Here is a 144,179-nt window from a genome sequence, read left to right on the forward strand (position 1 = left end):
ATTTAATTTCAATAATAGTAGATGTCAGTAAAAAAGGTGTTCGGTCAGTAAATGTTTTGTGCTTTGTCAGTAAAAATGTATTTCTGAGGTTGGCAACACTGCGGCTCCAGGGCCCCTCTGGCCCAGGGGCCCTGATGTGGTCGCAACCTCTGCAACCGCTATTGCTACGCCCCTGGGTTAATGTGCAAGTAGCCTGAGAACATGAGCAGGACTAGAAATAAGTGATGTTCCAGGATATACCGTGACAGTGCTGGGGGAGGGGAAACTCTGCGCAAAATGACAGGAGATGCCGTTACTAGGGAGACGGCGCGCGGTCACGTGGTGCGACGCAGTGGGGCTCCTCCCCCTGTCGGGGCGGTGACGTCAGGGATCAGGCGACACTGGAGTGTCACTGTGGGGGGTGTGGCCGCGGCTGGTGGAATTTTCCATCCTGACGGAGGGGCTGCGGAGCTCAGAGTTGAAGCAGAAGCCGGTAGGGAGAGAAGCGCTGGAGGTGAAGCTGACAGACAGGCCGAGCGCTGCATAGAGATACCGCACTGTGTGCTCGTCACATCCCCGGCTACATCTCCTCACACGGCGCTCCTTCTGCTGCTGCTCCCTCAGGACGGGCGGTGTGCTGTGCGGGCGGATCGGACGGGCTGTGCTAGGCGGGTGTTGTCCCCGTCCTCCCGTTATGGCGAATTACATCCACCTTCCGGCGGGATCCCCGGAGGTGCCGAGGCTGGAGGTCACTGTGCTGGAAGAGAGCGGCTACCGGGAGGGCGCCATGCAGCTGCTGCGGGAGCTACGGCCGCACTGGAAGCCTGAGGACATCACAACCCAGGTCTGTATCTAGCTGTAAGTCAGCAACACCCAGATCTGCATCTGTCACTGTGCTTACCTGCCTGTCACCAGCACCAAGATATGTGCTTACCTGTCACCAGCAGCCAGATTTGCATCTGTCACTGTGCTTACCTGCCTGTCACCAGCACCAATATATGTGCTTACCTGTCACCAGCAGCCAGATCTGCATCTGTCACTGTGCTTAGCTGCCTGTCACCAGCACCAATATATGTGCTTACCTGTCACCAGCAGCCAAATCTGCATCTGTCACCAGAACCAAGATTTGTGCTTACCTGCCTGTCACCAGCACTGAGATATGTGCTTACCTGTCACCAGCAGCAGCCAAATCTACACCTACATCTGTCATCGTTCTTACCTGTCACCAGCACCAAGATATGTGCTTACCTGTCACTAGCACCGAGATATGTGCTTACCTATCACCAGCACCAAGATATGTGCTTACCTGTCACTGTGTGCTTACCTGCCTGTCACCAGCACCGACATATGTGCTTACCTGTCACCAGCAGCCAAATCTGCATCTGTCACTGTGCTTAGCTACCTGCCACCAGCAGCCACATCTGTACCTACCTGTCACCAACACATAGATCTGTACTTACCTGTCACCAGCAGCCACATCTACACTTACATCTGTCATTGTGCTTACCTGCCTGTCACCAGCACCAAGATATGTACTTACCTGTCACCAGCAGCCAGATCTGCATCTGTCACTGTGCTTACCTACCTGCCACCAGCAGCCACATCTGTACCTACCTGTCACCAACACATAGATCTGTACTTACCTGCCACCAGCAGCCAGATCCGTACCTACCTATCACCAGCAGCCAAATCTGCATCTGTCTCTGTGCTTAATTGCCTGTCGCCAGATCTGTGCCTGCCTGTCGCCAGCAGCCAGATCTGTACCTGCCTGTCGCCAGCAGCCAGATCTGTACCTGCCTGTCGCCAGCAGCCAGATCTGTACCTGCCTGTCGCCAGCAGCCAGATCTGTACCTGCCTGTCGCCAGCAGCCAGATCTGTACCTGCCTGTCGCCAGCAGCCAGATCTGTACCTGCCTGTCGCCAGCAGCCAGATCTGTACCTGCCTGCCATTAAGCAGCACCCTAGATCTGCCCCAACTGTCGCTGTACCTACCTGGCTGTCACCAACGCCTAGATCTGTCCCAACTGCCACTATACCTTCCTGTCACCAACACTTATATCTGCCCCAACTATAACTGCACCTCTTTCTCATTTACCAACACCAAGTTATGTAGCTACTTTATCTGTCACACTCAAACACCTATATCTACCTATCACCAGCATCCAGATTTGTGCTTACCTATCTGTCATCAACGCCTACATTTGAAACAACTGTCCCTGAACATACCTGTCTGTAACCGCCACATAGTTCTGTTCCCACCTGTCTGTCACCAGCTCCCAGTTCTGTACTTCCTTGTCACTGTATGTACCCGTTTGTCACACAAAACACCCAGTTCTCTATCTGAAGCCCCATTCACACAGATGAGGACTGTTGCCTGTCAGTAATTGGGACTCAATCCCCCGGGGACAGTTTGGGGGCCAATGCTGTAAGACACATTGCTAGCCTCCAGGCAAGCGATGCATTCTGCTGCTATGAAGGGGGGGGGGCTGATGTGTGGCGCATTACAGAGTGGTTTCCATTGGGCAGGATGAATGGGAGAACAATGCTCTTGGGCATCACTAAAGATCCCGCATGTCGTATCTTCAGGCAACATTTGTAGGGCTCCAGTACACATGCTAGATTCTCTCCTGAGGAAGTCTGTATCTGCTGCCTCAGCTAAGTTCAATCTAGTGTGTGTAGTTTAACTGTCACCATACCTACCTGTTTGTCACCAGCACCCAGATCTCTTCCTAACTGTCACTGTATGTACAACAAGGATCCACAGACTTCAGATGAGTTTATAAAAAGCCGCAGAACTTTATTGCAAAAATCCACAAATAGACACAGACATTCACAGGATGATGTCACTGTATGTCAGAAACACTCAAATCTGTATCTCGGGCCTCTTTCACATCATAAGCTGGAAACAAATTATGCTTTTTAACTGATCCGTTAAATCACATATTATGTGACCTGACCTATAGGGAAAACAGACAGCAACTGATTCAGTGTGGAAGGACCCTAACTGTCACCTTACCTGTCACTGTATCTGTCTGTCACCATTATCAAAGATCTCTTCCTAACTGTCACTGTATCTAGCTGTCTGTCACCAACATCCAGATATGTACCTGGTTCTCAGTGACAGATAAGGTAACGGTGACAAACATTCAGATTGGTACCTATTTGCCTGTTAACATTGCCCAGATCAGTTCTTATTTTTCACTAACACCAGCACTCAGATCTGTGCCTACTTGTATGTCACCAAGTACCAGATTGGTACCCACTTGTGTATCACCAATGCTGAGACTGGTACCTACGTGTCTGCCAACAATGCCCAGATTAGTAGCTTTCTGTTATACTTGTGTTCCTGTCACCTTCATCCAGATCAGTTTGTACCTGTGTCACCAATGCCCAGATTGGTACCTACTGCTCTGTCAAACGCAATCTGTTTGGTACCCTCTCATCTGCCACCAGCACCTGCCTTCCATGATCCCCCAGGTGCCATTTGTCACAACCACCTGTGTGAAAGTTACTACCAACCATATCTGTACCTCCCCGTGAGTATGTACCCATCTGTCCCCACCCTGGTCTGTACATACCTGTCACAACTATCATCCCCAGGTAACTGCACATTCCAACCTATTTGTCATCACCGACCAGGTAACCTGCTTGTCTATATGTACCTACTTACCAACCACCACACCTAATTCTCCTGAAGGGATTCTCAATGAGACAAGAAGAATTCTGAGTTGATGCAAAATCAATTCTGCTTGAAAATGGACCAATTTGATTGGTCCATTTTCAAGTTGAGTAAAAGTTTGCATTAGCTTAGATTGCTTTGCTTCTCATTCAGGATCACTATTCCTTCATTCTGAAATGGAAGTTTGCACAAGTTCAGACTAGTAATAATTGATGAGAACTGTCAGCTTGATTGGTCAGCTGTCATTAAAGGACACCCGAGGCAAAAATAAATGAATGAAAATAAACAATTGTATCTATCTTCCTTCTCCTAAAAAAAATACTTTTTAAGATATTCCACAGTTTTTAGTTTATGTTTAAATCTACTTTTTAAGTTTTAACTGTTTGTTTTTATTGATTTTGCTCAATGACACATTCAATGAAGTATGCCAGAGCTAGCTAAAATCTATGAACTATTGACCATTTTTCTCTTTCCTGCTCTCAGAAGCCATTTTCTGCTAGGAAAGTGTTTTATAGTTGAAATTTCTTATCGGTAAGGGCCACACTGTAATCACTTCCTGTTTGAGTCAGCCACTTGCATACCTTATATTTAACTCTTTCAGGCAGAGAAAGAAAAATAGGAACACAGTCTGGTTATTTGTGTGCTAAGCAATGTACATGCACTTGTCTATCGCATCATGTCACATGTCACCTCGGGTATCCTTTAAACAATACAAATTGCCTGGCTATCCTGCTGATCCTCTGCCTCTAATACTTTTAGCCATAGTCCCTGAACAAGCATGCAGCAGATCAGGTGTTTCTGACATTATTGTCAGATCTGACAAGATTAGCTGCATGCTTGTTCCTGGTGTTATTCAGACACTGAACCAGAGACCCTGGACAAGCATGGAGATCAGCTTTTTGTGGCTGAAGTCTGACTGAATTTGCCACATGCTTGTTTCAGGTGTGTGATTAAGACGCTACTGCAGCCAAAGAGATCATCAGGACTGCCAGCTAACTGGTATTGTTTAAAAAGAGATAAATATAGCAGTCACCATTTACCTCTCTTTTCATGTGTACTTAAAGATACATTTTCAGCCCATTCTCACCTGTGATTAATTGGGAAAGCTGTTTGTTTATCATAAACTTTCCAAATCTTATGCTGGGAATACACCATACAATTTTTTTCTGTTAGATTTACCTGCCAGATAGATAATTTCCAACATGCTGGAAATTATCTATCTAACCATCTATCTGCCTAGCAATTAGGCATTGTTCTACTCACCAGGATAACCAGATAACCAACAATGCACCAGAGATAATGACCAGTCTCTACAGAAAATAATCAAATGCTGGGCATACATGGCTCGATTTTGCTGCTCGATTCTGCAGGCGAGTCTCTCTTTATCTTTCGCTCGTTTTTCTTATCTTTTTCCATTGTCCTCAATGCAGAATCGAGCGGCGAAACGATCCGGCGGGAGATGGGACGTGTTGGAAATTATCAATCGAGCCATCTAAATGCAGTGTTCTCCCCAGAATTTTTTTTCCAGCTGGGTGGCATGAAATAGTAGCCTGGTGGCATGAAAAAGTAGCTGGGTGGGGTTGAGAGAATGCAGTGCTTCTGTGCGCAACTCTGCTTACAGCATAGGAGGAGGTGAGCCGGTGACAGCCGGGTGGAGAACAGAGCCTGGGGAGAACACTGTAAATGACTCAGTATCGAGCCGTGTATTCCCAGGATAACAGAAAAATCGAACAGAAAATAGTATGGTGTATTCCCAGCATTAGTGATTGCGATTTTCAGAGCAATTTTTTTTGAAGGACTGGGATTTTTGCACATTCTTTCAATCGGAGTCTCGCTGGCGATCAGCAAAGCACTGAAGAATCGCCAAGTGTGAACCAGCTCTTATAGGGTTAAATTAACACAGCGCTTTTCATATCGCGGGTGATTTGAAAAGTTGCATTTTGAACCGGCCCTGACTGGAGGCAGAGTTCCTGTTCAGCCCCACTAATTCCCGTTCCTGATAAAGAAAGTTGAATGCAATGCTCATTTTAATTACTTATCTAAGATTTCACCACAGCCTCTTAATAACTATCTACTTGAACGCATATATTTACCCAGTATCCAAAATACATACTGATTTACAGTCTACCTCTGCTTACCTATTTTCCTCACATATGTTCCCTTCTACTTACCTACCTATCCTCACTCTGTACAAACCACCACAACCCAGTTAACTACCTATCACTTTCTATCACAACCTAAGTACCTGCTTACATACAAGGACCTACCTAACGGCCACTATTCTGTGTACTTATCGCCCCAAGTACCTACACATTAACCTACCTCTTTATGGTAGGTACCTACTACTAACCAAGTAACTACATAATTTTACCTAATATAGTGCCACTTATCAGCCACATCACAATAGGGGGTTTGGGTATACAATTCATAGGGGTGTGGAGGACATAGGAGACAGTATGCAGGGCTAGGATACAGGGCTGTGGAGTCGGTACAAAAATCTTCAGACTCCGACTCCTCAGTTTATGAAACCACGACTCCGACTCCAACTCCGGGTAACCAAAATGGCTCCGACTCCTAGACTCCGACTCCTTAGTTTAATATTTAACAGGGGTGTGGATTTTGTACAAAAATCACCCGACTCCGACTCTTCAGTTTATGAAACCACGACTCCAACTCCGACTCCGGGTGCCCAAAATTGCCCTGACTCCGACTCCTCGACTCCGACTCCACAGCCCTGCTAGGATATGCTGTCAATGGGGGAAGGGGGTAAAGTAGGCAGTATAAGGGGTATACAGTCCATAGGTTACCATTTTCCTCTCAGTTGGTGGCACGTAGTGACATCCGGCAGATATTTGCACGGTTGTTACTCTCCTCATCTGTGGAGGTGAAATCCGGGATGTGGGTGTATCTGTGGATAATTGACCTCTGTTTTGCTTTTCATTAAGGTTCTTAGCCACTGCAAAGCTGTTTTCCCTCTACCCCTATAGCAACAGAATGTATCACTAGCCTGCCGGCTAGCGACACGTGTACAGCACTCTTCCCTGAAATACCTGAAGGATCAAGTACTAACCCCTGTGGGCAATAATCCTCTTACCTGTGTATGTGGCTTTAACGGGGCCCAGTCCTCTACTGGCTACACATACTCTTTGACCACCCAGCTATGGCTTTACTCCACCAGACTGGGAAGAACATCACTTTCTGTGCCATGGATGTACAGTTTGTATATGCATGTTTTTCTATTGTGCCCCTATTATTTATTGCACAATTCTGCCTAATATGTTGGCGCTTTATAAATAGACCATAATAATAGCCTCTGCCGTGGAAGATTCCAGGCTGTCATTTACTGGTATTTACACTGGACCACCCCACCTGGCACTACCCACCACCCCCAGGTAACTGCTACTTATTTTCTATTTCCCCGCTCATCACATGCACCCGGGTGTGTCGATACTGCTTACCAGGGCTGTGGCGCATTGGCACATGAAATCGATACAGGCAGTCTAAATATATATCAATTACTGAATATTTATTCTATATCCACTGAAAGCACACAACATGCTAGGCATTTCATCACTGCCAACTTGAATCATCGTGCCGATTTTGAGAAGACACACCCGTAAAAGCTTGTAGCTATGCCATATTGGACTTTTATTTAATTTATTTACTAAACAAGGTACAAACCTCCAGTAATTTTTACAGGAAAAGCAAAGACACAACATTTAGATTGCCCTTTTCTCCTGGCGGACTCAAAGAGCCAGAGCTGCAGCCACTAGGCTCTATAGGCAGTAGCAGTGTTAGGGAGTCTTGCCCAAGGTCTCCTTACTTAATTTGTGCTGGCTTACTGAACAAGAAGAGCCGAGATTCGAAACCCTGGTCTCCTGTGTCAGAGGCAGAGCCCTTTAAGAGAAACCGTAAGCAAGAATTGAACTTCATCCCAATCAGTAACTGATACCCCCTTTCCCATGAGAAATCTTTTCCTTTTCTCAAATGGATCATCAGGGCGCTCTGTATGGCTAATATTGTGGTGAAACCCCTCCCACAGTGTGATGCCATGGTCCTGACAGTTTCCTGTCTGTGAACCTCATTGCATTGTGGGAAATAGCTGTTAACAGCTGTTTCCAACTGGCAAAAAAGCAAGCAGCATCTCTTTCCACTGACATCACCTGCCAGCAGTAAAAATGTCACCATGTGATAAATGTCAGAATGTAAATCAGAGAGAGGAAAGCTTTTACAATGGGCAAACACTGACTAAATCCTTTATACTTAATTATTGTAAAAGTAAAGCACTTTTTATTTATTTTTTTATTACATTATTTTCCCTGGAGTTCCTCTTTAACCAGTACACAATCAAGTAGACTTTTAAAAATAATTTGTCAGGTAAAAATGGCAGGCTCCGTTTTATACTCAGTTGATTTGCGTTCCAATATGTAAAGTTCAATTTCTCCAGTAACCCACTTTGGCAAGTACAGATACTTAACTATCACCTACATATCACTATATAAATGTTTAGTTACTAGACTAAAGCTTTTACATTTTTCAGATGATTCCATTTCCCTTCTCCTTGTCCTACAGGAACTGGAATAAGTGGGGGGCTGAACTGGAACTACATGGACATAATCGATTCAGGTGCTAATGATTGTCAGTTGACCATCAGCTCCCCAAACTGGTTCGCCCCATGCACAGTTTTGGTTCAGCCCCTCTAATTCAAGTTTCTGTAGAATGCATCATGCACCCTTTTGTTGAGCAAACGTTCATACAGTATCTCACAGAAGCCAGTGCACCGCTCACATTTTTTTGTAGATATTTTATTCTATTGCCTGTAGAGATCACAGACTCGAACTGTGGCCTGAGGGATCAAACCCCACAACCTGCCAGCGACAAATTGTGCATGTGTACACACCTTCCAATGGGTCAAATGTTGCCTGTCTAAGGTCAATATTAGTTTTGTTTCAGGCCCTGCTCACAGTGGTCAATTGCGTTGCAGAATAATTCTACTTGTCAACTCGCTGCCCATACAATTCTATGGGCCTGTTCACAGTACTGCATTGTAACTGATAACATTATTTTAACTTGTTGCATGCAGGCTTTGTATTGAAGTCAATGTCCAGTCTCCATTGCAGTTCACAATCATTTTAATGCATTCGTTATGCAACTGATCACTGTGAACCTATCCTAAATGCTTGTTCTACCGTACAGACAAATTTCAAACTGTTAATATGTTCCCTGCACTTAGAAGTATTTTCAGCTAGTCATTTTGTGACCTCTAATAAGCGATCTGTGAAAGTTATGCTGCTCTACTATAAAAAATGTAATTTAGAGGCTAGGATTCTTAATTCTTGCAATGGGGAAAGGGGGGGGGGGGGGGGGGGGGGGGTCACTGGTTGGCTCAATGTAGGGATTGAGACGTTTCTCATGTTACATGTCTCTTCATTATCACTCTTATATGGTCCCAAACTCCTCAGCTTTCACTGGCCCAAACATGCTATTAGTCACTGCCTAGTATCTTATGGAGGGTCTCTTTAGGCAATGGTTATGTTAGCCCAAGCATCCAGTTCATTTTTATTTTGGGACTTCTCCAAACTGAGGTCTGTAGTCCAGAATGAAGAGAAGAGTTACGCATGGAAAAAAAAATGTTTTGCTATTTGCTCCCCATATAATTTTTGTAACAGCCCTTTCTGTAGAGGTAGAAGGGAATGCTCTTGTGTATAGAGGTAGTCCTAGGTTATTGAACGAGATAGGGACTTTAGGTTTGTTCTTAACCCGAATCTGTCCATAAGTCAAGACACTTCCATCTCTGTCCTCTGTTCTTCCTCTGTGCCTCCAGTGTCCCCCCACTGTCACCTCTATGCATGTTACAGGGCCAGAGTTAGGACACCTATGTTTACCTGGGTACTTCTGCGCAGTATAGGTGACTAAGCATAAGAATGCATTCTTCTGTGAACTAAAACCCCGGCTTTTAACTTAGCTGTAGGGATAACAGTTGTGCCTGGATGAGTGAATCTGTGAATGCATTTGTTTGAACATTTGCATGTTAGAGTGCGAAGGGTTAATAGATTTCCACTGTCGCCCTGTGCCCTCAGTGTGTTGCAGTAAAATCTCATTTTACCAGTTTAACCTTTTGCCGACCGCTCCACGCCAATTGGCGTGAACGCGACGGCAGCCCCAGGACCGCTCAACGCCAGTTGGTGTAAAGTCCTGGGGGCATGTTTTACGGGAGATCGCGTGCGCTGATGCTCGCTCCGTCATCAGTCTCCCAGCGGCGATCACCGCTAGGAGACTGTCAGACGGCGAAAAAATGTACAGCGCTGCGATGTAAGGCACCGCTGTACTGGGGACAGCCGTGTCACTCTGCTGTCCCCTGGGGAGGCACGAGCGATCAGCGCTCATAGGCTAATGCCTATGACAGCCGATCGTTGTGATTGTCTGGTGGGAGGAGGGAATATTAAAAAAAAGACAATTTTATTTAAAATAAATAGACAAATAAAATAAAAACGTCGGCAGGGATCAGAGCCCACCAACAGAAAGCTTGTGCTTCTTGGGTGGTTAAAAAACTTTTTTTTTTTTTTTTTTTAAATTGGCTTTATCGAAAACTGCTGTACTGCCCTTCCTTAGGAGCAATAAGCATGTGCTATGCTGATTTCACAACAGAGAGCAAAGTGTGAGATTGTAGTCATTCATCCCGGGTGCGTCAGCTGCGGTATCACAAGTGACACATGCACACCCCACATGATGACAACAAAGGTGTGGCTCTGGGTTGTAAGGAGTGTGGTAAGAGGTTGTGGCCAGTGCAGGGTCCACTCAGATCTACAGTCTGTACTTTCCTCCTGATAGACATCCAGTGAGTTCTGGAGAGAACGGGGCGTGTCATCCCTGCACTGCTTTCCTTTCTCCATTCATTCTCATTTCATTTTTTTCATACTGGAGCCTTGGCTTCTACCCCAAGGACTGAGTCATCGCTCTGCAAGCACCAGCGTCTGCATTCCGCACAGCCTTCTCTGGCACTTATCTCACACTACGATCATCTTATGCCATCGGCCTTTCCAACTTCTATTTTTGAGTATTTATTATTGCCACATTAGGGACCAGGGCTGGTTCATCCAAAGGTGACATTGTGTAGTGTTTGTCGTGTTGTAAAGAACACCTTTAACCACTTAAGGACCAGCCTATGCTGATCCGATCTGTGCTGTGTGGGCTCTCCAGCCCACAGCACAGATCACTTTGAAGCCAGGGCGACCAGACTCCCCCCTCCCCCCTTTTTTTCTACTAGGGGGAGGTCCTGCCGGGGGGGGGCTCTGATCGCCGCCGGGCATCTGCGTTTTGCGGGGGGGGGGGGGGCTCCTCAAAGCCCCCCTCCGCAGCCATTTCCGCCCTCACGCTCCTTACCTCCCTCTACCTACGTAATGCGCAGGACTGAATTCCGTCTTGCGCATTGAAGGGTAGGCTTCCGCCTATCAGATGCCGGCGATCCCCGGCCAATCAGAGGCCGGGGATCGCCGATCTGCCTTACGGCGCTGCTGCGCAGCAGCGCCGTATGATGTAAACAGCGGGGATTTCTTCCCCGCGTGTTTACATTTTGCCGGCGAGCCGCGATCGGCGGCTCTCCAGCTGTTCACGGAGACGCCCTCCGTGAACTGACATGGAAAGTTTCCATGGTAACCCACTTAAGACCTGCTGACGCCTATGGGCGTTAGCTGGTCGTTAAGTGGTTAGAGGGGAACTCTAGTGAAAAGCTGCAGCTTGATGAACAGGGGCGACTTAACAGCGGTCTATGATTTGCGATTGTTTTTAAATTATTTTTATGCTTGGGGTTTTTTTATTTTTATTTATAAAGAGCCTTTAACTACTTTTGAGTAATGCCCAACAGCCCAGCAATCTAAGAGCCAATCCAGTGTTGGCCACCTTGGCATCCTCCTCATCTTGACTCTGGGTAAGCTTTTTCCACTGTTCTGGCTCTTAGGTTGCTGGACTGTTGGTCATTAATTTTTTTTTTCTTTTGACTGGATTGCTCCTTCCTATTAGAATTGGGGCTCTCTTCTAGTCTTTGCTGTTTCACTTTGAGGCCCCTTTTACACTTGCAGGTTAAATCTGTGTTGCGTTACCTTCTTTTACAGCAAGCAACGGCAAAAGTAATGAAAGTGTTTTTTTTTTTTTTTTTTTTTTTATGGAGACTTTCACACTTCTTGCAGTCCATCGCGGTGCATCGGAAGTAACCGAGCTGATGCAAGGGCTGCAATGTGTTGCCGAAAGCACAGCGCTTAAAGTGAACCTTAAAGGAGTGGTAAAGGTTTTACTTGGGGCTTCCAGCAGCCCTCCAGACGTCCTGTGCCTGCGCCGTCTCTGAACGAACTTCTGCTCCCCCGCAGCCAGCCAGTTTCATGTTTTGGCGACCGGCTAATCGCCAGGCCAGTGTGCCTGCACGTCCCTCAATCGCGCTCCTGTCGCCGTCCTGCACATGCGCTGAAAGCCTGGCTTTTTGCAGGGGAGCGAAGGTTCGTTCAGAGACGGCGCGGGGACAGGACATCTCCAGGGGCAGGTGGAAGCCCCAGGTAGCAAAAGGAATGGCAGCGCTTTCAAAAACTCATACCTGAATGGTTTAATAGCATAAGATGTGCAGAGCTCCAATGACTACTGGACTAAAATACACACCAACACTCATTGCATGCACAAAAGTGGGGGAACATGACTTCAGTGAGGGGTAAATACATACCTGAATGAATTATCTGCCATAATGTGCAGAGCTCCAATAACTGCTGGACTAAAATACACACCTAGCTTCACTTCAGGCAAAGGGGGGTGTTGGCTTCAGAGATATGTGCACAAATTATGCCTACTAGACTTCCCCACTGCTGTGACGGACCCCCCTGGGGAAGACCTAAAGCTAATCTAGCGATAAAAACACAACATTTCCAGTGCAGCTAATCAGACAAATGGTATACACATTTGATAAAACATACATACAGACTGGTGACAGCGCTCATCCGTTTGCAAACCTACAATGGTAATGCAAAGCCCCTCTGGACTAAATGCACGCCCTGAATGCAAAGCAGATGCAAATTGTGTGCTAATTCTAATCTAAAGCTTTGTAGAATAATTGTGGAATAGTGAATGCAGCTAGCCACTAGTATACACACATTCAATTCATACAGCATATATTATCTCTGAAGCTAACACCCCCCCCCCCCCCTTTGCCTGAAGTGAACTCCCAGAGTGCACCTCAAAACCTTCGGAGCCAGAGCTTTGTCATGCTGCCCCTAACCTTCAGAACTCCCTACCACACCCAGTATAGACAGCTCCTTTCCTGGAGTTTTTCAAATCCAGACTGAAAAGCCGCTGGTTTATCCTGGCATTTCCAGACTTATAGGGTTCTGGGGAGGGGGGACATCCATCAGTTTATCAGATCTTGCATACTGCTGGGACAGTGCAGAGCTGAGGGGTGACGGAAGAGTTCCTCTATTCAGCGTTATAGGCTTCTTATCCTCTGCACAACCTTACAACCCATGCTGTGTGGACAGCAAAAGGACTTCTTATGTGTGGGCAGATTTCACACACCGTAGTGAGAAATTCACTGATTGAATCAGCGAATTTCTCACTAACAAACACAGAACATTTATATCGCGCTTTTCTCCTGGCGGACTCAAAGCGGAAGTGCTGCAGCCACTAGGACGCGCTCTATAGGCAGTAGCAGTGTTAGGGAGACTTGCCCAAGGTCTCCTACTGAATAGGTGCTGGCTTACTGAACAGACAGAGCCGAGATTCGAACCCTGGTCTCCCATGTCAGAGGCAGAGCCCTTAACCATTACACTATCCAGCCACTACAGAGATTCCTCCTACTCCAGGTACCATTTTGGGTTCCTGGAGTCCGAGTTTGAGTCGGTGGTTTCATAAACTGAGGAGTTGGAGTCAGATGATTTTTTTGTACCGACTCCACAGCCCTGTTCACTACAGGTAGGCACTAGTGCAGGGCCACTGTAGACACTATTTTCGGGCCTATGATGCATCCTAAACACAATAGTAGTTAGAGAGAAGGCTGAAGTGGATTTTTCTTTTCTGACCTCTACATTTTCCCCTCAGGACTTTACTCAGTAAAGGCACTTGTAAGATAATTCTGCTCCTACTTAAAGTGCCCTTGAACTCAGGAACTCTGCAGCAAACAAAGGCTATGGGCAAGTTCTTCATACGCACGGTTTACACAGCCACAGCTCTGTCCCAAGAGAAATTCACCTTCCACATGTTAGCCCTTCTGTGGATCTCTGACGATAAATGCCCTCCCGGTAGGACAGAGGTAGATCTAGCCCTTTTTAGCTTTTTGAGCAACTAGCTGGCAGCTGCGATGAAACGGACCGCAGATTCTGTACCTTTGGCCAGTAAGGCTAAATAACACGCCACATTAGTAAAACAATCTTTTTAAGGTATGTGGAACTTGGCAAGGATGGGCTTAAGCTGAGGAAAGTTATTAGTTCCCTTGTTTGAGCTGTATTTGTGTGCTGCATATGAATGGGTTAAAACTGCCTGTCTAGCGTATTAAGCATTGCCATTTTGGTATGAGCTTCTCAGGAGATATCTTAACTGCTCATTTCTGCTGCCAAGGCAGAGCATGCGGCAGCTAATCTGAAAATAGCACTGTACAAATGGAACCCATCCCTTCCAAAGCCAAAAGTTCCTCTTTGGACCTTGCTTGATTGGAGATGTAACTGATGAAATTTCAACCCAAAATTTTGATTAGTATTCTCCTTCTGGGGCCTATGTGACCCCTGCAGTTCCTTTGCACAGGGTTAGGGCCTTAATGACCAGGGCTGTGGAGTCAGAGTCAAGGAGTCAGAGCAATTTTGGGTACCTGAAGTCTGAGTCGGAGGTTGCAGAAACTGAGGAGTCAGATGATTTATTTTCCCGATTCCACAGCCCTGTTTGTGACCTCTGAAATTCCTTTGCACAGGGTTGGGGCCTATGTGACACCTGCATTTCCCTGCACAGGGTTGGGGCCTATGTGACACCTGCATTTCCCTGCACAGGGTTGGGGCCTATGTGACTCCTGCATTTCCCTGCACAGGGTTGGGGCCTATGTGACTCCTGCATTTCCCTGCACAGGGTTGGGGCCTATGTGACTCCTGCATTTCCCTGCACAGGGTTGGGGCCTATGTGACTCCTGCATTTCCCTGCACAGGGTTGGGGCCTATGTGACTCCTGCATTTCCCTGCACAGGGTTGGGGCCTATGTGACTCCTGCATTTCCCTGCACAGGGTTGGGGCCTATGTGACACCTGCATTTCCTGGCTGCTCTCGATCATGAAGAGGAATACAGACACGATGTGCAGCAGACAGAGTTCCTGTGGATCACTTGGGAAGCCTCTATAGGATCCCGGGGTTTCCCTCTCTAGATAAGCATTTGATTTTTGACCCGAGATTCACCTCAGGTTCTCTTTCAAGAATGTGACTTGACAGTTGGCATTCTTGATGCTTTCTCTGATAAGTGTAAACAGACATCTCTACCTACAATTATACTCGTGCATCCACCCCCATGAACACACAGAACACACACACTGGCCCACGCAGGCCACATCTCATCTGACAGGAACCAGTCTGATTTTTCTACACGCAGTATCTTCTCTGCTCCAACCTCAAGCCTCCTCCTCCCCACTTTACAGTGCAGTTAGGATCCTCACTATCTGCAGCAGCCATTGCCTAGAAAAAGTCCCAAAGACTGTAGTGAGGATTTGACCTGGTCATGTGAGTGGGTGTGCTGCAGAGGACATTGCTTGTATGTGATTGGAGGGATTATGTTGGAACTTGGTAGCGTCATTTGTTTATATAACGCTTTAGAAAGTAGTGAGGCTTGCTGGATGGATGATTTTTTTCCCATTTTTATCCACAGGAAATGTTGGTTCTTGTGAGTTTGTGTGCAGGTCTGTCTAGAGAAAGACAGGAAGGAAGTGAATTTCAGGAGATGTTAAAGGGGAACTGAAGAGAGATGTATATGGAGGCTGCCATGTTTATTTCCTTTTAAGCAATACCAGTTGCCTGGCAGCCCTGCTGTTCCTCTGCCTCTAATACTATTACCCATAGCCCCTGAACAAGCATGCAACAGATCAGGTGTTTCAGACTTTAAAGTCAGATCTGACAAGACTAGCTGCATGCTTGTTTCTGGTGTTATTCAGATACTACTGCAGAGAAATAGACCAGCAGGGCTGCCAGGCAACTGGTATTGATTAAAAGGAAATAAATATGGCAGCCTCCGTATACCTCTTACTTCAGTTCCCCTTTAAGGCCTGCTGATAGTCAACTACCACTAATTCAGAAACTGAAGGGCCACCCATAATAGACCTTTTTGTTCTACAGTGATTGGTTGGGTAGCACTCTGCTCTAAGCAGCAGCAATGCTCACCAAATTCACCTTCCAACCATCCTGGAGTACTGTTTCCTGTAATGGGGAGGAGCTACTGCTGCTCTCCAAGCAATACTAGATGGAGGTGCAGGTGATGCAGCAAACCAATTTAACTGTTTATTTTGTAGTTTTTTTTGTCTTGAATGCAATAAAGAAAAATATATTGTAAAGTAACACTAGGCATTCCCTTTTAAGCAGTTGAGGGGATTGTAAACAGTCGCTAAAGTATAGGATTTTCTAAGCAGAGTAAATTCTGCCTTCTGCCTGTCGCCACCTCATTTGGTTATGTTTCTTTTTTTACTCCTCTGATTTGCATGTCCTTTTCTATAATATAAACGTCTCTATTAATGAGGGGATGTTAAACGGAACCTGAAACGAGAGGAATACGGAGGCTGCCATTTTCATTCCGTTCTACCAGAGCTGTGGAGTCGGAGCAATTTTGGGTACCTGGAGTTGGATGATTTCTGTTCCGACTCCACAGCTCTGCGTTCTACACCATGCCAGTTGCCTGGCTGTCATACTGGGAATTAAGCTTTAGTTGTGTTTGAGTCACACACCTGCAGCAAGCATGCAGCCAGTTGAGTCAGAGCATCTGATCTGTATGCTTATTCTGGGCTAGTGACTTCAACAGAAAAACTGGCACAAGTTATTAGAGAATGAAGATGGCAGCCTCCACATTTCTCTCACTTCAGGTTCCCTTTAGGAGAGCGCTTTTAGGGGGCCTTCCACATGGTGCACGTTGCAATGAGATACAATCACGTTGCAGCTGTGCTGAAAACATGCAGTGCGACCTCACGTTCAGGGGGTGAGGGTTAGCAACTCACATTGGATGCTGCCAAGGCCATTTGTGCTGAAATGTGGTGAAAGCCAGTGTACTGTCTATATGGTCTTTGTTTTGCATCATGCTACCTATAGACACTGGTCTGTATAATGAGGCCTGAGGCTAAGCAGTCATACCTGAAATGTGAGTTGTTGGTGAGTAAATGCATAATGTATGTATATGACAACATATTTTGAGCCCAAATATTGTCAATTGCACTAAAATACTAATGTACCTATTCCCCAAACTATATATTGTATACATTGACCAGTCGGGTACCTGGTGTGGTTTTTCTTATTCTACATTGGAGAAATGTAGTAGAATGTACAGTTTCTGCAGGTTGCCACTACGCTAAAAAAAAAAAACACCTACAGTAGAGCAGAACAAACTGCTGATTCTTGGTTTGAAACTGTTACCATCCCAGAATTGTATGATGATGATCAAGTAGTATGAAACTCAAAATTAAATGTTGGCTCTAAAACATTAAACACAGTGGAAAGGAGTAGAAGACATTAAAAATGTCCTTTGAAGCATTAGTTACACTTCACTGCACCTAATTGATAAGGTTGCTGGTTGCAACAAAATATCAGTGTCTTGTAATTAAGTAATTACTGAGCAAACAGCAGGGAAAGTTCACTGCTTCCTCTTGGATTCTGCAGATTTTCTGCATTGTGTACACAGCTTAGTGGAACAGAATCTAAAACTTTCAGTATGGCAATCTTATCAGTAATCTTATGTGTGAAGTAGAGGCTTGAGTATTCCTGTAGCTTCAAACCCATTTTTATTTTTATTTTTTTCTATTTTTTTTTATTTTTTTTTTAAAGGGACTTCCTCCAGCCCCATCAGCTTGGATCGATCCCACGCCACCGTCCTCCGCTGCCCGCTGCTATGGTAACCGGGTCCCATCACTTCTGTCAGTCTCGGCCAGTCTGGCGTAAGTGAAGTGCGCTGTTTGCGTAACTCTCCAGCAGCCGCTGGAGAGATACGTAGAGGGCGCACGTCTCCTGCATAGGCTGGAGTTGACTGACGGAAGTGACGGGACCCGGTTCCCAAAGCTGCGGGAAGACTGCGGACGGTGGTGTGGGAGCGATCTGAGCGGATGGAGCTGGACGAAGCTCCAGGTATGTGTAAAACTTTTTTCTTTCTCGGCTCTGGTACTCTTTAACGTTGTGTTTAATGCTCCAGACCATAGATTAAATTTTTGTTTAAGTAGGTAATGCAGTAATTTATATGTGGCTCTGCAGCCAAGTCCCTAGCCTTTTAATTTGCCATTTGGTACTTTGTATTACTTCCGGAACAGAGAATGCTATAACGGCAACCACATTCTTATTTGAGTGTGTGTCAGTACAAGGCGTCAGGCAACTGGCACTGTTAGAGAGTGAAGCTGGCAGCCCCTGTACTCCTCTCACTTCAGGTTCCCTTTAACTGAATCCCCTGCTTGAAGTTATTTGCAATCGTATATACTCTTTATCTAGGTTTAGTAAAACCGGGTTAATTAATAAGCTGACACATCATTGCATTCCAGCATGTTAAAGGGAACCAGAGACTAAGCACCCTCATGTATTTTACCATATATATCAGTGGGAACATTAGAGAAAAAACGCCTACCCTGCTCTCTGTTACATTTTTCACTGCTGCTTATCAGCCCTGATAAAATCCCCGACTGAGCATTCAGACTGGCTTTGCTCAGGAATATTTATAGCTCAGTCTGTGTTCTCTCATGTCTTCAAGTCCAAGCCTGCCCTCTGCTGGCTCTGCTCAGGAATCATTATAGCTGAGTCATTATAGCAAAGCCAGACTAAATGCTCAGTTGGGGATTTGATCAGGTCTGATAAGAAACAAGCTGTGCAGAATGAAACAGAAAGCATGGTAGGTGTTTTCTGTATTGTTCCCACTGATATATATGGTAAAATGAGGATGCTTCGTCTCTGGTTCACTTTAAACTTTCAGGTACAACAAAGGGATGGTTTGCATATTCCGCAATGATGCATTGTGTATTAGACCTCATGCTCATTCCAACCTGAATAATTGCAAATCATTTCTGTTTTAAGATGACAAACTTTTGTTTTCCATAGTATTTTAGTAAGAGGGCTTTTAGGTCCATTGTAGCCCCTCACACACTCCTTGGAGTTCTGGTTCACAATAAGCTTGCTGGGTAATCTGTAACTCTGTGTTTCAAGTCCTACCCCATAGAGCCACATTAAAGTGGACCCAAATTAAAAATACAAGATTTCAGAAATAAAATCTATTTTCTAAATGTATAATAATAAATAGCAGCCTTTTTTTCAGCTGCATGATGACAAATATAAAATATTTTACATTTATTGGAGGAACCCCTCCCTTCCTTTCAAATTGCCGGGATTTTTCCGGCAAACTGGTGGAGTAGATGGTGTCCAGCAATGGAGGAAATGCTAATGGCTGCCACCTGTATAACCCTAGTTCTGAAAAGTGAAGGGTGAAAAGCATGCACTGAAATGATCATAGGTTTGAAGGAGTGTTTATTTATCTTTGTATGTGTCAGAGTGATGCAACTAAATATTTTTAATTTAAAAATGTTTGGTTTGGGTCGGCTTTAATCAATGCCATGCACTGAGGATCAACCAATCCAAAACAGTCTATGCATGTTGGATTATTGTGGCTCTGTACAATTAACAGGCGGATACATCATTGCATTCCAGCAGTTCTGGAGACTTCTTTATCTTTCAGAGACAACAAAGGGGCAATTTGCATATTCAGCAGTGATGCATTGTGGGCCACCATATACTCACTCCAACCTGAATAATGGCAAATACCTTCAGTTTTACGAAGGCAAACTTCTGTTTTGCATAGCATTTTAGTAACAGGGCTTTCTGGTCCTTTGTAGCCCCTTACACACTCCTAGGAGTTCTGGTTCACCACAAGCTTGCTGGGCAATCTGTAACAGGGTTAGTAAGTTGTTTCTGCAGAGGTTACACTGTTTGTACATACAGTGTATGGGCCAGCCTGCAGATGGTAGACCAGCTCAGTTGACCTCAGGCTCCCTTCCCAGTGAGGTCTAGCTTGTGTGGGAATGGTGAACTGGGCGTTCTCTGTGTGCGCTGAGTGTAAATATGCAGCATATGTACGTGTTTTCTGGCATTCCAACATCGTGTGTTAGCAGTTAGCTTTGTGGGGCATTCACACCCAGAAGCCATTCATTTAGATTCACTGTGTCAAAACTACAGTAAAACTTGGATAAACATTAAACAAAGGCGAAGGGGTCACTGGATAATGTCCAGGGGACGGTTTCTCTTCCACTGACGGGCCGTTTCAGTGCCACGTAAAGAGTCTACAGGCAGAAATGCTAAAGTGTACCCCTGTTTAAAGAGGCACTGTAGTGACATATAGAAGAATGCAGTGATATACTCTCATAAAAACCTAATTTATCAACACACAAAATGTGCTCAAAAGTTACCCCCTCAGGTTACATGTGAGTCATTGGAGCAGAACAGATGATGGAGCAGGTTTTGTTACTGGCAGAGGAGTGTAAGGATCATGCACAAGATAATCCTGCTCTTGCCAGCTGACTCCCTGCTGTGTCCGTGCCCCCCATCCCCTGCAACATGGAGTCCAGAGTGCACTGCTCAAGACTACCTGTGTCCCCTGGCTTGTGGAGCAGAGCATGCAAGCAACGTGTCATTGGTACAATGATCAGGCATTTTTCCTGCATGGCAATCACTGTCTCATATCAGTGACGCCATCTAGTGGCATCTTGACACAGCTGTATCATCCTTGGGGCACATCTGGCAATGGGGAGAGGGGATGACTTGTACTGGAGCACATCTGGCTACTGTGGAGGGGGCTATACTGGGGAAGGGGGCTTATATGGGAGTCAATCTTATTTTGTGTTTTCTCCTGGTTTTTGAGCTAAAAGTGGGTACCTTGGCTTATACACGGGTCAACTTGTATGCGAGTATATACAGTACCCACTTTTACTTTAGAGACACTGAAGCGAAAAAAAAAATGATATAGTGAATTGGTTGTGTACTATGAATAATTACTAGAAGATTAGTAGCAAAGAAAATATTCTCATATTTTTATTTTCAGGTATATAGTGTTTTTTCTAACATTGCATCATTCACTAATATGTGCAGATTACACAACACTCAGCATTCAAAATGATTCTTTTAGAGCAGTCTGTGAACTAATTACCTCTCCTCTGGCAGAGAAGAAGTACTTAATTCAGGAACAGTTGAGATAATAGAAGTCAGAAAACAGCCCTCTCCACCACTTTGAAAGTCGTAGAGCTTAATGACTTTTTTGCATAGAGATAACTGGAGTTTCTTAACTCTTCCTGTACTGGAAACAATTAGACTGATGTATCTGATCTTAATGTTTTTTCTTAGCTGTACTACACATGCAAATTATAATATCATAATTTTTTTTTCGCTTCAGTGTGTCTTTAAATATCCTGGTTTCAGTATCAAACACTTGCTATAGCTTATACAGCTGTATATGGCTGTATATTGTTATCTAGCGTTACCCTCCCACTGATGCTTAGCTTAGGTTGTTTTATGTGGAATTCTCTGCTTACATCATTTAAAAATTATAAGGGAAGAGTTGGGCTCAGTGGAGTTTTTATTACTGAATCCTCATACACGCTCTAGCGGGAGCTCAGCCAAGGCAACAATGTGGGTCGTCCTGGCTGAGAATGTAGCGCGTTTTACAGCTGCGCCTGGATCTTGGACACTTGCTAGGTATAAACAACGGCAGCGGCACTTGTCGGTTTAGGCACTGTCCATTGAAATGAATGAACAGGGCTTGGTACCCCGTCGTTGCATGTATGTGAAAAGGCTGCTGGGGAATTTGGATGCAGGGGGAAGCTCATCCTGATGCGGCAAATTTCCTGGTGGTGTTAATTACTTTTTCCCCTCCAAGGCTCTGTAGAGTGGGGATAAGATTCATTTCGGCTTCCAGCCACTGCTGGTGGCCAAATTGCGCTGCTTTCATTGTAATTTGCTCTTCATCTTAGTGATTGTCGCTATAGCTGTAATTCACTTTACAGCCTATGGAGGCGCTTAAATGTCCTTGGCCTAGCGGCACAACTCAACAGCGGTTTACCGTCACTTAATGTCTTTGCGCAAATGCCACGTTTTGATCCCAATTTTTCTTGTTCCATTTTTTCATGGTGGCGACCTGCAGCATCTAGGATCGGCAATCGCGTCAAGATGTCGGGCGGTTGCGTGCTGCTGGCTCAGATGCCTGTTTGAAGCATCCCTTATTGGGTGTATGTACACCCCTATACATTTTTTACGGTCCTGATAATGTTAAGCAGGTCTGTAGGGTTGGTACAAAAATCATCCTTCTCTGCCCCCCCCCCCCCCCCCCCCGTTTATGTAACCTCAGACTCTAGGTACCCAAAATTGCTCCGACTCCTCGACTTCGACTCCTTACTCTAATAATTAGTTACTAGGGCTGTGGCGTTAGTACAGAAATCATCCAACTCCTCAGTTTATGAAACCACTGACTCCAGGTACCCAAAAATTGCACCAACTCCTTGACTCTGAATCCACAGCCCTGATGGTGAGTGTTCAGTCCACCTTCATCCATGTAGACATGTAGGAAACCAGTCACCCAGCATAGCATGGCTGAGGCGTTACAGACGCATCACAAGCCTGAAGGCTGTGTCGGGAGTGGGTGATGGAACTGCACATAGGGATGGGCGTGTAGCCAAAAACAATGCAACTTGACTAGCTCTCAATGAAATTGATCCACCAGGCTGATCTCTGGCCAAGGAGGCCAATGGGGGCTGCTGTAGACACGCTGGATTCTCAGCAGAGGCCAGTGTTATTGGCTGCCTCGGCCAAGTTTTAATCTAGTACATGTCTTGGGCTTAAAGAGACTCTGTAACAAAATTTTCAGCCTTATTTCTTCTATCCTATAAGTTCCTATACATGTTCTAATGTGGTCTGTCTTACTGCAGCCTTTCCAAGTTGCACAGTGGCTGTATTATCTCTGTTATATATTTTAATCTTCTTTCCTCTGACCGCTTTGTCTGGCTCAGGCAGGAATGTGCTGCTCTGCTTGTGATGGGATAGAAGCTATACACACCCTCTCCAGGCCAAACACAATAAATCCGGCGCAGGAGACTTGGGCGCCGCCGGCGCCACCATAGGCCGTAATAGGAATTACGGCTATCGCAGGCACAGGGAGTAATTTCAGCGCCGTCAGAAGACGGAGCTGAAGTTGCTTTTAAAACAATAATTATTTCATTCCCCCACTATCCATGGCGGCCTGGAGGGGGAATAGTAATTAACACGGCCCGGACTTGTGCGGCAGCAAGATAAGCCAAATACTGGCTGTGTCCTGCGCCCAAGTCTCCGGCGCCGTTCTCTCTCATATGCCTCCAGGCCCCCTGCAGGCTCTGTATGAGTCACAGACTGAGCTCCCCTCAGCCTATCACATGACATGTCTTTTTTGTTTGTAAACACTGCCTAAAACTGGCAATTACAAGCCAGGATTGCAGCAGGGAGTGGCAGAAACAGCACAGAGGGGCCCAGGGGAACATAATGAATAGAGTGGTATTTTCCCTTGTAAGAATTTTAGAGTACAGATTCTGTAACAGAATGATGTTATAGGAAAGTGACTTGTGTCTGACTGTTTACAGGAACCTCTTGAATTGTTGATCTCACTTGTGGCAGTTTCAGTTCTCCAGCCAACTTTGTTTTGCGCAGATTGTGGAATATAGACATTCAGATTTTTACTACTGTGTCAATACTGTAGAGATTCTCTGCACTTCCTGGAGCTAATAAAATAACAAGAATTGTGCCAATTCTTCTAGAAAGGAACACCTCTTACAGCATCAGATGGACAGAATGCTTTCTCCACAAAATGCTTGTTGGCTGTCTCCATTGGATAGATTTCCTCCACTTTGGTCAGCGGGGGCCACAGGATGCACAGGGCCAATCCTATTTCTGTGGTGCAGTTAAGTTGCAGTGCTAGTATGGTGCTGATTGATCAATCTCAATTTGCAGAGTTGTTACCATACACTAGTAGATTTTTTTTGTTTTGTTTTTACCTGATTTGACATTTGAGCAGATGAGCCATCTGATTGATGTGTAATCAACTTAAAGCAGACCTGAAGTGAAAATAAACTTATGAGATAAATTGTATGTATAGTACAGCTAAGAAATAGAACATTAGTAGCAAAGAAAATAATCTTATTGTTTTGCAGTACAGGAAGAGTTTAAACGTTATCTATGCAAAAGAGCTCCTCTGAGCTATTCTATCCATTTGGGTCAAATACAGTTCTGTTTTCTGAAGCATTTTAACAGCCAAAAAACAATGAGACAGGTTGAGATGAGGTTTTACTGCAGGTCATTATTCCTGGTTTGTTTTATATTTTAAAATACAGGGTGTGGTTTCTAAACTGCAAATATGACAGAATGAAGCAATGTTATAAAAAAGCTATAGAACTGAAAATAAAAATCTGAGACTATTTTCTTTGCTACTAATGTTCTATTCCTTATCTGTGCTACACATACAATTCATTATTTTGTGTTTTTTTCACTTCAGGTTCACTTTAAAGTCAAAGCATTTTTTATGTACATTTGATGGATTTATAACATACTAAAATCAATCTCATGAATGAACTGAAATGTCTGGTATTTAGCCATTCATCACTTGGTCATGATTGAGTCAACAATGTGTGATTCAATTCCTGTATCTGATGTTAGTTCAGTGTTTTTAGGATCAATTTAATGTGAACCCGAGGTGAGAGGGATATGGATGCTGACATGTTTATTTCCTTTTAAAGTATGCACATTGCCTGGCTGTCCTGCTGATCCTCTGCCTCTAATACTTTAAAGGGAATCAGAGATGACGCACCCTCATGTATTTTACCATTTATATCAGTGGGAACATTAGAGAAAACACCTACCCTGCTCTCTGTTTCATTCTTCACTGCTCAGCCTGCTTCTTATCAGCCCTGATAAAATCCCTGACTGAGCATTCAGTCTGGCTTTGCTCAGTAATCATTAAAGCTGAGTCTGTGTTCTCTGGTGTCTTCAAGTCCAAGCCTGCCCCCTGCTGGCTCTGCTCAGGAATCATTATAGCTGAGTCATAGCAAAGCCAGACTGAATGCTCAGTCAGGGATTTTTATCAGGGCTGATTAGAAGCAGGCTGAGCAGGTAGGTGTTTTCTCTAATGTTCCCACTCATATATATGGTAAAATACATGAGGGTGCTTCATCTCTGGTTAACTTTTTAAAGGACACCCGAGGAAAAAAATAAACAAAGTTTTTTTTTTTTATTTTTATTTTATATTTAAATCTACTTTTTAAGTTTGTTTTTTTTTTTTTTACTGTTTTTTTATTGTTTTTGCTCATTGACACATTCATTGAAGTAAGCTAAAAATCTATGAATTATTGACCCCTTTTTTCTCTTTCCTGCTCTCAGAAGCCATATTCTACTAAGAAAGTGCTTTATAGTTGTTACTTCATATCAGTGAGGGTCACACTGTAGTCTCACCCAGTCCTGACTCAGACAGGAACTGCCACTTACATATCTAATGTTTACCTCTTTCAGGCAGAGAAAGAAAAAAGCAACACAGCATAGTTATTTGTGTGCTAGGCATTGTACATACACAAGTGTTGGTCGTATAGGTGGAAAATATATTTTCATGATCAAAGTAGTGTATGGCCAGCTTAACAGATAATCGCACCTTTGCTGGTTAGGCCCAGAAAAGCTAGCATGTCATAATTACATTTCACAGCCAACTTCCTAAGCCTTCTGCATTGACCGCAGAATACTGATGATCCCTAGACTTGGACTGGTTGCATTCTGAAGGCCGCTCATTTGTCCACCTTGGCCCCTGTAGGGCAATACTTTGCATGGAATGTTAAAGGCAGACCTTCTACCCCACAGGAAATGGCCCTGATTTGTGAACAATGGTTGAAAGCTGACCTGAGTTCTCAATGTTTCCTTACATGGCAGAAAAGTTGTGTAATCTGTTACTGTTAATAAATAGCTTCTGGCGTACTTCCCCAGTTCTGTGGTTATCAAGCATCCTTTTCATACAGCTTGATATTCTCTCATATGAGCTTGAAAGGAGCTGGATTGAATTCCTCCCCAGACTTTTTCTGTCTCTCTCCTTTCCCTGCTGCAAGCTGCACACGTATAAAGCAGAATGAAGAAGGTTTTAACTAGCTATGCCGAGATCAGCTAGGTGATGCACCCTGTAGATAGAGAAAGAAACAGAGGGAAGAGGGATCGCTTAGTAAAACTGACTACAGCCTTGAAAAGTCCCTATATTCATCATCCTTTGCCTTCACTGACAAGTGATCAGGGTGTTTGTAGCACGGTTGTGGAGCCTGTACAAAAATCTTCTGACTCCTCAGTTTATGAAACCACCAACTTCGACTCCATGTACCCAAAATTGTTCCGACTCCTCGACTTGCCTGTTGCTCCTGCAAAGTGGCTGATCTGCAGTGCTTTATTTGTAGAGTTGGACTTTTTGACAGATCACTTTGCACCACCAACTTTCTTGCACACTTTATAGGAAGGGTTTTGGTTGTTTTAACCATTGGGAGTGCAAGGCGGCTGTAATTGTTCTGGTATGCGAAAGCCTTGAGTCTTGTTGGAGGATGCTGGAATGTTGGCTGTGTAAGCTGTAATACAGCATAAAATGTCCACTTCTGCATACTGTGTCCCGTCAAATATTTATTTGTATCTGAATGTGGAATGCTGCTCTTGATGCTGGGTGTGTCCCCGTACAGAGCAGTGTAAGGCCCTCTGTTCTCTGTAGGACTGATGTTACGTGGGTGGCTACTGTTCCCCATCATTTGGAACGTGCTTGGAATTTTTATGGCCCCAGGTATTTGCAGTGTAAATATAAACACATTGACAAGTGCTTTCTGCAGTATGTAATTGTGCATTTACAAATGGAACAGGAAAGAATATTCTGTGCAGACCCTTTGCAAATGAGAGCAATACAGATAAGCGTGACAAATCCGATTGCAGTCACTTTGCAAGCTCATCACGCTGTGCTAAGAATATATGCTGCAAATCACAAGAGAAGGCACAGATCGCGGCACCTAAAGTGAGGACAGCGGAGTTTTCAGCATTTTATAAACACATTGCAGTGTTCTCCCCGCAAAAGTTTTCCAGCCGGACGGCATGAAAAAGTAGCCGAGTGGTGCGAGATGAGAGAATGCAGGGCCGGTGCTTCTGTGAGCAGCTTTGATTACAGCATAGGAGGAGGTGAGCCGATGACAGCCGGGTGCTCACCAAAACTAGCCGGGTGCAGCACCCAGCTAAAAGAGCCTGGGGAGAACACTGCATTGCTTTTTAACCCTTGGGCTGCTGGCTATTTTTGTTAAAAAGCTACACCCCAGTACCATCTATGTTTGAATTGTGTTTTACTAAATGACAACTATCGCGAAAGGTTGCAGAATTAAAAATACATACATGTATATTTACATCATTACATGCACTATAAATTAATTTTTTCCTGTCACGGTAGGTTTTGGACTAGTTCATCTTCTCATGGGTGATCTTGGGTATTTATTTACATAAGCATTTACTGAATGGCAGTTGCTCATTCCAAATGCTAAAATAGTTTGCAAACGAGTAGGGGGCCTGGCCAGCCTCCTTGTATAGAACATTTTTTAGGAAGTGCTTATGTAAAGCATACAGGCAATGTTGAGAATCCCCTGTGAGGAGATGGACTAGTCCATGATCTGTCCACATTTTACGACCTACTGTGACAGCAACATATCAGAAAAGTAATTCATAGCGCATTTTACTCTGGGAGAAATGTGCATTTTTTTTTCCTGATAGTTGTCTTTTAAATGTCTTGCCCAAATAAACATGTAGCAAAGTCCACATTAGTCAGTAGGGAGGTCATTGAGGTGCAAATAGATTGATTGAGAATTATGCTGGTTATCATGATACACCATTATGTTAATTATGAAAATCTATTGTAAAATGCGTTAATCAACTTTGCTATGAAAGCATTTCATTTGTCCATTTTCAAGCTGTTAGCAGCTTTTAACATTGCTGCTCATTGTGGAGAAAATATTTGGGCTCAGGGTTAGGAGACTGGTATCTTTAGTGTTGGTGTGGGGGTGGTCCTCAGTGGTTAAGGTTAAGCCCCACGGTGTGGGGAGGGTTAGGCATCGGTAGGGGGAGGGTTTTGTGTGAGAGTAGGGTTAGGTTAGGTCATGTTAAAATATCGGTAAACATTACCAATATTTATTTTTTATTGTTAAGTACTAGATTACCAGTCATTTCACCAATATTCCACTAGCAGCTATTTTTGGTGCCTTTTTTTACATTTATGCCCTAGCAGTTCCTGCAAAAGAAAGAGATCGGCAACATCATTTGGCCACTCACTGGACATATTTTAGCTCCCCTGTTCCGAGTTTGAGCATGTAAACGCAGATCAGTTCCAGACTACATTTCCCAGCATTCCCCCATTTCAGTTGAAAATTGGCAGCTGTATTTAAAGAGAAACTCCGACCAAGAATAGAACTTTATCCCAATCAGTAGCTGATACCCACTTTTACATGAAAAATATAATGATTTTCACAAACAGACCATCAGGGGGCGCTGTATGACTGATTTTGTGCTGAAACCCCTCCCACAAGAGGCTCTGGTACGCAAACTGCCACAATGTAACAATGACACACACAGGAAATGGCTGTTTATAGCTGTCTGTTAAAGCCAGAACAGCTACATAATCTGCCCACAGTAACAATGTCACCATGTAATACATGTCAGAATGTGAATCTGGGAGAGGAAAGATTTTACAATGAGCAAACTCTGACTAAATCATGTATACATAATTATTGTAAAAATTAAGCACCTTTTTATATTAAATTATTTTCACTGGAGTTCCTCTTTAAGTACATACTTGTAGTTGTTGAACAATTGTAAGACCCTAATCTGCTTACAGGAAACTTCTCAGGGAGTAGTGGATGTAGCTCTGTGTACACAGGTGCATAGCTCCAGGCAAGCACACCTTCATAGTAGAGTTTTGAACTTGAAAGTTCAGTTCCAAAGGTAATACTTAACCCTAATTAACATGATTGCTTTAAGAATTTACGTTGGCTAATTTTGGGTTTAGCTGGACCTTTAAATTATAACTGAGGTTAAGTGAACTTTAAAACACTTGCATTAAGTTAGAAAAGTTAAGATCTATGGCTCCCTTTCATGTATAGAATATTGGCTTCAAAGCAGCTTCAGAAACTCGGTGTGTAGAAATATTTTAACCACTTGCGTACTTGGTGTCTGGCCCCTTAAGGACCAGAGCCCTTTTTTCTTTAAAACTAGCTGTGATTGGCTCACAGTCATGGCGGTCTGCTGTCTTTATGACAGCCGAGTGATCGGGCTGAAGCAACTTCACGAATGGCAAGGGTGACAAGACCGTGCAGCGTGAGTAGCTGAAATCTACACCCTAGCGGCTCCCAAACTGGGTAGAGTTCAACTACTGCGGTTCTGAATTGGTTAATGTGCATGATTCTCATACAGTATATAAGCTTGACTAATTAAATGATCTTCCCTTTTTTTTTATTTGGTTTTTATGTCAGACACAAATAGTCACATGCTTACAAATCAGGACTATGGAGTTGGAATAATTTTGGGTACTCTGAGTCGGTGGTTTTAACCACCCTGGCGTTCTGATTAAATCGCCAGGGTGGCTGCGGGAGGGTTTTTTTTAAATAAAAAAAAAACTATTTCATGCAGCCAACTGAAAGTTGGCTGCATGAAAGCCCACTAGAGGGCGCTCCGGAGGCGATCTTCCGATCGCCTCCGGCGCCCAGAATAAACAAGGAAGGCCGCAATGAGCGGCCTTCCTTGTTTTGCTTATATCGTCGCCATAGCGACGAGCGGAGTGACGTCATCAACGTCAGCCGACGTCCTGACGTCAGCCGCCTCCGATCCAGCCCTTAGCGCTGGCCGGAACTTTTTGTTCCGGCTACGCTGGGCTCAGGCGGCTGGGGGGACCCTCTTTCGCCGCTGCTCGCGGCGAATCGCCGCAGAGCGGCGGCGATCAGGCAGCACACGCGGCTGGCAAAGTGCCGGCTGCGTGTGCTGCTTTTTATTTCATTCAAATCGGCCCAGCAGGGCCTGAGCGGCAGCCGCTGGCGGTGTTGGACGAGCTGAGCTCGTCCAGACCGCTCAGCTGGTTAATAAACTGAGGAGTCGGAGTTGGATGATTTCTGAACCAAATCCATAGCCTTTGTAAAAAATTTAGACGAAGGAATCGAGGAGTCTGAGTAATTTTGGGTACCTGGAGTCAGTCGGTGGTTTTATAAACTGAGGAGTTGGAGTCGTATGATTTTTGAACCAGCTCTGCAGCTTGTTACAAACGATTCCAGTTACAGAGTTTCAGCGATACAAAGTTGTTCACTTACAATCTCCTGGAACGGAACTGGTTTGTAAGTAGGGGACCGCCTGTACTTGGCTTCCCATGCGTGCGATATTGGGAAGAGCGACACTGCAAATGGCACCCCCGGCCACTGCACCCCCCCCCCCCATGATATGCCCCCCTGTGCCCATGTATTAAATCTAACCTGCTGCTGCTTCCTTATTCGTGTCACACATGGCCACTGCACTGGCTGGCGTGCGTGTGATGTCAAACGCCACATGCTGTGCGTGGCAGCGTTGTGGGACGACGGTGAGGAAGAAGGAGCAGCTGGACATTCATGGCGGCTAGACAGGTGAGATTATAATGCACTGGCACCAGGGGCACATCAACATTTGGGGGACAGCGGCAGATGTGGCATCACGAGGCCAAATGCTGAGTGATTTCATGCTGAAATTGATTGGGAATTGGCCTGCGGTGTATGGAAAGCTGACAAATCTCTCTTAGTCAATCTGCCCATACATCGCTTGATGTCATGGGCCCCTAAAGAATGACATGTAAATACAACCATTGTCAAATCTATACATCCTGGTGACCGTAATACAGAAATGCACACTTCCTCTTAGACCACTTCTTTGTTTTTACAGATACCTGACCTGCTGTGCAGAATCACCACAGATTATCAATCTTTATACACATTTTAGCATGCATATGAGCTTTTATTATAAACTACGTGGCTCCCTCTAGATCAGGGGCCCCAAACGTTTTGGGTTGAGGGCCAGGTCAACATATTTCAGACTGCTGGGGTGCCGGAGTATACATGAAATGATGTCAAAGTTTTTGCGGGCCAGACAGTGAAGCATACCCAGGTGACAACCTGCAGTCCAATTGGACAGCAGTGTCACCTGATGTGGAATTTGATTGGGGACCAGCGAATTACTGCTTTCTGGCTTCCATGTGGATGGGTGGTGCCAGCACTGCTATTCTATATGTGGACCACAAATCTTTAAAGAGAACCCGAGGTGTGTTTAAAGAATGTTATCTGCATACAGAGGCTGGATCTGCCTATACAGCCCAGCCTCTGTTGCTATCCCAAACCCCACTAAGGTCCCCCTGCACTCTGCAATCCCTCATAAATCACAGCCATGCTGTGAGGCTATGTTTACATCTGTAGTGTCAGTCTCAGCTGCTCCCCCGCCTCCTGCATAGCTCCAGTCCCTGCCCCCGTCCCTTCCCTCCAATCAGCAGGGAGGGAAGAGATGCAGGCGGGGACTGGAATTCTGCAGGAGGCGGGGAGAGCAGCAGACTGACACTATAGAGATAAACACAGCCAGCTCTGACAAGCTGTTTGTCAGCAGCGAGGCTGTGATTTATGAGGGATTGCAGAGTGCAGGGGGACCTTAGTGGGGTTTAGGATAGCAACAGAGGCTGGGCTGTATAGGCAGATTCAGGCTCTGTATGCAGATAATATTCTTCAAACTCACCTCGGGTTCTCTTTAAAGATGTAGCTGACCGCATCTATAAGTAATACATTTTGTGTGTGGGGCGGGCCGGTAAAAAGCCTCAGGGAGCCACATTCGTCCCGCTGGCCTTAGTTTGAGGACCACTGCTCTATCTAGATAGTGATAAACTATAAAAGTGCGTCCTGTATTTCCCTCTGACTTGTCAGCTCTGTCTGAGGGATGTCCCCAGTCTAGTACAGCTCACATTGGGCACGATTTACAAAGCTTTTTCACCTATTTTCTGTCTTCACCTTATCTGTTACATTTTTAAGCTCCCAAAGAGCAAAAATATAATATATTTAAGGCAAGAAAAGTAATATTGAAATTAAGTTAATCAAGAACAACTTACTTTGAGCGATTATTTTGCTTGTAAATGTGCTGAGAGGTTATTTTTATCACTTGATAAATAAGTCATTTATGAGAAATGTTGTGAATAGAGCCCATTGTCTTCAGCAGAAGTGGTTGGCTGCTCCATGTGGAGAAGTAAAGCTTGATACTTACCTTCAATTTTGATTGGCCAGTTTTACCATCTTCATGTAGTATGAGGACCAACAGATGTGAACACTTTGAACAAATTGTCTATGTAAACTCTCATACTACATGAATGTGGTAAGGTTGGTCAGTGATTAGCCAATCATAATCACAGGTTTGAACCAGGCTTATCCTATCTCTTAAGGTGGCCACACACCATACAATTTTTTAAATATCCAATTTTTCTAACTGATTGTAACATTTCAAAAATATGACCAATGTACCACACACATATGTTCAATTTTTCCCCAGTTATGATAAAGCTGATTGGAAACTCTGAGAAAATTGCTAGGGTGTGTATATTAATAAATTGACAATCTAACACACACCATACAATCTTTAAAAAAATTGAAGAGAAATATCAGGCATTCCGGATCGATATCAATAAAAAAAGGAAAAAAACGGGAAATCCGATCGGATTTTTCAGTCGAATGAAAGGAAAGCTTTCGATTTTTTTTTTCCTAGAAGATACGATCATTTTTATCGAATTGCTGTAAAATTGGATCATTTTATTGTATTGTGTGTGTGTGGCCACCTTAACTACCCTTCAGGAAGAACTATTTTTATCACAACTTCTTGTTCTGAACATGACTAAAATCTTACTATGGGTTGATTGACTAGGATTGGTGAACAACAGACTGTAGACTGAAGTGAGAGGGATATGGAGGGATATTTATTTCAATTAAAACCATGCACATTGCCTGACACCCTGCTAAACTTTCATACATCAGTAGTGTCTGAATCGATTACCTGAAACAAGCATGCTGCAAATCCTGTCAAATTTCAGTCACGCATCTGATCTGCATGCATGTTCAGGGTCTCTGGCTAAAAGTATTAGAGGAAGAGGTGTAGCAAGATAGCCAGGCAATTTGCATTGGTTTAAAGAGGCCCTCCAGGTGAAAATAATGTAATAAAAAAGTGCTTAATTTTTACAATTATGTATAAATGATTTATTCAGTGTTTGCCAGTTGTTAAATCTTTCCTCTCCCTGATTTACATTCTCCCATTTATCACATGGTGACATTTTTACTACTGGCAGGTGATATCAGTGGAAGGAGATGCTGCTTGCTTTTTCGGCAGTTGTAAACAGCTGTTATTTCCCACAATGCAACAAGCCTCCCACAGTGTGATGTCAGAACCATTGTCCTGACATCACACTGTGGGAAGGGTTTCACCACAATATCAGCCATACAGAGCACCCTGATGATCCGTTTGTGAAAAGGAATAGATTTCTCATGGGAAAAGGGGTATCAGCTACTGTGTGGGATGAAGTTCAATTCTTGGTTATGGTTTTTCTTTAACAGTAATAAATATGGCAGCCTCCATATCCCTTTCACATCAGGTGTCCTTTAAATCATGCAGATTTTTTTTTAAGGGTTAGGTTGAAAAATGTGCGCCTTTGCTAGCTGATGTCACATAACTTTTTTTTTTTTTTTTTTTTTCAGGGCCCATTTCCACTATTCTCGTACCTGAAAAAAATATATTCGTTTTCGCTTTTTTTTTTTTTTATTTTGCAGAAATTAACATACTGTGACTTCCTGTCTCTTGGGTTTAGTACTTTAGGTGTCCCATATCCTACAGGCATTCACGCTCCTGCACCTTCACAACTAGAGCCTCAATACTGTACTCCATGCTTGCAAACATCTTGTGCTTGAATAATAAGAAACAGGCATAGTAATTTAAAGAAAAAAAAAACTTTTTCAGCGAAAGCGCTTGCTAGCGAATTTTCTATTAAGTACAGTGCATGCAATTCGCACTTCCCGCATGCGGCATGCAGAAAATTGTGACAGAGCCATCCAATTTCTTTGGGGAAACAGCCACATTAAAAGTCATTGCTATGAAAATTTGCGTGCGGCTAATGCACGCAAGTGCGCCATAATGGAAACGAGCCCTTAAAGTGAACCAGAGATGAAGCACCCTTATGTATTTTACCTTATACAATATATAAGTGGGAGCATTAGAGAAAACACAGAGAGCTGTGTGATGAGATAGGATGAGCTGCTGGTGTCTACTAATGTAAGGGCATATTGAAAAACATTTTTTTTTATTCTATATTATATTTGCTAGTCAAAAGGTTTTTAGAAACAGCGATTTCATTTTGCACACAGCCCACTAAATAATATGCTTTTCTGAAGAACTGTGTTTTACATGGAGTTTTAGTAAAAAAAAAAAACCCACAAAAAATGGCACATCAGAGCGAAAAAATATCAGGTATAGTATTTATTTTGTCAAATCTATCGGGGAATATGTTTATTTTGTGCCAAAGTGTTCATCTCTGGTTTCCTTTAAAGGAATACTTGTCAGCAAAATAAAATGACTTCTACTCACCCGGGGCTCTCCTCAGCCCCCTGCAGCTGAATTGTGCCCTCGCCGTGTCCCTCCGATGCGCCCGGACTCGCCGGCGGGCACTTCCGGTTCGGCCGTCACCGGCCGACAGGCTGGGAACGCGGCTGATTAGCCGCTTTCCCGGCCGCAATAGCGCAATCTATAATGCTATTGCGGCCGGGGACGCGGATAATCAGCCGCATTCCCAGCCTGTCGGCCGGTGACGGGCAAACCGGAAGTGCCCGCCGGCGAGTCCAGGGGCATCGGAGGGACACGGCGAGGGCACCGTTCAGCTGCAGGGGGCGGAGGAGAACCCCGGGTGAGTAGAAGTCATTTTTTTTTTGCTGACTTGTATTCCTTTCAATGCTTGATCCAGGGTTACTTCCTGGACCATAAACTATCATTGTCACTGGCTGCATTGTTTTCAGATTCACTCTGTGATTTCTGCTTTTTAGTTTGATCAGCTGTTATGCAATTTTTTTTGTCCACAAGTGAGTGTCTGTCTGTCTTTGTGAGTTGTCTTTTTTACTCTGTATTTCCCCTTATATTAGCGACTTCCTGTATTGTTTTGTTTTTTTTCACCACAAATGTATGGGCGTTTTTTTGATGATTGACTAAGGACCTCAGCTTCTGTTTTTTTAAAGACTTTTGTTTTCTTTCAGTGTGTTTGGCACTTTTTAAATCAATAATATCAATTTAAATGTGCTGCTTGCAATATTCAGTAGTGCTTTCTCATGTTGCCGGATTGGTACTCTTTCACATACATTAGCTCTCATTTCCTGCCGTCTGTATTGTGGCCTAAACGCTGCAGCTTGTGCCTTCCCGTCCCGACCTGGGCAGGTTATATAACCTCGTCATTGTTGCCGGGGCTCGGTAGCTTGGTTTCCAGAGATTGGCACAGCATTTGATACGCCTCATGCTCTCCCCTGGGGTTCTGCATTGTATACTCAGAGGACTCTGTGTCCTGCCATTGGATCACGTGTTCAGACATCTAAGCCACTGGCACTGTGAGATCTCGGTGTCATCAGTACAGAGAGAGTTTTTACTCCAGTGGTGCCACACGCGGATCAGATAACTCAGAGCAGGGCCTGGTGCCTGTAGTGGGCGGTAATGCATTCCTGAGTACTCTGTGGGGGTATGAGATTCCTTTCTGGGATACTAGCATGCCTGTGTTTATACATGATACAGGGACTTCAGGTGGCCTCATTCACAACTGATATTTCTTGCTCTTTTGAAAAGAAGTTAAGTTTTGCAAACTAGCAGGTTGTGTTGCTCACTGAGCCAGAAGAGGAAGTGAAAGAACAGAAGCTGTGAAAACCGCTTACTAGAACTCTGGAGATGGAGTCATAGCTTTCCCTTCTCAGTTCAGAAATAGAAAAAAAATAAATAGAAATAGAACAGCTACATTACCACCCCAGTTCAAGGCAAATATTTACATTGAGGCCGGTTTCACACTGCCGACCTGCGGTTGTAGTCAGTCCGATTGGCTGCACCTCAACGCCAAAAAAAAGCTGATGGAGATTACGGTGGCAGTGCCAGGTAAGTGAGGCTCTCCAAGCAAAGCAAAAGAGAAACTACCTGCTCCCCTAGTTCATAAGTCCTGAATTGAGCCAATCCGCATGAACAGGATTTATCACTGGTGCTGAATGAAGTGTATCACTGGTGGTGATATCTTTAGTCCTGCCAGGTGTTCTGAATGGAATGTTCATTACACAGAGTTCTATGTACAAAGGGAGATGCTGCTTGCTTTGCAGTTAGAAGAAGCCATTTATTTCCCACAATGCAACAAGGTTCTCAGACTGTAAACCGTCAGGACCATGTTCCTGACATCACACTGTGGGAGGGGTTTCACCACAATATTAGCCGTACAGACCCCCTGATGATCTGTTTGAGAAAAGGAAAAGATTTCTCATGGGAAAGGGGTATCCGCTACTCTTTGGAATTAAGTTCAATCCATGGTTAAAGTTCCTCTTTAAAATGCTGTTTTCCTTGTCTTTCAATCGCACATCACTTTTTGTTGTAATCAGGCCCATATCTGTGTTTTGAGTTGAGAATGCATCATGGTCATTTTTTAGTCCTGTGTAGCTCAAACCCTCTATTGTCTCACAGGTGTTTACTGATGGGATTACCAACAAACTGATCGGTTGCTATGTGGATGACGCCATGGAAGACGTCGTCCTGGTGCGGATCTACGGCAATAAAACCGAGCTGCTGGTTGATCGTGGTGAAGAGCTGAAGTCTTTCCGAGTTCTGCAATCTCACGGCTGCGCACCAAAACTTTATTGCACCTTTAACAATGGACTGTGCTATGAGTTTATGCAGGGGGCCGCCTTAGACCCGGAACACGTGTGCAACCCCAGCATTTTCAGGTACAGCCGGACCTCTTGCTGCAGACAGTTCTCACTTTCACTTCTCTGTTGTTTTATTAGCTTTGATTTAAAAAAAAAATTGTATTGAATTGTTTTTAGATGGAGAATAGTGATGATCTTAATCTGTGAATTAGGATTACGCAAAATTTTGCGTATTTTTTGCGCAATTACGGCCTTACATAGTTACGGTTTGGACATGTAATTGATTTTGCGTAATCCACTTTCATATAATTACGCAAAATTTCTCATAATTTTGTGCCGAATTCAGCAGTTAATAGCAAAGCCCCATACATGCCATATCATCACTGAAATCGCTACGTATGTTAAGGGGAATATTGGGAATAAGGCAAAAAAAATAATTTTTCAAAAAAGATCTTGTAGTTTTTGAGATGATTGATTTTGAAAATGCAAAGGAAAAAGGGTTTTTAAACTTTCATTTTCTGAGTTTAAAAAACGTTTTACTTTACATTTTCAAAATCGACTATCTCAACAGCTACAAGGTCTTTTTTTTTAAAAAAATTTTTATTTTTTTTGACTTTTTTCCAATATTCCCCTTAAAGTGGTCTGAAAGTCAGCATTTCTACTTTGCTCTAAAAGATTCCTCACAGCTTTAAAGTACCATCCCAGATTTTTTTTTTTTTGTAGGAGAACATCACTGAAATGGTTAAAGAGAACCCGAGGTGTTAGTGGGGCACAGAGGCTGGTTGTGCACACTCACCAGCCTCTGTTGCCCCATGGTGTGCCCCCAGGACCCCCCTGCGCTCTGCTATCCCCCCAGCGCCGTGCTAGCGACACACAGCGTGTTGCCAGCATGCTGTTTACCTATGACTGTCTGTCAGCACCGCTCTACCGCCTCCTCTGTATCGGCGCTACCCGCCCGCGACCCTTCCCTCCCGCTGATTGGAGGGAAGGGACGCGGGCGGGTAGTGCCGATAAAGAGGAGGCGGGGGAGCGGCGCTGACAGACAGTCACAGGTAAACAGCCTGCTGGCGACACGCTGTGTGTCGCTAGCACGGCGCTGGGGATAGCAGAGCGCAGGGGGGTCCTGGGGGCACACCATAGGGCAACAGAGGCTGATGATAGTGTGCACAACCAGCCTCTGTGCCCCACTAACCTCATTAAATCCCACCTTGGGTTCTATTTAAACAAAGCACTTTGTCCTGCTATTCAGCTTCAAATCCGTATCCAAACGGGAGATAACAGTATCTTTGTTTGCATTCCAGTGTTATTACAATATGTGTAAACACAGTGTAACAGGTGAAAATGGGCTCTCTGTGAATCTCTCTGTGCTTCAAGCACACAGGCAGCTCAGAACAGCTAATTAGAAGATGTTAATATATAATAAAAAGCAGTTTGAATAAAATGCAATGGCAGCTTTCAGGGCAAGATGAACTACACTTTGGAAACGTGTAATTTGTATAGGACAATATTACTTTTGCACAAAAGCAAATATGATAACTGTATTAGTAATAAAAAGTAGAAAAACACATTTTTATTGAAAGTTATGTTGGAGTTTCAGACCACTTTAAAGTGAGCCTGAGATGGCTCATTAGCACTGATTTTATACTTACCTTGGGCTTCCTCCAGCCCCATAAGTACTGTGGCCTCCCTCGCTGTCTTCCTCGGCCCCTTCGTTAAAGAGGATCTGTAACATCAAAAGATCCCCTGGGGGGTACTCACCTCGGGTGGGGGAAGCCTCCGGATCCTAATGAGGCTTCCCACGCCGTCCTCCGTCCCTCAGGGGTCTCGCTGCAGCCCTCCGAGAATAATGACGTCAATATTTACCTTCCTGGCTCCTGCGCAGGCGCTCTGACTGCTGTCGGCTCCGAACTACACGGAAATACCCGATCGCCGTCGGGTCTGCTCTACTGCGCAGGCGCCAGAAACTTTCTGGCGCCTGCGCAGTAGAGCGGACCCGACTGAGATCGGGTATTTCCGTGTAGTTCGGAGCCGAGAGCAGCCACAGCGCCCCTGCTGGAGCCTGCAAAGGTAAATATTGAACTGACAGTCGGCTCTGTCGCCGGCTGTTCGGAGGGCTGCAGCGAGACCCCCGTGGGACAGAGGACAGCGTGGGAAGCCTCATTAGGATCCGGAGGCTTCCCCCACCCGAGGTGAGTACCCCCCAGGGGATCTTTTTGACGTTACAGAGTCTCTTTAAGCTGCATGCACGGCTCGGTCATGCTCTTGTCCCTTGGAGCGTTCTGCACTTGCACAGTATTACAGGTGCAGAAAGCTCCAGGGGACGGGAGCACGGCGGGGGTAGGGGGGCCTGCGTGACTGAGCTGCGCATGCTCAGAAGCCCTCGACTGGTGGCGACTGACTGGATTACCAAGAGTCATACTGCCCGAATGGAGGGGCTAAAGAGGACTGTGAAGGAAGCCACAGGGCTTATGGAGCTGGAGATAGCCCCGGGTAAGTATAAATTAGTGCTAGTGTACCATCTCTGGTACATTTTAACATATGTATACATTTTGGTGATGATCGCATGTGTGGGGACTTTGCTATTAACTGCTGAAGTCGGCACAAAATTGCACAAAATTTTGCACAATTATACAAAATTACTAATGGATTACGGTTACATGCGAAATTTATGAATTCTCCCCAAATTTTGCGTTATGAGTTTGCATCCTAATTTCAAAATTACGATTATGCTAAATTTGTGTTCATCGCTAATGGAGAATATCTTATTTTAGAGCTATGTGTTCATTTGCAAGATGCTGTAGTCACATAACTGCGGTCACTTATGAAATACAGGGACAGAAAAAAGCATGGATGTGTGCAAATTCAACAGAGCAACACTCATATCCTGTCCATCTGCTCAGTCCAGCAACGTGATGACACGCACGGCGTATGGAAAGCCATACTGAGGCCTTATGGAGCAGGACACTCCTGTGTAGCTGTTTGTTCCTGTTCATTTCCCTCCGCCGTGTGTGTGTTTAGCTCCTTCCTGAAGGTGACAGCGTTAAACCTTCCACGTAATTCATCTGCTGCTTACGCAGGCATATTAGCCTGTAAGAAGATTCTAGTGACTTGTAATGCCATAGTTTAGGATGGTTATGATCCACGCACAGCACAGGTATTGTAGCCCGGCTATAAATTCAATAATTGGAATCAGACCGTGATCACCTGATTATCTGCCGCGGCCCTTTCTGCCAATGTCCTAGTTCTTATTTCGGGAGCTATGCCAGTTAGCCTGTAGAAGAGGGTTTTTTTTCTTCTTTATCCTATCAGAAATGGCTATTTCACTTAAAGCAGTAGGATTAGCCATACGTTTTGATTTCAGTGACTGTTATATAGTAAATGAAGAGAATTCTGTTCCTGGTGGGAACCATGTCTTTTGCCCACAGTTTAGGCCAAATCCTGATGTCATTTTACTTTTTTTTTTTTTTTTTTTTTCCTATTCTCCTCCAATGCTGAGTCACCTCAGCCTTGCTTGTAAACACAAGTGAGCAGGGGATCGTGTTTCAGATGAGCAGCTAGGCAGGGAAATAAATGGAAGAGGAGGAATATATTATAGATAAAAAGAACCCCCAGCATGCAACTGTTTGGCACTGACTACTAAAAGGCCAGTGCTCCTAAGGTATGTGATAACTCCAAATCATAACATCAGAAAAAGTTTTAAATGCAGGATTAGCATCTTTATCACTTAATACACCCAGACCAGTTGCTGTTAAAATTTGATTTTTATGGGGACAATCCCGCTTTAAAGGAAACCTGTAATGTCAAAAAATAATAGATTCACTTTCCTGGGGCTTCTGCCAGCCCCCTGCAGCTGCTCTGTACCCACGCCGTTATTCAACGAACCTCTGCCGTGGCACAGTTTCGGTATGGCAACTTGCAAGTTGACGGCTACTGCACCTGCGCAGCCCTAGCCGTGTGCGTCCTTGTTCATGCTCCCGGCGATGGGAACATGAATGAGGATGCACACGGCCAGGGCTGCACAGACGCAGTGGTCAGCGACTGAAGAAAGCGAAACTGAACTGCGGCAGGGGACCGGAGGATCGTTGAGTGGCGGTGCGGGTACAAGATGGCTGCAGGGGGCTGGCGGAAGCCCCAGGTAAGTGAATCTCTCTCCTCCAGATCAGGTGTGTCTGAGATTGTCAGATCTGACCAGATTCACTGCATACTTGTTTCTGGTGTTATTCAGATATTACTGCAGCCAAATAGATCAGCAGGGATGCCAGGCAACTGGCATGGTTTAAAAGGTAACAAATATGGCAGCCTCAATATTCCTCTCGCTTCAGTTGTCCTTTAGGGCCCTTTTCCACTAGAGCGATTGCTGAATCGCAAAAGCAAATCGCTAGTGATTTTTTTAAATCGCTAGGATTATTACTTTATTATAGAAATCACGAGAAGTATTTTCCACTACAGTGATTCGATTTGGAAATCGGCATCGCTTTCTGGAGCGTTTTTTTTTTTTTTTTTTTTTTTTTACAATGATAATGCAATGCAAATGAAAATCGCAATCGCATAACAGAATTAATGAAAAATCGCAATCGCTGGCGTTTGTGATTGCTAGTGGAAAAGGGCCCTTAATGACATTACAGGAAGAAGGAATAACGATGTGACATGATGTGATCGACATATGTATGTAGTTCCAAGCACACAAATAACTACTGTATGCAACTATGCTGTGTTGTTGTTTGTGGTTTTTTTTTTTGTTTTTTTTTTTTTGTTTTTTTTTCCTTTTGAGTTAATCATCAGGAATGTAAGTGACAGTTTCTGTACACTTTTTTTTTTTTTCTGGCAGAAACTGGCTTCTGATAGCAGGAAAGAGATACAAAGGGGCAATAGTTGATAGGTCTTAGCTCTGCCAAACTTCAATGAATGTGTCATTGAGCAGAGACAATGAAACCGTAAAACTTTAGTATATTTTTTAAATATAAAATAAAATCGTGGGATATCTACAAAAGTAATTTTGAAGAGGATAGATACAATTGTTTATATCATCAGTTTAATTTCACCTCGGTAATGCGTTAAAATGTTCTCTTTTCCCTTTCCTGTTGAATCCTGTAGACTTATAGCAAGACGGCTTGCCAAAATCCATGCGATTCACGCTCACAACGGCTGGATCCCAAAATCCAACTTGTGGCTCAAAATGCGGAAGTACTTTGCTCTTATTCCTACAGAGTTTGAAGATCCAGTTGTCCATGAAAGGTAATGTGGTGATTTAGAATGCATTCAAGTTCTGCATTAGGGCCTAAACTCTGCAAGCTAGTGACGCATCTATCAGACTTGGCCCTGCACTGGGCAGCTGTGTGTGTGTGTGTGTGTGTGTGTGTGTGTGTGTGTGTGTGTGTGTGTGTGTGTGTGTGTGTGTGTGTGTGTGTGTGTGTGTGTGTGTGTGTGTGTGCGCGCGCGCTTTAAGGCTCCCTGCACACTGCAAATCCGTTTTCCGATTCCGATTCCGATTCCGTTTCCGATTTTCCTTGAATACATTCAACAGAAAAACGGATCAAAAAACGCAGCATGCAGTTAAGATTAAAAATCTGAATCGGAATCGGATGTAAAAACAGATTAAAAAGCGGAATCGGAATCTGAAATGCATGCAGTGTGCAAGAGGCCTTAGGCCTCTTTCACAGTGGGACGTTGCGTTTGATGCGACGTTAAAGTCGCACAACGTGCCCCTAACGCATCGCATGTAGGTTATGCAATTGGACGTTATTTTGCACTGCGTTATGTGTCTCTTGGTGTGCCGTTTTCATCGCATAGTAATGTAACGAAAACAGCGCATGCGTACATTTAAAAAAAAAACATGTTACTGAGCATGTGCGACACACATAACGCAGCAAATGTATTGCTAAACGCACAGCATGCAGCACTTTCTAAATATTGGTGCACGTTACACACAACACAACGTGTGCACTGTGAATGTCGCACAGACTTTGTATTGCTGTGCGTTAGTCTGCGTTATAATTTTTTATAATGTGCGACTTTAACATCCCACTGTGAAAGAAGCCTTAAAGTGTACCTGAGGTGAATCTCGGATCAAAAGTCTAATCCTTTTTTTATGAGATTGTAAACAATACAGATGCACCTTGTGCTTCCTTACAGTCCGCTAACAACCGTCCACACAATAATAATTAGTAATTCATAAAAGTCCGTTCTTCTAATCTTCAGCTCCAATGCACCTCAGAGAAAACAAATAAGAGTTCATCGCATAGATTGCACGGTCTGCTGGGGATCCTCCACCTTCTATTTCCCTGGGTGACTTTACAGGATCACCTCCTTTCTGTGCACCACCACCACTAGGGACTGCTCTCACCTTTTGCTATGGCTGCCCCCGCCCACAGACAGCTCACCAAGCATAAACACTCCAAATATACAGACTCTTCGACGACTCCCACTTTGCAATATCCTCATTTAATTTAAACAGTCTATGTATTTGTTTTTTATTTTATTCTATACATCGGAGGATCAGTTATGACAAACTAGATATAAAGACATAGATGATACAGAATGAGCAGAAGTCATCAAAAGCCATCAGTTATATTGAAGACCACTTTCCATCACTTCCTGCTCCGTGGACCATTGTGAAGCTCTGTGGCTGTAGTAGGAAACTAGTAATCACAGAGCCAGGAAATGAGGGACTGTGGCTTCAAATTCTTCCCCACACTGCAAAATATATTCCTGAGGATTCCTTCACTGAAGAAACGAGGGGAATTCCCACAGAGGGGATACAGGACACTGCCCAGACCTAAACCTCCCTGGGCTCACAGATTGTTTGCCTGGCAGCTGTGCTGATCTGTTGGTTGGAGTCTTGTTTGATTTACACACCTGGCACAAGCACGTGGCTGGATGAGTCAGAGGGGTTGATTCATTAGGGCTGGATGGCATGAAAATGTGTGTGTACACAGAGAGAGAGCTTTATTTGATCAGCTCAGCCTATCCTGTGTTTTATTGAAAATGCCAGAGATGCTACACAAGTGCAGTAGCGCAAACTATAATTCACTAACTTTTCAAAAATTCTCACTGTTGTCTGATATAAACCAGGTGAGTGCATTGTGATTTTGCCATGGAATACGTTTTAAAGATCACCTATGTTGTCCTGTTTTCTCTTTTCCCCGACAGCCTTAGTAAATCAATCCTAGAGTGGGTGGGAACACTGATACTCATACTTTTTTTTCTAGGCCAGGGACTCAAAGGATATTTTAGGTAGAAGACCCAGCACAGCAGGCATGCAAATAACTTTTTAAAGTGGGATTAAACTAACTAAACTTTCATTTAAGTACCTACGTTTTATGTGCATACAAGAACATTTTTAAGCATTCCCTGTGTGTAAAATGTTTTTGCTTTCAATATAGAGAGGTGTATGAGTGTGTACGGCTCTGCTAACAGCAAATGTAATCCTTGCTCGCCAGGATAAGCTCACTTCCTGGTCTCTTCACTCTGCTTCCCCTTCCCTCCTCTGCTGAATTTTCTCCACCATTGCTAGGGCAACATGTCTATTCAGCAGAGGGGGGCAGAGTGAAGAGACCAGGTGGAAAGCTGCCATCTGTAAACATTTTTACACACAGGGAATGCTTTCAAATAGTCTTTTATATACCTAAGAGCAGCTCCATTTTTACCTTAAAGTATTTAATTTCACTTTAAAGGAATCCAAGAATGGCACATTACTCATGATATCCTTTAGGGCCCTTCTACACTTACCATGTCGGGATACTCTCCCTGTGGTAGCTTGTCGCAGTGTCCATTAAAGCCTATAAATGCCATACTGCCCATGGTGCGATGCAATGGGGAAGTGCTTCGGCACAACAGAAGTAAATGCGAACCTGCAGTGTGTTGCCATGCGACTCCCAAGAGTGCACCAGAAGTTGCAGCTTTGTTCTTTTTTTTTTTTTTTTTTTTTTGCTGTTGTTGCATTGGGCCTATTTAAAGCAGTACGACTTTTCAGCTGCGGTGAAAAATAGGATGGTTTTGAAGCTACTGGAAAGGATAGTACTGAATCTCTACTTATAAGGTGATAATTGATAAGATTGAAGATGCAGGAGAGGAGCAGAGTACTGTCTCTATTTTGTTTGCACAGCAGTTATTTAATTACAAGACAATCTTCACAATTACTTTTCTTCACTGCAACCCTAATCTTATAATTTAGTACCACTTAAGACAAAAATGCAAAATCTATTAAAATGTGCATCTCTAGAAAATTACTACTTTTTATTTTTTTTAATCACACTTCCTGACTTTGTCAGATTTGTACGCGAAGTGCCGAACCAACAGGTTCTCCAGCAGGAAATGGCGTGGATGAAGGAATCTCTCTCCAGCCTGGGTTCCCCTGTGGTGCTTTGTCACAACGACCTGCTCTGCAAGAACATCATCTACAATGAAAAGAGAGGTAGGTACTGGTAAACAGTAAGTACCATTTACCATTTCCTTCTGGACATCAGTAGCAGTTACCTTTGTAGATACAACTTGTCTGCAAAACCCTTTCTGTTGCCTCTTACTTTTCTTTCCTTTGGTAAGTAGGAAACATTCCTGCTGTGAATAGGGCTATTTTTGTTTTTTTCCTGTAAAGATTTTCCTGACATTATGGAGTTAGTGGTTGCTGATTTCTCTATTATGTCTCTTGTAACTTCATGACACTTCTGCATAACTTTTTCCTTTCCCCTTTGTGGTGCTTGTAGCTCTGTGTGTACACTTACGGAACAGTTTTGTGGTCTTAGCCGCTCACTAATGACCAGTATGAATTAGTGATTGGTTCAGGCCATGATTGTTTTCCTCCTGTATCTCTAGGTAAATAGATTGTCACATGGGTTAGCTTGCTGTCAAGCAAATCAGAACATTTCTAATCAAGCAAGGCTGTCTGACTTCTGGTACTAGGTTGATGGCCTTCTACACTGGTCAGTCTTGCTGAATTCTCCTTGTACAAGTGACCCCCGTGACACTGCTGTGTCCCACACACTGCAGGTTCTGTTTTCAGATTGACCATCACCACAAATCTAAACTGAGTCTTTCAGCGCCTTGAAGGGTAGCATATGTACTGGGGCTACTTGCTATGTTTTCTCGCACTTTCTTCTCTCTTTAACTGATAGGCTGGTATGCTGGGCTCTCCACTTTCTAGCAGACAGAATACAGACTTGTCAGGGGTTACATCTGGCATTATGTACACTGTAAACCATCAGAATTTGGTATTCACCAATGAGTTCAGTGACCATGTAAGGTAAAGGGGACACAAACTGAGTGCATACATATATGGATCAGTGAACGCTGAGGTGAATACTAATCTCTTTAATAATTGAAGGTACAACTCCACCTTACTTTTGAAATGGTAAATGGTTCCTGAAGTTAATTTACTTACATCTGTACAGGCTTTTTGAAGTATCCATTGTGTCTTACCCCTTATGTCACATACAACAATCCTTAAAGGGACACTTAAGTAAAAAAAAAAAGAAAAAAAAGAAATGAGTTTTACTCACCTAGGGCTTCCAATACCCCACTGCAGCTGTCCGGTGCCCTCGCCGTCTCCCTCCGATCCTCCTGGCCCCGCCGGCAGCCACTTCCTGTTTCGGTGACAGGAGCTGACAGGCTGGGGACCCGAGTGATTCTTCGCGTTCCTGGCCACAATAGCGCCATCTATGCTGCTATAGCATATATCATATACCATATAGCAGCATAGAGGGTGCTAATGTGTCTGGGAACGCGAAGAATCACTCGCGTCCCCAGCCTGTCAGCTCCTGTCACCGAAACAGGAAGTGGCTGCCGGCGGGGCCAGGAGGATCGGAGGGAGACGGCGAGGGCACCGGACAGCTGCAGTGGGGTATTGGAAGTCCTAGGTGAGTAAAACTCATTTTTTTTGTTTGACTTAAAGGGAAGGTTCAGGGAGGGTGCCTAAAAAATAAAAATCAATTTCCACTTACCTGGGGCTTCCTCCAGCCCGTGGCAGGCAGGAGGTGCCCTCGCCGCCGCTCCGCAGGCTCCCGGTGGCCGACCCGACCTGGCCAGGCCGGCTGCCAGGTCGGGCTCTTCTGCGCTCCAAGACCCGGCACTTCTGCGTCCCACGCCGGCGCGCTGACGTCATCGGACGTCCGACGCGCTGTACTGCGCAGGCGCAGAACTACTGCGCCTGCGCAGTACAGCCCGGCGAACGTCCGATGACGTCAGCGCGCCGGCGTGGGACGCAGAAGTGCCGGGCCTTGGAGCGCAGAAGAGCCCGACCTGGCAGCCGGCCTGGCCAGGTCGGGTCGGCCACCGGAGACCACCGGGAGCCTGCGGAGCGGCGGCGAGGGCACCTCCTGCCTGCCACGGGCTGGAGGAAGCCCCAGGTAAGTGGAAATTTGATTTTTATTTTTTAGGCACCCTCCCTGAACCTTCCCTTTAATTGTCCCTTTAAAGAGACTCTGGAGTGACTTTTAAAACAGCTTTTTACCTTATATTCTACATGGGCATGTTTGCCCCTGCTAAAACGCCGTTCTCCCACGGCAGAACGAGGGGTCTTTACCCCCCAAACCCCCCCTCCCTGCAAAATCCATGACCAACTTGGTTGTAGATTTTGCTGCTCCTGGGGGCAGAGCTTTCGGCTGTAGCTCTGCCTCCATGTGCGTCTATCAGCGGCGGATCTCCGCCTCTTCCCCGCCCCTCAGTGAAGGAAAACTGAGAGGGGCAGGGAGAGGCGGCGATCAGAGCTGGTAGACGCGCTAAGAGGCAGGGCTCCGGCCGTTATCCCTGCCTCAAGAAGGAAGCGATCCCCAGGCACTTCGGAGGGGATTTGGGGGGTAAAGACCCCCTCATCCTGCCGAGGGCGAGCGGCGGTTTAGTAGGGGCAAACATGCCCATGTAGAATATAAGGTAAAAAGCGGTTTTAAAAGTCGCTTCAGAGTCTCTTTAATGAAAGAGAAAATCTGGGAGATCATGAAGTAAAAAATGTAGATACTTACCTTAGGAGATCCTACTAGAGGCTTCCCTCGTCCCTCTCCGTCCTTTTGTTGCAGCGTTGGGACACCTGAAGTTCCACAGAGCTAGTCTGCACTGTGCAAGCTGATAAAGCCACCGCTTGTAGTTGACTGAGAAAAACAAACAAGCCCGTTTGTTTCCATGCTAGTGTGCAGGCGCAAGCTGCCTGTGCAGCACCGATGAACTGTGTCGAGCTTGCCGGGGTCTCGGCACTGGAACAGGGAAGAGCAGGGTGATGGGGGAAGCCTCTGGAGGATCCAAAGGCCTTCATCTCCTGAGGCAAGTACCCAAATTTGGAATTTTTTTTTTTTTTATACCTTCAAATATACTTTACGATGCATATGTACACATACTTAAAAGATTTAAATTCCTCAGTTAAATGCACTATTAATGTCTTTTCTTCTATGTTGCTGTCACTTACAGTAGGCAGAAAAAGCTGATGGGTTTTGGACTAGACCATCTGCTCACAGGGATTCCCAATAGGTCCTTTAGTTCAATAGGTCCTTTAGTTCTTTACAAATATTCTGTTAATAAAAAGGACTAAAAAGTAAAATACACATAGACCTCAATTCACTAAGCAGCTTAGACTAGTCTACTGATGGTTTTTAGTCTACTGATGGTTTGGTCAGTTGCATCAAAGGGGAATTCCCTATTACCAAATGTTTTAGGCCTGGTCTAATCCATTTGGCAATTGGGTGGGTAAAGCAGGGGAAATGATCAAAAGATGCAATTCACAAACAGGTAGCTATGACAGACCTCCTCCTTTGATGAGCTCTCCACTGCATGCAACTAGACTCCTGCATAATTAATTCAAAAGGTTCCATTCTCACATCTAAAATACCTCACAGAATTACTTTACCAACAAGAAATCAGCTGGTCTGAACTCTGTCAGAAAAAGTGGGCGTGGTTACTCCTTGTTTGCCTTTGTGAATTGTGTAATTATTGAATGTTATGCTGGGCATACACTGTTACATCCGGCGGCTCGATTAGCCGCCGGATCAATTCCCGCTCGTCCTCGCAGGCGCTTCCTTATCTTCCGCTCGATTTCAGCGATTGTCCGCCCATGGGTATCGAGCGGGGAATCGATCCGCGCGGTGATCGGACCTGTCGGAAATTATCAATTGAGCCAACAGCGGCTCGATTGATGAGAAGAAACGCACCGTGTATCCCCAGCATTAGACCAGGTCTAAAAACAGGTCTAAAACATTACACCAAACCATCAGTAGACTAAAAACCATCTGTAGACTAGTTCAGTTCAAGCCTGAATAGTCTTGAAAAGTCTACATTGTTGCTATAATCCTGTATTGGAAGACTTTTTATATTACAAGGAGCTCCTTACAGAGACCTTTTATGGAATCCCTTTGTAATTGTGTCAATAAATATTTTTGATATTTTTTGTACAGCAAGACCTTGCAAGACTGTGTATTTTCACCTTTTAGTCCTTTTTACCAACATAGTTTACTATTGGGTGAAGTGGATCACCTTAAAAAGGAACAAAAGGTTTTTCTCTTTTTCCTATACATGTGAAAAAAGTGTACTCCCAATTATACTATTACCGTTCTTTACAAACATGACAGGCTTTCTGCTTGCTTGCACACTATTTTGGCGCTTGGACTGAGTAAGTGCTTTTAAAAATAAAGAAAACTTTGAAAATCCCCCATAAGGCGATGGAATAGTCCAAAACTTTTTAGATTTCTACAACCTATTGAAAGTGACAGTGACATGGGGGGGGGGGGGACTTTTAGGCCTGGTGCACACCAGAGGAGTTTTTCTGAGCGTTTTGAGTTTTTAAATCTGCTGCTAATGTTATCCTATGTGTCTGTGCACACTGGAGCAATGAGGTTTTGTAAAAAACCTCATAGCATTACATTGAGAAAAACAAAAGTTTGCTTTCCTAAAACAGAAAGAATTTGCGATAATTCCGGTTGGAGTGAGCTTGAGATGTCTCCCAGAGCAACACTGCTGAATATATGCAAATTAACCATTGTACCCTTAGAAGCTAAACACACCTCCAGAACCACTGGAATGCAATGATGTGTCAGCTTGTTAATTTGTACAGAGCCATAATAATCCAACATGCATACAGACTGTTTCAAAAGCTCTTCCCAATGTAATGCTATGGGTTTTTTTTTACAAAACCTCACTGCTCCAGTGTGCACAGACACATAGGATAACATCAGCAGCAGATTTAAAAACTCAAACGCTCAGAAAAACCCTCTGGTGTGCACCAGGCCTTATAGTGCATTTTACCCCGGAAGAAATGTACATTTTATACATGTGCATTTTACATTTTACAATTGCTTGTGGTCCTTGAACTGTTTGAATTTAGCTTTCTTTCATTCAGATAGACCAGACACCACATTGGTTGTACAGTCCCAATGTGGTAATGAGCTAAATTTGAACATTCACTTGACACAACATATACTTCAAGATCCTGCGCTGTCACAATAAGAGCAACTTAATTCGGAGTGCCAGCATAATCAGAAAATCATATAAAGGTGGACTTGGCCTGTAAAACTGGAATTGGGCTGTAATACAGAGTGCACTGAGATTTCTGGGATTCTGTATGGGTTTCTTAATGTCAGCTGTCACGCATCATTTCCTGTCACGCATCATTTCCTGTCACGCTGAGTTCTGTTTATGGTTAAATCTGCAGGAAGTGCTGTAGAGTCTCTGTAGTCGGGATGTAATAGAAGCTGATATTTGTAGCCTTGTATTAAATAAATGTTTCAGAATATATATGGCCACTCCCTGGGTCAGAGCAGAGATTTCCTTGGTTTTAAAGTGGAATTCCATTCTCTTGTCAGCGGTGTGCGCAGCAATGGTTATCTGGTAGTGATTAACGTAATCTTTCTGAAATGCCTTTTATGACTAAAACCACTAAAATCTGCCCACATTGCATGTAAAGCGGGATACGATAAACTACAGTAGTTACAGACCGCCAGGAAGGCTCTGCCGTAACTTCAAGAATATGATCTCTAATTATGTAGTTGGATCATAAAATCTATTCAACGAAACTGGAATTTAGATGTAAAGGAAACCTGTGTTGAAAAAAGAAAGTTAGATACAGTACTTACCTCAGTAGAGGGAAGCCCCTGGTCCATTCTGCGGCTCCTCTGATCCACCCAACTGTTGCTCGCTGGGACCCTCTTCTTCAGAGCCACGCTCCCGTCCATGTACAAGCACGGCTGCATTGTGCAGGCACATGCCACACAGTAGCACAAAGTCGCTCATGCACGGCTTTTTCCTCCGAGCACAAGCAGCGCTGTGCTACTGCGTAGATGCAAGCCATATTTGCGCCTGCGCAGTGTGGTCGCGCTCATACACAGATGGGAGCGTGGTCACAAGAACATATCCGACAAGGATTGACAAATATGTTGATGGACCCAGCGCTGTAACGGTAAAGTCGAGGGGGATTTGAGAAGCATCTGGACTGGAGTTAAGTACAGTTGGTCCTCCGCTTGCCAACCAGTTTCATTCTGGGAGTTTGTTACAGTAGTTGAATTAGTTTGTAAGTTCGCTCGTGTTGTAGATAGTGAAACATGCATAAATGATGTATTTTTAGACACCTCTGGATTTGGACATTCTGTATAGTAAAAATGTGCTTTTAATGTTTTAAACTATTACACCAGCTTATACAATACTGTAACCTGTAGTAATGAAAATATGTATTCGTAATAACAGTACTGTATATTTTATACATGAAGTCAACTCTCTATGTACAAAAAGTTGTAACGTGAGTTGTTTGTAAGTAGAGGACTGCCTGTGTTTATCCTCTCCCAGCTACACTTTAAAGCTAACCTGAAGCGAAAAAAACCAACGTATGATATAATGAATTGTATGTGTATTACGGATAATGAATAGAACGTTAGTAGCAAAGAAAAAGGTCTCGTTTTTATTTTCAGTTATATAGCTTTTTTTTTTAAATCTATATATAACATTGCATCATACTGTCACAGTTGCAATTTATAAACCACACTCTGTCTTTTAAAGAGAACCCGAGGTGGGGTTCTTACATCGCAATCCCCATACAGAGGCTGGGTCTGCCTATAGAGCCCAGCCTCTGTTGCTATTTAGCTTCCCCCAAAGCCCCCCCTGCGCGCTGTGAGATCCCATTAATCACAGCCACGCTGCGCGGCTGTGTTTACCTCACTGTCAGTCTCCGCTTTCCTCCGCCTCCTGAATCGCTCCGGTCCCCGCCCGCGTCCCTTCCCTCCAATCAGCGGGGAGGGAAGGGACGTGGGCGGGGACCGGATCAATTCAGGAGGCGGGGGAGAGCGGAGACTGACATTAGTGAGATAAACACAGCCGGCTGCGACACACGCTGCGTGTCGACAGCGTGGCTGTGATTAATGGGGTCTCACAGCGCGCAGGGGGGCTTTGGAGGAAGCTAAATAGCAACAGAGGCTGGGCTCTATAGGCAGACCCAGCCTCTGTATGGGGATTGAGTTGTAAGAACCCCGCCTCCGATTCTCTTTAAGCTGTAAAACAAAGCAGAAATAATGGCCCTTTGAACCTTCCTGCAAAAAAAAAAAAAAAAAAACCCTTTTCTCAAGCTGTCTCTTGCTGTTTCTTGACTGTTTAAAAGGATCATCAGGGAAATGAAAAAAATGAGCTTCACTTTCCTGGGGCTTCCTCCAGCCCCTGGCAGCCGATATGTCCCGCGCCGCAGCTCCAGAGTCCCGGCATACCCTCCATTTCAGAGCCTCGCCAGGTCGGCATTTACTGCGCGAGCGCTGCTGTCAATCACACTCACATTGTCAGGATTGTTCTGCAGGGGCGTAGAACTACTGCCCCTTCACAGAACACTCCCGGCAACGTGAGGGTGATTGACAGCGGCGCAGGCGAAGTAGATGCTGACCTGATGATTCTTTTAAGTGCTTCAGAAAATAGGACTGTATTCGACCAAGTTGGGTCAAATAGCACAGAGAAGCTCTTTTGCATAGAGAACTGTTCTTTAAAGCGGAACTGTAAAGTGTTTTTAAACACATTGTTTCAGTTACCTGGGGCTTCCCCAAGCCCCCAGCAGCTGTCCTGCCCGAGCCGCCGTTCTCCCGCCGCCAACTACTTTCAGTTTCGCCGCCGGGCCACTGCGCCTGCGCGGCTCTATTGCAGAGGGGAACGCAATGAAAAGATACGCTTGGCAGGGCTGCGCTGACATCGACTTAAAAGTCGACGGCTCGGGCAGGACCAGCGCGGGACAGGACGGCTGCTGGGGGCTTGGGGAAGCCCCAGGTAAGTGAAACAATGTGTTTAAAAACACTTTACAGTTCCGCTTTAACTCTTCCTGTACTGGAAAGCAATGAGACTTTTTTTCTTTGCTACTAATGTTATTTATCTGTACTACACCTACAATTCCATTATCTCAGTTCATTTTCGCTTCAGGTTTGCTTCAACAGATATGATTTCTGGTTAAACTGCAGCTGTTTAGCCTGTGGACGACGACCCACATGCTTATTAAAATCTCTAAACCAAGCTTTGGAAGGGGACTTTTTTTATGTAGATTTACAATAAAGTAAACATGAATACTAGTTGTTTGCGAAGTCAGTGTTGTATAACATTGCACGGTGCACTGCAGCAGAAAGCAAACCGGGATTCCTCCCGAGGGTTCCGCAGCTCTATTATGACTACGATGAACGCTCACAGAAACGGCTCACTTGAATACCGAATTCCACTTTAAAACTTGAGAAATGAGGGGGTGACGGTCAGAACATTTAACCGTGAACGTTTTGTGTGTTGTAAAATGTGAGTGCCAAATTCTCTTCATCTGCCGCAGATTAGGTTTGCCATTGCCCGCTGCCCTGTGGCGGCGTTCTCCATGCTTCTTAAACGCAGTGACTGGCGGTTTGTGGATCACATGTTCACTTGTGCCTGACGCATAGGAGTGAACGCATCCTGGTAACGGCCTCATCACTATCTATTGTTTTAGATCTTTTTCTTTGTTTTTTTTTATTTTCTTTTGTTTGTAACTTTCATCTTTAACTAAACACACAATTTTATTTCTTAAGTTGTTGTTTTTTTTTTTTTTTTTTTTTTTTTTTTTTGCAAGTAATATAAAGCAGTGCAGAGATATAGTGTCTGTAAAAATGACCATTTCCCCACATTGTGTGTAAGATGCATACAAGAAAAGAGTACATGTTATTCTGGGCGGAGCTGTGAATTTTACAGTAAACATATGTATTTGAAAGACACCTGACAGCCAGGCAAGAGTCCCAGAATGCTTCTTGTCCTACAGGTCTGGTGGAGCCTGTCACATGTTCAGATTGCTTCAGTTTTACCTCCACTAAGATCTTGCTCCTCCCCCTGTCCAATCCACATTTCTCATATATGATTTATGACCTGTTGCAGTATTTAATAAAAAGAAGGAATCTTATCATATGATAAATCTGTAATTACTGTTAAAACGCTAGTTCAATCGCATTTTCTCCAGAAGTGCACAACCCTGAGAGAGAAAACCTTTTCCACTCTTGAAAACCAAAACCATAGTTCATTTTCAGTAGATAGGCGTCCAGCTAATCACAGCCTGTAGTGACGTCTGTGATTTGTGGCAAAGGAACTAGTCTATTTTTATGGCTCCAGAAAGCCTTTTTAAATCTGAGCAGGTCCCCAGAGCTGCTTGGATGAACATTTTTTAATATAAACAGTGATGGCGTACCTTACAGAGATCGAGTGTCCAAACTGCAACCCAAACCCACTTAGTTATCGCGGAGTGTCAACACAGCAATTTAACCTGAATACTGATGTATAGGTAGCTGGATGTACCCCCTGTATTATGTAGCCCTCAGTATAGGTTTACAAAGGTACCGCCTAGTATTAGGAAGCTATATGTAGCCCCCCCAATATGGGTAGCCATGGGGGGTCCCCAATATTAGGTAGTTCCCAGCATAGTCAGATGTGCCCCTTTGTAGGTATCCAGAAGCAGCCCGCCCCCCCCCCCCCCCCCCCCCCGTATAAGTATCCAGATTAGTTCCCCAGTATAGGTAGCAAGAGAGGCCCCCAGTATAGGTATCTTCCCCAGTAAAGGTAGAAAGAGGGACTCTCTGTGTACCTAGCCAGAAGTAGCTCTTCAGTATTGGTAGCAAGAGAAGCCCCCGGTATAAGTATCTAGATGTGCTCTTCAGTATAGATGGCAATATTGGCTCCCCAGTATAGGTAGCATCCCCAGTAAAGGTAGAACTGGTGAGCCCTCTGTGTAGGCAGCAAGAGATAGTCAGTAGAAGTATCCAGATGTGCGCTTCCAGTATAGGTAGCCTGAATTGGCTCCCCCAGCATAGATAGCAAGAGGGGCCCATCAATATAGGTAGCCAGATGACCCCCCCCCCCCCATGTAAGTAGACTGAAGTAGCCCCCAGTATAGTTAGCAAGAGAAACAGTCTGTGTAAGTATCCAGATGTGCGCTTCCAGTATAGGTAGCCTGAATTAGCTTCCCCAGTATAGATAGCAAGAGAGGCCCTCCAATGTAGGAAGCCAGAGGACCCCTTTCATGTAAGTAGACTGAAGTAGTCCCCAGGATAGGTAGCAAAAGGGGCCTGCTGCGAACCCCCTTATTGCCGGATCCCCACCAGCTGGAGTAGCAGACTCGTGCTCACAAAGGGGTTGGTCCTACTCCGTCATATACAGCAAATATATAGAGGAAGAACTTGCCGTAACCTAAAACAGATTGTTGCTGTCACCATTATTTAGGTTATGCACTTCTGGAGGTAGTATGATTGAACTGGGTTTATTCACAATAAATAAAGACATGTAATGTGAAATATCCCATGCCTTTTATTAATGATTCATTGGTGTGGTGATCACAGTTTGGATATACAAACACTGACCCCCTATTACCGATATTGTGTTTGGCAGTGACTTGACCAGTTTTGAATCTTAATGTTCCCTCTGCACTGACTGGTCAGAAGTACAGCCTGCTGAGGGGACGTTATTACTGCAAGCAGTTAATAATATGCAAGCAAGCATTTTATATCCCGCAAACAAATCTGTCTGTGCAACTAGTAAGTTTAGCACAGGAAACGTTTTGCAACATGCTATGAATTGGATCCAATATGTACCAGCTGATGAATACGACCTAGCATGGGGAAACCTTAAAGGAGGGGGGGTGTAAAGAGATCCTCACCTCAGTAGTGGGAAGCTTCAGGATGGTCCAGAATTATACCCGGACTCCCTACAGCCCACCAATCTAGCACTGAGTTCCTCTAAACCACTCTGACTACAGCTTGTTGAATTGGTTTCTTCTGTCTCTGCTTCCAGCCATGACTGAGCATGAGCGAGTAAGGTCTACACATGCCCAGTAGAACAAAACGCTTGTGCAAGGAGGGAAGAGGCCGTAAACAAGCAGCTTTGATCTACTGTGCATGTGAGTACCTTTCTTGCTCATGCCCAGTCTAGATGTGCCTGTCAGCACTGCCAAGAGATGGAGAGAGGGACCCTGTGCTGGAATGGTGGGCTCCACGAGGGTCTGGGAAACTTCTAGACCAGGGATCTCCAACTCCAGTCCTCAAGGGCCTCATACGTTTTGGACACAGCTCAAACTAATTGATGGGACAGAATGGGGAAAGGTGTGGCTCATCATGTAGAACGCATTTCTCAGTCCATCCTAAACACTGGCATGGCTATGGCTCTTGAGGACTGGAATTGGACATTCCTGCTTCCAGAGGCTTCCAACTACTTAGGTAAGTATCTAGCGTGCACACCCTCCCCATCACAGGTTTGCTTTGTTTAGGCACAGTTTGACAGATGTAAAACCTTCCCCCTAAAATATAATAATAATAATAATAATGAAGCAGTTGCCCAGAGAAACCAGCTGTTCATTAAAACACAGAATCTGGTTTTCTCTGGACATCTGCTCCAGCTTCTTGGCCTAGTTTGTAGAAGTGTAGTTTCCCCTCTGTCAGATTTACATGGTCTGTAGCAAAGCCCTTCATGCCTCAAGATCTACTGTCTGATAGATCTAAAGGTAGCCCTACATCAAGCGATTTTGCATCAGTCGATCAAACAATCAACTTTATTGGGCAACTACAGTGTGGTTGATCGAAAGTTGAGCACCTAGTGGCCCACACACTATATGCAATATCCTATGCATTTCATCTTCCATAATTGACCAATGTTGTGCCTCTATGCTCTGAATCCAAGTATCGATTCTGCGTCTATCCAACTCCTGTGAAAAGTAGCAGATTCCATTCCAGTCAACCAATATCTTCCATCCTGCTAAATCAACTAAATTGGTTGATTTGACCAAATATAGATCAGTTTTCATCGATCGGTTAAAATGGTGCTTAAAGTGGACCCAAATTAAAAATACAAGATTTCAGAAATATAATCTATTTTCTAAATTATAATAATAAATAGCAGCCTTTTTTCAGCTGCATGATGACAAATACAAAATTATTTTACATTTATTGGAGGAACCCCTCCCTTCCTTTCATATTGCCAGGACAGAAACCAGCCGACTGGTGGAATAGGAGGTGTCTGGCAAAGGAGGAATTGCTAATGGCTGCCCCTAATATAACCCTAGTTATGAAAAGAGAAGGGTGAAAAGCATGCACTGAAATGTTCATAGGCTTGAAGGAGTGTTTATCTTTGTATGTGTCAGAGTGGTGCATCTAAAAAAATTTAATTAAAAAAATGTTTGGTTTGGGTCCACTTTAATCGATTCTCACCTGATCCGATAAAAGGATTATATTGAATTGTCAATCAACCTGCAAAATCGTCTGATGTATGGCCATCTTAACCACTTAAGGACCAGGGTATCTTCTTCTGATCGGTGCTGCGTGGACTCTCCAGCCCGCAGCACCGATCAGGAAATAGCCAGGGCGATCAGACTTTCCCCCCTTTTTTCCCCACTAGGGGGATGTCCTGCTGGGGGGGTCTGATCGCCGCCGGCTACCTGCACTTTCTGGGGGGGGGCTCTTCAAAGCCCCCCTCCGGAGCGCTTTCCGCCCTCCCCGGCTTTCCCTCCCTCTCCCTTACCCTGTGAGTGGCGCAGGACGGAGTTTCGTCCTGCGCCTGATAGGATAGGCTTCTGCCTATCAGATGCCGGCCAATCAGAGGCCGGGGATCGCCGATCTACGTCACGGCGCTGCTGCGCAGCAGCGCCGTGTGATGTAAACAGCAGGGATTTCTTCCCCGGATGTTTACATTATGCGTGCGAGCCGCGATCGGCGGCTCGCACACTGTTCACGGAGACAGTCTCCGTGAACTGGCATGGAAAGGCCGCTCGATCGAGCGGCCGTTTCCATGCTATACCACTAACGACCCACCGACGCCTATCGGCGTTAGGCGGTCGTTAAGTGGTTAACGCTCAATGGTTTTAAGACTAAGATCACGTGCAGGATATTGGGGAAACTCCATGATTCTTTTATTGTAAGTTAACCCTTAAACGGGTGACTGAATTGTAGTGGCTCTTGCACAGGTGTCCATTTCTGTGGCTAATGTAGTGACATCCATGTCATAGGTTATTCTTACCTCTATCCTAGCTATTCATGAGAATCGTTAAATGTGTGCATGTTAAGTTGTGACGTCAACACATTGAACAGGTTTAGCTATAGTAAGAATGCCAAAGCTGTCTTTGGGTTATAGAAGACTTTATAAGGTGATTGTGTAAAATTCACAGTTCTTGTCTCAGAGAGGGTTGCTTATCTGGGTATGTGTGCTGTGACATGAAGCAATGAGTTTCCCCAAGGATAATATTCTGTCTGTCTGTCCTAGATGACGTGCAGTTCATTGACTACGAATATTCCGGATACAATTACCAGGCCTATGATATCGGCAATCATTTCAACGAATTTGCAGGTAGGAAGAGCTGTCCTGTGTGAATCTCTCACATTTTCTGTAAATGGGATACAAGGTTTACAAACCTCTCCTCGTCTCTCCTCCAGGCGTGAACGAGGTGGACTACAACCTGTATCCGGACCGGGCGCTGCAGATGCAATGGTTACGGGCCTATCTGGAGGCCTACAAGGAATACAAAGGCTTTTCAAGCGAAGTTACTGAGAAAGAAGTTGAAATACTTTACGTACAGGTCAACCAGTTTGCTCTGGTGAGTCCACTTAAAACTTAAAAGACCCATCTGTATGGCAAATGTGTATAACGCCACAGCTTCTGAACTAGAAATCAATCATTAACTCTCTGCACTTCAAGACACTGATATCAAACTGGGGTGCTAGTAGCAATAAAAAACAGCTACATTGCAAAATACATTCGGTTGCAGAAATTGAGGATATTGGCTTCCAAAATGGAATGCATGCAACAGCATTCTGCTCTGGACTCTTTTACCAGCATTGAGGTTTCCTCTGTAGAAAGGGTCCCTACTCTGCCTGTACCAGTCAGCAAGCAAATAAACATGTCATGCTCTTAACCACTTGACAACTGAGGCATTTTTCCCCTTGTGGACCAGAGCAATTTTCACCTCTCCGCTCTCCTCCCTTTCTTTTGCCAATAACTTAATCACTACTAATCACAGCGTAATGATCTATATCTTGTTTTTCTTGCCACCATTTAGGCTTTCTTTGGGAGTTATAGTATGCCAAGAATTATTTTATCCTAAATGCATTTTAACATGAATAATAAGAAAAAAAATGATAAAATGCATGATTTTACAGTTTTTGACTATAATAGTGTTAAAATAAAACATTCTACTGTGGATAAAAGCCACACATTGTATCTGCCCTTTTGTCTCGGTTATTGCAACGTTTAAAATATTTCCCTAGTACAATGTATGGCGCCAATATTTCATTAGAAAATAAAGGTGCATTTTTTTCAGTTTTGCGTCCATCACTAATTACAAGCCCATAAATTAAAAATTAATAGTAATCTACTGCCTTGACATAAATTCTTAAAAAGTTCAGTTCCTAAGGTAACTACTTATATTTTTTTTATGTAAATTTTTTTCCCCCTTTTTATAAATAAAAAAAAATGTTTGGGTACTATGGGAGGGTGTGGGAATGAAATAGTTAATTATCAGTCACTGTGGGGATTTTTATTAAATAAAAAGCAATTTTGGTGCAATATACTATTTGGCCACATGATGTCCTCAGTCGTCATTTCCGATTCACGTACGTAACCACGTGAATCGGAAGTAATCCGTGGCTGTGTAACGCAGGAAGATACAATGAATGCCGGCGTCTCGTAGACGCTGGTATTTATTGAATCGGGGACTTAGATTTAGGAATGGGACCTGCGGTCCAATTCATTAACTTCTCCTCTAAGCAGCGGTAACGGCGGTGCGCGCGCGCAGGCGCGAACGGGAGCAAGCGGCGGCTGCATGCCGCTGCAGACTTGTATTCACGGCCCTGGTGCATCCTGTCTTTTTTGCAGGGCCGTGAATATTTTGCACGGCATGCAGCTAGTAGTAGAGATTGACACTGAGGCTCTGTAAGGTTCTACCATTATAGAGAACACATGCATGCACATAAAAAATTCTAGGTTCTCCAGGGAGAGACACACTGTGCTACTTACACCATTTTAAAAAATGGGCTGTGTTGGCATAGGGAACAAGACCCTTCAGCCAGAACATAGTGGCTGCTAAAATATACACAGAAGAAAGGGGAGCTGTGCTCATTTTGCTTGGGGACCAAGATTTTGTATGGAAATTGACCACTCCTCTCAGCACCTGCCACTCCCCTCAGCACCTGCCTTCCCTTTTAAAATCTTGGTACCTAAGCAGGGTGGGCTACTGAACGAGTGTCCATCCTACTGGCCAGTGAGATAAAGTTTAGTAGCAGGTCAGAACATGACTTGTAGTTTGTTGAAGACATTAGACAGCAAAATCATATTTTGATGCGCTATAGGTCACATATTGCCAATCTTGAATGCTAATGCTCATAGTCATCGTACTATGGTATAGGAGAGCAGACTAGCTTGTTTTAAGCTTAGTGTTATCCCCAGCATGGAACCTTTCATTGTCTGTTACCAGTTGCTTTTTCTTGCTCTTGTAGACAAGTGGATTTAGCATACTCTTGTGCATGTTATTGTTGAATTTTTAAGTCTTATTCTACTTCCTCCCTATAGGCATCTCACTTTTTCTGGGGACTCTGGGCCTTAATCCAATCCAAATATTCCAAAATTGACTTCGACTTCTTGGGGTAAGTGCTGTGCCTTGTGATGTTTTGAATTTAAAAAAAAAAAAACCGCTGCATATATGCGTAGTTTCTGGGTACATAAACACCATATAGTGTATGCCGAGTCTTTGGGTACATAATCACTGTATAGTGTATGCTTAGTCTCTGGATACATAATCACTGTATAGTGTATGCCAAGTCTCTGGATAATCACCACATAGTGTATGCCTAGCCTCCGGGTACATAATCACTGTATAGTGTATGCCTAGTCTCTGGATACATAATCACTGTATAGTGTATGCCGAGTCTCTGGGTACAGAATCATTGTATAGTGTATGCCGAGTCTCTGGGTATATAATCACTGTATAGTGTATGCCGAGTCTCTGGATACATAATTACCGCATACTGTATGTCTAGTCCCTGGGTACATAATAACCACTGAAGTGTATGCCTAGTCTCTGGATACATAATCAATGTGTAGTGTATGCCTAGTCTCTGGATACATAATCACTGTATAGTGTATGCCGAGTCTCTGGATACATAATCACTGTATAGTGTATGCCTAGTCTCTGGATACATAATCACTGTATCGTGTATGCCGAGTCTCTGGATACATAATCACTGTATAGTGTATGCCGAGTCTCTGGATACATAATCACTGTATAGTGTATGCCGAGTCTCTGGATACATAATCACCGTATAGTGTATGCCTAGTCTCTGGATACATAATCACTGTATAGTGTATGCCTAGTCTCTGGATACATATTCACCACATAGTGTATGCCTAGTCTCTGGATACATAATCACTGTATAGTGTATGCCTAGTCTCTGGATACATATTCACCACATAGTGTATACCGAGTCTGCCACATAGTTTATGCCTAGTCTCTGGGTACATAATCATTTTATAGTGTATGCTTAGTCTCTGGATACATAATCACCATGTAGTGTATGCCGAGTCTCTGCATACATAAGCTTCAGCCCTGCACATTTGGCTAGTGCATCAATTTCTTAAAATTGAGATCCATTACGTCCTGGAACATCCTGGAAATTCCTGAGAACTGATAGTTCTCTGATTGCACAATAATACATTCCATACTGATGATGACATATTGGACTAATGTTACAATCGCAGCCTATGGCCAAACAGTTTTGCCTCTTCTTGCCTGTGTGGTATGACTCAGTAGGTGGTGGTAAATGTTAGTGCCAGCTTTCACGTGTGTGGTGTAAAATGAGCTTGTGTTCATTTGTATGTTGTAAACTGGGTGCATGTATGAGATGCCTGGAGGTGCTTGCTTGCCTCGTCAGCACGACTATCATTCCCGGATATAGCTAGCCACACCCCTCCACAGTAAATCCTGCCTCTTGCTGACCATGGACCTTCACAATTGGTTAGTGAAGCTGTACATCAGGAATACGCTAACAGCAAGGTTTGTGAGGCTGAAAGGGGCAGGAATAACTGCTGCTGCAAAGGATTGTGGTGCTGCTTGACTGCCAGGGGCTTTGAGGTAAACGGAACAGACCTTTTACTGGGAGAAATAATATTTATTCAGTGGAACCTCGCACCTGAACAACCATCTAGCTAGCAGAGTTGGTGGATCCAGAACATCTGAACATCACTTGGGATCCATCAGTGTGTGAAAAAGCATTTAAAGTGGAATTCTAGGTTTTTTTTTTTTTTTTTTTTTTGTTTTTTTTTTTTTTTAAATAAATCCTGCCCATGTTCGCCAACCCTTGACGACCTTGACATATACTGGTTAGGTAGATGTTAAATTCTGTAATTGTAGGAAGAAGGTACACAGGCTGCCTGGCTCCTTTCCGCACTTCCAGGAGTCTTGCTATCTCCATTGAAGCTTACATTGAATCACAACCTTTCCCATAATGCACTAGGTTGGGTTAAATGCGAGTATTCTCTTACAGCAAGGATTCCAAGCTAGCCCTCTGCAGACTGGAATGGTTTAGCTGATGGCTGCCTCTGGGATTGTCTAAGCAGTTCCAGATTTAACCTTTTCCAATCCTACGCTGGACTATGTTTGATATTTGGCCTTTTCCATCATAGGTCCAATTTTGGGCATAGTCTAATATAGGAAAAATGGCTGCCTTTAGGGTGTGTTGTTGCCGGGTAAAATCAGACACAGCGTCAGCCCTTTAGATCAAAGTGATGTACTAAGTCCAACACTTTGATCACCGACCGCTCCATCTTCAACAACTGTGCCACATAGCTTAGGTGGGCGCATTTGGGCTCACCACTAAGGGTGCTGTGGCCGGATCTAGTCCAGCACAGCTTCAACCTTTGTGGATCAAAGTGTCAGGTTTGGTATGACAGTATCTGACTGAAGCCAATCCTGAATTCATTTCCTACCTTACTTTTTTCTTTTTTTTCCCTCCTAGAAACTGAACAGTCATATCTAGCTTGCTTTGTGAAAACATGTGAGCACACCATAGATCATATGTCCCTTCTCAGCCTGTCACACTGATCTGCCCTTAGCCAATCAGTAAGGAGTAGAAATGTGGGAGGGCAGATAACAAGCTTCCCTCTTCCCCGCAATGTACCAGAATAGAGCCAGGCTGACTGAGATTATTATTATTATTATTATTTATTGTATTTATAAAGCGCCAACATATTACACGGCGCTGGACATTAGTTTAGGTTACAGACAATATTTAGGGGTGACAAACAGCAATATGACAATACAGGAATACAAGAAAACCAGATCGCACAGTATGAGTACACGGTAATGCTTAGTCAGTCTCACTGGAGGGGAGCATGGAGATTAGGCAAGTTAGGTTCACTCAAATGCATAGCATGGGTGCACAGTAATGGAGGTGCATGATCAGGTAGGACACAAAAGGAGGACCCTGCCCAAAGGCTTATAATCTAGAGGAAGAGGTAGGGACACGAGAGGTATGGGACCAGAGTTTAGCTGTGGGTTTAGAGCAATTGTGAGGGGTGGTAAGCCAGATTGAAAAAGTGAGTTTTGAGGGCCTTCTTGAAGGTGTTGAAGGAGGGGGCTGCCCTAATGGGTGGAGGTAGACAGTTCCATAGTGTTGGAGCGGCTCTTGAGAAGTCTTGGAGGTGTGCATGGGACTGGGTGATGCGGGGGACGGTCAGGCGAAGTTCATTGGAGGAGCGGAGTGAGTGGCTTGGTATGTATCTCTGAGTAAGATCAGAAATGTAGGTTGGACAGGTTTTGTGGACTGATTTGTAGGTCAGACACAATATCTTGAATCTGATTCTGGATTGGATAGGAAGCCAGTGGAGGGATTCACGGAGGGGAGCCACCCTGGTGGAGCGATGGGAGGAGTGGATAATTCTGGCTGCCGCATTCATGATGGACTGCGGTGGGGCTATTCGGGTCATAGGGAGACCAGACAGAAGGGCATTGCAGTAGTCGAGGCGGGAAATTATGAGGGCATAGATGAGGAGTTTGGTGGTGGCAGAGGTCAGGAAAGGGCGAATCTTACAGATGTTACGAAGGTGGAAGTTGCAGGACTTTGTGAGGTTTTGGATGTGGGGAGTGAAGGAGAGTGTGGAGTCCAGGGTGACACCCAGACAGCGGGCTTGAGAGGTAGGGTGAATGGTAGTGTGGTTAACAGTGACCTGCACATCTGGGAGGTCCAGGGATGACCGGGGTGGGAAGATCATACATTCAGTTTTGTCTAGATTTAGTTTCAGGAACCTAGGGGACATCCAGGAGGAGATGGCAGATAGGCAGGAGGAGACCTTGTCCATGGTAGTGGTGGATATGTCAGGGGTGTGGAGGTAGATTTGGGTGTCATCTGCATACAGATGATAGTTAAAACCCATGGAGGAGATAACCTTGCCAATGGAGGATGTGTATAGGGAGAACAGTAGTGGGCCAAGAACCGAGCCTTGGAGGACTCCCACTGAGAGGTGGTTGGGGGTGGACGAGGACTCATTGAAGGAGGTCGTGAAGGAGCGATTGGAGAGGTAGGATGAAAGCCAGGTCAGGGCGAGATCATAAATGTCCATGGATTGGAGAGACTGGAGGAGTAGGGGATGATCTACTGTATCAAAAGCTGCTTGAAAGGTCAAGGAGGAGGAGAATGGAGTATTTACCTTCAGCTTTAGCTAAGGCAAGGTCATTGACCACTTTGGTGAGACCCGTTTCGGTTGAGTGGGTAGGCTGAAATCCAGATTGCAGTGGGTCTAGTAGTGAGTTGGCATTGAGGTACTGGGTCAGGCGTTTGTGAACCAGACGCTCAAGGAGTTTTGAGGCGAAGGGGAGGAGGGAGATCAGGCGGTAGTTGGAGGGTAGCGAGGGGTCGAGGGAGGGTTTCTTGAGCAGGGGCAGTACTGTGGCCTGCTTGAAGTCTGAGGGGAAGGTGCCTGTGGATAGGGAGAGGTTAAACAGGGTAGTGAGGACTGGGGCCAGATCCGTGAAGTAGATCAGAAGATAAGATTCATTACAGCAGAAACATTTATGATTATATTGGAATGCTGGCAATGTAGACTGCATGTAGACTACATAATAAACACAGAGCAGTGGGGAAATGGAATTTGGTTTTATGGCTGACAATCCCGCTTTAAGCCTTGTTGTTTCTCCCACAGATATGCCATAGTGCGGCTCAACCAGTACTTCAAGATGAAAGCAGAAGTGACCGCGTTGCCCCTCCCGGAATAGTGACGATGGACAAGTGAACAGAGCAGTCTTCTATAAACTACACACGATTTGGCACTTCAAGGACTCCCCAGGGACATGTCTCTTGCTCGCTGACCTCCTGGGCAGCTCTTCATCCTTATTGCCTTCTTAGACAAAGCCTTTAATATCAAACTAACTTCTAAGACAGAAAGGCTTTTTATTTAATATTTTATGTAAATTATTTATAGTGTTACTTGATTCCAATTTGTTCCTCTGATTCAATCGTGTACTGTTCATCATTAATCACCATTCACTTCTTTTTTTGTTTTTTGTTTAGTTGTGGTTTGCTGACATCAGAGCCCTGGCCCTGATGTCAGCAGAGTTGTCCTCGGTGCACCCTGTGTGGTCCTTCCTCTTCCATTTCACTTACTGGATGATACTGTTTACGAGCGGCCCAGCCCCTACTCACTACATGAAAGTTAATGTGAATCTGCACAGGTGACGCTCGATGGTACATTTTTTTTGTCCTCGGAACTGGAAGTATTTAGTACCTCGTGGTTTCATTGAGCCAGCAATTAAGTATAGTGTTTTATACGTGGCAGGGGCAGCAGTGGAGACGTTTCATAGAACGTGCTCCAGCTGCTGGTTTGCCACTTGTTTCAGACGCACTTTAGAGTGCCCACGTGGACGTGGTCTGTCTGTCTGGGACTAGCACCTTTGTAGGCTGTCTTTTTATGCATTCAAGAGTCTCTATTTTGTGTCTGGTGACTGACACCAGCTTGCTGCCCCCGCACCCTATAGATGGCGATAGTGTGCGGGGCCCGCCAGCCTGTAAGCGACTTAACTTGCCTTGAATTGTATATATGTAATATAGTCGCAGATTCTGTTAACGTCGATTGGTCTGTACTTGGATGTATTTGCAGCGGATTGTATGAGCTTTTTGTATCCCTTGCCTGCAAGAATTAGGTGGCGTTTTATGGTGATTGTTGTCTAAATTTTATCATCTTGGGGAGCAAAAAAAATAAAATGATAGGTGCTGATCCAGCGCACAGACTAGACCAAAAATGTCCATGCTTAATCGCACAAGTTCAGTTAGTGCCCTTAATTCAGGCTGTGTGTAGCTACTGCGTGTGATGTGTATTGTCTGGTAATGGTATGACATAACACTGGAGGGCTGCCCCACCCTACCTTCCCTGCCCCACCCCACTTTACCACCACCACCCCTTTTCCTGCCACTTTTTCTTATTGTTGCATACACTGTGCAATAGAAGAGAAGCACTTAACCCAGCTCCCTGAAGCTGCCCCTCTCTGCAATCAGCACAAATAAAAATTACACACACGCACACCCCACACGCACCCCGCAGAGGCTCAATGAGCTCTTTCAAAACTTTAACATCTCAAAAACTATAAACAATACAATGATTTTTGCAGCACAAATCAACACAAACTCAGCACTATCCAACCATACCAGTTTTATGTCCGTAGGCTGGTTGCACCACAAATGGGCACAAACGTAGCACTAACCAAACATGATAGGATTTTTATTTGTGCTGGTTGTAGGAGGCCTGCTTCACAGGTGATCGAGCATTAAAGAGAACCTGAGGCGGCTTAAAAAAATAGTACCTGCTCCACGCCGCCTCCTGGATCCATCTGCGCCGCTCCACTCTGCTTTCGGTGGCCCCGTTCATCCTCCACAGCCGGTGTAACCACCGATCACCAGTGGAGGAAATCCAAGATAACCGCAACCCGAAAGGACTTCCTGAGTCACGGCTTACATGCCAATTGCAGGAAGCCGGCAGAGATGGGGGGGAAACGGTTTTAGGTACACTGAAGTGTGTTTGCAGCTCTGCAAAGTGCATTATAAGGCATGAAATGTCTGTCATAACTATCCCTGTATTTCCAGCTAGCTTGCGAGACCCCGTAGTACCTCCGCAGCCCGTCTGCCCAAGGTGAATGTTCTCCCTGTTCCGGCTGGTTTAGTCGGTGAGGTTTGGCTTGTGGTAATCGGCTGTCTGACAGCAGCTACCTCCCTACATGTAACGTTTCTAAAGAACTGTTTACTTTTTATGTTATAGGCAACATATGGCCTTTTTTTTTTTTCTTTCGCTAACATTATTGCAATGAAGATGTATATAAGAAATTTTTTTTAGTCCGAAGGGGTGTGTCTTGTACAATAGCGGGCCTTTTACGCTCTTCATGTAAAGAGGTCCTGTATAAACTCCTCTTCTGGTACATGTAGCATATTGTACATTCACAGCCACTGTAAATGACCCTTTGTAAATTTGGAATGAGTTGTGCACCGTCATGTCGAAGTCTGCTTTATAAGCTGCTTGTGGGGATGCCAAATTCTACCTGGTTCTCTCCATACCGAGATGTGTTTCTGCAACCTGTTTAGATAAAACCTTCAGCTTTGTGCAGAACTGAGGATTCCGCTGTAGCCCCGACACACACATTGCAGGGACACCCTTAAAGTGACCCATAGACTGGGCCACATGGATAAAATATACATACCTGGGGCTGGAGGAAGCCCCCTCCGGCCTGATCGCTCCCTCGCCATCCTCTCATGACTTGCTGTTCTTCCGCAATTGGCCCCTGAAAGTCCTCCGGTCCAGGACCAACTGCGCATGCCAGGCCACGTGCGTGCTCCCGTTACATTCATGACGCCGGGAGCGCTCTGTCCCTGCGCAGTGCAAGACGGGAGTGTGCCTGGTTGGACTGCGCTTGCGCTGACTGGCCTCAACTGACAGATATTCTGGAGCCAGTAGCGGGCAAACGGGCAGTCAGAAGAGGACGGTGGCAGATCGATCAGTCCGGAGGGGGCTTCCTCGATCCCCCAGGTATGTATATTTTATCCATATGGCCCCGTCTCTGGTACACTTTAAGGTACTCATACACTCATCGATTTCTGCCATCGATATACGGTTGATTTGACCGCTCTGATCAAATCGACTAGAAATTGTTGCAGCATGATCGACCAATCGATTTCTGGCCGAATTCGATCAATTTACTCACTCGGTCCAGATGGAAAAATCTAAGTCGATCAGCTGCTGGCGGCAGATGGATGGCCTATAGCGCTACATTGGATCAAATAGTGCAACACTGCATTTCGATGGATTTTCAATAGATTTCATGATGAAATCTATGGGAAATCTGTTCCTAGTGTGTGGCACGCATCAGAAATAGATTCCTGTCAGATTTGACCTGACAGGAATCTATCTTATAGTTGAATCTGCAGGAGATCTACAAGTGTTTGGGTACCTTTTACTTGCAGGTATGTGGCACCTTTTCTTGTGCCGGTTACTATTAAATATAGATAAGGAAACTTGACTCGTGTAAATTCAGGTTCAACAGGATCTGTAATTTGTGGGGCTGAACTAGAACTTCGCAGGGTCTTATCAGATTCAGGAGCAGGTGATTCAAGACACGAGAAACCAAAATCCACTGTTATAGCAAGACTAACCAACATTCTTGGTATCTTTCCAAGTGACCACCCATACTTGGGTGCCATTATCCATATGATGAACACTTACACCCCCTATAAAGTTTGGCCAGCGACAGGGAGGCTTCAACGCTTGCTGAATTGCGGTGATGACACTGCCCGCTTGGCTCCTCTTAAATATTTTCAGCCCCCTGCATGATTGGCTGGTTTGAAAATCCCACCAAGCAGGGGGCCAATCAGGACTCCAGCTGTTGACCTCTCCCCAGATACTGGTGGAGAGCTGCGACCTGCAAGACAAGAACACCTGCAAGGTAATTGAACACCCCCCTAGGGGTCGGCATTCCCATGAAGACCTTCCTTTATGGTCTTGGCCTTTTTCAGATCTCTCTTACAGCCTGATGGCTGTGCCCCCTGGTGCCCATGTATTGTAATCTAATCTGCTCCAGCATCAGTGGTTCCGTTCTCGTCTGCTGCTTTCCCCCAAGCACTGCCGCCACCCGTCACTGGTGGTGTGTATAACACGTGGCACATGTGGCGTCACACACCCTTGCCTGGCGGCGCTCAGGGGGATCGGCAGGCGAGACCAAGAGTCACTGCAGCTGGAGCAGGTGAGATTACAATGCACGGGCACCAGTGGGGGCACATTTACATTTTGGGAGACAGTGGTTGGGGGTCTGTTGCATTCATCAGGCCTTATGATTTTGCATGCTGTTACCATCTGGCACCTGATTGACCACATCAGTCCAAGGTGTTCCAGCTTGCTCGATCGATATGTTCGGTGATTGGGTATGCTTGTTGTGGCACACCTTTTCATTCAATAAAATGTATTGAATTGGTCATTCAGGCGGCAACATCGCTAGATGCATGGCCAGCTTTAGTCTGCTGCTCCAGAATCCGACGAGCCCTTCCAAGTTTCTACGTCCCCTGACAATTATAGTCCCTGTGGAACGTAAAGAGGACCTGAATCGACTTTTTGCAGAATATTAAAAAAAAAATTCATGATATCCACTTTTATGTTAATTATCCAGGTTTCAGCATCAGAAACTTTTCTTATAATTTATATATTACTGTATATTGATGTTGAGCCTAGGCTATGATGTCACACTGCCTTCTGCACAATGGGAGATCAAGTGATGTTTCTGTTCACTACATAAATGGGGTGGTAGGAACATCCCACAGTGGTTCATCTTGCCAGCAGTAAAGATGTCTGCATCACTGAGTTATTTAAGAAAGGAAATCAGGGGGAGGTTAGATTTTACAGTGCCTATACATTGAATAAATCATTTATAAATATTGTAAACAAGTAAGCTTTGTTTTTTTTTTTTTAGTAAAGTTAATCTTTAAATTTACATATTTGGTTGAGTTTTGTTCATAATACTGAGATAGGACATTCCAGTTCTCTTAACAAAATATTTTATAGATCGTGACCAACCTATCTCTACAATTTACTATGACATCATCAGTCTGCTTACGTTGAACACCTGGCACCCATTAAAATACAGAACGTCCTGTACAAGTGAGTACATTACCAAAGATGAAATTCTAACTGTTGGGAATGCCTGCAGTCTGATCTCAGATGTCTCATCTACTCCTGGGAAAAGCAATGAGCCAATGGTAAGAGGAAAGTACCTGCAGATTGAAAACTACCCATGGTGCCAAGGAAGAGAAGCTTTAGGGGTTATGGCCCACTAGAGCACTTTTAGCCATGCTTTTATGCTAAAAGCGATAAGCTAATGAAAGTCGATGAAGGTGAGCCCACAGGAGCCAAGCGTGGGTCCTGCAGCATTTTTGGGAGCGATTGCGCACCAGTACAAAAAATGCAGGTGCTGCAAATTTGCTTTTGCAATAGATGTGCGAAAGCAATTATGCAGCGATTTCACTATCATAAGAAATAATGCTGATCCTGATCGCTCTGCAACAGCAAGCACTAAAATTTTTTATATCAAAATGCCAGAAATCTATTAAAATGGTAGCAAAATCCTGAGCGATTTCGATTTGCAAACGCAAGTGGGTGCCTGGCCTTTCATGCATTTGCTTGCTGCAGAAGAGCAGAGGGAATATTATTAAGCATTAATATATGAAATCGGCCTATGTAGCCATCTGAGTTCTGCCATGTTAATACAAAGCTGAAGGTTTTCCTGTGAAGGTCAGATTATGTTGTCAGTACATATCGGGAGCCTCGTCTTAACCAAAAGTCTCACAAAAATCGCTTCATGGGTGAAAGCACTTTACTTATTGTTCTTATTTTTGGCAATAAGTGACAGAAGTTCCCAAGGTGCGGCCAGCATTCTATCTGCTGGGGGACGCATGGTGGGAGGAGGGAACTGAGAACAGAACTGTGAAACCTGTTTGCGCTTGTACATTACTCTGACTGATCTAAAATAAAGAGACAACCTTATCTCCATTCGAGTCTTGTGTGTGTTTGTGTCTCCGTGATATTGTTTTCCTGTACAATGGTGGGGTCTGAGCTGGAAGGATGTACCACGGTTGCCATATCTTTAACCTTCCTGGTGGTAACCCCGAGGTAAGCCATGCAGGAGGATTTCTCAGGCCCTGCTGGGCCGATCTGCATAATTTATTTTTTTTCAGGCAGCGCTGAGGGGTGGATCGGGACTCCTGATGTCACGATGTCGATGACATCGGTGACGTCATCCCACCCATCGCCATGGCGACGGGGGAAGCCCTCCAGGAAATCCCGTTCTTTGAACAGGATTTCCTGATTGCAGATTGCCGGAGGCGATCGAAGTGGGTGGGGGGATGCCGTTGCACAGCGGCTATCATGTAGCAAGCCCTGGGCTCGCTACATGATTTTAAAGAAAAAACTGCTGCGCTGCCCCCTGGCTGTTTTTAATAGACCGGGAGGGTTAAGGTGATTCTGTAACAAAAAAAAAAGTTCCCTTGGGGGGTACTCACCTCGGGAGGGGGAAGCCTCAGGATCCTAATGAGGCTTCCCCCTACCCTGTAGCTGCAGGCAATTCAGCGCTGGCTCCCCCAAAGCGACCCGCAATCCTGGCTCGACAAGCGCTGATTTACCTTCCCTGGCTCCAGCAGGGGCGCTGTTGCGGCTCTCCGCACGGAGATAGGCGGAAATGGCTGATCTCCGTCGGGGCTGCTCTACTACGCAGGCTCAGGAGACTTGCGCCTGCGCAGTAGAGCGAACCGACAGTGATCGGTTATTTCCGCCTATCTCCGAATGAAGAGACGATACTGCGCCTATGCTGGAGCTAGAAAGGTAAATATTTACATCTCCGCCGTTCAAAGGGGCACAACAAGACCACTGTGGGACACAGGAGGACGGAGGAAGCCTTGATAGGATCCGGAGGCTTCCCCCACCGGAAGTGAGTACCCCCCAGGGGAACTTTATCTTGTTACAGGTTTTCTTTAAAATGGAACCCAAGGTGAGAGACCTATGGAGGCTGCCCTTTTTCTTTCCCTTTAAACCTTCTTTCCTTTAGATGGAAAAATGTTTCAAGGGGTCTAACACTTGGAGGGGGGCAAGGCGGAGTGGGATACACGCCAAAAGTCCGGGGGAAAATTTCGGATTTGATGTTGAGCAGGGTTATAATCCCTAAGGGCAGAAATCACATTACATTCCTAAATTGGAGGCATAAAGTGCTTGAAAACATCTTGGGTGTGTATACATGGATTAGGTAGTGTAAGTAGTGTATTGCTTCACACTGACAGACCAAACTCACTGTTTAACGCACCGCAAACAGCTGTTTGTGTAGTGATGGCTGTGCTGGTGCGCACGTTGACGAGAGTGCAGGCGATGGCGGTTTTCAAGCCCCAATGGTCGGGCTGAGGTAGCTCAATGACAGAACAGTGTGCAGTCACACAGACGCAGTTTAAAGATATGCACTAGTCTAATACAGTGTGCAATCACACAGATGCAGTGGAAATATATGCACTGCTCTAATGCAGTGTGCAATCACACAGATGCAGTGGAAAGATATGCACTGCTCTAATACAGTGTGCTGTCACACAGATGCAGTGGAAAGATATGCACTGCTCTAATACAGTGTGCAGTCACACGGAAGCAGTGGAAAGACATGCACTAGTCTAATGCAGTGTGCAGTCACACAGATGCAGTTGTCAGAATTCTAGCGGTTTTATTTATGCAGGAAAAGATGTCATATGAATATGTGTTAAGTTTTAATGTTCTATGCAAAATTTCATTGTAAAGTGAAAAGTTAGAGTACTTTATATTGCTCTGTGACATAGCATATTCCAGGCTGTGAGGCCTATAAGATTATTCTAGTTACAAAAAGTCAGAGCATTCTTGTTTATGCTAGTGCGTGACCATGACATTTAAAGAGGCTTCGGTGTGAAGACAGAAAAGCATATTAAACTCACATTACTGCAGTAATTATAAATGCACATAATTATTACACACAGATATTATTAATCTAAATATTAATGATCAATACAGACCCTTTAAAGAAAGAAATAGTTATTGTTAAACCCTATATAATAGAATCTATTCCTTTAAAATATATTTAAAAGCTAGTGATGATTTGGGTCTGTGAACCCTTCTTGTGAGATTGTTTTAGTTTTAGAAGATGTTGACATGTTTCTTAGCTTGAAGGCCAAGGCCAGCAAAACATTTCCCAGACAGAGAAAGTCAAAATATGAGAGATCTAAAATATAAAACAAGGGGTTTTCCCAATTAGTTAAAGATGACTCCATGATGCCATCTGGCGTCAACATTATTGATACTGTTTGTTATTTGTTATGAAATGCTGACCTCTGCCGGTTGAATTTAGATATTTATTTCTTCATCAGAAAGACAAATATATGGAAAAGGATTTTATATTATCAAGATTTAATGTGCAATTATTTCTTTTATGATTAATTGTTTTAAGAAGAATTATATAATAAGCTTTATATTTAAATAAGTATATTAGAAGCCCTGTATGTTTTAATAAGCCTTAAATTGCTGAAGGCCCTTACAGGTCTGTGTATAGGGTCAACCTGACCTGGGAAAGTACAGACATATTCCAAAAACTAATTAGCAGCGAACACTTTATCAGAAATGCATCATAAATGACATTGTTTAGTCTCCATGTCTGGGTCAGCCAACAGACAAGATGGCTGTTGACGTCCATTTTTAATTAAGTGCGTCAGAAATGACCCTATATCAAATGTCAAGCACTCCAAATGACGTAAATTCCCACAAGATAAGGTAATTAAAGTGGATCCGAGATGAACTTTTACTCATTGCATAATTGTGTTCCTTACATATAGTTTATAGGGCATTCCTCAAGCCAAATACTTTTTTTGTTTTGTTTTAATACCCTAATTTCCTATAAACTAAATAAGTCACACCCACAGCTTCTCCAGAGTGCCTTGGCGCTTGCAAGGGATTGTGGGATTTCAGTCTGGGCAGGTGAAAAAGGTGTTACTAGCTATAGATTTCAGAGGCAGAGTTTTCACAATCTGAGAGCTGCAGTGCAGATACAGATCAGTTGCCTGTGTAATGGAGGAGATAAGAGTGGAGTTTTCACAGAATATGCAGATTAGCATGCCTAGATACAGATAAGCTTGCCTGTGTGTGTAATTGTGTAATAGTGACAAGCAGAAAACATGTCTGCTCCCATTGTATCACAGGAAAAAATATTAATATACTGTTGAAGCTGTTTGAAGATAGATTTGCTGTGTAAACTATCTAAACTTTAGATAAGATGTATAGACAAGTCACTTGTTATAGTTAGTTTTTCATCTCGGATCCGCTTTAAGAATTTATAAACAATAATATTGTGACTTAGGAAATCAAAACATGATAAAGCATTGACGCACGGAAGCTTTAGCCAATCAGAACCTGGGATCCAGGGAAGTTCCAGATTAGGCAGCCATATTGCCTCCAGTCCCTATAATGGTAGAAGCTGTAAGCTCATAGTTTGCAGAAGCCCAACAATCTCCTGAGAAGACACACGAGGCAGAAGCTACCTTCCCACAAGTGGTTCTAGATGCTGAGGAGATGACAGAGAAGGGGTAATATGCATAATATTCTGGTGATTTACTTTATTAATTTGTCAGCATTAAGTTTTATTAAGATGTTAGCAAGAAGTCTTTTAGAAGCTATTTTTATGCTATTTCTTTAAGAAGATTACTACAAGTTTTACACAGCTACTAGATACACAGCTATTGATACAGATGAGACTATTTTTGATCTTATTCTACATAACACAACTGTTATATTCTTTTTTAAATGTACTTAGAAGATTGGTAATTGCTTGGCTCTAAAGCCTTGATAAGATGGAATACTGTTATAAGGAAACACTACTTGGAACTGTTCATATTTTGTATATATGCTGTATGATAAGCAAATACAATTTTTTTTATATAAAATCATATACTGAGTGCTCTGATTCATTTCAAGGTATACCGTCAATCTATAATTACTGTTATAGAGGGTTCAGACCCCACTATGCCGGATTTATATGATAGCAACGCTTTAAGGGCTGGTCCTTTACTGAGTTAGCAATCATGAAAAAGGCAAAAACCGCTCAGGTTTTTGACATTTGGCGCCCAACAGTTGATGGTTATCTTGATTGTTATCTTGAAGTATACTTTCTATGGTGGAAATATAGACCATAGCTTTCTATCGCGATAAGAGAATAAAAAAGTACTTATATACTCAAATATAGAGTTGGATATGCATATGAAGCATCCAAAAATCTGAAGCAAAGAAGGAAGATATTCTTATGCTTTAAAATCTCATAGAAGAGAATTGCTAATGAGCACACTCAGTTTATAGTCTATGAAAAGACTTAGAAGAAAAAATAAATACTTTGGCCTATTGAACCTAAGAAAAACAATACTACATGTATTTTTCTGACAAAATGAAGCAGATTATATTGCAGCAGCATACTGAAGCAGAGTATATAGCTAAACGTTATGAAAACGGCTACCTTAGAAGTGCAGAAAACTTTTTGAAACAAGCTCAGTGAAAAAAAAAGGGAGAGGACAGTTTTTGTCAAACAAAGAACATTTTTTTTATATACGTAAGAGATTCTACTATCAAGAGAATTAACATTTGTTTTTTATACTAGAGAATTGAACAGACTTTGATGAAAGCAAAAGCTCCTATAAATAACATTTTTGAGAAAAAAAAAAGAGAGAAAAATCCTGTTTTAAAGATGTATGGCTCTTTAAATGTAGAAGACTACATATACAAGACAAGTTACAGCAGACATAAATGAGATGTAAGAAGAAATGTTTGCTTTTATTTTTATTTTGTAATTTTTTTATGAGAACAAGAATCTTTAGTGTGTGGTTAGCACTACCAGATGCCAACACAGAAGAAGACAAGACAATCCTCCAACTGACAGCAACACAACATGCATTAAGAATTGACTTAAAGTGATATGACACTTGATTTTTTTTTTTTTTCTCTCGAGACTATGAATGAAAGATTTTTTTTTTTTTATATGACTGCTGATCTCATTTTTTTTTTGTTGAAGATAAGAAAGAAAGAAAAAAAAATGCCTACTACAGTCTTTTTTTTACAGACATTAATAAGCTATTATGCCAAGAAGTAAAAGAAGAACGCACTAGTGAAAATTCTAGTAGTGAAGATTGAAGTGGTGAAGATTGAAGTGTTTTTGTTTTTTTTTTATTTTTATTTGTTTTTTATTATCATGAGAAGCTAAAAGAGTGATGAAGACTCATATATAGCAGCTGCCTTGTTGAGATGTAACGCATGAATATACAGAAGTGACCGTTAAACAAGAAGGTTTTTCATTTTTATAGTCCTAGCCTCAAGGGGGGAAATCTCTACTCATTTTTGAGGCTAGATCCTATTAAGTAGCATCAAGAGACTCTATTTTTGTGACTACATTATACTAAGAAGGTTTCACTAAAGAATAATTGAAAATGTTGCTGTTGAAGCTTGGAAGACTCACAAGATAATCTCTTTTGTCTGAACCAAAGAAGACTCCAAACAAGCATTCCTTGCAGGCACCCAGAAGAAACCCGCTAAGATAAAGCGATGAAAGCTACATGCTAGAAGACTATGCAAAGACATCAACATGAAGACAAGCCATTTGATAAGGCTATGTTATAAGAAGCTCTGATCTGAAAACAGCTGAAGAAGAAACAATTGGAACTGGAGTAACCAGAGAAGTGTGAGGACTAAGCCGTACTTTTACTTCTTTAACAACTCCAACCACTGGTTGACGCACAAGCTGAGAGAAGATCGAGACAGCACTAAGAGGAAAGTGGGCCTGAAGGAATACAAGAAAAGAAGACCAGATAGAAGAAGACACCAGGTTAAAAGCTAAATGAGATTATCAGGTGGGTGAAGAGAGAGCATTAGAAGATGAGGATGGAGATATTCCGTTTTTACAGATAAATCTGATGAACTAAAAGAGGACAAGATTTTTGACATAGAAAATACCAGAAGTTGAGTGAAAGAATGTTTTGATAGACATTTGAAACTACAATAGAGACTGTTACATCATATCAAGATTTCAAGATCAAGACTAAGGGCCATATGCAATTCACTTTTTCTCCTGAGTCTTCTCCTAGGTGATATTTTTAAACTCGTGAATAAAATGCCTATTAACCTCCCTGGCGGTTATTTTTTTTTTTTTCAAATGATGAAAAAAACCTTTTTTTTTTTTTTTGGTTTTTTTTGTTTCATGTAAAGCTACCAGAGTGGTAGCTACATGAAACACCACTAGAGGGCGCATGTGGCCCTCTAGTCCGATCGCCGCCGGCAACAATAGCAAACAGGGGAACGCGTATATAACGCGTTCCCCTGTTTGGCTTCTCCTGTCGCCATGGCGACGATCGGCATGACATCATGGACGTCAGCCGACGTCCTGACGTCAGGCGCACTCGATCCAGCCCATAATGCTGCCCGGAACTCATTGGTCCGGGCAGCGCAGGGCTCTGGCGGGGGGGCCCTCTTCTGCCGCTGCGTGCAGGCGATCACCGCAGAGCGGCGGCGATCAAGCTGTGCGCGCAGCTAGCAAAGTGCTAGCTGCGCGCACAGCACTTTACATGATGAAAATCGCCCCACCAGGGGCTGAGATATCTCCCTGTGCGGCATAGCCCGAGCTCAGCTCGGGCTTACCGCCAGGGAGGTTAAGCTACCAGAAAGCAAGATAAAGCTCAAAATAAATTTGATAGTACCTTTTCTCCTACTTTTTTTGTACTTTTTTAGTTGAAAAGTGCTGTAAAGTTATTTAACATTGAAGATGAAAAATTATCTCCTAGGAGAAAACTCAAGTGAAAAAGAGAATTGCATATGGCCCTAAGATGTCAAGATTATCCAGTTTTAGAAGAAGACAGCCAATGTAGAAGTTTTTGAAAAAGACTGATAGATATGCTATTTTTGATTCCGTATATGAAGAAGATGTGGAAGATATAGATTTTTCTACCTATGCAGCGATATACTGCCATGCTACAAATACAGAAGCAGATGCAATAAAGACTTATGAGAAGTTACAGAAAGAAAGCCATACTACAGGAGAAACAAGGAGATAACTGTTCACAATAATGACATACAGCAATCAAGCTGGTTCTATAGAAGACTGCACTAAACTACATTCTATGTACAAGATGATTAATGGCCTAATGTGAAGAATGAAGCCTAGATTGATGAAGACTTTTAAATACATGAAGGAGAAAAGAAGTTATGTACACCAAGAGACTGGAAGAGAAATCCATGCCCTAGGTAATCGATTGACGAAGTTCAAGGAGAACAGTTTCAAGATGATACTCTATTCAAGAAGTGTAACGCTGAGGACAACAGTTTACTAAAGTGATGAACAACCGATGACAAGAGAAAATGTTTTTGTAAATGGACAAGTATTTACTTACGGATGTCAAGCTAGGAAAAAGCCATGACACACATGAAGCCACAAATGAAGACATGTATGATATGCTATTGAACAATTTTTTTTTTTTTTTCAAATAATTTTTATTAATGCACTCAAAAAGAAATTTGTACACATAATGAAAAGGTACATGTATATTTTGTGTGCATATAATTTTTGAGATATCATGCATTATAATAATAATAATAAACAGACATATTTTCTACATAACATTTCGTCTCTTGTTTTTTTTTTGTTGTTGTTTTTTTTCCCTCTTGACATGTTTTATTTGTTGTTAACAAAGATTAAATACATATTGGGAAAAAGGATATATTCGAGAGTATATTTCCTCTTATAAAGAGACATAGATTATTTATGTGTTAAGAATTAACCGCATAACAACACCATTCTACTATATGCTACTACCTACTCTACTCTCTCCCTGTGCCCTCAATTGCATCCGTTCCTCCGAATTCCCCCCCCCCCCCTCCCCTCTCCCGCTCTGATATGTTATGTCCGGATCTCCAGTCTCCCCAAGGTACCTGCTATTTTACTTTTTAAATACCAGGTGGTATTCTCAAAAGCCTTCATTATATGAAGTATTTGGGTATCTGTAAGGGTTTTTTCTATATAGGTGCGCCATGTCTTAAAATAATTAGCAGTTTTGTTCTTGGCTTCTTTTTCTAGATTTAATTGTTCCATTAGCATTATTTTATTTAATAGTTCAAAGACTAAAGGGACTGTGGGAGGTTCCGGGCTTATCCAGTGAGTTAGAATGGCTTTCTGGGCAGCTAATAAGAATAAATGTTCAAATTTTGTGATAGGGGGTGGCGTCTTGATCTTCCTGAAGATCTTGGGCATGGAATAGAAATAACATGAGATCTAAATTACGTTTTTTACCTGATACTCTATTCATTTCCCTTAAGGAATTTTCCCAGAATCTTTTTATTTCCCCGCAGTCCCATAGGAGATGATTTAAGTCTGGGAGGTCACTAGCGCATTTAGGGCATAATGAGGTTGTTTGCCTGGCTTCTGCTTCATGTATAAATGGGCCCTTAATGGGAATGTAAGCCCTATGCACAACTTTAAGGTGCATCTCTCTCCAGTTTTCGCTCGGCATAGCCTTTCTGACTGCCAGCCAACCATTACAAGCCGCTTCCTTGAATTCCTCCTCAGAAATTGAGAGTTTCTCAGACTTCTCAGACCATTTTTTTATATAGATTGTATGTTTACTTAAGGCTGCTTACACACCAAGACGTTACAGGCGCACGTTAGTGCGCCTGTAACGCTCCCCCAACGCACAGCAATGTAACACAAGTGGGCTGTTCACACAGCCCACGTTGCGTTACATGTAACGCTGCACGTTCTGTGCAAAGTGCAGCATGCTACGGCGTTGGAGCGGCTATAGCCGCGTTAGACTGTTTGCACATGCGCAGTGGGGGGCGGAGAGGAGGCGGGTAGAGCCAGCTACAGTAGCCGCGCACATGGCTACTTAATATTCACTGCACTGGCGGGCGCTGATTGGCCGGCGGAACCACGTGATGCAGAGTGTCTCGCTCCGCATCATGTGGTCCCGCTGGCCAATCAGCGCCACTCTGGGAGACATTATAGGACTCGAGCCGCCTAACGCGGCTCACTCTACCGTCGGCTCTTGCAGCACCATACGTTGTGTTAGGTGCACGTTATGCGACCTTAACGTGGCACCTAATGCAACGTCTTGGTGTGCAAGAAGCCTAAGACTTTGGCTGATTCCCTGAAAACCGCATACAACCATGAAAGTGAGCGTTGCTCCTGAGGTTGATTTAGAATGTCCTCAAATATTTTGCTTGAAGACAAACTGCGCTCTCTACCCAAGGTCTGGGTTACGTATGATTTTACTTGGTTGTAATAAAAATTGTGGGATTCTGGTATGGAAAAATTAGTTTTTAGTTCATTAAATGGTAGAAGTATACAGTCAGGGGTAAGAAGGTCTGCTAGCTGGATTATTCCTTGGTCAGCCCATTTCTCATAAGTTTTATGCATAAGGCCTGGAGTAAAAGCCGGGTTGGCCAAAAAAGGCATTCTAGCTGAAAGATGTCCTATCATTCCCATTTTTTTCCTTATTTCTCTCCAACAAATTACCGTGTCTCTTATTAATATATTTCGTTTGATGTGCAATGGCAGAGACCCCAGTTTAGTATGTAAAATTCCCAAGAAAGAATAAGGGGCTATTAATTCTACATCTAATGCAGTGTTAGTCACATAGGAGGTATTTCCCAGCCAGTCCCTAATATGCCGAAAGATAGCTGCTAGGTTGTATAATCGGACGTCAGGGAAGTTAAGGCCTAGATGACTCAGCGGAAGCTTTAATTTAGTCAAAGCAATACGCGGCTTTTTAGAGTTCCATATACATTTAGTAAAAGCAGATTCCAGTCGTTTAATATCTGCATGTTTAATCAAAAGGGGTAACGTTTGAATTTGATACAGTAAACGGCCAAAGCTCATCATTTTAATCAAATGAATTCTACCCATTAATGAGATTGGTAAGGAAATCCATTCCTGTAATTCCTTAATTACATGAGCAAGAACTGGGGAGAAACTCAAATTGTAAAGTTGGCTAATCTCCCTTGGGATCTTGATTCCTAGATAAGTGATGTAAGAAGGGGCTATCTTAATTGGGAGTTGAGCCGTCCCTCCCGTGGATCCCTTATGATCTAAGAATAGAAGTTCACTCTTATGGTAATTAATTACCAGGCCTGAAAGTCTACCAAAGTCGTTCATGTACTGGATTACCCCTGTCAAATCCCTTACCGGATTAGCTATGTATAATATGTCATCCGCAAACAAGGACGTTCGAAGGATCTGGGTTCCAATCTGCAGTCCCTCGAAAATATCCGAAAGAGCAAGAGCACGCGACAGGGGTCCAATAGCCAAATTGAATAATAATGGAGATAAAGGGCATCCCTGTCGCGTGCCCCTCCCCAGGGAGAAGGAGGGACCCAGACCCCCCGGAATAGAAATACGAGCCACCGGAGAGGAGTACATCAATTGGATATATGTAAAGAAATTGCCAGTGAAACCATATGCTTTGAGGACCGCAAACAACCAGGGCCATTCAATACTATCGAAGGCCTTCTCGGCATCAAGTGCCAAGAAGGCCTCCTTTCCAGTAGCTTTTCCCCGTAACCTAAAATGTTCAAGAGCTGCCAATGTTTTTCTCACATTAGTTACTGCACTCCTCTGCTTTACAAACCCCACTTGATTTTCAAGTATAAGATCTGGGAGGATCTCCGCCAATCTCTCAGCCATTATTTTAGACATGATTTTAAAATCTAAATTTAATAAAGAAATGGGTCTGAAAGATGAGGGATCTAATGGGTCTTTTCCAGGCTTCGGAATTAATTTTATACGGGCATCATTTGCTGTGGGGAGAAAGGTTTTGTCTTTTAGTATACGGTTGTATAGGGCTGCTAGTGTTTTTGGAAGTTCTGTTTTAAGCAATTTAAAGAATTCAGCAGCGAGACCATCTGGTCCTGGGGCCTTCCCTAAGGCTATTTTTTTAATCACATAGGTTACTTCTTGAGGTGATATAGGGGCATTAAGAGAGATGAGATCTTGATCAGAAAGTGTAGGGAGGTTAATTGAAGACAGGTATTGGGCAAAATCTGTATTTGAGGGTATTTTAGACTCATATAATTGTTTATAGTAGGAATGGAAGATCTCAAGGACTTCCTGTTGTTTTGTACAAATCTTCCCAGAAGTATTTTTGATCTGTAGAATATTTGAACATGTCCATCTTGGCTTTGAGAGATTGGCTAAGATCCTCCCCGATTTATTACCTAGCTTGTACAATCTAGCTGCCCAAAAAGATCTGAATGTTTTATCATATTTTTCCATCCAGACATCTGCCTCTTTTTTAGCAGCTATCCACTTTTGTCTGGTCTCCAGGTTAGGATCTTGTAAATACTGAATGTAAGCCTGACGAGCCTGGTCACATGCCTCTTGGTATCTGGTTGAGGTTTTTTTCCTAGAGGAACTGGCATAAGCCATGATCTGTCCTCTCAATACAGCTTTTGCTGTTTCCCAAAAAAGTGTGGGAGTCTGCCAATGCTGCTTGTTATTAGAGCAATAGTCTCGCCACCAGTTGACTAGTTCTGGTGCAAATTGTTCGTCCGTGTACAAAAATGTTGGGAATCTCCACTCACTTCCTCGTGATATAGGAGGGAAAGTGATATTTGTTAGCAAAGGGGCATGGTCTGATATCACTAGGGCCTTGATTTCTACTGTTGAGAAAGATGTTACCATGTTGGCAGACGCTAATATATTGTCTATTCTGGAGTGGGAAGCATGGACCTGGGAGTAGTGTGTAAAATCTCTGTCAAAAGGGTGGAGGTGCCTCCATATATCAATTAGCCCAGTAGTGTCCGCAAAAAGTTTTAAATTTTTATCTTGTTTTCTAGCAGTTGTAATATCTTGTGAGTATGCAGATCTATCCAGTTGAGGGACTATGACAGAGTTAAAATCTCCAATAATCATTACTTTAGATGCTGATGGAGTAGAATTAATATCTTCTGCCAAAGCTTGAAAGAATTCTGTGTTATCTGTGTTTGGAGCATATATTCCCCATAAGAGCAATGATTTCCCATCAGCTTTTATCTCGAATTTCACCCATCTGCCATTAGTACCATCATAATCATGAAGCAAGACTTCCCCCCCCTAAAGTTCCTATTGACCAAGACCAGTACCCCCGCCCTGCAACCTTCCGATGGTGCTGCTATCACTTGGCCTACCCAGAATTTTGCCATAAATTTAGATCCTCCTTCCGGAGGTGCGTTTCCTGGAGGACTGCCAAATCAACCTTCATTTTGTGCAAGTGTCTTAATACCTGCGTGCGTTTTTGGGGAGTTCTCAAACCTTTCACATTCCATGTCACAATTTTCATGGTGGTTGGAATAACTTTTCAAGAAGTGAATGTTTGAAGTAAATGAACATAACTTTGATCGAGTGACGGATGTCCCAGCAGCACCACATCACTCGCATAGTTTGAGGGGGGGTAGGGATCCCAACAAGTGAGGAACAGGGCCTATATAGCGAACACATCCAAGGGAGAGCAATTATCATCAAACATTTATCATAACACTGAAACATTAATGAAGAACAAGCTAAAATAGTAGTAAAACAAGTTCCATCTAGGCACTTATATGAGTGCCATGAGGTGAGTGCACTATCAATTTTTTTCTTTTGTGCATCTCTTCGTTTTACTGACTTCCTTTTTTCTGAAAGTGTGCAACTAATCAAAATGGTCAGAAAAACAGTGCAGGGCAGCAATCTAACCCAGCACTGCCTCTCCGCCAGATTGCAATGGAGGGGTAATTCCCTCAATCCTGCTAAGCTGCTCCGCTAAAACCCCCCTCCCTCGTGTAAGATTCCCTAACATATCCATGTCATTAAGCAGGAATAGCATTTAACATAGGATAAATTTCTAAGCATAATAAGAATCTGCAAAAAGTAGAATAGTTAGCATACTTAGTGTACTTAATGTCCCCGACCTTGGAATAAGCTCCAAGTTATTTTTAAAAAGAACATTACCCTCAGAGAGACCAAGGCTTGTGAATTTCAGTCTTCCCAGGGGGCAGAGTCTTGGCTTGAGCCAGGTTCTCCCAGCCTGGGTGTAATCGGTCGATCTAAGTTTGGCATCTCTTGTTGGAGTTGAGATTCTGTGGTTTGTGAGCTCGGAATATCCGTTGTTAACAGGCGAACATGAGCTTCCGCATCAGAGGGTGAGGTAAATGACACTGGTTTTCCATCATCGGCATGTATAAATAAAGTTGCTGGATAGTTCAGAAAGAATCTAATTTTGTGCCGTACCAGAGTCTGGCACACTGGATTAAACGCCTTTCTTGCTTTATTAACTTCTGCGGAATAATCCGCAAACAGGAGTTTGCGTCCTTGTATTTCTAAGACCTTCTGAGTGCGATATGCTCTTAATAAAGTCACTTTCTCTGAGTAATCAAGGTACCTTACTATCACCGGTCTGGGAGATTTTCTTTCAGGACGTAGTTGTCCGATCCGATGTGCTCGTTCGACTTTAAAGGCAGTGTTCAGTCCCAAGGCCTTCGGGATCTCCATGGCGCAGATCTCCGGCAGTTCCGCTGACTTTACTGATTCCGGAAGCCCGATAACTCTTAGATTGTTTCTCCGCGATCGGTTCTCCAAATCATCGATCCGGTCAAATATTATAACTTGCTTGTTGCATGTCGTCTGTGCTAGAGTTTGGGCTTCCTCACATTTCTCAGCTAAGGCAGTTACTCGTGCCTCAAGGTGTTTTGTTGCGGCCTGTTGCGTCACGATCTCTTCCTGAAGCCTACGCATTTGTTGCCTGAGGGCCTCCGAGATCATGGCTGATAGTTCCGGACGTAGGAGGGTCACTACCTCCGTGGCCAGTTGTCGGTAGTCTAAGTCCGCTGGTTTGCGAGAGACACTATCAGTGTCTGTGTCCGAGGCCTCGTGGTCTGATCCTGCCGCCGCCATCTTGGAGTCGCGGGGGTTGCCGCGGTGTACTTTCGGCAGACGTTTATCTTTGTCCTTGTCCTTGGTGGATCTAGTCAGGTACCGGTCCATTGTCTGATATTCTGTAGTCTCTGACATGCTTCTGATGCCTTGAAATCTCGGTCGGGGAGGCTTTACGGGAGGTTCACGGATGGAGCTCAGCAGTTAAGCTTCCATCTCTCTCAGCGCCGGAACCGGAAGTCCTCGCTATTGAACGATTTTAATACACAGCTTAAAAGAAAGTTTTTTTATTTCAGAAGAAGAAAATGAACACTTTTTTCAAAGAGAAGACATATCTCAACATTTACAGAAAATGGATAATACTACTTTGATTTTTAAAAGACAAACTAAGATGAACTTAAGAAAAGACATAAGCAAGAAGAGACGGAAACTGCTGTTATAAGTTTGAACACTAGAGCAAACTAGTAAGAATGCACCCAGCACCATATAGCATCAATATTTTTCTTTTTGAACCACAAGTGGGAAGTTAGTAGTTAGTTTAGTTTTTTTATGCTGAAAATTCACCAGAATGTTGCATATTACTTTTTTGTGTTTTCCCCTTCTCTCCTCTTCCTTTTTATTTTTCTCATAGGTGCTGAGAACAATATCAATTATCTGCAAAAATACCCATACAAAAGGGGTTTGCTGTACCTGATACATTTAATGACTACAAAAGCTGAAGTTTGCAACTTACAAGGAAGACTTCAAAAATAAATTGAACTTGATGCATCAACAGTATGCCAAGCGCCTGAACAAGAGTGACTGCTGGATTTGCTCATACAGCTTTTATCCTTGAAGAGGATGCCCAACCTAGCCATTCCAGTACTGTCTGAAGAGTTGGAAACCAGAGTGTCCGGAGGAAACCCACACAGACACAGAGAGCATATACAAACTCCTCTCAGACCCAGCACCGCAAGGCGAGAGCACTAACCCCTACGCCACTGCGCTGTTCACATGAAGTTAAAGAAAAATATTCTTCAGAAATATTCAAATATGCAATACATGGACAATTAAAAGAGAAAATCCAATTCACCAGAATAAAGGACAGTTTAACATTTGTTAGTACAGCTCAAATATCAATTAAATACCTAATCCGTATTTATACAAGAAAAGTACTAAAGAAACTAAGAGAGTGAAACGTCTTCAAGTGCCATGGTGTGCAAAGACTGTCCTACACACTAGACGTAAAGATGCAAGATGACTAGCCATAGTCAACTCAGAAAACAGAGTTATTTGCGAGACTATTTGATAATATTACAGATGAAATGTTCTAAACAACCTGAACTGTCAATAATGCGTTAAAGTGGCAGACTTAACTGCTAGTAAAATATTGGACTGGTACTAGATTGCTATAAAGCGGCACAAGGGGGGATCCTATCATGTTATCATGAGAACTGCATGTTGTATACAAGAATTACAGACACTTGACTGAAAGCTAAATGAAACATATGATACCTGTTAAAGAAGTTTCCAGCAAAGAAGATTCTGAATGACTACTGATTCCAATACTAATGATTGATTGCTGCCAAGAACTACTTCAATCAAAGAGAAGATCTACACATGACACATCCAGGATCAAGCGTGTAACTACATTAAAGTGAACCAAGCACCTTTTTTTCACTCAGGACATTTCTATAGCACATGAAAAATGTATGCCGACTATCTGTTTCATTATTAAAATAAACTTTAATTTTACCTTGTATTTTACATTCAAAGTTGTTAAATTGGCCTGTTTGAGCAGACCTGCCGACCGTCCCCATCCGCAGAAAGTTCAGTAACCTCTAATTGTTTTATTGCGCTAATTACCAAGAGGTAAACCATGCCTTTCATCAGCAAAGAGGGTGAATAATTAGGAGTGTGTTTTCAAAGCATGGCTTTGAAAACACACTCCTAATTATTCACCCTCTTTGCTGATGAAAGGCATGGTTTACCTCTTGGTAATTAGCGCAATAAAACAATTAGAGGTTACTGAACTTTCTGCGGATGGGGACGGTCGGCAGGTCTGCTCAAACAGGCCAATTTAACAACTTTGAATGTAAAATACAAGGTAAAATTAAAGTTTATTTTAATAATGAAACAGATAGTCGGCATACATTTTTCATGTGCTATAGAAATGTCCTGAGTGAAAAAAAGGTGCTCGGTTCACTTTAAGTATTGCCATGAGAAGAGACTGTGCTTAACAAGAAAATAATCGTATATCACACTTAATCTACAAGATAATTTATCACATTTGACTTTTTGCGGAAGTAAACATGCAAAGATTTACATACAAGAAAGCTGACAGTCTACAACATAAGTTTCAAGAGACTTTTAATTCAACAGTAAAGATCCTGATCAATTCAAGAGAGAGAATCACTCCATAATATTGGCAATATGAAGTGGAGAAGCAACTTCAACAATGAGATGTTAATATATATGCTTTATTGAGAATATATTTGAAAACAGCTACTGCAACTAGTTAGCTTGCAATTTGAATTGCTAAAGAACTTTTCCATGCCTACATTTTTGATATATCTATATTTAAATAGAAAGATTATATTTTATGGGATTCTGCTGGTAAACTACACATACTTTATTTTACTACATACCATTTGTGAAAGAAACCTTGTGGTATAAGAAAGGTGTAATTAACTGTATTAATACATAATACTAACCAACTAACTAACCTGTTGTAAGCTAACAATAAAATGTTGACTGTATTGTGTTCAAAAGAACCTAGGGGCCACATGAACGGTATAATTCCTGTTTATACATTTTGAACTTTGTTTTACCATATGTCTTAAAATGGGTGACAAATATTGCCTAGAATTTTCCTACATATCTACACAAGCTACCACAGAGACAGAAACTACAGATTCAAGGGTGAATCCATACATGTGTTATATACAAAGACTATAGCCATATCTAGACCAGCAAAATATGTTTATTGGAGAAGATATTAATCTTACTATTGAGTCTATTGTCAGACAAGCAACACAGCTGACAACGCTACTTAATGAGCAAGGTTTTGCAAGAATGAAAGATTGCATTACTTTTAATTTTGATTATAGAATTATTTTTTTTCCGGAGAAATATAACAACTACGGAGATCGCTAATCATCTGCCATCATTTTCCTGCAAGGGGGGATGTCAGAATTCTAGCGGTTTTATTTATGCAGGAAAAGATGTCATATGGATATGTGTTAAGTTTTAATGTTCTATGCAAAATTTCATTGTAAAGTGAAAAGTTAGAGTACTTTATATTGCTCTGTGACAAAGCATATTCCAGGCTCCGAGGCCTATAAGATTATTCTAGTTACAAAAAGTCAAAGCATTCTTGTTTATGCTAGTGCGTGACCATGACATTTAAAGAGGCTTCTGTGTGAAGACAGAAAAGCAAGTTAAACTTACATTACTGCAGTAATTATAAATGCACATAATTATTACACACAGATATTATTAATCTAAATATTAATGATCAATACAGACCCTTTAAAGAAATAAATAGTTATTGTTAAACCCTATATAATAGAATCTATTCCTTTAAAATATATTTAAAAGCTAGTGATGATTTGGGTCTGTGAAACCTTCTTGTGAGATTGTTTTAGTTTTAGAAGATGTTGACATGTTTCTTAGCTTGAAGGCCAGCAAAACATTTCCCAGACAGAGAAAGTCAAAAAATGAGAGAGATAAAATATAAAACAAGGGGTTTTCCCAATTAGTTAAAGATGACTCCATGATGCCATCTGGCGTCAACATTATTGATACTGTTTGTTATTTGTTATGAAATGCTGACCTCTGCCGGTTGAATTTAGATATTTATTTCTTCATCAGAAAGACAAATATATGGAAAAGGATTTTATATTATCAAGATTTAATGTGCAATTATTTCTTTTATGATTGTTTTAAGAAGAATTATATACCGTATTTTTCGGACTATAAGACGCTCCGGACTATAAGACTCACCTAGGTTTAGAGGGCAAAATCCAAGGAAAAAAAATAAAATGCTAAACCTGCTGCGTCCATGGTGCAGGGGTGTATTATGGACCTTTCCCCCCACAATGATTATGTCCTCCTTGTGCCTTACTTGTACCTCTAGTGTCCCCTGTGTTTTCCTCTGTCCCCTTTGTGTCTCTGGTGTCTTTCTGTGTCTTCTGACCCCCTTCCTCTATTATCCCAGTGTCTGCTATCCCTGTGTCTTCCGTGACCCAGTGTCTGGTGTCTCCCTGTGTCCTGCCTGTCCTAGTATCTGCGTGTACTATGTGCAGCTGCAGCTTTCCTCTGCTGCTTTTATCGCCGAGCTGTCCCCCTGCCTGTAATACATACAGTTGTCCACACTGTCCCCCTGTCTGTAATACATACATTTGTATGTCCCAGAGTAAATACACACAATTGTCCGCGCTGTCCCAGAGTAAATACACACAATTGTCCGCCCTGTCCCCGTCTGCAATACACACATTTGTCTGCGCTGTCCCAGAGTAAATACACACATCTGTCCGCCCTGTCCCCGTCTGCAATACACACAATTGTCCGCGCTGTCCCCGAGTACGTACATACATACATACAATTGTCCGCGTTGCACGCCCCCCCCCCCGTACTGCCGCAGCTGTCTGGTAAGAAAGTCCGCACAACTTTACCGATGACATAGACATCGTTCCTCATGCTGTCCCCGCTTTCACCGCGCTGTCCCCGGGTACTGTCGCCAGGAAGTCCCACTCAACTTGGCAGAGAGATGTACCAATCAGGCAGGGGGCGCTGGCCCCAACCGCCAATCACGCTGCCCACTGCTCCGGGTTCCTCTCTTGATAGGAAGCGCTGGTCCCGCGGGCGGGACCATCTCTCCGTCATTGGGGCCAATCACTGTGCGCTCTGCAGTGATTGGCCCCAATGACGGAGAGGTGGTCCCGCCCGCGGGACCAGCGCTTCCTATCAAGAGAGGAACCCGGAGCAGTGGGCAGCGTGATTGGCGGTTGGGGCCAGCGCCCCCTGCCTGATTGGTACATCTCTCTGCCAAGTTGAGTGGGACTTCCTGGCGACAGTACCCGGGGACAGCGCGGGGACAGCATGAGGAACGATGTCTATGTCATCGGTAAAGTTGTGCGGACTTTCTTACCAGACAGCTGCGGCAGTACGGGGGGGGGGGGGGGGCGGGCGTGCAGCGCGGACATTTGTATGTATGTATGTATGTATGTATGTATGTACTCGGGGACAGCGCGGACAATTGTGTGTATTGCAGACGGGACAGGGCGGACAATTGTGTGTATTGCAGACGAGGACAGTGCAGACAAATGTGTGTATTACAGACGGGGACAGTGCGGACAACTGCGTGTATTACAGACGGGGACATCTTGGTGATAAAAGCAGCAGACAGCCTGAGGAAAGCTGCAGCTGCACGTAGTACACGCAGATACTAGGACAGGCAGGACACGGGAAAGGATCCGCAGGTCATAATAGTAGTATTCGGACTATAAGACGCCCTGACTTTTTCCCCCCACTTTTGGGGGAGAAAAAGTGCGTCTTATAGTCCGAAAAATACGGTAATAAGCTTTATATTTAAGTAAGTATATTAGAAGCCCTGTATGTTTTAATAAGCCTTAAATTGCTGAAGGCCCTTACAGGTCTGTGTATAGGGTCAACCTGACCTGGGAAAGTACAGACACATTCCAAAAACTAATTAGCAGCGAACACTTTATCAGAAATGCATCATAAATGACATTGTTTAGTCTCCATGTCTGGGTCAGCCAACAGACAAGATGGCTGTTGACGTCCATTTTTAATTAAGTGCGTCAGAAATGACCCTATATCAAATGTCAAGCACTCCAAATGACGTAAATTCCCACAAGATAAGGTAATTAAGAATTTATAAACAATAATATTGTGACTTAGGAAATCAAAACATGATAAAGCATTGACGCACGGAAGCTTTAGCCAATCAGAACCTGGGATCCAGGGAAGTTCCAGATTAGGCAGCCATATTGCCTCCAGTCCCTATAATGGTAGGAGCTGTAAGCTCATAGTTTGCAGAAGCCCAACAATCTCCTGAGAAGACACACAAGGCAGAAGCTACCTTCCCACAAGTGGTTCTAGATGCTGAAGAGATGACAGAGAAGGGGTAATGTGCTTAATATTCTGGTGATTTACTTTATTAATTTGTCAGCATTAAGTTTTATTAAGATGTTAGCAAGAAGTCTTTTAGAAGCTATTTTTATGCTATTTCTTTAAGAAGATTACTACAAGTTTTACACAGCTACTAGATACACAGCTATTGATACAGATGAGACTATTTTTGATCTTATTCTACATAACACAACTGTTATATTCTTTTTTGAATGTACTTAGAAGATTGATAATTGCTTGGCTCTAAAGCCTTGATAAGATGGAATACTGTTAGAAGGAAATACTACTTGGAACTGTTCATATTTTGTATATATGCTGTATGATAAGCAAATACAATTTTTTATATAAAATCATATACTGAGTGCTCTGATTCATTTCAAGGTATACTGTCAATCTATAATTACTGTTATAGAGGGTTCAGACCCCACTATGTCGGATTTATATGATAGCAACGCTTTAAGGGCTGGTCCTTTACTGAGTTAGCAATCATGAAAAAGGCAAAAACCGCTCAGGTTTTTGACACAGTGGAAAGATATGCACTGCTCTAATACAGTTTGCAGTCACACAGATGCAGTGGAAAGATGTGCACTGCTCTAATACAGTGTGCAGTCACACAGGTGCAGTGGAAAGATGTGCACTGCTCTAATACAGTGTGCAGTCACACAGATGCAGTGGAAAGATGTGCACTGCTCTAATACAGTGTGCAGTCACACAGGTGCAGTGGAAAGATATGCACTGTGCCACTTGTCTAATACAGTGTGCTGGCAGTCAGTGGGACTACAAATACCAAGCAGGCAGTAACTGTCTGTGGGCTGTATCTTTGCAGTGTCACCCACAAAGAAAGCTATGCTGTAGTAAGTTAAATCACACAAAATTGAGTGGGAAGAAATGCATTGTCAGCAAGCAAGGGCACAGCTGCGAAATGGCTGTATCTGCAGTGTCACACACACACACACACACACACACACACACAAAAAACATGAAGAACATTAGCCCTCAAAAGAGCTGCTTTGGGGTACTTTCAGCAACAAATTTCAGCAAGGAGCAAGCTAACAAGAGCCTAACTAACGCTTTCCCTATCTCTCCAGCAATGTCTCTCCCTTCTCTCACTAAGCAGGCAGCAGAGTGAGAACATGGCCGACGCTGCTGCCTTTTATAAGGGGGTGGAGGCAGGGTCGGACTGGGACACTAAGGGCCCACCAAGGAAGTTTCAGCCTGGGCCCCCCGCCCCGATCCCCTCCTCCCCCCCCCCCCCCCCTATTTTGGGCTCACATACACATGTACTCTAGAAATTTTGCATGAGTTTATGGTAGGGAAAAGATCGTGAGCACTTCTGAGGACAGCCTCCAATAGGGATATGTCCACAGCGAAAGTAAATGGGTGTCACCACGCACTGGAACATCGACGTGGTCACGATGAGTCATGGGCAGACTTAAAAAAAAAAAAAAAACACAACATAAGTAGCGGTGTTATTCACAGAGATTAGGTCCGGCCAGATACATTTTAGATAAAATATTCAAGTAGTTACATGCCTCATGATAATTCATCAATTAGTCAAATCGCAGCAGATTTTCCGACCAAATGCAATCAGGTTGGCGGCAGATACCCCCACAACATGCAATCAGGTTGGCGGCAGATACCCCCACAAAATGCAATCAGGTTGGCGGCAGATACCCCCACAAAATGCAATCAGGTTGGTGGCAGATACCACCCCCAAAAGTGGGCAGCAGTGACCAGAAAATCGTAATGTGGGCAGCAGACACCTGAAAATCGCAATGTGGGCAGCAGTGACCAGAAAATCGTAATGTGGGCAGCAGACACCTGAAAATCGTAATGTGGGCAGCAGACACCAGAAAATCGTAATGTGGGCAGCAGACACCTGAAAATCGTAATGTAGGCAGCAGAAACCTGAAAATCGTAATGTGGGCAGCAGACACCAGAAAATCGTAATGTGGGCAGCAGACACCTGAAAATCACAATGTGGGCAGCAGTCACCAGAAAATCGTAATGTGGGCAGCAGACACCTAAAAATCGTAATGTGTGCAGCAGACACCTGAAAATCACAATGTGGGCAGCAGACACCAGAAAATCACAATGTGGGCAGCAGACACCTGAAAATCGTAATGTAGGCAGCAGAAACCCGAAAATCATAATGTGCGCAGCAGACACCAGAAAATCGTAATGTGGGCAGCAGACACCTGAAAATCACAATGTGGGCAGCAGTCACCAGAAAATCGTAATGTGGGCAGCAGACACCTGAAAATCGTAATGTGGGCAGCAGACACCTGAAAATCACAATGTGTGCAGCAGACACCTGAAAATCGTAATGTGGGCAGCAGACACCTGAAAATCGTAATGTGGGCAGCAGACACCTGAAAATCACAATGTGTGCAGCAGACACCTGAAAATCACAATGTGTGCAGCAGACACCAGAAAATCACAATGTGTGCAGCAGACACCAGAAAATCGCAATGTGGGCAGCAGACACCTGAAAATCGTAATGTGGGCAGCAGACACCTGAAAATTGTAACGTGGGCAGCAGTTACCAGAAAATCGCAATGTGGGCAGCAGGCACCAGAAAATCACAATGTGTGCAGCAGACACCAGAAAATCGCAATGTGTGCAGCAGACACCAGAAAATCGCAATGTGGGCAGCAGGCACCAGAAAATCGCAATGTGGGCAGCAGGCACCAGAAAATCGCAATGTGGGCAGCAGGCACCAGAAAATCGCAATGTGTGCAGCAGACACCTGAAAATCGTAATATGGGCAGCAGACACCTGAAAATCGTAATATGGGCAGCAGACACCTGAAAATCGTAATGTGGGCAGCAGACACCTGAAAATCGTAATGTGGGCAGCAGACACCTGAAAATCGTAATGTGGGCAGCAGACACCTGAAAATCGTAATGTAGGCAGCAGAAACCTGAAAATCGTAATGTGGGCAGCAGACACCAGAAAATCGTAATGTGGGCAGCAGACACCTGAAAATCACAATGTGGGCAGCAGTCACCAGAAAATCGTAATGTGGGCAGCAGACACCTAAAAATCGTAATGTGTGCAGCAGACACCTGAAAATCACAATGTGGGCAGCAGACACCAGAAAATCACAATGTGGGCAGCAGACACCTGAAAATCGTAATGTAGGCAGCAGAAACCCGAAAATCATAATGTGCGCAGCAGACACCAGAAAATCGTAATGTGGGCAGCAGACACCTGAAAATCACAATGTGGGCAGCAGTCACCAGAAAATCGTAATGTGGGCAGCAGACACCTGAAAATCGTAATGTGGGCAGCAGACACCTGAAAATCACAATGTGTGCAGCAGACACCTGAAAATCGTAATGTGGGCAGCAGACACCTGAAAATCGTAATGTGGGCAGCAGACACCTGAAAATCACAATGTGTGCAGCAGACACCTGAAAATCACAATGTGTGCAGCAGACACCAGAAAATCACAATGTGTGCAGCAGACACCAGAAAATCGCAATGTGGGCAGCAGACACCTGAAAATCGTAATGTGGGCAGCAGACACCTGAAAATTGTAACGTGGGCAGCAGTTACCAGAAAATCGCAATGTGGGCAGCAGGCACCAGAAAATCACAATGTGTGCAGCAGACACCAGAAAATCGCAATGTGTGCAGCAGACACCAGAAAATCGCAATGTGGGCAGCAGGCACCAGAAAATCGCAATGTGGGCAGCAGGCACCAGAAAATCGCAATGTGGGCAGCAGGCACCAGAAAATCGCAATGTGTGCAGCAGACACCTGAAAATCGTAATATGGGCAGCAGACACCTGAAAATCGTAATATGGGCAGCAGACACCTGAAAATCGTAATGTGGGCAGCAGACACCTGAAAATCGTAATGTGGGCAGCAGACACCTGAAAATCGTAATGTGGGCAGCAGACACCTGAAAATCGTAATGTGGGCAGCAGACACCTGAAAATCGTAATGTGGGCAGCAGACACCTGAAAATCGTAATGTGGGCAGCAGACACCTGAAAATCGTAATGTGGGCAGCAGTGACCAGAAAATCGTAATGTGGGCAGGTTGGTGGCAGATACCCCCCCTCCCCCCCTCAAAATGCAATCAGGTTGGCAGCGGGCAAAGATCGGCGGGGTGGGGCGGAAGCCACCCCCCTCCCTCACCTAGGGGCCCCCCCTCCAGAATTGCAGCCAGCGGCAGCACCGGGGAAGAATCACTTACCAGCATGACGGAGATCCGTAGCTCTGCGAGCCGCTGGCTGGTCTCTGTCTCCTGAACTGACTGTCCAATCACGCTCTCGCAGTACTTCCTGCGAGAGCGTGATTGGACAGTCAGTTCAGGAGACAGAGAGACCAGCCAGCGGCATGTAGAGCTACGTTAAGTGATTCTTCCCCGGTGCTGCCGCTGGCTGCAATTCTGGAGGGGGGGGAGCGCGGAAGGGGGGCCCCTAGGTGAGGGAGGGGGGGGGAGGCTTCCGCCCCTCCCCGCCGATCTGTGCACAATGTCCCCCCTTCCTGCGCTTAGCCCCCCTCCTTTTTAGCACTGGGGCCCCCAGGAGGCGGGACGGCCGGGGCCCACCGATGGGACCATCGGTGGTTCGGTGGGCCTGTCCGAGGCTGGGTGGAGGTCCAGGAGGTAGTGCAGCCTGATTGGCTGCCATGTGTCTGCTGCTGACTGATGTAGAGGGTCAAAGTTTAGCCCAATGACAAGTATATAAGGCGGAGCGAACATGCATAATGTTCGCTATTCGCCATGGACGCGAACAGCAGAAATTACCCACAAACTACCCACCGGGCGAATCGTTCGGGCCATCTCTACCTATTAGCAGTCTACGACCAGTATCTTTTCTGCTTTGGCTGGGCTTCAGAAGTCATCTAGAAGCATTCGGGCTCCCAAAGACCGGCTGCTCCGCACTGCACGCACTGCTCCATCCCCTATTGCATCCCCTATTGCATGATAAAGCGGGTCAACACCTGTGAAATGTGTTGCATGGACCCTTTGGAGTGAATATATAAATAAATTTGCTGGTTGATATAATATCAACCTGTTTTGTGTCTGCTTGGAGGAGGGAAGTCCACCACTGCCTCCCCATTTTTTTTTTAAGTTTTAGCTACTTTTATTCTTTTGGTGCTTTTGTTCATTTCCATATTATTCGAGTCCACCACTAGTGGAGGGGTGTGTTACTCCTGGTTTCCAGATCTACGGAGAGCAACTTCCTAATTCTGAGTGGGGACAGGTCTAATCTACCCACCTGCATCTACAGTGGTTGCCTTAGTGGTAACCCATGTTTGTGAGTGTAACTTTACACATTTGCCTCTCATCACCCACATCGATCCAGTACATACTGCACTATATCGGGCTCTCTGTGTTCTCTCTAGTTTTCTCGTTGCAGATACATTCCTGGTCACGCATACCATAAAGAATTCAGAATCAAAAATTGTAGTTTTATCATGCACACTACACTGGTCCTTTCTATCATCATTATATTTCTTATTTTGAAATGGTAACCACTTCCCGACCACCCCCAGCCGATGGGCGGCGGCAAAGTCCGGGCCCAAACGACCGCAATACGCCCATTGGCGGGGCGGCTGCGGGAGTGGATATGCGGCGATTGCGTCATTCGTAACACGATCAGCCGCCGGGGACTGGCTCCGCCCCCCGTTCTCTAACCCGCCGGCCGTTCGGAAGCGCCGGCGGGTTACTAGCACCCGGATCGCCGCATGTACATAGTATAATAGGCTTTGTAATGTATACAAAGCCTATTATACTGGCTGCCTCCTGCCCTGGTGGTCCCAGTGTCCGAGGGACCACCAGGGCAGGCTGTGCAGCCACCCTAGTCTGCACCCAAGCACACTGATTCCCCCCCCTGCCCCCTGATCGCCCACAGCACCCCTCAGACCCCCCCCTGCCCACCCCCCAGACCACTGTTTGCACCCAGTCACCCCCCTAATCACCCATCAATCACTCCCTGTCACTATCTGTCAACGCTATTTTTTTTTTTTAGTCCCTAATCTGCCCCCTACTCCCTCCTGACCCCCCCCCCCCCCCGTGTACTGTATGCATCTATCCCCCCTGATCACCTGTCAATCACCCGTCAATCACCCCCTGTCACTGCCACCCATCAATCAGCCCCTAGGTTGCAAAAAAGTGTCACACATGTAGTATCGCCGTACTCAGAAGAAGTAGTATATTGTGTTTTGGGGTGTATTTTTACAGAGTACGGCGATACCACATGTGTGACACTTTTTTGCAACCTAGGTGCGCTAAGGGGCCTAACGTCCTATTCACAGGTCATTTTGAGGCATTTGGATTCTAGACTACTGCTCACGGTTTAGGGCCCCTAAAATGCCAGGGCAGTATAGGAACCCCACAAGTGACCCCATTTTAGAAAGAAGACACCCCAAGGTATTCTGTTAGGAGTATGGTGAGTTCATAGAAGATTTTTTTTTTGTCACAAGTTAGCGGAAAATGACACTTTGTGAAAAAAAAACCAATACATATCAATTTCCGCTAACTTGTGACAAAAAATAAAATCTTCTATGAACTCATCATACACCTAACAGAATACCTTGGGGTGTCTTCTCTCTAAAATGGGGTCACTTGTGGGGTTCCTATACTGCCCTGGCATTTTAGGGGCCCTAAACCGTGAGGAGTAGTCTTGAAACCAAATGTCACAAAATGACCTGTGAAATCCTAAAGGTACTCATTGGACTTTGGGCCCCTTAGCGCACTTAGGGTGCAAAAAAGTGCCACACATGTGGTACCGCCGTACTCAAGAGAAGTAGTATAATGTGTTTTGGGGTGTATTTTTACACATACCCATGCTGGGTGGGAGAAATCTCTCTGTAAATGACAATTGTTTGATTTTTTTTACACACAATTGTCCATTTACAAACAATTGTCATTTACAGAGATATTTCTCCCACCCAGCATAGGTATGTGTAAAAATACACCCCAAAACACATTATACTACTTCTCCTGAGTACGGCGGTACCACATGTGTGGCACTTTTTTGCACCCTAAGTGCGCTAAGGGGCCCAACATCCAATGAGTACCTTTAGGATTTCACAGGTCATTTTGCGACATTTGGTTTCAAGACTACTCCTCACGGTTTAGGGCCCCTAAAATGCCAGGGCAGTATAGGAACCCCACAAATGACCCCATTTTAGAAAGAAGACACCCCAAGGTATTCCGTTAGGAGGATGGTGAGTTCATAGAAGATTTTATTTTTTGTCACAAGTTAGCGGAAAATGACACTTTGTGAAAAAAAAACAATTAAAATCAATTTCCGCTAACTTGTGACAAAAAAAAAATCTTCTATGAACTCACCATCCTCCTAACGGAATACCTTGGGGTGTCTTCTTTCTAAAATGGGGTAATTTGTGGGGTTCCTATACTGTCCTGGCATTTTAGGGGCCCTAAACCGTGAGGAGTAGTCTTGAAATGAAATTTCTCAAAATGACCTGTGAAATCCTAAAGGTACTCATTGGACTTTGGGCCCCTTAGCGCAGTTAGGGTGCAAAAAAGTGCCACAGGTGGTATCGCCGTACTCAGGAGAAGTAGTATAATGTGTTTTGGGGTGTATTTTTCCACATACCCATGCTGAGTGGGAGAAATATCTCTATAAATAGACAATTGTGTGTAAAAAAAAATAAAACCATTGTCATTTACGGAGATATTTCTCCCACCCAGCATGGGTAAGTGTAAAAATACACCACAAAACACATTATACTACTTCTCCTGAGTACGGCAATACCACATGTGTGGCACTTTTTTGCAGCCTAACTGCGCTAAGGAGCCCAAAGTCCAATGAGCATCTTTAGGCTTTACAGGGGTGCTTACAATTAGGCACCCCCAAAATGCCAGGACAGTGAACACACCCCACAAATGACCCCATTTTGGAAAGTAGACACTTCAAGGTATTCAGAGAGGAGCATAGTGAGTCCGTGGCAGATTTCATTTTTTTTTTTTGTCGCAAGTTAGAAGAAATGGAAACTTTTTTTTTTTTTTTTTGTCACAAAGTGTCATTTTCTGCTAACTTGTGACAAAAAATAAAATCTTCTATGAACTCACCATGCCTCTCACTGAATACTTTGGGATGTCTTCTTTCCAAAATGGGGTCATTTGGGGGGTATTTGTACTATCCTGGAATTTTAGCCCCTCATGAAACCTGACAGGTGCGCAGAAAAGTCAGAGATGCTTGAAAATGGGAAAATTCACTTTTGGCACCATAGTTTGTAAACGCTATAACTTTTACCCAATCCAATAAATATACACTGAATGGTTTTTTTTTTTAATCCAAAGACATGTAGCAGAATAACTTTCGCGCTCAAATGTATAGGAAATTTTACTTTATTTGAAAAATGTCAGCACAGCAAGTTAAAAAAGTAATTTTTTTGACAAAATTCATGTCTTTTTTGATGAATATAATAAAAAGTAAAACTTGCAGCAGCAATCAAATAGCACCAAAAGAAAGCTGTATTAGTGACAAGAAAAGGAGGTAAAATTCCTTTAGGTGGTAGGTTGTATGACCGAGCAATAAACCGTGAAAGCTGCAGTGGTCTGAATGGAGAAAAACGCTCTGGTCCTTAAGGGGCGAAAAGACTGTGGTCCTCAAGTGGTTAAAAGAAGATGAAGAAAAACTATCAATTTAATTGATGGGAATAAAGTTTAGAGTCAGTTAAACACATTGTTCAGTAGAAAAATACATATAATTACCGCATTGTATATCGGTTTTAAAAGAGGGACAGAGGGATTCGGTTCCCAAAGAGGGACTGTTAGGAGCTATGCAGTGGCGTAGGTAAGGAGTTATGGGCCCCGATGCAAGTTTTACAGTGGGGCCCCCCAAGCACTCTATACATAGCAATTGATACGGCGCACCAAAACCTGCCAATGGCAACTACAGTGTCTCAGGTGCAAGAAGGGGATAGGAAACCGCCTGTTAATAATTACCACTATTCAAAGTATCTATAGAAGTGATTATTATGAGCACAGGACCAATAGAGAGCTAATATTGTAGTTGAGGGAGGGCCCTTTGGGGGCCCCTCTGGCCCAAGGGCCCCGATGTGGTCACTACCTCTGCAACCCCTATTGCTACGCCCCTGGAGCTATGCAGTTTCATGTGGACCCAATTTACTACATATCTCCAGAGCTGGTGGACATTTCCAGTGATTTAGAAAAACTGGAGTGGATTTGTTGCTTCTGACAGGAATATTTGTGTGGCCCTTTCCTGGGTCATATCAGGACATAATGGGGTTTGCTAGAGTTGTTGAGCAGTATGTGTATGTGCAGACACGCCCAGTCAGATGTTTTTCTTTTTGTGAAAAAATTCAAGATAATTTAGGTGCAAAACATGTCTCATGCCTGCTGCACACGGACAAATACAATGTCATGACTGTTGTTTCACTGATCTTTAAAATCTCCAGGCCGGGTTTCTGGGTCATCGATGATCTTTAATCCTTTTCGGCCCTGAAGCAGTTTAGTAAATTAGACTCGTGTGGTTACACATGGCACTTACCCTGAAAAGAATCTCAGATATTCCACCGAGATCTATTGAGGTACCGCCAGGCAAAAGATCTTTCAAAGATGACCTTTAACTTGAATTTGAGAGGAAAAAAAATGTAAAAAAACAAAATAGCCTTTGAGCAGTCTTAGTCATTGTCTGATATGGCCCAGGTGAGGGTTCCAGCATAGCTCCCAACTGTCCCTTTTTTGGAAGGGACAGTTCCTCTTTGGGTGCCCTGTCCCTCTTTCCTCCTCATTTGTCCCTCTTTCAGGACTTTTTCCCTCTTTCTATGCAAATATATATATTTTTCTACTAAAAAATGTGTTTAATTGACTCTAAATTTTATTCCCATCCTTTAAATTGATATATTACTAATTGTAAAATGTTACCATGAAGGAAAATGAACCCAATAGAAAGGGCCAGTATGGGTTGAATTATAAAACAACATATTTTTCTTATGAAATCTTTACGGTATGCATGACTAGGGGTGTGGCGGGGGCGTGATCAGGGAAGTGGCAGGGGCATGGCTTAAGTGTCCCTCTTTCTCATCTCAAATAGTTGGGAGGTATGGTTCCAGACTTCTTATTATGCATGTATACAGCGCTGGCACATTATCCACATCGTGCTACAGAGGACATTGACATCATAAAAAAAAAACTTGCACACATAAGCAAAGTGGCCAGCAAGGGGGGAAAGGGATGACGGAGCCACAACAAAGTGGCGCGTAAGTGACGTCAGTTTTGTGTTTCAGTCCCAAGGAGAGAGAAGTTGTGAGAGAGGCTGATTACATCAGGGACTCTAGTACGATAATTCAGGAGAGTTGTTTACTGTATCAGGCCCAAGGCAGATGTGTCCTGTTAGATTGCTGACAAAGAGTTAAAGAGAACCCAAGGCGGCATGAAAAAAAAGAAAAAAAAAACATTACCTGTTCCACACCACCTCCCGGATCAATCTGCGCCGCTTCACACCACTCTCTGTGGCCCTGTTCATCCTCTGCAGCCGTACATCCTCCGATCACAGGTGCAAGAAATCCAAGATGGCCGTGACCCAGAAGTACTTCCTGGGTCGCGGCTTAGATGCCAATTGGAGGAAGCTAGCAGAGGCGAGAGAGCAAGCTGAAGGAGGTTGGCGGAGCAAAGTGATTGGTACCTGGAAGGGGCAAAAGGAGGCTAGCGACAATCAGATTGTCACTAGTTTTTTTGGGGGGGGTGGGGGGGGGGGGCAGCAGAGCCCAGGGAGGACTGACAGCGGCACCAGAAGGACACAGAGGCATGTCAACGGGCAGAGAACATGCCTCTGTGTCCTATAATCTCTATAAAATCCACCTCGGGTACTCTTTAAAGGGAACCAAGCATCACTTTTAACTCCCAGGGCAGCTCAATAGCACATTAAAAATGCATGCTAAAAATGTGGCTCATTAATTAAAAAAAAACATTCCTTTTACCTCATCGTTTTACATTGAAGGGCTAATTACAGACAGTATTTTTCAAATTCCTCTACTGATAAGGATTCTTCTAATTAGACTCAATTGCCAAGAAGCTGAGGTCAAACAAACTCATTCAGCATTAGGGATGGGGGAGGAGCGGGGACACTGTGCTTCAAACAGATAAGATACGTCACACTTGATGAACTTGACACCAACCCTGGATAATTGCAGTGAAAATGGAGCAGGGGGGGTTAACTTCTGCATGCGGCAGCCATTTTAGCTATTTAAAACCACAAGTTGCTAAGGTCCCTTTAACAATGTGTCACTGTTCAACATGTTCTATTTATAAAGAGCTTGTTTTTATTTTATATTTTAGCATGAGCCTTGATGTGGGCGGCTGCCTGTAGAAAGGCCGCTCTATGCGGCTCGCATCTCATCTATTGATTGTGTTTTGTATGCAGCCTGACATTTCCAGTTATTCCAGTTTTTTTTCTGTTCCTGGACTAGGTAGTTTACTAAACAAATACAACAATGTGGAGAATTACCTTTTCCTTTCTCGGACTGAATTACCGGTACTTCAGTTCTCATTTCTCACACTGAATTGTTTCCTAAATATAGATTTGCCTTTTTAAAGCCTTGTATACACTGGGGCATTTCTGTTGCCTGGCAGAATCGGTACTTGATCTCTTGGGCGACAGTGCAGTGCAGTCGCTGCACAGATGCGTCTCTAATCTCCAGGCTAGCGAAGTGTCTGTTGCGATGGTGGGGGGAGCGGAGGCACAACGATCAGCGCAAGGTGCAGAGAGTTTACCGCAGATGATGGAGCGGTGAGAACAATGCAATCAGGTCGTCCTCGGCGTCGGAGAGCGCTAAACATCCAGCATTTTAGCAGACATTGGGCAGCCACTGTATACACGCTGGTTTCTATTCCAACTTAAAGTATACCTGAGGCAAACCTCGGGTTCAAAAACACATACCTAAAAAGAGGGATACCGCTGGATCCTAAATAGGCCTCCCATGCCGTACTCCGGTCCCCCACTGCCGAGTAGGGACCCCACACATAATTCCAACAAGGGCTTGTCAGAATGAACATCTACTCCATGCTCCTCTTTATGCACAAGCATGGCCATATTGCGCCTGCCCTGCAAGTGTACAGCCACGCCTGCGCAGTCAGCTACTGCACAGCCTCATGGCTCATGCGGGTACAAGTGCAGCAGCACTCGTGCAAGAAAAGAAGCATGGTTGCTTCCCTCTCCTTAAATAAGTGTTTATTCTTTGACGCCTCAGGTTCTCTTTAAGAATCACATGCCTGAGAACTACCACCACGGGGACCACTTTACTCCACATTCTCTCTAGTACCGTCTTCAGGCCCTACTACTTTTCCAACTTCTTCTTTCTGGTGTTGCTGTCACTGCAGTGCTGCATCTATTGCCACTGCTGTCTTCTCATCCTTGTCTACCACCTCCATGTCCATTTGATTGCACGTCACATTTTGTCCATGTAGGTCTGGAAGTCCTACAGGATGTGCTTTGAGTTCACTTTGAGTGTTGTGTCAGTGCCCAGGGGGAGTAAAAGCAAGCTCCACCCTTTTTACATTAGGGCTATGCATTTACGAGCCTGAGCCCACTAACGCAGTTGTGTCCGCTTTTCAGCATCTGTACCATTGATGTGTTGCTGAAAAGCGGACACAACTGCACACAACTGCATTAGTAGGCTCAGGCCCAGAATCTATAAGAGGGGTATTGAGGGCCAGACAGCATGGTACTTGGGGTGCACCTCATATCGGCGCCGCTCAGTTTGGCGCGGTGAGAGCCGAATGACGGCTCTCACTGCTGGCGCTAAACTCAGAGGCGGCGTTAAATACTATTCCCTCTCCAAGTTGTCGCAACTTGGAGGGAGATGTAATTCAGAATTACCTCTACACGCCCCGCGCAGCATAGCATTGCTGCTATGGGGCGCCCAGTTTCGGTGTTCGGCTCTCAGAGCCGCTCACCAAAATCAGCTGATCCGTGGTACTTGAGTAAAGCAGTTGCAGAATCTAGTGATAACACTGAAATAATAATAATAATAATAAGCCATTGAGCTGCAGCCTGGCAACACTGAGAAATGCATAGTCTAATTTCTGTGAGGGCTGTTACACTTTTACTTGGAGAAAGTAGACCCGCATTCCTTCCTAGCTCCACAAAGCAACCAAATGAATCCCTGAATCAAGGTTCTACCAGGTATAGCAAGCCTCATTTATATTTTTTCATGGAAGGACATGCACTGTACTATAAATATATTGCTAGAGTGATTATCCGTGACGCACGCTATTGTCCCAGCATGCGTGACAGCATGTGGCCTGCAGGCAGTCATTCATCTCATGGTAACAGTGGTAACATGTTTAGTATTTGGGAAACACACACTCCTATTGCCTAAACAGTAGAAGAATACTTCAGCTTCAGCCAGAGAGAGGTATGAGGGCGCCCTCTTGTGTCCATAAACTACATTGCAATGAACTTAGAAAACTACTCCCAGTCAGGAGACTTCTCGGAGCTCTCTCCAAACTAAAGTATTGCACATACTTTCTGTTTTAAGAAAGCAAAGTTTTGTTTTGCATAGCATTTTAGTAAGAGGGCCTTTTGTAGCCCCTTACTCACTCCTAGGAGTTCTGGTTCACCGTGAGCTTGCTGGGCAATCTGTATCTCTATTCCCAGTCAGGCATTTTTTTTTGGGCCTGTGGGCCTGTGCAGTTTATCTGCAATGCAAAAACACTGCAGCTTCATGTACCAAATGCTCAGCATTTCTACCACTGTGGCATTTCGATCACACGGTTTCATTTCACAATGAAGCCATGAAGCTACAATTCAGCTTTTCAGCACCCAAAACAACAATTTGTGCCCTTTTTGGGTGAAAATCTAGTGTAAGTACAGGAGAATTCTAATTGCAGCAGCCTCCATAGGGCCATGGTCCTGACATCACACTGTGGGCGGGGTTTCACCACAATATCCGCCATACAGATATTCCTGATGATCTATTTGTGGAAAGGTAAAAATGTTCTCAAGGTGAAGAGAGAAGATAAAGTTCAATCCTGGTTTAAAATTCCTCTTTAAAGGATACTTGAAGTGACACAATGAGAAAAATCTGTATGTACAGTCCAATGTTACTCAGATTTAGGCTGTGTTCCTATCTTTCTCACTGTAAGGGTTAAGAATCCAGGGATGTAAATAACATTTTCTATACAGTTGTACTGCAGAACCATAGAGTGACCATTACAGATAACTAATTAGGGTTGTAAAATTCTGTGCGGCTGAGAAAAACATATCTGAGTGCATAAAGTAGATAACTAGTTCTATAGTTACATATCTGTAGTTGTTGTTGACCCTCTCTGTGTTGTTGAATAATAACTGAGTTTTTCTTGGGAGGAATGGGAGGTACTGAGGTATGATGCCGAAACCAGTTGGACGAGTTAAGTGCCGGCAGCCCCAATGCTCACAAGGAAACAATGTTAATGTATATTGCCATGACTGACATGCATAACTGACAGACTTTCATTTAACTAAAGGTGGTCATACACAATACAATAAAATTAAAATTAATAGATTTTCATTTTTTTTTGCTAAAAAAAATAATAAAAAAATCTAAAAGTAGAAAAGGTCAATTTTCCATTTTTTTTAATTGATTTATTTATTTATAAAGATCTGATCAGATGTGGCTGATTGCTTTGGAAATTGAATGGTGTATGGTGAGTTTGATAAAATAAAATAATAGTTGAGTAAAAGTTGAATACAGAGGACAGGGCAGAAAAGGCAAAAATTATTGCACGCTAGAGATGGTCCGAACGGATCGAGCGCGAACTTCGCTGGTACGTGTTCGCGGTGAACCGTGAACTTTATGCGAGTTCGACCCGCCCCTATACATGATTACGGTCAACTTTGACCCTCTACATCACAGTAAGCAGGCACAGGGTAGCCAACCAGGCTACACTCCCTCCTGGAGCCCCCCCCCCCCACCTTATAAAACGCAAGCAGCGTCACTCAATTCACTAACTCGTGTGGCTGCAGTAATTAGAGAAGGGAGAGAACCTTGCTGCTGACAAAGGGAAAGCTTAGTTAGGCTCTTGTGTTAGGTTTGTTAGGTTGCTCCTTCTTGCTGATCTTATTGCTAAAAAGCATTCCTCATCCTCAACAGCTCTTTTGAGAGCTAATGTTGTTCTTGTAATCTATTTTTTTTGTGTGTGTGTCCCACAGACACTTGTATTGCATTGCATATACAACCTTGGTAATGCCTACTGTGCCACTGCCAGGCCCAGCACATTCGGTGACTACCTGTGTGTGTGACAGCTGCACTTTTGTAATACCAATCACTGCATATACCCACCTGTTCAGTGCACCTACCTACCTACGTGAGCGCACGCAGTGTCACTGCACCTGTTCACGGTACCTGTGTGTGTGTGACAGCTGCACATTTGTAATTACAATCACTGCATTCCCACCTGTTCAGTGCACCTACCTACCTACGAGAGCGCATGCAGTGTCACTACACCTGTTCACGGTACCCGTGTGTGTGTGTGTGACAGCTGCACATTTGTAATAACAATCACTGCATACCCACCTGTTTAGTGCACCTACCTACCTACGTGAGCGCACGCAGTGTCACTGCACCTGTTCACAGTACCTGTGTGTGTGTGTGTGTGTGTGACAGCTGCACATTTGTAATACCAATCACTGCATACCCACCTGTTCAGTGCACCTACCTACCTACGTGAGCACATGCAGTGTTGTATACCACCAGTCACTGCACCTGTTCACGGTACCTGTGTGTGTGTGACAGCTGCACATTTGTAATACCAGTCATTGCATAATTGCAACTGTGTGACAGCTGCACATTGTATTGTAATACTAGTCACTGCATACCTTTCACTGCACCTGTGTGACTGCACATTGTATTAGTCAAGTCAGTGCATACCTTTCACTTCATCCTGCCCGATATGGAAAAAACAAGTAGAGGCAGAGGCAGACCCAGAGGCACGTCTGTTCGAGGTCATGCTGACGTGATTTTGTGCAGCCCTGGACCAAAGTACAGTGCTCAGAAGAAGGCACGTCCCATCAACTCCCAAGATTGTCAGGACGTGGTTGACTATTTAACACAGAACACCTCATCTTCCGCAGCCACCAGCGCTACTCCAAGCACCACACCGGCTGCATTTGACACTTCGCAAGAGTTATTTGGTGGGGAATTCACTGATTCACAGCCATTATTGTTACAACAAGATGAAGGCGCTAAGCAAGTTACACCACCTCATATGTCTGAGTTAGGCAACACTATGGACGTAGCGTGTGAGGAGGAGGATGATGAAGTACCTGCTGTTGGTGCAGTTTATGAGGTGTCTGAGGCAAGCAAAGCTGGGGAGGATGAGTATGATGATTATGATGATACGGATGCCACGTGGGATCCTAAGAGACAAGATGACCAAGGGGACAGTCCAGAGGGGAGTCAGAGAGGAGTAGGAGGAGACAAGTTTCTGAAAGAAGCAGGGGGAGCTCGTCTTCAGAAACAGCTGGTGGCAGTGTCTGGCGCCATGTATCGCCATCTATGGACAGCCAGCCAACATGCCCTCGTCATCTGCTGATGCTACCATAGTGCCATCACCCCAGGGGGGCCCAGCGGATTGGAAATGTTTTAGTGTGTCTGCCTTAGATCAGAGCAATGCCATCTGTTCTCTCTGCCTCCAAAAATTGAAGTGAGCCATGTAAAGGCCAACAGCCACGTAGGGACAACTGCCTTATGAAGGCACATGGAGAAAAGGCACAAACTGCAATGGGAAGAGAACCAGAGGAAACGCAGCACACAAAAGCCAAGCCACCCTCCTTCCCCTCTTCCTCTTTCAGGTGCATCATCTTCAGCCGCTTTCTCCCTTGCACCTTCACAATCACAGGTACCCTCCTCCACCCACCTTTCACCTTGAGCGGCTCCTGCTCCTCTGCCCACAGCAGCAGCAAGGTGTCCGTGATGGAAATCTTTGAGCGAAAGAAGCCAATGTCTGCCAGTCACCCCCCAGGTCCGGCACCTGACAACTGGATTGGCGGAACTGTTAGCCTGCCAGCTGTCACCATACCAGCTGGTGGATTCTGAGGCCTTCCGAAAATTTGTGGCCATTGGGACACCGCAGTGGAAGATACCAGGCCACAATTATTTCTCCAAAAAGGCGATACCCAAACTGTACCGTGAAGTAGAAAGGCAAGAGGTGTAATCTCTGGCACACAGCGTTGGATCAAGAGTCCATCTGACCAGGGATGCCTGGTCTGCCAAGCACGGTCAGGGCAGGTACATTACTTACACAGCCCATTGGGTCAACCTGGTGACCGCTGGCAAGCAGGGAGTACGTGGCTGTGCAGAGGACCTACTTGTGACACCTCCACGGCTTGCAGGCAGGCCTGCTACCACCTCCTCTCCTCCTGCTACATCCTCTTCGCTGTCGTCCTCCTCCTCCTCCTTGGCTGAGTGGCAGTTCAACTCTACTGGTGCTGTGATCTCCTCTCCAGCTACACAGTCCCAGCTCCCCAGGGCCTATGCTGCATGCCAGGTACGACAGTGTCACGCTATCTTAGACATGTCTTGCCTCAAAAGCGGAGAGTCACACTGGGGCAGCTCTCCTGGCTGCTCTTAACAAACAGGTGGATCAGTGGCTGACCCCGCACCAACTGGAGATTGGCAACGTGGTGTGTGACAACGGAAGCAATCTCATTTCGGCTTTGAATTTGGGAAAGTTAACACATGCAGCCAGGGGCAAACCCAGGATTTTCAAGGTGGGGGGGGGGATTCCTTTTGGCAAGCCGCACACTACCGTTCATGCGTTTGCCCACCGCTCATGCGTTTGCCCACAAAAGAAGGGTGCCACTTTGGGGGGAAAGGAGGGTGCCACTTTGGGTGGGTAGAAGGGTGTTATTGGGGGGAAGAGGACAGAGGAGGGTGCCAACATGGGTGGGTGATAGGGTGCCAGTTTGGGTGGGAGAAAGGTGCCACACTGGGGGGAGAGGAGGGTGCCAACCTGGGTGGGTAGGAGTGGGTGCCACATTGGGTGGGGTGAAGGGTGCCACTCTGGGGGGAGAGGAGGAAGGAGGATGCCACTCTGGGTGGGTAGGAGTGTGCCATTGTGGGGGGAGAGGACAGAGGAGGGTGCCAACATGGGTGGGTGGTAGGGTGCCACTTTGGGTGGGAGAAGGGTGCCACTCTGGGGGAAGAGGAGGGTGCTAACATGGGTCGGTGATAGGGTACAACTTTGGGTGGGAAAAGGGTGCCACTCTGGGGGGGAGGAGGGAGGGTGCCAACATGGGTGGGTGGAAGGGTATCACTTTGGGTGGGAGAAGGGTGCCACTCTGGGGGGAGATGAGGGGTCCAACATGGGTGGGTAGGAGTGGGTGGGTGCCACATTGGATGCGTGGGGTGATGGGTGCCACTCTTGAAGGAGAGGAGGAAAGAAGGTGCCACTCTGTAGGGGTGGACTGAAGGGTGCCAGTGGGCAGAAAGCAAGATCGCGGCACCAGCCGCCGAAGCGTAATGCGGGGAGGGGGGTGACATCACTCTTCCCTCCGTCCCTCTCCATCAGTGCCCCCCTTTTGAGTCCCCTTGCACGCGCAGTGGGCGTGTAGTTTACCTGAGTATCTGCGCTCCAGCCGGCTTCTTCATTCTACTTCCTGTTTCGCATCATGGGAAACAGGAAATAGAATGAAGCTGGCAGGAGCGCAGAGACTCAGGTAAACTAAACGTCCGCTGCGTGTTCTCTGCAAGGGGACTCAAAAGGGGGGCACTGATGGGGATGGAGGGAGGAGTGATGTTGCCCCCCTCCCCGCATTGCACTTCGGCGGCTTCGCCGGAGAGCAGCAAGGGGGATTCGGGGCATCGGTAACCCCCCCCCCCCCCCCCTGTGTGCACCAGTGACATGTACCCTGCATAGCACATGTGCTGAATCTCATAATTCAGAGATTTGTATGTAAGTACACAGGCTTACAGGTTGTCCTAAAGCAGTCCAAGAAGGTGTGTGGGCATTTCAGGCAGTCTTACACGGCCATGGCACCTGGTATTCAGCGGGGAAACGCTTGATTTGCGATAGCCCGACTCACTGGAATTTGACCCTCCTGATGTTCAACCGACTGCTACAACAGGAGAAAGCCGTCAAACAGTATCTCTACAACTACAGTCAAAGGACACACTCTGGGGAGATGGGGATGTTCTGGCCGAAGTACTGGACACTCATGCGAAATGCCTGCAGGCTCATGCGGCCGTTTGAGGAGGTGACAAACCAGGTGAGTCGCAGTGAAGGCGCCATCAGCGACTTGATCCCATATGCTTTCTTCCTGGAGCGTGCCGTACGTAGAGTGGTGGATCAAGCTGTGGAGGAGCGTGAACAGGAACAGGAGGAAGAGTTGTGGGATCAATTCTCATCAGAACCAGATATTTCCTCAACACCTGCGGCAGCACAGAGGGGGGAGGAGGAGGAGGAGGAAGAGTCATGTGGGGAAGATAAGTCAGATGATGAGGAAGGTGTTTTGGAGGAGAAGGAGGAGGCAGCAGAAGAACACCCGCAGCAGGCGTCGCAGGGGGCTTGTGCTGCTCAACTTTCCCGTGGTATTGTTCGTGGCTGGGGAGAGGAGGAGAACTTAGCTGACATCACTGAGGAAGAGCAAGAGGAGATGGATAGTATGTCTGCATCCAACTTTGTGCAGATGGCATCTTTCATGCTGTCCAGCCTAATTTTTTTGGTGCATGTACATGCCTGCCTAATTTTTCTGGCTGCACTGCAGCTGCAACAACAAAACAAAAGGCATGCACATGTGTCAATTCCCCTACGTGATCATTACCTTGCCGCGGTGAAGGGGCTTGAGTATCACAATGAAGCAATGACCACCTGGCTATATGAGTGTCGGGGGTGGGGGGGGGGGGCACACCCAAGATAATAAGGTCATTGCTTCATTGTGGACAGACCAAATTCGATTAGTTTATTATTTATTGTATTTATAAAGCGCCAACATATTACGCAGCGCTGGGCAGTTGGACAGTCACTGTTGTTCTGTCATTGAGCTACCTCAGCCCGACCATATGGTGCGCACCAGTCCAGCACGGCCGTCACTACACAAACAGCTGTTTGCGGTGCGTTACACAGTGAGTTTGGTGTGTCAGTGTGAAGCAGTACTCTAATTACACTCCCTGATTGATGTACACACATGCAAGATGTTTTAAAGCACTTTTGGCCTCCAATTTAGCATGCAATGTGATTTCTGCCCTTAAAACGCTGCTGTGCGTCAAATCCAGATTTTTCCCTGGGACTTTTGGCGTGTATCCCACTCCGCAATGCCCCCCTCCAGGTGTTAGACTCCTTGAAACATCTTTTCCATCACTTTTATGGCCAGCATAAATGTTTCTAGTTTTCAAAGTTCGCCACCCCATTGAAGTCTATTGCGGTTCGCGGACCAAACTTTTGCGGAAGTTCGCGTTCGAGGTTGGCAAACCGAAAATCAGAGGTTTGAGCCATCAACTCATGCATTAACTCCGCATACAAATTGCTACGACTGAAAAATGTAAAAAAAAAACGTTTGCACTCACAAATCAGCAACATAAATCTTTACCTATTGAGACCCAGTTATTAAAATAAATGCAATTTTATTTGTAGATGAAGGATGAAGACAGAACAAAGTGAAAAGTCAGTTAGACAAAAGAAAAAGAAAAATGTAAAGTGTATTTGAAAGCACCAAAGTATAAAAAGTATATTTGTGAAAAAATGGCTGTATAAGTCACAGGATAAATGATGTATAAAATGAAATAACGATCCAAAAATAAAAAAGCACCTGGAGTTTTACTCTTCTATTTATATACATATATGCAGGGCAGCAGCAGCAGCAGAACACACATACCAAATCCAACTTTTGTTGATTATTCGATCTGATTTTCGGAAAAAAACGATAATTTGTGTTTAGTACCTTAGCCCGATTTTTAAATTTATTTAACTTATTAACATTTTTGGATGTATCTCATACATCCAGGTCTATGCCTCCCTGTGTTTCTGAACATGCAAGGTATGTCCAGTGCAAAATGCTGCCGTTTGGGCGCCCCCGTTGCTTGTGCACGTGCACACCACTGTCGCTAGTGCATGCTTGTGCGCGTTCACGCTTGTGCGCTCTTTAGATAGTGGATGATTCACATAAAGTTAGGTGAAAAAAAAGTGTTTTTTTTTTAAAAAGAGACAGTGTGCCCATTAACAAATAAAGTCACCTATACTTGGCGTTAAGATTTGTGGACAGCTGTAATGGCTGCCACCCATAGCCATTGGATGTAATAACTAAGGTGAGAGCTCGGGATCAAATTCTATATAGATGCATCGAAATGTTGTGGCCTACCAATGTATCTATACAGCACTGAGGTCCCCAAACTGTGCGCCCTAGTGATCCCATGCAATCGCTACAGACGCACCACAGGCTAACGATGATGGTACGAAACGCGCCCAACTAGTGATGAAATATGGCATGTATGGTATCGTTTTCACCGGGATGAGAACTGTGGCCCTTGTCATGTAAAAATTAGGTGGGGGAAAACATTAAAAAAAGTGTAATTTTTGCGTTTACGTATAATTTTCTTTTATTAAGTGTCAGTGAAATTAAAAAAATACTTGGAAAAAAAATATTACCAAAAGAAATCCTAGTTTGTCCTGAAAAGGTAGGTATCAGTTTGATGGCATCCTATACAATAATCTCCCTGTGTCTCTGCGTCCCCTGTCCATGTGTCTGTGGTTTTTTGCCACTGCGCATGTGTAGTCGACAGGAGGAGGATGGAGACAGGAGGAGGACAGGGCCGGGGGCGTGTGTGGCGGGGAGCATGGGCGCTCTCACGTTCGGGATGTAATGCGGCCGTGCGCCGTTAGGAAGGGGGTCGCGTCACTACCCTAGCGCCCATTTTTTAGCAGCAGGACAGCAGCAGACTGCAATATTTACCTTTGTGATCCAGCTCAGGTGCAGTACCATCTTCCCCCTCCGGCTCCGGAGGAAATAGCTTCTCGGGTCTGGGCAGTAGAGTGGACCTGATGGCGCTCGGCTGCTTCCGCCGCAGCCTGAGGGGGAAGATGGTCCTGTGCCTGCGTTGTACCCAAAGGTAAGTATCACCGTGTGCATTGATGGGGTCCCAGCGCTGGATCAAGGCTACACAAGAGGATGGGGAAGCCTCATTACCATCCAGAGGCTTCTCCCTCTCGAGGTCAGTACTTCATAGGGGCCCTTTTTTCCCTTACAGATTCTTTTTAAATGCTAGAAATAACATAGAGGCTAAGTGCACACATAGCAGAACCGCTAGCATTGCGTAAAACGCAGTGTTTTATTCACCAATGTTAGTCAATGGGACGCAGAAAAAAACGCATTGGGTATGCGTTTGTACGTTGGCGTTTTTATAATAACTAGTTTTGTTGCGTATTATGCATGAACGCATCAAAAACGCACATAATGAAAGTCAATAGAAATGCAATGTATTGCGTTCTGTATGCGTTTTTTATGCAATTTTTTTTAATCAGATTTCTGATGTATTTCCGCTTCCTGTTTTCTTCCTAGTGATTTGCATAAATGTAAATATAAAAATGCATACAAAACGCATATGCGTTTTACATATGAGAACCGCGTACGCATTAAAATGCTTAAAATACGCATTCGCTTTAAAAAAACGCAAACGCACCAAGAATGCAAAAAAAAAAAACCCCGCACACAACATTAACATAAAACATGACATAAAACGCAGCTTTTCTTATTATGTTATGTGTGCACCTAGCCTAAGGCCGGATCCACACTATAAGCACTTTCCTGAGAGCGTTGTGATTGATTAGCGCTTTCTGAGCGCTTTTAAAAAATTTCTTCCATTCACTTTCATTAAAATCGCGGTAAAAATTGTGTAAAAATTGATGCGATTTTACGCGATTTTTACTGCAATTTTAATGAAAGTGAATGGGAGTGATTTTTAAAAAGCGTTCAGAAAGCGCTAATCAATCACAAGCGCTCAGAAAAGCGCTTATAGGGCCCATTCACACTTGCTGATCGCAAAACGCTAGCGATTTTGCTAGCGGTTTGCTTTTGCGTTTTTTTGGCAATTAACGCCAAAAAATCACCATTCACACCTGGCGATTTTTTAGTGATCGCGTTTTGCGCTTCTATAGCACTGAAACTGGATTGCTGGAAAATGGATTGAAAATGGTGCAGGCTACGCGTTTGTGTTTAGCGGTTTTGGGCGATTTGCGGCGATTAGCGCAAATCACCCAAATGAGAACGGGCCCATAGACTTTTATTACCCTAGCTCTTTGAAAAGCGCTAGCATTTGAGTGTTTTGCCGAAATCGCCGGCAAAACGCTCAAGTGTGAATGGGCCCATAGTGTGGATCCGGCCTAAGGGCCTGTCTCAACTCGTTAGTTTTTCTAAGCATCTTCTGCACAGGAAAACTGCAACCAATCAATGGGCTTGTTCACACTTTAATGCATTTTTCACGTGCAAAAAAACAATTGACAGCAATGCAAAACCATAGCTCCCAACTGTTGCTCTTTAGGAGGGACAGTCGCTCTCCGGGAGCCCTGTCCCTCTGTCCCTCTGTTTTCCTCATTTGTCCCTCTTTCAGGACTAATGTAGACTTCTGTGTCAATATATGTATTATTCGTTTTAAAAAGGTGTTTGACTCTAAACTTTATTCCCATCTTTTAAGATGATATACCAGTGGAACTGTGTGATTTGAAGTACAAAACAACATATTTTTGATATGAAATCTTTATGGTATGCATGACTAGGGGTGTGATGGTGGCGTGATTAAGGGAGTGGCAGGGGCATGGCTTGAGTGCCCCTCTTTTTTATCTGAAAAGTTGGTAGGTATGGCAAAACTGACAAACAATGCAAAAAAAAAAAAATGATGCACAAAAAAAACGGAGACAGGACCTTAGGGCTCATGTCCATTGAAGCACAGAGTCCCGTGGCTCTCTGCGCTGTGCGCCACTCCTGGGGGAAGCCGGGCTTGCGCTCCCATTCATTACAGAATGGGATCGCGGGCTGAAGCACCCCGAAATGCAGCAAAGCATGCGCGGCGATTCAGCACTGAATCACCACCCAAAAATGGAAACGCAGACAGTGTACTCTGCTGTCCCTGCAATCGCGTTTCCATAAGCATGCCGGAAAGCATGCTATATGGATATTTTGCGGTGCAAGAAAACTGATTTTCAAAGTAATGTCCATGTTTCTCTATGGCTCAGTTCACACTATGGGCTCGATTCCCTAAACCGTGAAATTTTAAATATCACACCTTATCAAAGATAGCACACCTTATCAAAGTTAACACGTCTTATCAGAGTAGCATAGCGAGCACTACGAACTTATGCCTGCTAATTGGCAATGGTACTCGTCCTGCCCTGAGCCCCTGCGGGTTCGTAGCGCTCGCTATGCTACTCTGATAAGGCGTGTTAACTTTAATAAGGTGTGATATCTTTGATAAGGTGTGATATTTGAGTTATTACGGTTTAGTGAATCAAACTGAAAGCTTTTTCACAATGCACTGCTATGGAAAAAATGCGCACCAACGCATACTAATGCATACAAATGCATACCAACGCATTAAGTGTAAAAGGGCCCTTAGAGTATAGTACACACATTTTTCAATCGATAACATACATACATTTAAGGTGGCCACACACCATACAATTTTTTAAATATCTGTTCAATTTAAGAATTGCAATACATTTTTCTGAATGATTGTAACATTTAAAAAATCTGACCAATGTACTACACACCTATGTTCAATTTTTCCCCAATTATGATAAAAATGATTGGAAACTCTGACAAAATTGCTAGGGTGTGTATATTAATACATTGACAATCTAACACACACCATACAATCTTTAGAAAGTGTAAGGAAACGCGGAAAAGCCGCCGTCTCTCGAGGTGAGGCGGCTGTTTCCGCGTCCAGCATGGCGTCACAACGCGGAAAAAACGCCGCATGCCGCATGGGCAGTGCGGCGGAATCCGCATTGGTAACGGCGGAATCCACATCAGAGGCGACCCCCGCATTAGATACATTGCAAAACAGTACTGGTGTGGCTGGGACTGATAGTCCACCAAGATTCAGACTTACACGCGCGCGAGCACAGAGGCAGAGTTTAAATAGCAGTTAGAAGGGTGTCGGCTGACCAGCTGGGTCAGCTGACAAATTCCACTGCTCTCATTGGACCAGCAATTAGGGAGGTCCTGGAAAGGTCCTAGAGTATATATACTGCTGGTTGTTCACTTGCTCTTTGTCTGGCGTGCGATCACATATGTGGGAGCACCCAGATCCGTAGTCAGATCCGTTAGTGTGCCGGGACCAGCTGGAGCTGTAATCCTACACTAAGATAGATTCTGTTGATAGCTAAAGTACTAGTTTGATTGTGATTATCTGTTATGACTTCCTGCCTGCCTTGACTATCCTCCTGAACTCTGATCTTGTACCTCGATATTCCTGATACTCTGTTGCCGAACCCCGGCTCGTTCCTTGACTCTGCTTCTGCCTCCTGATTTTGTACCCCGATATTTCTGATACCCCGTTGCTGAACCCTGCCTGTACTTTGACTCTGCCTTTGCCTCCTGATCCTGTACTTTATCTGTCCGTGTGTGTACGACCTGGCTTGTCCGACCTCGAGAACCGACCTTACCGTTAGAGGCGGTTCCTCGCTCTGTTAGCGATCCTTCCTCCTGAGGGTCACTTTCAGATATCCCTTCCTACTGTCAGTCTGACTCCTCCCGTCTTGGAGAGCTCAGGTCTGCGGAAGGAATCTGTGCAGTACTCCTTACTGCATTGAGGCCTTGTCCTCTTAGTGTTACAGTTACACCAAACACTACACTCTACTTGGGTGATCAGAGGTTAGTTTGTATATCGGATTATCGGTGAGACTGCAGTTCACTTATAATCTGGTATATATCTGTATTTTCGGTGATACTGCAGATCACCGGTAATCAGATACTCTCTGCGCCCACCGATCGTTACAGAACGCCAGACCCAAAAAATGCAAATGGACGCACACACTGACCGTCTGGGCGCACTTGCCACTTCGGTGGAAAACATCAACCAAGTGCTGGGTAGCCACAAGACTATGATTGATGTCCTATCAGGCTCTGTGCGAACCCTCCAGACGTCAGTTGATTCAGTGCGATCCCCTCCTAGTGCTGACATACGTATGCCCGTACCAGATAAATTTTCCGGCCACAAGTCTGACTTCCGGAATTTTCAGAGTAGAGTGTTATCGTACTTCGAGTTGAGACCCCGATCCTCGGGGACTGAGACCCAACGGGTCACCTTTATTAAAACTTTGCTGACTGGTGACTCCCAGTCATGGGCATACAACCTGCCTCCTACCGATACTGCTCTGACCTCGGTAGAGGAATTCTTTAAGGCCATGGCCGTAATTTACGACGACCCTGACCTTGCGGCAACCTCTGAGCGGAAGCTCAAACTTTTGCGGCAAGACCGGGGTTCAGTCGAGGATTACGCGGCAGAATTTCGCAGATGGTCAGTCACGGCCAGATTTGATAATTTTGCCCTCATGGATTACTTCTTGTCTGGGTTGTCGGAGGAGGTCTCCGATTTAATGCTAACCTTGCCCGAGCCCAGGACAGTCGATGAGGCCATCACATCGGCCATTCGAGTCGACCGTCGATTACGCCATCAGAGGCAGATTCGGGGCAGTCACCGTGCCAGGGTAACATCATATGTGGCACCCTCCGCTGCACCCTTAGTACCCTCCGCTGCACCCTTAGTAACGCCATCTCCATCTGTCTCATCTCCTCCGGCCTTGCCTCCACCCGAACCAATGCAGATTGGTTGTTCGAAATTGACCCAGGTGGAGCGAAGGCGGAGAATGATGGATCAACTGCCCGAACAAGTCGGGAAACGAATTTGCCTAGGAGTAGTGGGGGGTGACACCCTAGGCACGCCACTTGCACCCCTTAAAGAAAAGAAATTGCTTCTCCCTTGTACAGTTACATGGGAGAAGAAATCTGTGGCCACTGAGGCTTTCATTGACTCAGGCTCAGCGGCCAATTTTATGAACTTTAAGTTTGCTCAGGAGTTGGGTATTCCGCTCACTCCTGTGACACCCCCCATTCAGGTCACGGCAGTAGACGATTCCCCTCTACAACGAAATCGTGCTCTGTCGCAGACCCCGGAGGTGAAGGTCACCATAGGGGTACTGCATGGGGAACAATTATCGTTTTTTGTACTGCACATGTCTACCTCAACTATTATCCTAGGCATGCCGTGGTTGCAACTTCATTCACCTCAAATAGACTGGGCCACGGGTCAGTTAACCACTTGGTCACCTCGTTGTTTTCAGCGGTGTTTGGGGAAGTTGACCTTGGGGCAAACCAGATTTCAGGTGGAAGGGGTACCAGATCAGTATTCTGAATTTTCCGATGTGTTCTGTCCCAAGGCAGCTGATAAATTGCCCCCACATCGTCCTTTCGATTGTCCCATTGATCTCCGTTCAGGTTGTGTTCCCCCCCGGGGTCACTTGTACAATCTATCAGGGCCCGAAAAATTGGCCATGCAGGAGTACATCCGTGAAAATTTGGCCAAGGGTTTCATTCGCCCGTCCCGGTCACCTGCTGGAGCAGGGTTCTTTTTTGTCAAAAAGAAAGACGGAGGCCTGCGACCCTGCATCGATTATCGCGGTCTCAACAAGATTACTATAAAGAATCGCTATCCGTTGCCACTGATAGATGATTTGTTCACTCAGGTTACTGACGCTAAGATTTTTTCTAAGCTAGATTTGCGGGGCGCGTACAATCTGATACGTATAAGAAGGGGCGATGAGTGGAAGACGGCCTTTAATACACCAGACGGGCATTATGAGTACCTGGTGATGCCCTTCGGGTTATGTAATGCTTCGGCCGTTTTTCAGGAACTCATTAACGAGGTATTCCGGGAGGTGTTGGGGAAATTTGTACTAGTTTATCTTGATGATATTCTTATCTTCTCCAACAACCTCACTGAACATAGAAACCATGTGAGGTTTGTGTTAAATCAGTTAAGGCAGAACTCGTTATACGCAAAGCTTGAGAAGTGCATCTTCGAAGTAACATCTGTTGCGTTCTTGGGGTACATAATTTCCACCACAGGCCTGTCTATGGATCCTGCCAAGGTCTCCGCTGTTCTGGAGTGGCCACAGCCGGTTGGGTTGAAATCCCTTCAGCGCTTTCTTGGCTTCGCCAACTACTATAGACGGTTTATAAAGGGGTACTCCACTGTCATTGCTCCCCTTACCTGCCTCACTAAGAAGGGGGCAGATACCACTCACTGGTCTCCTGAGGCTTTACATGCTTTTGCCACCCTGAAGGGCCTATTCTGTTCAGCACCCATCCTCAGACATGTGGATGCCTCTTTCCCGTTCATTGTGGAGGTGGATGCCTCGGAGGTTGGGGTGGGGGCTGTGCTGTCACAGCGGTCAGGCTTGCAGGGTAAAATGCACCCGTGTGCGTATTTCTCTCGCAGGTTCTCCCCTGCAGAGAGGAATTACGATATTGGCAACAGGGAGCTCTTGGCCATCAAATTGGCTTTCGAGGAATGGCGACACTGGTTAGAGGGAGCTGAGCATACCATCACGGTTTACACCGATCACAAAAACCTAGAGTACATCGAGGGGGCTAAGAGGTTGAGCCCTCGCCAGGCTCGATGGTCGTTGTTCTTCTCCAGGTTTAGTTTCATTATTACGTACACCCCAGGGAGCAAGAATGTTAAGGCGGATGCTCTATCCAGATGTTTTGAGTCAGAGACAGCACAGCCCTCCATTCCAGAGACCATTATTCCCCAGAAATTAATACTGGCAGCCACTGAAACTTGGGAGGATTGGAGGGAGACATTGGCTCCCTTTCAGCAAGACATTCCGGAAGGGAAGCCCGCAGGGGTCCTGTTCGTTCCTCTGCCTTTTCGCCTGCAGGTTCTTGAGATGTTTCATGCACATAAGAACGCAGGGCATCCTGGGGCATCCAGAACACAGGATCTGATAGCCAGATGCGCCTGGTGGCCTTCCTTGGCAGCGGATTGTAAGGAATACGTAAAAGAGTGTTTGATATGTGCCAAGAGTAAACCCTCCCGGCTGGCACCTGTCGGTACGTTGCAGCCTTTGCCCACCCCGAATGAGCCGTGGACCCACCTGTCCATGGATTTTGTGGGCGAGCTTCCCAGGTCTGAAGGTATGGCGGTCATTTGGGTGATAGTCGACCGCTTTAGTAAGATGGCCCACTTTGTGCCTTTGAAAGGACTCCCCTCGGCTCAGGAATTGGCCGAGTTGTTTATCACTCATGTCTTCCGTTTACATGGCATTCCCGAAGACATAGTTTCAGACAGGGGAGTCCAATTCGTCTCACGGTTTTGGAAAGCTTTTTGCCACCTCATGGGCATAAAGCTGTCTTTTTCATCGGGCTATCACTCACAGACCAACGGCCAGACTGAGAGAATAAATCAGTCTTTAGAGCAATTTTTAAGGTGTTATGTGGCAGAGGCGCAGGACGATTGGGTCAGATTTCTGCCCTTCGCAGAATTTGCCCAGAATAATTTAAAAAACTCGTCCTCCGGATTCTCTCCCTTTCAGGTGGTGACGGGGAGATCACCCAAATTTTCCCCATTACCTATAGCCTCCACTCCTTTCCCAGCCCTGGAGGCCTGGCAAAAGTCATTGAAGGACCTTTGGGGGACGGTTAGAAGTAACCTGGAGAAGGCCTTTTTGAGTCAGAAGGGGTCAAGCTGACAAAAGACGGTCGCTGGAGTGGAAGTTCCGACCAGGAGACTTGGTCTGGGTGTCCACACGTCACTTGACCCTAAGACAACCTTCGAATAAGCTTAGTCCCAGGTTTGTGGGTCCATTCCCGGTTGTCAGGAAAGTCAATGATGTTACTTACACCGTTGATCTTCCCTCTAGCATGCGGGGGGTGAGGTCTTTCCACGTGTCCCTTCTTAAGCCAGCAGTCCAGGTGGGTCCCACTCCTCCTCCTCCTGTCTTGGTAGATGCCCAACACGAATATGAGGTGGAGAAGATTCTAGATTCACGCTCTGTACAAAACTCGGTACAATACCTCGTGCACTGGAAAGGGTACGGCATTGAGGAGAGGCAATGGGTACCGGGGACGCGCATGCATGCAGACGAATTAAAAAGGGAGTTTCATGCCTTACACCCCGAGAAACCTGGTGGGAGTTGTCCGGAGTCCACTCCTCGGGGGGGGGGGGGGGTACTGTAAGGAAACGCGGAAAAGCCGCCGTCTCTCGAGGTGAGGCGGCTGTTTCCGCGTCCAGCATGGCGTCACAACGCGGAAAAAACGCCGCATGCCGCATGGGCAGTGCGGCGGAATCCGCATTGGTAACGGCGGAATCCACATCAGAGGCGACCCCCGCATTAGATACATTGCAAAACAGTACTGGTGTGGCTGGGACTGATAGTCCACCAAGATTCAGACTTACACGCGCGCGAGCACAGAGGCAGAGTTTAAATAGCAGTTAGAAGGGTGTCGGCTGACCAGCTGGGTCAGCTGACAAATTCCACTGCTCTCATTGGACCAGCAATTAGGGAGGTCCTGGAAAGGTCCTAGAGTATATATACTGCTGGTTGTTCACTTGCTCTTTGTCTGGCGTGCGATCACATATGTGGGAGCACCCAGATCCGTAGTCAGATCCGTTAGTGTGCCGGGACCAGCTGGAGCTGTAATCCTACACTAAGATAGATTCTGTTGATAGCTAAAGTACTAGTTTGATTGTGATTATCTGTTATGACTTCCTGCCTGCCTTGACTATCCTCCTGAACTCTGATCTTGTACCTCGATATTCCTGATACTCTGTTGCCGAACCCCGGCTCGTTCCTTGACTCTGCTTCTGCCTCCTGATTTTGTACCCCGATATTTCTGATACCCCAATGCTGAACCCTGCCTGTACTTTGACTCTGCCTTTGCCTCCTGATCCTGTACTTTATCTGTCCGTGTGTGTACGACCTGGCTTGTCCGACCTCGAGAACCGACCTTACCGTTAGAGGCGGTTCCTCGCTCTGTTAGCGATCCTTCCTCCTGAGGGTCACTTTCAGATATCCCTTCCTACTGTCAGTCTGACTCCTCCCGTCTTGGAGAGCTCAGGTCTGCGGAAGGAATCTGTGCAGTACTCCTTACTGCATTGAGGCCTTGTCCTCTTAGTGTTACAGTTACACCAAACACTACACTCTACTCGGGTGATCAGAGGTTAGTTTGTAAATCGTATTATCGGTGAGACTGCAGTTCACTTATAATCTGGTATATATCTGTATTTTCGGTGATACTGCAGATCACCGGTAATCAGATACTCTCTGCGCCCACCGATCGTTACAGAAAGATTAAAGAAAAATATCTGGCATTCCGGATCGATAAAAATCGAAGAAAACGGGAAATCCGATCGGATTTTTCAGTCGAATGAAAAAAAAGCTTTTGATTTTTTCGGGAGATAGGATCGTTTTTATCGAATTGCCGTAAAATCAGATCATTTTATTGTATCATGTGTGGCCACCTTCCACAGATCTGTACACCAGTCCTGAATGACAAATGAGGAAGAAAAAGAGACAAAGGAATTTAGTTCCCAAACAGGGACTGTCTCTTCGAAAAAAAGGGACAATTGGGAGCTATGACACGGGGGCGGGACGGCCAGCGTCTGTCTGCATACTCGCGCTCATGGCAGGCAGATGGGCCATTTATTGGTGTGCCACCCTGTATCACCAGCATTATGGTCACTACTAGTCCTCTGCTTTCTCTCTGCCCGTCCCATCGTCCCAGCAAGTTTCTTGGCAAAGTTGTGTGAGCACAGAATGGAGATCGGTACACTGGCAGGACTTCTGCGATTCCTGTAATTACATGATATCAATGTGGCGGAACTGCTAACAAGATCTATGGCCAAACCCTAATTAATTCCGCTACAATGGCGTTCTTAATGAGCTCCATTAATCCTCAGCTCTTCTTAATAACTGTTGCCTCCCCTAACGCCATGCAAATGCCAGCTGTGAAATGCTGAAAACGATTCTTATTCCACTGCAACATGGGTATTGCATTACACAGTGGTCCCGATAGTGCAACAATATCTCAGAGAAGCCACCGCTATGCCCTATATACTCACAGAGGATGAAAATAGAAACGGCCTTTAGCTGGTTGTTTTTAACATAGTTTTATTTTATCTTGGGTGCCTCTTTAACCCCCTTTTTGTTTTCAATATTAGCCATACAATTTCCTTTCAGATCAACAGATCAAATCAAACATTTCTGACAGGTCTGATCATGTTCCGATCGATTTTCTGCTCACTACTGCACAAAATCAGTTGGAAAATCAATCAAAACCTGATTGGTCCTGTAGAAAATGATTGATTCAACTCATCGATTTGACAAGAAATTGCATGGCATATACCAAAGGCAGAGGATCAGCAAGATAATCAGGCAATTTGCATTGTTGAAGGCTGGGAAAAAACATGCATTTTTTTGCACTGTGCGTTTTTGGTGCGTTAGTGTTTTTGAATATTTTCCCATTCACAATGTAGTAAAATACAGGATCATTTTTTTTTTTTTTAAAGAAAATCAAACACATGTAAAAACATTCCTCTGCATCTCCATTGAGTTATATTATCTGTGTTTTATGGGTTTATGCAGCAAGTTGTGCGCATTCAAAAAGTAGATCGTAAAATGCACATATATGCGTTTTTACATGCAGTCGATAGACTTTCATTATACAGGCACCATATGTACTCTATTGTACTGAACTGAACTATGATATACTTGCTTTCTGTGCAACTGCCATATATACTCGACTATAGGTCTCGAAATTTAGGTCCGACTCACTAAATAAAAGTATAGGGGACGACTTATACACGAGTCACGATAAACACTGAGTAATGTGTGCACTATTAGTGACACTCCCATGTGTAGCAGTTTATCCTGTGGTAAGTGACACTTTCCTGATAAAAGAAATGCCCAGAAAACAAAGGAGCGAGGGAAGGGGGGGGGGGGGGGGTGCAGGGGGCATTACTAGGCTGCAGGAACGGGAGTGAGTAATTGCTGCACTTGGAGACCTGGAGAAGTTACTGGGGGCACTTAAGGGACAGTAGGGGTTAATGGCTGCAGTACTGTATACATTGCAGTCATTGACCCCCTCCTGGGCACCTAGTGCAGCTGTTAATTCTTCCTGGTCCCCAAGTGCAGCCATTAACTTTGCTGGGTAGACTTATACTTGAGTCAATAAACAATTCCAGCTCAAGAAGGTCAAATATTGACTTAGGGCCTGTTTCCACTCTCCATTTTTCTGCATCCCTTCTGCATCCAATCTGCATGTAGTGGAAACAGGCCCTAATACACTTATGTTTGAATATATATGGTATTTGGAGTTGAGAGCTGGTTCTGATTTTTTCTAGTTGTAAGTGGTTTTAATAGAAGTATGCTACAGTAACTTAATGCATTACCCTGTATGTTATTAGAACATGTACATGTTGAGCCTAATAAAAATGCCTGTTCAGTTGGGAGCATGATAAGGACAGACAATCCTGGCCTTCACCTGGAGTGCTGTCTTAAAGGACAACCAAGGTGACAAGTGTCATGATGAGATAGACATATGTATATACAGTGCCAAGCACACAAATAACCAGGCCGTGTTCCTTTTTTTCTTTCTCTGCCTGTAAGGGTTAAAAATTAGGTATGCAAGTGACAGTTTCTATCTGGGTCGGCACTGGGTCAAAGTGGGTCAGACTATAGCATAACCCTCACTGATAAGGAATTACAGCCATACAATACTTTCCTGTCAGTAAATAGCTCCCTGGAGCAGGAACAAGATAAAAAGGGTCAATAATTCATAGATGTGAGCTCTGGTATACTTCAATGAATGTATCCTTGAGCAGAAACAATGAAACAGTAAAAACTTAAAAACTAGATTTCAATATGAAATAAAACTGTGGAACATCTAAAAAAGTAATTTTTAGTAGAAGGAGGATAGGTGCAATTGTTTTTCTCATCAGCTTATTTTCACCTCGGGTGTCCTTTAAAGAGAACCAGAGGTGGATCTTCAGGGGCAGATGGGACATCGAGCCATTTTCTCTGCCTAATGACATGGCTCTGTGTCCCCCAACCACCGCTCTCTGACCCCCCCCCCAACGCCGCGCTATAGCCCCGGGTTTAGCGTCAAGATTTGTAAACACGGGGAGAGGAATTCCCTGTTCAAAACGCCCACCAGGAGCGTTCCTGCAGGGTTCCCTAAGCTGCCATTGGGCAGCTCTCTCTCCCTGTCCACGCCCCCTGCCGCTCCCCCACCTCCCTGCACACTATGAGAGAGAGTCTCTCAGCGCAGCATTGTGACCTATAGCTATAGGTCACGAAAGTGAAAGTAGGCCATTGCGGCCCACGTGAGCAGCGGGGAAACGACAGTTTTCGTGGCTACCTGACCTGCTCAGCCCCGCGGATCTGGTAGACAACTTTATTGTAATTTTTTTACCCCACCTCAGGATCTCTTTAAGTAAGGGGTATGCTCAAATGCTTAGCCTAGTCTCCCACAAGAGATGAGCTTTGCAGATATCTGGTTGTCCTGTTGGTTCTTGTTGGTAATACCGGAATAAACATATTACTGATATCTGCATAATTGCTTTTTGCTTCTGCAGCAAGCTATGTACCATATTTTCGAAACTCAGTAAGCTCACATTAGATATCTGGTGTCCAGACTGCCTCAATATTTACATACAGTGGGATGCGAAAGGTTGGGCAACGTTGTTAATGGTCTTGATTTTCCTGTATAAATCATTGGTTGTTACGAAAAAAAAAGGCCAATTAAATATATCATATAGTAGACACACACGGTGATATTTGAGAAGTGAAATGACGTTTATTGCATTTACAGAAAGTGCTCAGTTGTTTAAGCAAAATTAGGCATATGCATAAATGTGGGCACCACAAAAAAGAAATTATATTAATATTTGGTAGATCCTCCTTTTGCAGAAATTACAGCCTCTAAACGCTTCCTGTAGGTTCCAGTGAGAGTCTGGATTCTGGTTGAAGGTATTTTGAACCATTCCTCTCTACAAAACATCTCTAGTTCATTCAGGTTTGATGGTTTCCGAGCATGGACAGCTCTCTTTAACTCACACTACAGATTTTCAAATATATTCAGGTCTGGGGACTGAGATGGCCATTCCAGAACATTGTACTTGTTCCTGTACATGAATGCCTTAGTGGATGTTGAGCAGTGTTTAGGGTCGTTGTCTTGTTCAAAGATCCAGCCCCGGCGCAGCTTCAACTTTGTCACTGATTCCTGGACATTGGTCTCCAGAATCTGCTGATACTGAATGGAATCCATGCGTCCCTCAACTTTGACAAGATTCCCAGTCCCTGCACTGGTCACACAGCCCCACAGCATGATGGAACCACCACCTTATTTTACTGTAGGTAGCAAGTGTTTTTCTTGAAATGCTGTGTTGTTTTTCCTCCATGCATAACGCCCCTTGTTATGCCCAAATAACTTTTAGTTTCAGCAGTCCACAGCACCTTATTCCAAAATGAAGCTGGCTTGTCTAAATGTGCTTTAGCATACCTCAAGTGGCTCTATTTATTCTGTGGGCAGAGAAAAGGCTTCCTCTGCATACAGCATCTCCTTGATTAAAGTGCGCCGAATAGTTGAACGATGCACAGTGACTCCATCTGCAGCAAGATGATGTTGTAGGTCTTTGGTGCTGGTCTGTGGGTTGACTCTGACTGTTCTCACCATTCGTCACTTCTATTTATCAGAGATTTTCTTGGTCTTCCACTTCGAGCCTTAACTTGAACTGAGCCCGTAGTCTTCCATTTCCTCAATATGTTCCTAACTGTAGAAACAGACAGCTGAAATCTCTGAGACAGCTTTCTTGATCCTTCTCCTAAACCATGATGATGAACATTTGTCTTCAGGTCATTTGAGAGTTGTTTTGAGACCCCCATGTTGCTAATCTTCAGAGAAATTTAACAGAGGAGGGAAACTTATGATTGACCCCCTTAAATACTCTTTCTTATAATTGGATTCACCTGTGTATGTAGGTCAGGGGTCACTGAGCTTACCAAGCCAATTTGAGTTCCAATAATTAGTTCTAAAGGTTTTGCAATCAATAAAATGACAACAGTGCCCAAATGTATGCACCTGCCTAATTTTATTTAAACAATTATTGCACACTTTCTGTAAATCCAATAGACTTCATTTCACTCCTTAAATATCAATACAATAATACAATACAACGACATTTGTAAAGCGATTTTCTCCCATTGGACTCAAAGCGCATAGTTGTGTCTCAGATTAATACAGGGTTGCAGGCTGGGTTGTGTTACAGAGGAGATAGTCAGATGTTCATGAATGCCAGACTGTGTGTGTCTCCTGTATGATATATTTAACTGACATTTTTTATCGTAACAACCAACGATTTATACAGGGAAATCATGACGATTAACAACGTTGCCCAAACTTTCGCATCCCACTGTATGTAAATATTGAGGCAGTCTGGACACCAAAGATATCTACTGTATCTACAGATCCCACTGTATCTGCATGTGAGTAACTAGCTGCCTGGAACACAAGCCATTGTTTGTTATTCTACACAGTGGTGCTCAAATACCCCTTTTCAAAATTCGAGTTTGGTCGAATTCGAATAGTAAATTATTCGAGGTCAGTCGAATATTCGAGTCGAATAAATTTTACTATTCGATTCGACCTCGGACTTCGAGCTCACTATTCGAGTCGGTATTCGAGCTCATTATTCGAGCTGACTATTCGAATTGGCCTTAAATAGCTTCCTACACTTGTTTTGAGGGTGAATGATGCAAGAAACATCTTTTTTTCCAAGTAACAACAGCAAGTGATTATGTGGGGATGTTCCTTTAAAAAAAAAAAGGTGAAAAGAGAAGTTGTGTCCAGAATTTTGTTCAGTACTGTATATACTTCTTCTTCTTCTTCTTCTTCTTCTTCTTTATCTTCTATATCTTCTTCTTCTTCTTCTATATCTTCTTCTTCTATATCTTCTTCTTCTATATCTTCTTCTTCTTCTTTTATATTGTCTTCTTCTTCTTCTTCATCTTCTTCCATCTTCTTCATCATCATCTTCTTCTTCTTCATCTTTTTCTTCATCTTCTTCATCTTCTTCTTCTTCATCTTCTTCTTCTTCATCTTCTTCATCTTCTTCTTCATCTTCTTCATCTTCTTCTTCATCTTCTTCATCTTCTTCATCTTCTTCTTCATTTTCTTCATCTTCTTCATCTTCTTCTTCTTCTTCTTCATCTTCTTCTTCTTCTCCTTCTTCATCTTCTCCTTCTTCTTCTTCTTCATCTTCTTCTTCTTCATCTTCTTCATCTTCTTCTTCTTCATCTTCTTCATCTTCATCTTCTTCTTCTTCATCTTCTTCATCTTCTTCTTCTTCATCTTCTTCATCTTCTTCTTCATCTTCTTCATCTTCTTCTTCATCTTCTTCATCTTCTTCTTCATCTTCTTCTTCATCTTCTTCTTCATCTTCTTCTTCATCTTCTTCTTCATCTTCTTCTTCATCTTCTTCTTCATCTTCTTCTTCATCTTCTTCTTCATCTTCTTCTATATCGTCTTCTTCTATATCGTCTTCTTCTTCACTTATTTCTCTTTTCAATTTTTTTTTTAAAGAAATGCAGCTATTTTTGAGCGTAACAAATAGCTGTTGGCGCACGCATGTTGGAAGCGCCATTGTATGCGCTCCCTGGCAGTGGAAACACACAGACAGCAGGAGGTAAATTCAGCAGCAGGAGGAGGAGGATGAGTGTGTGGCAGCAGGCAGTCAATGAGGCAGGCAGCGTGACATAATAGCCCTGGTACCTAGCGGTGATACCAGGGCTGTAAATAAACACAGCAGGCAGGAGGTCCCAGACAGCGGTCGTGCAGCCCACATCGTGTCCAATACACAACTGGGACAACACAGTTTTCAACCCGGGCACCTCAGAAAAATTAAACCTTTTTTTTATGGTTTTTTGGTTTTGTTTGTAAAACAAATTACACAGATATATAGCTATTGTTTGACGTAATAGCTGGTGGCAGAGTGGCAGCAGAATGTAATTCTGTGTACCCTGGCAGTGGGAAACACAGACCGACAGCAGCAGGAGGAATGGAGGAGTAATGTGAGCAGCTATTGTTTGACGTAATAGCTGGTGGCAGACTGGCAGCAGAAGGTAATTCTGTGTACCCTGGCAGTGGGAAACACAGACAGACAGCAGCATCAGCAGGAGGAATGGAGGAGTAGTGTGAGTGTGGCAGCAGGTAGGCAGCGTGACATAATAGCCCTGGTACCTAGCGGTGATACCAGGCCGTAAATAAACACAACAGGAGGTCCCAGACAGCGGTCGTGCAGCCCACATTGTGTCCAATACACAACTGGGACAACACAGTTTTCAACCCGGGCACCTCAGAAAAATTAAACCTTTTTTTTGTAATGGTTTTGTAGTTTTGGTTTTACAACCAATTACACAGATATAGCTATTTTTTGACGTAATAGCTGGTGGCAGAGTGGCAGCAGAAGGTAAATCTGTGTACCCTGGCGTTGGGAAACACAGACAGACAGCAGCAGCAGGAGGAATGGAGGAGTAATTATGTGAGCAGCTATTGTTTGATGTAATAGCTGGTGGCAGAGTGGCAGCAGAAGCTAATTCTGTGTACCCTGGCAGTGGGAAACACAGACAGACAGCAGCATCAGCAGGAGGAATGGAGGAGTAGTGTGAGTGTGGCAGCAGGCAGGCAGCGTGACATAATAGCCCTGGTACCTAGCGGTGATACCAGGCCGTAAATAAACACAACAGGAGGTCCCAGACAGCGGTCGTGCAGCCCACATCGTGTCCAATACACAACTGGGACAACACAGTTTTCAACCCGGGCACCTCAGAAAAATTAAACCTTTTTTTTTATGGTTTTTTGGTTTTGTTTGTAAAACAAATTACACAGATATATAGCTATTGTTTGACGTAATAGCTGGTGGCAGAGTGGCAGCAGAAGGTAAATCTGTGTACCCTGGCAGTGGGAAACACAGACAGACAGCAGAAGGGCAGTACACAGCAGCCCACTGTAGGTGTAAAATGTGTGGCTGCAGGCGACGTAATAGTCAAAGTGAACCAGGCTGGCTTAGTGAGCAGGAGCCAGGAGGTGGTAAAGGGTGGTAAGGCACATTAACGATGGTTCTTAGCCAGTTCATGTCCCCCTCTCGCCGACAACAGGGGCCAGGAACTCGCCTTCCACCCACGCCTGGTTCATCTTGAGAAACGTCAGTCTGTCCACAGACTTGTGAGACAGACGTGAGCGTTTCTCGGTGACCACACCACCAGCTGCACTGAAGCAGCGCTCGGACAGCACGCTGGAAGGGGGGCAGGACAGCACTTCCAGGGCGTACTGCGCCAGCTCGCTCCAGATCTCCAGGCGCTTGACCCAATACTCCATGGGATTAACAGGGGCATCGCTGTCAAGCCCGCTGTAGGACCCCATGTAGTCAGCCACCATGCGGGTCAGGCGCTGGCTGTGACCGGAGGAGGATGCTGCTGCATGCACCTCCTCTCTAGTCACTGCTGCCGGAGCCTCTACAGTCCTGTAGAGCTCGTGGCTGAGAGACAGCAGGTCTATGGGGCGCTTGCTGCTGGATGCAGGCACCTGCTGCTGCCTCTGTGCTGGCTGCTGGACAGTGGGGCTGGAAGGCTGGGGGAAGGCTTCCTCCAAGCGCTCAACAAGGGCCTGCTGCAAGCTCCTTATTTGTTGCGCTGGGTCTCCTCCTGCAGGCGGCAGGAACTGGCTCAACTTCCCCTTGAGGCGTGGGTCCAACATCATGCTGATCCAAATGTCCTCCCTCTGCTTCATCTGGATCACCCTGGGGTCCCTGCACAGGCACGTCAGCATGTGCGCTGCCATTGGGAAGAGGCGGGCCACGTCTGCTGGCACATCGACGGCAGTGCTGCTGTCCTCATCCTCCTCCTCTGCCTCGTCAGCCTCATCCTCTCTCCACCCCCGCACCAACTCAGCTGCACTGTGCTGCTCCCCCTCATCAGCAGCAAGGTCAGGGACCTCCACCAAGTCCTCCTCCTCCTCCCCCTCAGAGGTGGACTGTGCAGCTGCTTGCCGCTCCTGCTGGTCCAAGGCTGCCGCTCCCTGTTCCAGCAAAGCATCGAGGGCCCTGTTCAGCAGACAAACCAGGGGCACCCACTCGCAGACCATAGCATGGTCCCTGCTCACCATGTTAGTGGCCTGCAGAAAGGGAGCCAGCACTAAGCACACCTGCTGCATGTGCCTCCAGTCATCATCGGGGACGATGGACGGGATGTTGCTGGTCTTGTCCCTTCTCTGAGTGGCGGAAACAGTGGCCAGGGCAAGGTACTGGTTGACAGCGTGCTTCTGTTCAACCAGACGCTCCAACATCGCCAGGGTGGAGTTCCAGCGAGTCGGAACGTCAAGGATCAGCCGATGGTGTGGCAGATCCAGCTCCTTTTGCACGTCTTCCAGGCTCGCACAGGCTGCAGCCGAGCGCCGGAAGTGACGCACAACGTTCCTTGCCGTTTCCAGCAGTTCGCCCATCCCCTGGTAGGTGCGCAAGAACTTCTGCACCACCAGGTTCAGCACGTGGGCAAGACAGGGGATGTGGGTCAGGTTTCCCCTGTCTATTGCGGCAACCAGATTGGCCCCATTGTCGGCCACCACCTCTCCGACTCTGAGGCCTCTGGGGGTCAGCCAAATCCTCTCCTGCTCCTGGAGTTTGGCCAACACATGGGTTGCCGTCAGCTTGGTCTTCCCAAGGCTGACCAAGTGCAGCAGCGCTTGGCAGTGGCGGGCCTTCACGCTGCTGCTGAGGCGGGGGGTTTGGCCAGGTGTGCCGGAGGATGGCAGAGGATCGGAGGAACCTGCTGCAGTTCCCCTGACCCTGCGGGGTGGCACCACCCACTGTGTTGCTGCTGCTGCTGTGCCCGCTGCTGCTCTCCCATCCTCACCCCCTTCCACCAAGCTGACCCAGTGGACAGTGAAGGACAGGTAGCGGCCTGTCCCGAAGCGGCTGCTCCAGGAGTCCATGGTGACGTGGACCCTTTCACCAACCGCGTGCTCCAGCCCTCGCTCCACATTGGCCATCACAAAGTGGTGCAGTGCAGGAATGGCCTTGCGGGCAAAGAAGTGTCTGCTGGGGAGCTGCCAGTCTGGGGCTGCGCAAGCAAGCAGCGCACGAATGTCGCTCCCCTCCTGCACGAGCGTGTACGGCAGGAGTTGGGAGCACATGGCCCGTGCCAGCAAGCCGTTCAGCTGCCGCACGCGACGGCTGCTGGGAGGCAGAGCCCTAACCACCCCCTGGAAGGACTCGCTCAAAAGGCTCTGGCGTGGCCTTTTGCTGGCATGGGAATCAGCAGACACAGCGGAGGAGGCCACTGAGGACTGGCTGCCAGAACAGGCCTCAGTGTCGGCGGCAGGAGTTGCAGAGGGGGGAGGAGCAGTGCGTTTCCGCACTCCTGCTGGTGCTGCTGGAGGAGCAGGAGGGCGGGTGGCTGCTGTTGCTGCTGCTGCTGCAGCTGAAGGCTGTGCAGTGATGGGTGTGGTGCCACTGCCAGCACCAGATGCCTTCAGCCTCTGGAACTCCTCATGCTGGTGGAAATGTTTCGCAGCAAGGTGGTTGATGAGCGAGCTGGTGCTGAACTTTAAGGGGTCTGCACCTCTGCTCAACTTCCGCTGACAGTGGTTGCAAGTGGTGTACTTGCTGTACACAGTGGGCATGGTGAAAAATCGCCAGATTGGTGACAGAAACATCCCCCTACGGCATGGAAGCGCTGCTGCCGCCTGTCTCCCTGTGGTGGTTGGGGGGGGGGGCTTGGGTGCGGCTGGTGGTGGTACTGGCAGATGCTGCTGCTGCTGCTGCTGAGCCTGAGACACCAGCAGGCTGTGGGACCTGCCTACTGCTGCCAATGCTTGCAATGATGCGCCTCCTTGCAAGGCCCACAAGCGCATCCTCCTCCTCAGAGCTGCTGAGGACGACATCCCCTGGAGGTGGTGGCACCCAGTCTCTGTCTGTCACCGGGTCATCATCATCCTCCCCCTCCTGAAACATGTCCTGCTGGGATGATGACCCCCCAAACTCCTCTCCTGATGCATGGATGGGCTGCTTGACTGTCGCCACAGTCTTGCTGTCCAATCCCTCATCCCCCAAAGTGCCCATCAGCATCTCCTCCTCCAAATCGCCAACAACAGCAGACAATACCCTGATGGTGCCTGGGGTAAAAATACTGCTGAGTGACAGGTCGCCAACTTGTGACGGTGAACTGGCCTCCTCCCCAGACCCTGCTGGGCGGCTGCTGCGAACAGGGGTGGTGGTGGTGGTGGTGAGGGTGGAGGCCTCGGATGCAGAGCTGATGGCGGGCTGCTCATCCTCTTTGTGCTTCTTTTCTTAACACAATACAATTTTTTGAGCAATTCATTATTGGTGTGCAGATCATTTTATATAGATTTAGCAAGTCATGGTTGTGGTCCTATCCACGATCCAGCACCCATGTTAAGCCTCACATAAGTCTATTGCTTAATTATGCAAATTTGTGCATCAGGTGTGCAACCTTCTTTTTGATTAAATGGGCTGCTCATCCTCCGTCATGAGTTGCACCACAGTGTCTGCATGCTTTTCCTCAATGGGACGTTTCCGACCCGGCTGGAGGAAAATCGGAGCAGGTGCTACACGCTGCTGCTGCTGTGTCTCTGCAGCGTGAGTTGCAGATGCTCCTGCTGGGCGGCGCCCAAGGCGTCCACGGCCAGTGGCTATGGGAGGAATGTTAGCCACTGACGCTGCTGCTGCGGAACTGTGCATGGTGGCGCGGCCGCGGCCTGCCACAATGCTGCTCCCTCTCCTCCTGATTCCCTTGCTGCCCTTCCCCTTGCCCAAACCGCGCTGGCTGCCACTTCCAGACATCTTCGATGTTTTGGGCGTAAAGACAAAAGTTTTTTAAAAGGGCGGGTTAAAAGTGGGGTACTTTAATGGAGTAGGTTGGTGGGTGAGGTGACTGAGTGAGTGTCCCTAGTACAGTAAGTAAGTAGTAACAGTCAGGAAGTACAACTAGAAGTTACAATAATCAGTAGTAATCACAAGGAAATTTAGTGTGTGTACACTACAGACAGTGAGTGCACACACACACACGCAGGAGCTAGCCTATGAACAGTGACTGAGTGTCCTAGTACAGTAAGAGTAAGTAGTAACAGTAAGTACAACTAATTACAATAATCAATCAGTAATCAGAACTTCAGAAGGAAATAGTGTGTTGTACACAGACAGTGAGTGCACACACGCAGGAGCTAGTAGCCTATGAACAGTGACTGAGTGTCCTAGACTCCTATAGTACAGTAAGAGTAAGTAGTAACAGTAAGTACAACTAATTACAATAATCAATCAGTAATCAGAAGGAAATAGAGTGTGTGTGTACAAGACAGTGAGTGCACACACGCAGGAGCTAGTAGCCTTAGCCTTAGCCTATGAACAGTGACAGTGAGTGTCCTAGTACAGTATAACTACAATACTAAATACAGAATCAATCAGTAGTAAAGGACAGCAGAAATACTGGTATAGATGAGAGAAATATACTAACAGAGGACAGGAGAGAACAGCTGCCCACACAGGCAGGCCCTGAGGCCTAAAGCTGTAAGCTTGCCTGCAGCAGCTGTCTCTGTCTATGTAACACAAAAGCTACTAACTAAAATACAATGTCTATCTAACTAACAACAATATAGGTGTGTATAGGAGGTGTATGTGAGCAAAAACGCTAGGTAAATGACCACAATAGAGCTCTTGCTAAGCCAAAGCACAAAGGAGCAACTCTCTCTCTATGCAAGTCTCAGGCAAGGACGGAGAAACCTAACATGGCGGCCGCTATTTATAGGGTAGGGGCTGGCCAGGGTCCCCCTCTGTGATTGGCTGCCGTCAGAGGGCCTGGGAGCCCTCTGATTGGCTCTAAGGTCATCAATCTGGGCTATGACGCTATTCGAGCTCGGTACCCGAGCTCGAATAGCGCCGTTTGCTCGAATAGCTCGAATAGTGAATGGGCTATTCGCGTTTACTCGAATAGCCCATTCGAATAGCTGCAGCTATTCGGAGCTCGAATACCGAGCTCGAATAGCTGAAAAAGAGCTCGAATATTCGAGCTACTCGAATATTCGAGCTCTGCTGAGCACCACTGATTCTACATACATCTGCACTATGTGGATGATATGCAGACTTGGTATGTGTTATGATCATTGTAGAAGTGGCATGAAAATCAGCATTTCTTCTTTGCTCTAAAAGCAAGAAGTTTTGAATCAGGATGATACCATTTATTGGCTAACTTAGAGATTGATAAACAGTGAGCTTTCGACTTATAAAAAGCCTTCGTCGGACTGGTTCCTGACCAAAACTGAAAAACACAGCTTATATACACTGACATACAGAGGAGAAACATTCTTTAGCAAACATAAATGTAATTAGATGCCTTAACTGTTACTCAGGAGGCTTTCCCAGGCATCCTGGCTAAATTGATAAGATCAATAGAATCCTCAACATGACATAAAGCAGACTCTGGTGATGGGGAGACATCGTAAATTCCGAATTCAAATGGTAACTGGCCTGGTTACATGCACCATTAATTCTAAGCTTAAGAGAATTGTGGCATTTAAAGCCAGCACCTGAAAGCAAATAAAATGAATAGTGACAGTGAATTCCATCTTACACAGCATATGGCACAAAAATGAATGAAAAGATAGAAAAATTTAAATTAAAAGAATTGTGGCATTTAAAACCCATCGTACCAGCACAAGAAGTTAGAGTCCTTGTTTAAACCATCTTCTACAGTTTTGAACCAATGTATAAACTTAGTTTCTTGTGTTAGTCTCATGTTTCCCGATTTGAAGCCACCCATTAATACAGTGACGCGAAAATCACTTAAACTGTGTCCAGGTAAACAAAAGTGTGTTGGTATTGGGAGATCAGTATATTTTGCAATATCCTTTTTCCTGCTGTTAATAGTGGATCTGTGGTGTGTCATGCAATCACGCAGTGGTTGACTTGTTTCTCCCACATAAATTCCTTTGGGACATTTTGCACACATGATCAGGTATACCACATTAGATGAGTCGCAGGAAAAGGTGCCTTGTACTTTGTATTCCTGTTGTGTACCTGGTATTAGTATCCTGTCAGTGGAATGGATGTGTTTACAGGTCCCACACTTTTTCCCTCGGCAGGGGAATGTTCCATTCTGTTCTTGCCTATTTAAGGCACTCCTCACTATCATCTGCTTAAGATTGGGTGGCTGTCGGAACGCTAGGAGGGGAGGTTCAGGGATCCTTGTGTAGAACAGGATGAAGTTCTTTTGCAATCTTTCTTAAGATTTCCAGGCGTGGGTTGTAGGTTACTACCAGTGGGACACGGCCCTCTTCCTGGCTCTGCTTGTACTTCTTTGCTCTAAAAATTCTTTACAGCATAAAAACTACTACCAGAAAAAAAAGTGACACAACACTTTCTTCTGCAGTGGAAAGCTTAGTCTGTGGTACATTACAACCAAAGGCACTTTTAGTATTGAGTATATGAAACACAGTGTCTTATGTGCATGAATAAAAATCTTATACTTACTTTTGTGGTTTTTCATATAAGGAGGTACTCCTAAAGATATCTGTACTTGCTACTAGATATATAGGCAGAGCAGGGAGAAGGTCCTCCAGCACCCTAGGAGGCTGAGACACCAAAGTGTGCCCCTCCATCACTTCCACCCCAGCTAAGAGGGGCCCCAGGGCCCCCAACACCTTAATCTCTAGTTCTCTAGCTTGCTCTCGGTGCCCTGTATCCCCTTTTCTTATTTATTTGTGCTTCAAACACAATAGGGGAATGATAGCTGAGTGAGTTGTGCGCCCCCTCCTACACTGCGCCCTGAGGCTGGAGCCTCTCTCGCCTATGCCTCGGCCTGGCCCTGTATATAGGGCTCCTCCAACAGTGTTTCTAGATTAGTTATAACCCCAGTGTTTCTAATACATCCAAGGTGTGCAACCAACCAGAACCTGCTAAGCAGACCTGGAATACCGAGCAGGAAAGTTTATTTTTTTAATTTTTTATTTTTTTTCAAGAGTCAAGGCAGTCTTGCCTACAGTCTCTGCAGCATGATCTGGAGCATGACTGTCCTCCCCTATAATCTCCAACACTGAAAGAGATGAGGAATGCCAATTCTGGTCTTGTGTAACGATTGTGGAATTCTCTCCGTGATCAGTGCACAAGACGTGCGCTGACACTGCGGAAATCCTCCACAAGCGTATAATTTGCGGGAACCCAGCAAAAGGTGCAATGCACCTGTAGAGGGAAATTCCTGTCGACAGGGGAAGCTGTGGAGTGCAGAGGAACAGCTCCTCTGCCCTACCACACACGCCAGACAGGAATTGTACGAAGGGCAGAAACGCAGGGCAAGATAGCCCTGAAAGAGAGAGATCAAAGCGACAGAGGGTATGTGTGTTCACCAAACTAGTCGCCACCCTGCGACGATGAACACACAACCATGAAGACAAAGGGAGAAGGCAATCGCCAGAGATGGCGATTGCTAACAGAGACACAAGACCGAATAAGCACAGATGAGGAATGTATGTATGTCCACCAATCTAGCCGCCAACCTGCGACGGTGGACACACAACAGAAGAAACCAAGTGAGAACGCAATCGCAAGAGAAGCGATTGTGGAAGAGAATGAGCACAGGGACAGATTGTATGTGTGTGCACCAAACTTAGTCACCAACCCACGACGGTGCATACACAACAGCAGATATGAAGTAGGAATGCAATCGTGAGAGAGGCGATTACCAGAGGTGACACAAGGCTACAGCAAGGCAGAGCACGAGAGTAGCAAAGGCACAGCAAATCATACAATGAGGAGATACGGAAAATAACAAACGCTAGCTAAACGCGAACACCACACTCATTCGCAACAGTGCACGCGTTTATGCGCGGTCTCCACGTGATAAGCACAATAGAGACAAGCACGCCTAACTAACCACCGACAGACAAACATAGGACGCGAGCGCTTGCTTAACGGTTACTTCACCGAGCCTCCAGCAAGCGTTCGCAGCAGACAAGACAGACACACGAAAACATGAACAAGCGAGAGATAGGATCCACAGCACTAGCGAAAGTGGCTAGTGTGATCCAGGAAGACAGAACAGAAGGATCCACAGCGCTAGTGCAAGATGCTAGTGCGATCTAAGTACAGAGTAGCAGACCAGAAGGATCCACAGCACTAGCGCAAGTGGCTAGTGCCATCCAGGAAGACAGATCAGAAGGGGCTACCAGTAACAACCGCTGTTCCGGTTAGCACCCAGACATACAGAACGATTTCCTGTCGACCACCGCTGGGACAGGACAATCGCAACAGACAAACAAAACAGATATGCAATCCTAACTGCACTAGGGAAACCTGCCTAGTGCAGTCCCAGGAATTACTCTAGGCTAATCTTCAAACAAAGAGCAAGGCTGACACTCCAGGCGAGTGTTCCACAGGACTAACTCTTTTGACCAGCCCCTTCCTGTGGGAAACATAGCTCTTTATAGAGCAAGCCCACAAGGGATGTGGCTAGGCAATCTGCATGACAAACGTATGCAAATTCCTCAGCAGCAAGCTGCACAACTGACAAAAGGTCTCTCTTCCAGAGACGCGCAGAATGCAGACCTGAACAGTGGTCAAAAGGCTGCCTGCCTGAGCAGGCAGCCACGCGGATCCTCACATCTTGCTTTTGTTAGTTGGTATTGTTGAGTTTTGGGAGCAAAATAGAAAATACAATACCTTTGTTATGATATTTGCTATATTTTGTGGTAAAAATGATAGTAAAAACAATTCTCTTGTAGGACATGTGGAGGGGATGAGAAACTCAACTGCGGGCATCAGCAAAGTTGGACGTGTTTCTGTGTGGAGTTGGAGGAAGGAAGCTATTTTAATTGGTTAACATGCTAACAATTTTATTTTTCAGACTCAACTCTGGCTAACAACCATGACAGGGGAATGAATCTCCTTTCCTGTACCCACCAATCCTGACAATAGCAGTTGCCTGGCAGTCCTGCTGATCTACTTTTAGCCCAGACTTTGAACAAGCATGCATATCAGATGTTTCTGACAAAACTCTGAAAAGATTAGCTGCATGCTTGCTTCAGATGTGCCATTCAGACACAACTGGGGTTCACAGAAAAATTCGTGAACCGCAATAGACTTCAATGGGGAGGCGAACTTTGAAAAATAGAACAAATTATGCTGGCCACAAAAGTGATGGAAAACATGTTTCAAGGGGTCTAACACCTGGAGGGGGGCATGGCGGAGTGAGATACATGCCCAAAGTCGCGGGGAAAAATCTGGATTTGACGCAAAGCAGTGTTTTAAGGGCCGAAATCACATTCAATGCTAAATTGCAGGCCTAAAGTGCTTTCAAACATTTTGCATGTGTATACATCAATCAGGGAGTGTAATTAGAGTACTGCTTCACACTGACACACCAAACTCACTGTGTAACGCACCGCAAAAAGCTGTTTGCGTAGTGACGGCCATGCTGGACTGGTGCGCACCATGGCGAGAGTGTAGGCCGTGGCAGTTTTCAAGCCCATATGGTCGCCGGGCTGTGGTAGCTAAATAATAGAACAACAGTGACTGTCCAGCTGATCAAATTTGGTCTGACCACAATGAAGCAACGACCTTATTATCTTTTGTGTGCCACCCCCACCCGAGACACTCAAATAGCCGGCGGTCATTGCTTCATTGTGATATGCAAGCCCCTTCACCGCGGCAAGGTAATGATCATGAAGGGGGATGGGCACATGTACACAGGGATGTACATGCCTTTTGTTTTTTTGTTGCAGCCGCCCGCAGTGCAGCCAGAAAAATTAGGCAGGCATGTACACGCACCAGAAAAATTAGTATAAATTCAGGAATCCGCCTAGAGTCCTGGACCCTGTTGGTGGTGACGGACAAGGCAGTCAAGCGGCCTGCAGGCAGAGATGCTGTGTGTGGGGACTGACTTAATCTTCGGTCGTGCAGTAGCCCTCCGGGATCCATGCCTCATTCATTTTGATAAAGGTCAGGTACTGAACACTGTCGTGACTTAGGCGACTTCTCTTCTCAGTGACAATGCCTCCAGCTGCAATGAAGGTCCTTTCTGACAGGACGCTTGTGGCAGGGCAAGAGAGAAGTTGTATGGCAAATTGGGACAGCTCTGGCCACAGGTCAAACCTGCGCAACCAGTAGTCCAAGGGTTCATCGTCGCTGCTCGCAGTGCGTACATCCACACTCAAGGCCAGGTAGTCGGCTACCTGCCGGTCCAAGCGTTGGTGGAGGGTGGATCCGGAAGGACTATGGCGAGGCGTTGGACTAAAGAATGTCCGCATGTCCGACATCACCTTGAGATCGCTGGAGCGTCTTGTCCTTGCCTGCGTGGACTTGGGAGGAGGAGGATTACTGCCAGTGGTACCTTGATTGCGTTGTGCTGTCACATCACCCTTAAACGCATTGTAAAGCATCATTGACAGCTTGTTCTGCAAGTGCTGCATCCTTTCCGCCTTGTGTTGAGTTAACAGGTCCGCCACTTTGTGCCTGTACCGAGGGTCTTGTAGCGTGGCCACCCAGTACAGGTCATTCGCCTTGAGTTTTTTGATACGGGGGTCCCTCAACAGGCTGGACAACATGAAAGAGGACATCTGCACAAAGCTGGATGCAGACGTACTCTCCATCTCCTCTTGCCCTTCCTCAGTGATGGCACGCAACTCCTCTTCCTCCCCCCAGCCACGAACAATACCACGGGAACGTGGAGCAGCAGAAGCCCCCTGTGACGGCTGCTGCGGTTGTTCTTCTGCCGCCGCCTCTTCCTCCTCCACAGAAACACCTTCCTCATCATCATCATCCGAGTCTGACTCCTCTCCTTCCACACATGACTCCTCTTCTTCCTCCTCCTCCCCCCTCTGTGCTGCCGCAGGTGTTGAGGAAACATCTGGTTCGGATGAAAATTGCTCCCACGACTCCTCCTGCCGTAACTGTTCTCGTTCACGCTCCTCCACAGCTGTATCCACCACTCTACGCACGGCACGCTCCAGGAAGTAAGCGTAGGGGGATCAAGTCGCTGATGGTGCCCTCAGCGCGACTCACCAGTTTGGTCACCTCCTCAAAGGGCTGCATGATCCTGCATGCATTTCGCATCAGTGTCCAGTTGTTGAGCCACAACATCCCCATCTTCCCAGATTGTGTCCTTCTACTGTAATTATACAGGTACTGGGTGACGGCTTTCTCCTGGTCTAGCAGGTGAGAGAACATGAGCAGGGTGGAATTCCAGCGAGTCGGGCTATCGCAAATCAGGCGTCTCACCGGCAAGTTTTTTCTGCACTGAATGTCCGCAAAGCGTGCCATGGCCGTGTAAGACCACCTGAAATACCCACACAACTTCCTGGCCTTCTTCAGGACGTCCTCTAAGCCTGGGTACTTGGACACAAATCTTTGAACAACCAGATTCAGCACATGTGCCATGCAGGGTACATGTGTCAGCTTTCCCAAATTCAACACGGAAATGAGATTGCTGCACCACGTTGCCGATCTCCAGCTTGTGCGGGGTCAGCCATTGTTCCACCTGTTTGTTAAGAGCAGCCAGGAGAGCTGCTCCAGTGTGACTCTGCGCTTTGAGGCAAGACATGTCTAAGACGGAGTGACACCGTCGTACCTGGCATGCAGCATAGGCCCTGGGGTGCAGGGGCTGTGTAGCTGGAGAGGAGATCGCGGCACCAGCCAAAGAGGAGGAGGAGGAGGAGGATGACGACAGCGAAGAAGATGTAGCAGGCATAGAGGAGGTGGCAGGAGGCCTGCCTGCAAGCTGTGGAGATGTCACAAGTTGGTCCGCTGCGCAGCCACGTACTCCCTGCTTGCTGCCATTGGTCACCAGGTTGACCCAATGGGCTGTGTACGTAATGTAGCGGTCCTGCCCGTGCTTGGCAGACCAGGTATCTGTGGTCAGGTGGACCCTTGACCCAACGCTCTTCGCAATAGATGACACCACTTGCCTCTCAACTGCACGGTACAGTTTGGGTATGGCCTTCTGTGAAAAATAATTGCGGCCTGGTATCTTCCACTGCGGTGTCCCAATGGCCACAAATTTACGGAAAGCCTCTGATTCCACCAGCTTGTATGGTAATAGCTGGCGAGCTAATAGTTCTGCCACGCCAGCTGTCAGACGCCGGGCAAGAGGGTGACTGGCAGACATTTGCTTATTACGCTCAAATACTTCCTTTACGGACAGCTGGCTACTGCTGTGGGCAGAGTCGGTGTGGAGGAGGGTGGCTGTGAAGGTGCAAGGGAGAAAGCGGATGAAGACGATGCACCTGAAGGAGGAAGAGGAGAAGGAGGGTGGCTTTTCTTTTGGGTGCTGCTTTTCCTCAGGTGTTCTTGCCATAGCTGTTTGTGCCTTTTCTCTCGGTGCCTTCGTAAGTGAGAGTTGGCCTTTCCACGGCTCAATTTTTGCTGGCAGAGACAACAGATGGCTTTGCTCCGATCGGAGACACACATGTTAAAAAATTTCAAAACCGCTGAGCCCCCCTGGGGTGATGGCGCTACGGTGGCATCAGCAGCTGACATTGAAGGGCATGTTGGCTGGGTGTCCATAGCTGGCAATACATGGCGCCGGACACTGCCCACAGCTGTTTCTGAGGATGAGCTCCCTCTGCTTCTATCATGGACTCGTCTCCTCCTACTCCTCTCTGACTCCCCCTCTGAACTGTCCCCCTGGTCATCTCCTCTATTGGGAACATACGTCGCATCCGTATAATCGTCGTCATAATCCTCCTGCCCAGCTTTGCTTTCCTCAGACACCTCCATAACTGCACCAACATCAGGTGGTTCATCATCCCCCTCCTCACACGTTACGTCCATACTATCGCCACCTAACTCAGTCGTATGAGGTGGTGTACCTACGCCTTCTTCTTGTTGTTGCAGTAGTGGCTGTGAATCGGTGATTTCACCACCACCACCAAATAACTCCTGCGAAGTGTCAAATGCAGCGGATGTGGTGCTTGTACTATCGCTGGTGGCTGCGGGAGATGAGGTGTTCTGTGTTAAATAGTCAAGCACGTCCTGATCTTGGGAAGTGATGGCACGTGCCTTCTTCTGAGCACTGTACTTTGGGCCAGGTCTGCACGAAATCACAGCAACACCACCACGGACAGACCTGCCGGTGCCAGGTGGCTTTCCTCTGGGTCTGCCTCTACCTCTTCCTCTACCTGGTTTGTCCATTTTGTCCATCTCGGGGGGATGCTAGGTATATGCAGTGAGGTGAGTTCACTCAACACAAAGGTAGTTAGATGCAGTGAGGTGGGTTCACTGAACAGTAAAGGTAGTTAGATGCAGTGAGGTGGGTTCACTGAACAGTAACGGTAGTTAGATGCAGTGAGGTGGGTTCACTCAACAATAAAGGTAGTTATATGCAGTGAGCTGGGTTCACTGAACAGTAAAAATAGTTAGATGCAGTGAGGTGGGTTCACTCAACACAACAGGTAGTTATATGCAGTGAGCTGGGTTCACTCAACAATAAAGGTAGTTATATGCAGTGAGGTGGGTTCACTCAACACAACAGGTAGTTATATGCAGTGAGCTGGGTTCACTGTTCACCTTAACTTTGATAAGGTGTGAGATCTTTGATAAGGTGTGATATTTGAGTTATCACGGTTTAGTGAATCAAGCCCTATGTGTGAGAAGATCTGGTGAGGTAGCCGAACACTTTTAAAGTACAGCGCGGTCTCAATATTTTCTGTTTGCGTACAGTGGGGCTGGGTCTAACACTGCTCTACAAGGACAGTGATGTTATGTAAATGCTTTGTGTGGCAATGTCAGGGGACAGTATATTTTTAAAGTACAGTGCAGTCACCCAATCACTTTATTTTAGCACAGTGACAG

The 144,179-nt window shown here is 45.0% G+C and overlaps 1 protein-coding gene across 1 annotated transcript; it reads left to right on the plus strand.

Moving 5' to 3' along the window:
- Positions 1 to 368: 368 nt before the first annotated feature.
- Positions 369 to 71,302, plus strand: ETNK1 (ethanolamine kinase 1). Its single transcript, XM_068277985.1, has 8 exons — positions 369 to 823; positions 36,648 to 36,907; positions 41,924 to 42,064; positions 45,100 to 45,242; positions 58,505 to 58,588; positions 58,675 to 58,835; positions 60,806 to 60,879; positions 65,429 to 71,302. The coding sequence occupies exons 1-8, from the start codon at positions 674 to 676 to the stop codon at positions 65,499 to 65,501; spliced, it is 1,086 nt and encodes a 361-aa protein (XP_068134086.1). The 5' UTR covers positions 369 to 673; the 3' UTR covers positions 65,502 to 71,302.
- Positions 71,303 to 144,179: the final 72,877 nt, after the last annotated feature.

This window comes from Hyperolius riggenbachi, chromosome 3, assembly GCF_040937935.1.
Source record: "Hyperolius riggenbachi isolate aHypRig1 chromosome 3, aHypRig1.pri, whole genome shotgun sequence".
Taxonomy (NCBI): Eukaryota; Metazoa; Chordata; class Amphibia; order Anura; family Hyperoliidae; genus Hyperolius; species Hyperolius riggenbachi.

Excerpts from the sequence above, each read along its gene's own strand:
- ETNK1 (XM_068277985.1), top strand. The coding sequence starts at position 674 with ATGGCGAATTACATCCACCTTCCGGCGGGATCCCCGGAGGTGCCGAGG. Across the intron at positions 36,908-41,923 it reads TGCAACCCCAGCATTTTCAG|ACTTATAGCAAGACGGCTTG; the intron begins GTACAGCCGGAC and ends TGAATCCTGTAG. Across the intron at positions 58,589-58,674 it reads TCATTTCAACGAATTTGCAG|GCGTGAACGAGGTGGACTAC; the intron begins GTAGGAAGAGCT and ends TCTCTCCTCCAG.